The following is a 142,947-nucleotide window of genomic DNA, read 5'->3' as shown; positions in this document are numbered from 1 at the left end:
AGAAATAAAAAACAACAGACAATGGAAAAAGGAAGAGGAAAGACAGTAATTGCAATCAGGATACAAAAAAAAAACTAGAAAGAGTCAATGGGACCTCCTCATTGCTTTGGCAAGGGCTGCGTGATTTTTGATTGATAACACTAGAGGTAATGTTGGGTAAGTCAATTGTCAGGAGTTTGCATATTAGAATTGTGGGAAAGGGTCAGCTTTTCCGTTCACCGTGAGGACCTCTGAGAATGTAAAGATAAAGGAGTATAAAAAAAGAGTACTAACACCGACATGATAGCAGTCTGAGTATCATATCAGATCAGTCTAACTATGTCGTGGTGCGGATTAGACGGCTGGGCACTGCAAAGAGCCTTCAGGTGGGCCGTCTATCAAGTATGTAGCTGACAGTGCACACTGGTGAATGAATGAAAATTTTTGGCGGAAAGTCATGGGTTGCTGGCCAGAACTCGCTGGATAAATGCAATACAAATATGAAAATGTGTATTTATCAATTTCTATGTATCAAAAATATGTGTTCAGATGTCGAGGGCATATATCACTATGTATGCTGCCGGCTTTAATTGGAAGGAAGCTTGCACCGGTGAGATGGTAAAAAGGTCAAGGAATGTGTACGCACAATTCAGCTGGGAAGTCTGTGTGTGTGGAGGTCAAGGAGCTTCTTGTTGGTTGCGGGCTTGTAGAGCAACGAGAGGCCAAGCAGCAAGCTGTATTGTTTGACTCCGGTCCGGCAACAAATAGCGAGTTGAGTGGGGCAAGGTGTGCCGTTTGAGGAGCGCAAGAATCTCACACCGGTCCTTGTTGATTTCTACTATCTCTAGCCGCAGTGTTGCTAGTGCCAAGTGGTCAATGTTCTCGATCCGGGTGTGGGCAAGGCGGTACCAGGAGGAGTGGTTTGGTGGAGATGGGCTGAGTGATCCTTGGTGAAAAGATTGTTTTGATATTTTTTGAAGTCCGCGAAGTCCCCTTGCCCTTGCCAGGGGCCCTTGCGTGGGACTTAATGCAATTGTGGAGGTGAGGAAACCTAACCGGGGGAGTAGTGATTTGATGAGACTGACAAATCAACAGCCGGTTTGACTTGCAAGCCTGGCTCCACCGGGATTGCTCATCTGTTTTCCCACGGGAATGATGAGGGGACCCCGTCAAACAGTGTTCTTGTTGGCTCTACCAGTGGGCCCATGGATGGCCGTGGAATCCTTGTTGGTGGGAACAACAAGGATATCCCGTTGACCAAAGATGGAGGTTTCCATCAGCTCCACCGGGAGCCCAAGGGCAGCCGTGGAATCCTTGTCGGTGGGAACGACAGAAATCCTGTCAAACAATTTTTATGATGTTGTCGGCTGACCTACGGACCCCCAATCTCAACACTAGAGGTGGGTGCAGGTTGTGCATGCAAGGGCAGCTTTATACTGTACTTGCTGCTATTTTTTTGCAAATCCCAATCCCGGAATCCTTGTATGTAATCCCCCCAGACTCGGAGTACAACCCAGCCCACACCCGCAATGCTCCAAATCCAAACCCAGGGCCTGTGAAATCCATCCTTGCTGCTATGGATCTGTCACTTGTCTCCTCCAGCATCGGGTCCTCAGCCATGCCCCATTGACACCCGACACCCCCGCAATAAACATACCCATGAAATTCTTGTGAAGATCAACACAAAGACCCTCATCTTGCAAGTACTCTAACTCATGATGGCCAACCACACAAAAATTACACATCATTCTTGTTCCTTTGCACTTGAGTTCCACTTTTTTTCCGTTACACTCTCATTTTTTGCATGTTTTTTCCACAAAATATGGTTTATTATTCTTCATCATGTGAATTTAAATGAAATTCTGAAAAAGTGTCTTTTCCGTAATAAAAATAAGAAAAAATGACTAAACAAGATATGTGATTAGTAAAAGAGAAACATCAGATAACATGGTTGCTGTTGACATCATCAAACAGATCATCATCATGGTCAGCCAATCTGATCCTGTGTGATTCAGTCAAATCTTCCAATGCACCTGATTTGCCATCTGAGTCTTGATTGTTAAGTACTTCTTATTCTAAGATCAGATCAAGGGCTGATGAAATGCGCTCATGGTAGACTTTGGACTCAAGTAAATCAATCAGGGCAAACCACATGTTGGGTAGGACTTTGCGCCGCACTAATTGTTTTGCTAGCATGTTGTTAATGGTTCCGCTCCATTCAATAAGAAGTGATTCATGCTGATGTTGATACATTTCCAGCTTGTCCCTTAGCAACCGCTTGCCACTTAGCAAAGTCATGGAGCCTTGACCATCCTTGCCAAATGCAATTTTCATTGCATCTTTCAGCTTGGGACTTAAGGGGCCTGAGAAAGATGATTGGATAAGTCAATTCACACAACATTATGCAAAAAATGAGGAGAAAGGTACCTTGAACGCATTCACCAATGCAAGATTTTCGCTGATTTCAATGAGTGATCCCCCATGATACAGTCCTTTGCAACTCAATACTCAATTGGGTCAGCTCCTCTTTAGAGCAGTCCAATGCAAGCACCACATGAATTCCGTCTTGTACGGTAGGATCAAGAGCCCATGGGTCCTTTGATAGGCACATATAACCATTGTTCCAAAAAGGGTCATTAGGGGGTATCAAATATGAGAAATCCACCATTACAAACCAGTCAATTAGAAATTTCCGAATCCACAATTCCTAATTGACGGGTTTTTGAAACCCACCAACCCAACCGAGGTGGATTTTGAAATAGCTAAATCACACTTTTTTCACTCAAATCAGTCGATTCAAATTATCATAGTTTTTCAACTCACCCCACTTGAGCAACCTGAGCCCTAATTCAGTTCGCCAAGCGTTCAATCCAACTGATGCCCAAATCAAATTTACTTCGTCAAACATTCAAGCCAACTGACACCCCAATCAAATACACTCCCTGGAACCTTTGGGCCAACTGACACCCCAATCAAATTAACTTCCTGGAACCTTTGACCCAACTGACACCTGATTCAAATCACTTCCTGGACCCAACTGAATCCCCCAATCAATTTTACTTCCCGGAGCCTTCTGACAAACTGATACCTTGATCAAATTCACTTCCTGGAACCTTCAAGAGCTCAAAAGCAATCATGCTAAAAGTATCTCAAAGAAAAAGGATAGTTGAAGGGGCCAATGTTGCTGCCCTTGCCTTGATGCTTGATTCTGATTCTGATTATGACTCAGACCTTGAAGATTTTTAAGCTTTTTTGATGCATCAGCTTCAGAGACAATACCTAGAGGACCGCAATTCCACCACTCCCTTGAATCCTTGCTATGACATGTTTGAACTTCAAGACCTATCAGCCTCAAGCTTTTTACAACTGTTTTATATGACATTTCCATGTTTCCTCAACCTCCTTGCTTATCAAACAAGACCCTATCTTCTACAACAACTCTCAGAACCCCCAACGTGAACCACCTATTCAAATTGCTGTTGCTCTGTGCTGTCTTGGATCAAATGGCAACGGGTCAGCTGTCTTAAGGCTGAAAAATCTTTTCCAAGTTGGCTTTGGAACAATTGACCTGTATACTAGAAGAGTCATCAATGCTATTTACAAATTACAAACTTCTCTAATCTCATGGCCAACTGAATCTGAACGAATCAAATCATCACAGGTCATGCAAGAGGAAGGATTTCCTGGCTGTGTCAGATTTGTTGATGGTGTTGAGAGAGATGAGGGGGGAAAAACCTGAAGTTCACAGGATGACAAGACTGTGACACTTGAGGGAGTGAGAAGATTGTTCTGATTCACCAAGGATGAAACTCCAGGCGCCAATCTAGTGTAGACTAAATACAAGATTGGCTGTTTTTGGTTGAAGCATACAATGTACTAGATATAAGCATATATGTATCTCAACAGATGGAAGGTTAATTCCCCTGAGTCAGAAGCCTCCAGTAGATGGGAATCACTACTTTGATCAAAAGAAGAGGTCATATTTTTGATACTATCTTCTATAAAGTAATCTTCTAACATGTTGACTGATTTTTTATTTGGCCTGTCCCTCAGATACTCAATCTCAGTTACTCTCATATGTGATGTCAAGAAGAAGTTCATATTGTACCTGGCCAAATTCCCTGGCTCCTGTCATGATGCTTATGTTTTTTCACACATGAAGGTTGCCCAGGAACCAGAACAATATTTTGATCAAAACCAATTCCTACTTGCAGACTCAGCCTACACCAATGATCAATATGTTGTCCCTGCATACAAAGGGCCCAGAGAATTATCTGACCAGCAAAATGTCAATTTCAACTACCGCCTTGCCCAATCTGGAGTCAGAATTGAACATGCCATCAGGATTCTCAAAGGTTGATTTGCTAGCCTACGTGAGATTTGAAGTCAATTACGCAGGCAGGAAGAGATGAAGGACGCCATCAAATGGATTGTTACATGCATAATTCTACATAATCTGCTGGCAGACCTCAAAGATCAATGGAACGAGCTCTATGAAGATGAGATTCCTGAACCACCCCCTGAAATAGCACCCCACACTGACGAATCTTTGTATTATCTGAGACATATATTGCGTCCCATCACACTGGCCCACTTTGAATAAGGCAAGTGGATCATTTGGGGGGGGGGGGGTGGGGGGCTGGGGGGGATGATTTAAGTTTGACTGAAATTGATTTATATTGACCTAGATCGGGTCTTCCAAACCGTTTAAAGTGGTCTGGAACCATGTTCATGCCAGGGCGTTACTTTGGTTGCCTTTCAATTAATACAGTGTCACCAATATCATATTCATGTTTCACCTTTGATTTTTTTTCCTCTGTTCCCAGACAAACTCTTCCACTGGAGTGGGTGGATTCATGTTTGCTGTTTCATCCTCTTCCCTTTGACCAAGCCAAGCTTCAACTTTTCATCAAAAGCCTTCCCAAGCGCATAAAACCCCTCAACTCTCAATCTCATAGTGACTGCCATGGAACCCCAGCCAACAAATACCGGTGGGTGATATCAAGGCCAGGGTTTTTTTTTAATCTTTGAGGCCTGGCTGACTGTTGAGGCCTCTCTCTGTTCTATCAGTTGGCAGACAAACTCGGAAGGCCTCTGACCTCGTACTTGCACCTCAACTCGCCCTGGACCCTGCCCTTGTGCCACAATCCCCCACCAACAAACCCAGGTGAGCATTTTGACTGTTGAACTGCCCTGGGCCTTGATCAATGGATCAAGGCCATGTTTTTTTGATCTCTGAGGCATGGCTGACTGTCCAGGCCTTGCGGTATTCTATCAGCTTGCGGGACCTCAACCTCACACCTCAACTTGCCCCGGACCTGCCGTGGTGATGCAATCCCCCCTCAACAAACCCAGGTGAGTCTGGTGTTCCCTTCAATGGTCCTGGGCTTTGATTGATCAATCATGGCCTTGTTTTATATCTATATTTGAGGCCTGGCTGACTGTCCAGGCCTACCTTTGTTCTGTCAGCTCGTGGATGACCTTTGGAAAGCCTCCAAACTCAACCTCACACCTCCACTTGCCCTGGACCCGCCGTACGTTTGTGATCCCCCCCCCCCCCCCAACAAACCCAGGTGAGTTGGGGTTCCCCTCAATGGTCCTGGGCCTTGATCAATAAATTGACACCAGGGGGGATTTGGTGGCACTCTCTGGAGAGTGCCAAGCTGTAATATCTGTTGGGACGTCTGCCATATGTAACTAATGTCCTTATGTGTAACTCAGTCATGATTCAGCCAGATGTTTGTGTGCAACTTAAACTATTCCAAACTATATGTAATGTTGTGACATCTGGTGATTTAACATCAAACCAGGAGGCTGTGGCACTCTAGAGAGTTCCAGACCATAATTTCTTTCTGGAACCCTCAAAGACTTCATCTGTTGCAGCAATGATCTAGAATTAGATTAACATAGAACTGGTACGGCAAGTTTAGAACCAGCACCTTCTTGCACCACAAAATCTCAGTCGTGAGAAATGGTCGCAGGTCATGGAGGTCCTGGGCTGGAGAGGTCTCAAATTCAACCAGCTTCAGCACAAGGGTGACATTGAGGTGTTTGATTTGGTTTTTTAAATTCTCCTGCTGCCTAGAAGGAGCTGCATTTAATGCCTGCTCTCCACGGTCCAAAGCCACTTCATGAGTGTGGCCCTGGGTCTCAGGTGCAGTTGCTTAATTTTCAGCCTTCCACAGTGTCCAAATACTCAAGAGTCTTGATGCTTGACTTTTTTTTTTCCTCAAATTGGTTTTTCACTCTTTCATATTTCTTTTGACTACTCTCTGTGCAAGGGAGACTTTGAGTGGAGTTCCAGGAAATAAAATTTAGCCTTTCTGTGAGTTTATTCTAGTAGATTTGAAGAAAAGAGCTCTGATAGAGGAGTCTTGATAGTGGTTTTTTTATGGTTACCTCTAGATCTGATTGGTGCAAAGTCAATGTACTTTTGTCTTGAAACATCTAGAATGATCAGAACCATTGGCCATTTCTTGAAAGGAACTGTCCTGCCAATCAAATCACAAGAATACCATTTTTGAGAGTCATGCTCTGGTGAGGCAGGAAAATTGTGAAGCTATGGAACAGTCATTTGTTGGAGTTGGTAGTCTCACCAGCTCAGAATGGTCTCCCCATTCTGCAATTCAATTTTTATATGTACATACAATGTATTACATTTGTGATTACACATTCATGTGTGTAGTAGCTTCCCCGAGCTTGGTTGTTGCCCATGTCCACCCTCACGTTCGGGCAAACGTCAGGGTGGACTTTATCAAACAGCCTTGTGACATTGCTGGCCCTTGTCACAGGTGGCCTGTGCGCAACTGAGCCATCAAGGGGCGACTCCCTTTGATGGCCAGGCTGTGCTGGCCATCATTGGAGGTGTATCCTCAATGGCCAGTACAACCCTGCCATCAAGAGGAGTACATACACCATTCAATGGCTGGCACAGCTCTGCCATCAAAGGGAGCGGGTACTCATTTTGACGGCTGGTACAACCCAGCCACCAAAGGGAGTGTGAACTCCCCCCAATGCCTGGTACAACTCAATCATGGGAGGGAACCTGCTAATGATGACTGAGTTGTACCAGACATCAAAGGAAGTGTAAACTCCTCTGGATGGTGGCTACAACTCGGCCATTGGAGGGCTTCAATGGCTAAGTTGTAACGGCCATTGAACAGAGTGTGTCCTCCCTCCGATGGCCGGTGCAACCCGGCCGTTGAAGGGAGTCCGCCTCCGATGGCTGAGCTGTACCCGCCCTCAAGAGGGGTTTACACTCCCTTTGATGGCTGGGCTGTCCGGCCATCAAAGGTAGTACTCAGTCCCTTCGATGGCTGGGCTGTACCGGCCATTGAGGGCACACACTCACTTCAAGGGCCAGTCTCTACCGGTCATCGAAGGGAGTGCACATCTCAATGGCTGGTACAACCCAGCCATCAAGGGGAGTACCCACTCCCTTTGATGGCAGTACAGCCCAGAAAATGGAGTGTGAAATCCTCTTGATGGCTGGGTTTTACCGGCAATTGAAGGGAGTACACATTCCCTTTGACAGCCAGGTTGTATATACTGGACATCAAAGGGTGTATGTACTCCCTTTAATGGCAGGTACAACCCAAACATTGAGATAAGCTCACACTCCGTTTGTTGGCTGGGCTGTACCAGCCATTGAAGGGAATGGGTGCTGCTCTTGATGGCTGGTTTGTACCAGCCATTGAAGGGAGCACATACCCCCTTCAATGCCTGGTACAACTCTGCCATCAAAGGGAGTGGGTACCCCCTTGATGGCTGGGTTGTACAAGCCATTAATGGGCACCCTGCCTTTGATTTCTGGGACAACCCCAACCTGGCTGACGGACTTGAAGGGAGGCTCCCTGCAATAGCCAAGTTTGGCGATGAGGCTATAAAATGCTTCTTGCCTCACCGCACATTTTGGTCCTCTCAAGATAGAGAAAGCTGTCATCTGGTCCACCAAAATGTTTGGCCAAATCTTGTGGCGGCAAAGTGCACAGGTTGGCCCCCATTTTAATTTTATGGAAATTGATAAATTCATGCCATTGAATTATGGGGGCACACCCACACCCTTTAAAAAAAGGGTGACTGGTCTGCCTGAAAGAAATCTGCGCAAAGTGTCAATTGGCATCATTTTATATCTGCTGTCCTGCCCATCTCTGCCTCCCTCATGAACTTAGAGTTGTAACAGGAGGTGTATTTTTCCAAAATTACAATCTACATGATATTTGACTGTTTTGAGTCAATAAAAATTGATTATTTTCACTTTGCAATACTTGGCAGAAGGTCTCTGTTACACGCATGAGGCTCCCTGTAGACTTAAGTCTGGCAGACACTTGGACAACACCCACATAGTCCAAAAAAAGAAGGTGAAATCATTAAGAACAGCAAAAAATCTTTGGTTTTGAGCTGGATTTGACCACAAGAATAGATGGAAAGCTGAAAGTTTCTTCTACACTATTTCCCAGATAAGGAAAAAAAATGCATCATACTCCCAGCAGGTCTCATGATGAGTTGCACATGAGAGTAGAAATGGGTTGCAGCTGAACTTATCACTGACATATGACTGAAATCAGACAACATGACTGACAGAATTATGACTTGGCACTCTCTGGAGAGCACCACCAAATCCCCCCTGGTGTGAGGCCTTGATTTTTTTGATATTTGAGGCCTGGCTCACTGTCCAGGCCTCCCTTTGTTCTGACAGCTCGCGGATGACCTTGGAAGGCCTCCAAACACGACCTTGCACCTCTACTTGCCCCGGACCCGCTTTACGGTTGTGATCCCCCTCCAACGGACCCAGGTGAGCCTGAGCTTCTCTTCAACTGTCCTGGACCTCAATTGATTGGTTGAGGTCATGTTTTTTTTTGATCTCTGAGGCCTGGCTGACTTTTCAGGCCTTGTGGTGTTCTGTCAGCTCGCGGAGGACCTCAGACGGCCTCCAAACCCAACCTTGCACCCCTACTTGCCCCAGAACTGCCCTGGTGACGCAATCCCCCCCACCGGACCCAGGTGAGCCTGGGCTTCTCTCCAACTGTCCTGGACCTCAATCAATTAATTGAGGTCATGTTTTTTTTTATCTCTGAGGCCTGGCTGACTGTCCAGGCCTTGTGGTGTTCTGTCAGCTCGCGGAGGACCTCAGACGGCCTCCAAACCCAACCTTGCACCCCTACTTGCCCCAGAACTGCCCTGCTGACGCGATCCCCCCCACCGGACCCAGGTGAGCCTGGGCTTCTCTCCAACTGTCCTGGACCTCAATCAATTAATTGAGGTCAAGTTTTTTTTTTATCTCTGAGGCCTGGCTGACTGTCCAGGCCTTGTGGTCTTCTGTCAGCTTGCGGAGGACTTCAGACGGCCTCCAAACCCAACCTCGCACCCCTACTTGCCCCAGACCCGCCCTGGTGACGCAATCCCCCCCCCCCCCCCCCAACGGACCCAGATGAGCCTGGGCTTCTGTCCAACTGTCCTGGACCTCGATTGATCAATCAAGGTCATGTTTTTTTCTTGATCTCTGAGGCCTGGCTGACTGTCCAGGCCTCTTGGTGTTCTGTCAGCTCGTGGAGGACCTCAGACGGCCTCCGAACTCAACCTCGCACCCCTACTCGCCCCAGACCCGCCCTGGTGATGTGATCCCCCCCACAACAGACCCAGGTGAGCCTGGGCTTCTGTCCAACTGTTCTGGACCTCGATCAATTGATCGAGGTCATAATTGTTTTGATCTCTGAGGCCTGGCTGACTGTCCAGGCCTTGTGGTGTTCTGTTAGCTTGCGGAGTACCTCAGACGGCCTCCAAACCCAACCTCACACCCCTACTTGCCCCAGACCCGCCCTGGTGACGCGATCCCCCCCCAACAGACCTAGGTGAGCCTGGGCTTATGTCCAACTGTCCTGGACCTCAATCGATTGATCGAGGTCATGTTTTTTTTATCTCTGAGGCCTTGCGGTGTTCTGTCAGCTCACGGAGGACCTCAGATGGCATCCAACCTCAACCTCCCACACCTACTTGAACCCAGGTGAGCCTGGTGTTCTCTTCAACTTTCCTGGGCCTCAATCAATCAATTGAGGCCATGTTTTGTTTTGACATTTGAGGCCTGGCTGACTTTCCAGGCCTCCCTGTGTTCTTCCAGGTCCCAGTCAACCTCAGAAGGCTTCTGAGCCCCTCCTTTCCACCAGGTGAGTTGGTCATGGTAAGAAATAAAGGGCCTCAATTGATTGATTGAGGCCATTTTATTTTTCCGTTTAGGATTTGCTTTCACCTCCTAAGGACTGTTATCACATGCATTCACCAATCATCATGAGCTCACAGGCAAGTGCTTTTACCATCCAAACTATGAAAGCCACTCCAAGCCTCAAGATGTAAACCACCACCTCCCCTAATTGCCGTTGACATGAATATCCTCAGGAGGCTCCTCTGGTGTGCATCAGAACCAATCCGTTTGAGATGCCCTATGTACTGCCAGAGTCAAAGCCTCCTGGCAGGATATTCATGGCCAATGGTATATGGGAAGGTAGAATGCTCATCTGCAGATCCCATCCTCAGGAGGCCTCCTCTGGAGTGCGTATGAACCATCCGTTTGAGATGCCCTGCGTCACCCCAAGAGTCAGGGCCTCCTTCATGGATGGGATCTGCAGATGGGCTATGGTTCAGGTGAATGGGGAAATTCCTACGTTTCTGACTTGTGCATTCTCTTTTTCATCAGTTGAACAAGCGGCTTTCTCCAAACCGGATTTCACATGCAGCTTTGCAAACCCCAAGGCCCTTAATCCGGCTCAGCAAAGCATCAACCAATAAGTACTTCAATCCACCCCTAAACACCTGTAAGGGTCACGTGGACCCTCACTAAGAATGATGGGAAAAGGCGCTCGGGACGGGGCTAAGAAGCCGGGAACGTTTCTAGGTCCAATTGGTGGGCTGTATTTCTTTGGGGGATCTAGCCGGGAGAGATGAGAAAACAAGAATCTCTACGATGAGTAAAACCAGGAATAATATGAAGAGAAAGAAATAAGGAAACTCTTACCTAGCCGGGAGAGATGGGAAAACAAGAATCTCTACCGGCTAGGACGTGGACAGGAAGCGGAACTAAGTATACGGGCCGGGGAGTCTTGTGAAACCCTAGTGTGTGCGGGGGCTTCACAACACCCTTGAAACCCCTGTTTGCAAAACCTGTCCTGGAGAGTCCCACAATCCTCTTGAGTGTGTCAGAAAAATCCAGCATTGATGTCCTAGATTACCTGATGTATCGGGGCTGCCTTTTTGCATTGGGCCACCAAATTCAAACCGTCATGCTCCATGTGCTCCACCTGCCTTACAATTCCTCTCCAAAAAGCAGCTACAACATCAAGAATTCAAAGCAGCCAAACAACTTCAAGACAGGAAGAAGGCTAACCTCAAATACTCTGGCGGTGAACAAATTACGGCACATGTTTGCAGGAAGGACCACAATGCGGGAATTTGGATGTTTTTCAAGAGCTTCATTGCCTACACCAAAAGCAGCTGCAAACACATTGTTTGTGTAGTCAAATTGAACCTGTTTGCCACCATGGACAGCTCATTGAAAGCCCGATTTCAAAATCTCAGCCGCCATCTAATCCAGCAATCCAAATTCCAGAATCCCAAAACCTCAAATGGTCCAGCATACAATGGCAATCTTTTTAGTTTAGGTTGGCGTAAAGTATACAAAACAAAGACTATGATTGGAATAACGGGTATTGCGGAGAAGGTAGCTTGTGATTGTGATGGGTGGGAAGAACTTCAAACTGGTCTGCCTGAAGTCAATTGATTTATTGGTGAACGATTCAAGGCCCTGTCTAAACCTCTGTTTGATGAAGTCAAAGAACATTTTAAGCCATTGAATGCTCCAGGCTTGTCTCCAGATTTTGTCACCGATCCTGAATCTTTTACTTGTCACTTATCCTATACCCTCAACAATTTCGCAAACAACTCCCAGACCGATCAAGACTCATCCCCCTACACGTTTGTCACATGGCTCCCAATCAACAAATCCACTGGTGACTTAATCAAAGGCAAGTTAGATGGGCACGGTGGCGAATTTGTCTTCCCTAAAAATGGATTTGGTCTTGATTTTTCAGGTTTTCAAGGTGTTGTTGAGTGTTCATGGAAAGCTACACACTATGCTCATCTTACTCTCCCTTCCACTAGTCCCATTTCATCTTCACATACTCGACTTGGTTACTCCGTCCAGCTGCCCGCCAAAACCCAAAGAGCTTTGCAACTGATCAAAGATGAGTACTACAAAAAAATTAAAGACAAAAAAGACTGGGTTCCTTGTGATAAAGCTAAACTACTTCATGATTCACTTGCATATCCTAAGAAAGGGAAGAGAAAAAATGTTGAAGATTCACTTGTCAAGCCAAAAAAAAAAACAAAAAGAAATAATTTGTCATTTAGAGCTCATATATTTGTCTGCAAATAACCCTGTTTTGATGAGGTTCATTTTGAGTTTTTATCTTGATGTGTTTTGTTTTTTAAAATGATAAAGACAAAGTTGATGATAATATTCAACTACTTTAAAATCCAAGTCACATAAAACAACAATTGCAAGTTAGTTCAAGAGCTTAGCAATTCTCTCAATCTCATCTATAGACTTTCCAGCATCTGAAAACTTGGCAAACAACTCCATCTTCTTTGACTTATTCTCTTGAGAACCTTGGTGATCAAGTTTTTCCAATTCAAACTTTCAATCTTTGTCCCTCTCCTCCTTCTCTGAGGTCAACTTCTTCTCCTCCAACTTGATTCCGTGATCCCACTTTTTTACCTTGAGTTCCTTTGTATGATTGAATCTCTTTTCGTCCAAATCAATTCCTTTACTATCCTTTTCAATCAATAGATGATAATTCATCTTCTCAAAGTTTAGATTCTCTCAAGCAACCTCAGACTTGCCTAAAAACATATCCAAAAAAATTGCATCAATTACGATTCCAAACAAAAATTCAATAGGATGACAGACCAGCTTCCCTCTTCAATGCATAATCTTCATAGGCAACAAAAGGACTAAGAACACTGCTTCGGCAAGACTGCCTTTTAGGGTTGATGTTTTTGGAGTTTGAAGCTCAGTGTTTCCCTTTATTTGGACTAGGCCTCGGAGTTTCAGAAGATGTGGTGTGATTTGTCAAATTGTCCAAGGCAAGCTCAGCAGCTGTCAAACCAGTGGATGAAGATTTGTGCTTCTTCTTTCTTGAAGCTGGTTTCTTAGGTCAACTGGAGTCTTCATCAGTTGTATTGTGTACTGCAACCTTGGCTCATCCCAGGTATGCAGCTGCCTATAGCGCTGGGCTCATAACCTGCGGAGCGAGTAAAAGGAATAGTGCGGACAGGGGGAATCAAACCCGCATCTCCCTGACGCATGCTGGGTTGCTCTACCGTTGAGCTATATCCACAGGTGTGAGGTGTACCAACATATACTACCTCTACATTCTGCCTTCATTCCTTCTCCTTTCCAATCCCTCCAGACTCCAACTGATCCTTATCTATCACATCCTATGCTCTCTCTCATCCTGTTCTGATTCTATTTAGAGTTCATGTTTGCTATTACATACTTGCCTTGTTGACTTTGTCCCTGCCAAGATTAGATTGTCAAACTTTCCCCTATGTTTCTTATCCTACAATGTGTGCGTGCTCTGCTTGTGACAGACTGGATTCTTTTGTGACATGTTTGATGAGAGTTCCAGATCCTTGATCCACATCTGGTGAGCTCCTCATCCTCACTGCTCCCCTCTCAAGCATAGTCATACAAGCTCATCTCCTTGTGCATTTGTTTGAGTCCAAATCTGATCAGTGGTAGGTGTGGTGTGTGTACATACCCCGGTGGCCGGCTGTCCATCAGACGGCCAAGTGTTGCTGCAATACTTGTGGCGCAGGGTTCAAATCCCCACTGATTTCTCAGATGTTGCTGCAGCCCGCAGCAACATTGACATACCCACAGTGTGAGCAAAATACACATTGCTATGTTACAGTTGAATACAGTTAGGGATGAAAGTGGGTTGGGTCGACCCGGCCGGTACCCAACCCGTGTCGGGTCTGGGCACGGGTTTGGGTTGGCCTTTGCCTCAAAAACCAGTTTTCGACCCGACCTGCCACAGACTCACTAGATTCTCAGGTCGGGTTTGGGCAGCCCTTTTGGCTGTTGGGTCGACCCGCCGACCCAATTACAGACCCGCACGGCTTAAACGGTCACGTTTGGCAGGTGCCTGCCGGTGGGTGCAGGCCGCGGGCGCGACAAAAATACTGCGGTGCTGCAAATTTTGGGCGCAGGTGTCCAGATTTTGTCCGATTATGCATAATCGGAAAAAAAAACTGCGGTACTGCAAATTTGATTAACCCCCGCAGGAGGCCAACACTTGCAGAACTTGATCTCTACTTGCAAGAAGAAACTCTCCCAGTTGATACTCCATCGTTTGATATCCTTGATTGGTAGAAGTTCAACTCAGTCCAATTCCCAACACTTTCAAAAATGGCCAAGTACTTCTTAGTAGCCCCGATGACTTCCATTTCATCTAAGTCAGCTTTTTCAACTGGGGGTAGAGTGCTCAGCCCTTCTAGAAACCAACTGAACCCCAAAACGCTTGAAACCCTTGTCTGTGGGCAAGACTGGATTGCATCCAACGAAGGCCTGTGTGGCCAAGAGCAATGTGATGATTCTGAGTTTGACTCCGAATGATGTATCTCATTCATTCATCTTATATAGCTTGGCTCCAAAGAATTTGGTAACAATTTCCTTTCTTTTTTTATGAATAGTTGCTTTATTTTCAATAAAACAAACATACAAGAAGCTATTGAGTAGATAAGAAATTACAGAAATGCATATTATGGATTGACCAGTTATCTGACCCAAGACCCGACCCGGCCCAACCCAAACCTGAATTGATCAAAAGCAGGGTTGGGTTTGGGCAGTGTTAACCAAAATGTGACCCAACCTGCCCCGACCCGCAATTATTTGCGGGTTGGGTTTGGGCACTGTTTTCCAACCTGAACCCAACCCGGTTTCATCCCTAAATACAGTAGATGTATGCTTATGACAATGTGTGATGTTGCCTCCAATGGTGATTGTATGTGTAAGCAACAATGTGTTAAGCAGTGCTAGATTGATACTTCAACATGAAAGTAGCCCATGACACAAGCACAGAGCCTGCTAGCAACGCTGCAACAAATACAATACACGTATTTGTATATTGCAAGTATTGTATATTTTTGTATATCATATATACTGTATTTGTATTGCATTTTTTATGCCATACAATAAAATGTATTTCTTTAATTATGTATTGGACTTCCAATGCAATACAGATGCAATACATCAGGTTTTAGTGATGAACTCCCCAATACACAAACTTGTATTGGGTCAGATGACTGGTGTTGATTCCCCCTGGACATAAGCATAAATTAGAATACCTATTAGCATATATCAGGTACTGTTTGGCAGGTGAGCCGTTGGCCCTGATTGGCAGCAACCGGGGAACCCCGGGGAGCCCCTCATCCCGCATTCAACCGGACCGGTTGACCCCCATTGCACACACACCCGACGCCAGATGGGCTGCTTGTCTTGCCCACCTGTCTCTTTCTGCTCAGCCAGGCCCTCCTCCCAACCGCCGACTCTGGTCAACCCCCATCTCATACACATCTGACGCCGGACAGGCTGCTTGTCTGCAAAATTACTAATATGCTTTTTTATTTCATTTCCGTTCCATCATAGACCCCAGGATTGAAACTGTACTACCATTGCAAACGGTGCAAGGTTCTGTACAAGAAGGGTATGCACACCTGTTCAAATCTCTACAAGCATTGTGACGGGGATGCTGGAAGAACACCCTGTCCATTTCAAGACAAAGCTATCAAGAACAGTGCTAAACTACCAGTAACGGTCAAAGAACAAGAAGCAGAAAAAAAGAAGAATCAAGCTAGTGTCTTAAACAGGTATACCTAAAGGGTTGCCTTTGAGAACCAAACATTCAACCAGATACTTGTCCTTTGGCTGATGCAATCAGCGCTTCCATGGATTTGAATCAAGGATACTTTACTGGCAATTTTTTTCAACTATGTATGCCGTGGTGTGAAGCTCTATTCGCGTACGTGGGCCGCATTGGAGGCACATAGACTTTACATTAGCTTACAGGAGAAGGTGATTGGTAACTTGCAGGCAAGTCCTGTCCAATTCCCCAATCTCTCTTTTAATATTATCTTGCTAACTTGTCCTTGTCCTTTGATGCCACAGTCTCTTAACTCAAAAATAACGCTCATCAATGATGTCTGGACCACAAAGGGGAACCATCACGCGTTCATGGGAATTTCTGCAGCTTACATCACGGAGGACTGGGTCTATCAAATATGCTACCTGGGTTTAAAATACATATCCTGGACGCACAAGGGTAAGTATCTTGCAATTTCCTTTGCAAATATCATTACCAAGTCCTCTCTGCATGAAAAGATAAGCTTCTCTTTTTTTTTGAATCCTTTGTCTTATACTGCTTATCTAACCTTGTTCTTTATTTTTTTACATCCTAGCACAGACCACCGATTTGGGTTCAAACAACCGTACAATGACTGCTGAGGTTGATTGTAGACATGTCACTGGGTACCCAACACCCGTGGGCAGGTACCCGCCTTCAGTGACGGGTACACGCCCACGGGTGCCAGTTGCGGGTGTGGGTATCCTGAATCCTGGGTTTTTAAGGTGGGTACCTGGGTACCCACACAAGTACCCGCCCCAAATGTCCCCTCCATGACCAGACAGAGGGGACTGCAGCCCAATCACCGGTCTGTTGGTTGAGAGGGCTGTCCAGTCTTTGAGGGGACTGCAGCTTGATTACCAGTCGGTCCGGTCATTGAGGGGACACGGCCCTCTTGATGACCGGTCTGTCCGGTCATCAAGACTGCAGCCCTCTTGATGACCGGTCTGTCCGGTCATCAAGGAGACTGCAGCCCTCTTGGTGACTGGTCTGTCTGGTCATCAAGGAGACTGCAGCCCTCTTGGTGACCGGTCTGTCCGGTCATCAAGGGGACTGCAGCCCTCTCAGTGACCGGTCTGTCCGGTCATCAAGGGGACTGCAGCCCTCTTGATGTGCGGTCTGTCCGGTCATCAAGGAGGCTGCAGCCCTCTTGATGACTGGTCTGTCCAGTCATCAAGGGGACAGAGCCCTCTTGATGACCGGTCTGTCCAGTCATTGAGGGGACAAAGCCCTCTTGATGACCGGTCTGTTGTCAACAACAGGACAACCCCGGAACCTAAGAAAAAGAAAAAAAATGTGTTCAGAATTTTCTTTAGTTACACAGATCCCCTAGATGTATCTACTTCAAATACATAATAGTCACTCATTTTATCTACATACATACTAAAACAATAGTCATTTGTTACAATACTCACACTATGTACACATCTATTTTCCTTAGTTACATAATCATAAATTTGAAGGAGCGTCAGAGAACATTTTGGGTCTTGGCGCGTATCAAAGTTACTATAAATAATCAGGTGCTTAAGCTTGTGCTTCTTTTCCCCATGAGATTTATTATGTTTTCACTTTTGAACTATCTTTTACTTTCACAATTCACACTTTTTCTATTTCTGCCTTTACATCAATTGAGTAAAATCCTCTTTTCCTGAAACAAAGTTAGGGTGTTCTTTACATCTGTCCGGTAATCAAGAATGGCTGCAGGTACCCGTGGGTACCTGTCTTTTGCACCCAGGTACCCGTCAACGTGTGCCGGGTGCGGGTGCAGGTGTCCAAAATCCTGGAAATTTGAGGCAGGTACCTGGGTACCTGGGTGCAAAGTGACATCTCTAGTTGATTGTATAATCGCCAGAAAACTCAAGATCAATGTCAACCTCAGCTCTAACCATATTCAATGCCTCTGCCATAAAATTGCCTTCATTATTTTGGCCGGACTCAAGGCAATCGGAACGGATACTGATGGCTTAACTCAATCAAAACAGAGCACTCTTGGATTTGTTCCAGAGCTCTTGCCAATTGCAAAAGAATCAGGTGGGGTCACTCAGGAAGTGAAAGGATTCAGGTCCGATGAATCAGACAAGGATCTTGAAAACCAACCTGGCGACAATGATCTTTCTGGAGACGACTTGCCCAACGCCAAAAATACTATTGCTTCAACGTTTGAAAAGGTTGACTTTGTCATTCAACAAATAACCTCTTCAGCTTCAAAACAATCAGAGCTTGATGTATGGGCAAAGAAGCTGGATTATGATGGCCCCACTCTCATCGCTGGATATAGGATTAGATGGAACATCAAGTGGCAAAGCCGGTGTGGTCATTATTCCTGTGTTTGTAGGAGGAAAAATTCAAACTTTTATGTGTACTCACAAAACGCCTCAAGATAAGGCCAAATGGACATCAGAAATGGAATCTAGGACCAAAATAACCCCTAGTCACCCACTGAAACCACTCTCATATCTCTACCGGATCAGAAGCTACGCAAATCACCCCTTTTACGCACCAGTCCGGGTGGGTTCACACACAGACCCAACTCTTGGCTTCCATACTTGGCATAATGCATACGGCACATGAATTACTTTTCATCCTTCCTTTTATCAGGCCTCACCTCCTATTTCCCCTTGCATATGTTTGTTTCCCATTTGCATATCTTTGATCTTGGAAAATCCTTGTATGAATATATATGATCCTGTTTGCATATCAAAGGGACGCATTGTAGATAGTCTAGCTAAATTCCCTCAGTTGTACTTTCTCACCAGCCAAATTCCCTCAAAGCTTTTCCCCTGGAGCTAAATTCCCTCATCATTGTCTATATAATGAGGCCTCTGCCTGCCAGTTGTTCCCTCCTCATGCCATCCGGCAGTATATATTCCCTACTCACTTATCACCACTCATATTATCATCGATCCATATCACAGTTATCAGTTCATATCACCACTCAGTTTTCACATACCTTTCACACTCTTTGAAATTTATATCACCACTCAGTCACACACCTTTCACCAGTAACCAGTCCTCGGTTCCACTCCTGGTTGAGCTTAGCTCCCTCTCTTCCTCATCACTCCTCACTTTCTGAACTTATATACCCCCAGGCCAAGGACCTAGGTTCAAGCCTCACTCAAGACATCAAGTCACCGTCACCTATCTCATACATCAGTAACTCCATCAACCTCAGACATCTAGAACAATCCTCTTATATATCTCATCTTTGAACATATCCTATCACAAAATAAATTGCCAAGCTTACCTTGGTGGTCTTGTTTTCTGATATACAGAAAGGCAGAGCTTGCACCTCATCCATACCTTTCGCCATTCAGCAAAAGGGTCACACGACACCTTTTGAGTCTTACAAGGGAGTCCCCAACGTGATCAGATTACCGTATAATTGGATTGTTGAACGAAGTCAACCAAATTAGTCGAATACTCGAATAAGAAGAAAGAAGAACCAATTTATCAGCCACTACTGTCATTTAAATAAACAGAAAAACTCAGTTACTCTGAAGATCAACTAGTCTACTGAAAAAGACTATCCAGCGATGAAAAAGACTCACCATCTCTGAAGAATAAAGATTGAACAACGAACCAGTACTGAAGGACGTATATTGAAGAAAAAAGCCAGTAATTATATACCAGAAGACGGAAGATTGCCAAAGGATTTGGATAACTAGGATCCTGTTAGAAGAGAACGTTGGAGCACCACTCAAAGGAAGCAGACGATTAGAAGCTCGGAAGAAAGGTTATTGCACCTGAAGAAGCCGGACAGACATAGACTCTGGATAATTGTATACTGTTAGAAGAACCCTCCCAGCTACTATTAGTTATTTGGAATAAACCCCTCAACTTGCCCTGGTAAAGAGACCAGAGACTACTTATAATTGAGAAAATCAGAGATTAGCAGGATAAATACTCAACAGATAGAATTTTTTTAGAACAACCAGAAAATCAACAGAAGTCAACATGGGCTTACCATTTACAAACATGCCAGAATTGGAAAGCGGATTTGCTCCTCTAGAAACTCCTTTGAGAAACCGATTTTTTGCAAACACTTCGAACTGGAATCCACAAACCGGTTTACCACCACCACGCCCAGACAAAGGCAAAGGACCTGCAAACACGTATAGAGATCAAGAGGAAGGCAGCAATGAATCAGACTCTGGTACACCTCAGAACAAAAGTCGACCTAGACCACAAGCTCAGGGATACGGGATGCATAATGTTTGCCAATCTGAAGGACTCATGGAAGAAGAAGACAAGCCTCCTGTCACACAAAGAGGAGCACCAAAGATTATTAAAGACCCAGGATTACTCTACAACGGGACCCACTTTATGAAGTTTTTGAAACAATACGAGAGAGCAGCAAGGACATACCAGGCAACGGATTACGATAAAGTGCTACAGATCGGACGATTTGTGCAGACGGAGGAACTCAAAAGCGAACTCGAGGCAATGGACGGATATGACGAATGCGATTGGAAGAAATTACAAAAAGATATGGTAGAATTGTGGGGCGAATTGGACGACACAGTTCTATACACCACAGCCGATCTAATCAAAGTAGCAGAAGAATACTCCAAGGAAGGTCAACTTAGCAGTCATCGAAAATACAAAGCATACCTTGGAAAATTCACCACCATCCTCAAGTATCTAGTCAGCAATGAGCACATAAACAAAAAAGAGGATGCCTCGCTATTATTTTTAAGTGCGTTTTCAAAAGAAAGTCAGAAAAATATCAGGAGATCTCTTGTCAGCCAAAGAAGACTACCCAAGGGGAAAGATGGAAGTAACAAACCGCCACTCTGGGACCACGCGATAGAAGCAGCTGAACTGGAAATCCAAACAGAAGAAAATGGATATGTAGATGTACAAAGCTTTGCCAATTCAAACCGGGTCATGCAAAAAACCATGGACACTCAGAAGGGAGATAGTTGTCAACAAGAAAAGATGATTACCAACACGCCTAATTCCAAAGTAGCAGATAAACAGGTTCAAGAACTCACTCAAGAGATATCAGCTCTCAAACAACAAATGCGAAGTTTAGTCCCAGTTACATACAACCAAAACCGTTTGGCAGATAGGCCATCAGATTGATCAGAATTCTCACGAGGGAATGGAAGACCTTCAACACCGCTCTATGAAAGCCAGACTTGTTACTACTGTCATAGGGAGGGTCACTCCACTACTTGGTGCGGGGAAATGCTGAAAGATGAAGCACAAGGCTTGGTAAAACGTAACGGGAAGGATTGGTACTTACCAAACGGCCAGCACATTCCTTGGAATCCAACTAGGCCCATCCGAACAGTTGTAGCTACCGCGTCAGCAGACCCTAAAATGCAAGAAGCAGCTCAGGAGCATCAAAATTTGCAGCCAGTCAAAACCTCCGCACAAATAATTGAGTGGCAACCACCAACCCTGGGGGCAGAAAATTACCTCAAATCTCATCCAATGACAAGGTCAGAAGCTCAGAAAGGATGAAGAAACGTAAGGATCCAGGAGCCCGGACAAGAGGAACGAATGGATGTTGATCAGGAAGAAGAACCCGAAATACCGGTACGCAGCCCAGTGAGACTGATGGTTGAGAAAGTATGGACCAAAGAGAAGGGACTAGCTGGAAAAGAGAAGGAATTGAATCCGGAAGAAACGCTACTCCAGGAACTAGACAACGTCAAGATACCAACAACATTTGCTCAGCTCACGGCAATCTCTCCGGCGTACACAGCCCAGATTATTTCCAAGTTACAGAGCAGGTTACCAGAAAAATCAAACACCACATACATTTCAACAAAGGACACCAAAGTAGCAACTATGGAACTCAATAACTAGGAAGAGGAGAGGGACCTGTGTTACTACAGCTGCGCCTTGGGATATGTATCAGCCGAAATTAATGGAGCGAAGGTCGATTTCATGATAGATTCAGGATCCATGGTCAATGTCATACCTACCTCAGTAGCACACGATCTTGATTTAGAAGTTGTGGCAGTAGACATACCAATGAAAGGGGTAGGCGGTGCGCAATGCGACATCAAAGGAGTAGTGGAAAATTGCCCAGTAACCATAGGAAGATTCCCAGGGCCAGCTCACTTGTTTGTATCACCGAAAGCTCAAGATTGTATCCTTGGACAACCTTTCCTTTTCGACTACGAATGTACTTTAGGATACCAGGAGACAGGCAAAATTCTCACGTTCCTGGGCAACAAAGGAAGACAAGTATCAGTACCTCTTGCAAAAGTAGGACAAGGAAGAGGCTGGAACAACATGAGGGATCTTGGCGCAAATAATATAAGATTGTTTGGGTTCAGCTTGGTTCCACAAGGGCTCAAAATAGGACAGGTTTTGTTATGTTGGATAATGGCCTTGACAATGATGATTGTGGAGGGAGTCAAAGAGCTAGCAAAGATCAGTACATCAATGTTTAAATCCTTCAACAAAATACTTTCAATCACCCTTTCATCTTTTGGTGGCTACGTCAAAACGGGAGCAAAGAAAAGTTGGGAACTAGGAGCAAAATTAGGACGGCCAAAAATGGAGAAGGAAGAATCGATAATCTGCCGGTCCCTATCCTCAATCAAATCAACTTCGAGGTTTTCCACCAACCAGTTGCAGCATTTACTAGCAAACGGCTTACAGATCACGTTCCAGGAGCAATTATGTCGGAACTGGAAGGATGGGGGGCTTTGGTGTCTGACAAAATACAAGCCGGTGGGGAAGAAGATCATACCAATCAACAAAGCAATTCCTCAATCACTCAATCCACCACTTCAAAGGCCTGACCTTTCTCAAGACCCTTACCAAACCCCACTCACACCAAATCCACCAGAATTCGAGCCAACGCTGAAAGTAACCAAGGAACGACTGAAGATGGTTAATTTCGGACCTGAAGGATGGCTTTGGAATGAAGAATTGAAACTCTTTAAACACCTGATCACGATTTGAGAAAAAGCAATAGCATTTTGCCCAGCGGGAAGAGGACTTCTGAAACATTCATACGGCTTACCTTACGTGATACCAGTCATAGATCATCAGCCTTGGCAGAAGAAACCGATCCCAATTCCAGCTGCAATAAAAGACGAATATGTGGAGTTAGTCAGGGAACGAATCAGGACAGGCTTATATGAACAGTCAACCTCAAGTTACTCGAGTCCAGTTTTTTGTGTAGCAAAATCGGACGGGAAACTTTGAATTGTTCACGACCTGCAAGAAATGAATAAAGTCACTATCAAGGACGCAGGATTACCACCGGCAGCAGAGGAATTTGTAGAATCCTTTGCAGGAAGGGCCTGTTACGGTCTAGGCGACATCATGGGCGGATACGATGAACGAGAATTAGCGGAAGAGTCACGACCATTGACCACTTTTGACACACCACTAGGAAGATTTCAACTCACTCGCCTCCCTCAAGGTGCTATCAATTCTGTAGCAGTATACCAAGCACAGATGATGTGGATCCTTCAAGACAAAATACCAGGAAACATTGAAGTATTCATTGACGACGCAGGAATAAAGGGACCTAGTAGCAGATACAATAACGACGTTCTAAACAAAAACTCAGGAATCAGAAGATTTATTTGGGAATATGCGGTTACTTTGGAGAAAATCTTGTTCAGAATTGAAGAAGCAGGACTTACGATCTCAGGGAAGAAGTTTGCTGTGTGCATTCCGGCTCTGGATATTGTCGGCCACGTAGTCTGTCAAGAAGGACGGCGAGTTTCAGCGCACAAGAAGAATAAAGTATCAACATGGCCTAGACCAAATAATGTAACAGAATTACGGGGATTCTTGGGAATAGTAACTTACGTTCAAATCTTCATCAAGAACCTTTCCGAAATTGCGGCACCCCTTAGGAAACTCACCAGAAAGGACATAGAATGGGTCTGGAGTCAAGAATGTGACGAAGCCTTCAAAAGACTTGAAAAGATTATTGGAGAAGAAATCACCTTGAAGAAACTAGACTACTCTGAATATGCGGGAATGATTAAGTTAGCGGTAGACTCAAGCTTCAATGCGGCTGGCGCGGTTCTCCTTCAACAAGAGTTAGAAACAGGATTAGATTGTCCGGACTTTACAAATCAATTGTGTTTTCACCCGTAGAATCCCGGTACTCGCAACCAAAATTAGAAATTTGCGGGGTGGCAAGAATTCTAAAGAAGCTACAGATATATCTTTGGGGTCAACATTTCGAACTCCAGGTGGATGCACAGCCATTAATTCAAATGATTAACTCACCATCACTTCCAAACGCCCCAATGACGCGCTGGGTATCTTTCATCCAACTCTTTTCATTCGATATTGTACACAGAAAAGGGAGCACATTTACCCTCCCAGACGGGTTATCTAGAAGGCCAATCAGTGAAGACAAACCAGAGTTCTATGAAGACCAAGAGGATTTCGACGAGGACGCACCGGTAATCAGAACCTGTTCGCAGTTTAGAATTCTGAAGACATCATTGGAACCACAAGAATGGGAAGCGCCGGGATTCTGGATGGACCTTAAATACTTTCTGTTATCTCTGAAGAAGCCTGAGGGGATGGAGCCAGAGGATTTCAGACAATTGAAACAAAAATCAGTTAACTTCTTTGTGCAGGACCAGAAACTAATGAGGCGGCACGTACCCATGGGACAACTAGTGATATCCAATACCAATTATCAATTCAAGCTGTTGTAAAACATCCACGAGGAACTAGGGCATAGAGGATTAGAAGAAACTTATCAACAACTAGTTTGCAGATTTTGGTGGCCAAGTTTGAAGAAACAAGTGAAACTTTGGGTCCAAAGCTGTGAAGCATGTCAGAAACGGGACTCTTTAATTCCCCGAGAAATCCGAAATCCGACTGGAGAAAGTACATTGTTTGGTCGTGTAGCATTGGACGTATGCCATATCAAAGCAGAGCAGTACAAGTACTTACTGGTAGCCAGGGACGATTTATCCGGATGGGTAGAAGCGGCGCCTCTAGAAAAACTGACAGCAGCAAAAATCGGGAAATTCCTACTAGACAAATGGGTTTATTGGAATGGCCCTATCAAGACAGTCACAGTTGACAACAGGCCGGAATTTAAAAACGAATTTATCAAAGCTGTGGAAAAGATTCGAGCAAAATTTAAGCCAACAACACCCTACTACCCAGAAGCTAATGGCATGATTGAAAGAGGGCACAGACCTATTAAAGATACCTTGGTAAAAATGTGTGGAGAGTCTGGGGGAAAGTGGCGGGAATATCTGCCTTTAGTACTTTTTTCCGACAGGATCTCTACAAAGAGGACAACAGGATACTCACCATACAAGTTGGTATTTGGCCAGAAATCAGTTTTACCCGTGGACCTGGAAATGGATACATATTTAGGAATTGATTGGACAGACATTAGTACAACTGTGGAACTCTTGGAAGCACGGACTCGGCAACTGGAGAGGAGAGAGGAAATTCTAGGAATAGCTCATCAGAAGCTTCAAGAAACACGAGAATCATCAGTTAGGTTCTGGGACAGAAAGATGGCGGCCCGGCTTCAGAAACCTTTAAACCCAGGCGAAATGGTTCTTATTTACAATAAAAGTCTAGAGGATCAATGGGGAAAGCTGTTTGCGCATCATTGGAACGGGCCTTTCAAAATTAAGAAGCAACTCAGTGGTGGATCCTACATTTTGCAAGAACTAGACAGAACAGAACTAAAGAGGGCTTACGCAGCATCACATATCAAACAATTCTATCCACGAGGACGGCTATTGACCAAAATTCAGGAGGATGAAGTCGAAGATTTAGATCAGGATTTGGACCAAGACGCCAAGGAAGGGTTGCAAAGCTCAGAATGAATCATATTTCTTTGTTGTAACAGTATCAAGAAGGTAAAACATAAATAAAAGAGATAAAAAAGAATAGAAAACAATATAAAAAGAAAAGTAAAAAAAAAAAAAAAAAGAATAAAAGAAGAAGTTAAACTCATGTTTTTCAAGTTGGGGGAGGATCTTTTACCATGTAACAGTATCATTCTCAATTTGGTTGAGGACAACCATTTAAGTTGGGGGAGGGGGTTCTTTCTTATCAGTCTCAAAGTTGCATCAAAGTCTCAGTTTTTTTCAAAAAAAATTTGAAGTCTTACTTGATCCCCACTCTTAAAAAGTAAAAAGTAGAAAAATCAGACTCAATTTCTTACTTGCAATCTTCAGACAAACGACCATAGGATTGTTACTCGGGATATCTTGGAGCAAACACAGGAAGCAGGGACTTAAAGTCTTTAACGGTACAATCAGGTCGACAGTAAAACAAGCAGGACACAGGATCACAAGAAGGGAAGGTTTTTTTTCGGAGGCTTTACAAGTTTCTCAAGGACAAGTGGAACGGAGAAGGAATTCTTTTCAGAGGTCAAGACAGTCTGGCCGCCGATATCGAAGCCGGGTCTAAACGGTCAACAAGCGAAAAGAAGAAGGAACAGTCAGTACTCGAGTTGGGAAAAAAAAGAAAAGGGGACATACCTAGAAGTAGCCGGCGTGGGTGGTAAGGAACACCGCTTGATTGGCGGTGAACGCCCATTGGAAGTTCTGAAACAAAGTAATACGAGATTCAAGCTCGCCAAGGGTGGAAGCTGGATATTGGTTGCAGTGAAGGATGAAGTCGTTGGCAATATGGTTGAAGATGACAAGCAGGTCTTCTTCCTGGTAGACTTAGGTACCAAACGGAATAGTATGGTCACCCACGAGGGTGCGGCGAATTTGGGGAAGGTCAAGATTAATCAGACGAGTAGAAACGACCGGTGGAGCAGGTGGCGGACCCTCAGTGGCCCAATCAGTGACTGGACCGAACTCAATGGGCAAATTTGGACGAGGGAGAGCTTCAGCAGGATCGACACGGTCAGTCACATAAGGAGGCGGGTCATTCATGACCGCATCAACTAGAGTCCCCTCTGTAGAGGAATCGACAACAATCGGAGCCTCCGCAGACGATCCGGGAGCTGGGGAACCGGCGGGCAAAGTGGAAGCAATACTGGAAGTTCTAGTGGAGGAATCGGATACCGGCGGATAGACCGGGCTGGCCAAGCCAGGAGGAGCTTGAATGGAGGAGTTGCTAACCCAGGCTGGGGACCAATCACCGCAGATGGGGTAAAAATTGATCCCGTCCTGAACTCGATCGACCTGGGAACAATAACGAAGATCAGTATCATCCAAGGAAAAGAAAGAGGAGATTGAAAACGAACCGAGTTGAGTACCACATCAGCATGGCGGGGACCAGCGGCAGGATCAACATCCATGTCCTGGAAAACAACAAACAAAGAAGTTAGAAACAAGGAAACAAAAGAAGAAGAGAAACTGGCGAACGTACCGATTCGTTGGAGGTCTTCTGGCTAGGAACAGGCTCCCCAACCGCTCCAAAAGTAACTGTGGTATTGATCGCAAGACGGTTCAAAGACACAATGGTCCCAGACTCAGACTGAACAAAAGGGAAACGGTAACATAAGTAAGGAGGAGGAAGGAGGAGAAGGACGAGCAAAGTGATGTACGTTATCGGTCGGAGGAGAAGGACAAGCATTACGAGCCGGCTGGGGAACAAACAAAGAACGGATCACAATCAGAATTGTGGCACAGAACTCATAGGTCATAACCACAATCAAAATCTACCACGAAGGGGGGAGCCTCAGCAGAGACACGTTGAGAACGATGGCGAGTGGAAGGCATAAAGATCTGAAGACAGCTATCGATAGGGGAGACCTGGGTGTGCAGACTGAAGACGGAACAGAAGAGCTGAAGACAAAACGCTTTTATCTCTTGAGGATCGGTATTGAAGCGGCCAATACTCTCCTTGCACAGGGACCCCATTGACCCCCGTGACAAGGAGAGAATAGGAGTTGATTTTGAAGCGGTTCCGTTAGACATAACAAAGCGTCCAGGCAGATTTCATTCGAATGCAATATGCATACGGTCGGGTCTTGTGTTTGAATGTACGAGTAAAGTGAATAACAAAAGGGAGCAGGCAATCAGTTCTCTCTTGTAAACGGACTGGAAGGCGCTAGCGATGGCAAATCTTCTGAAGATGATGCTCCAATTAAGAAGAAATGAGAAGAACGCGAACAGGAGACGACTTACCTAAAGATTGAGCACCACCGCGGCCAGAACGAGGAGGAGTGGGGATGACGGATGAGGGAGAAGCTGCTTAAAGCAGGGATCGAACGAGCTGAAGGGATATCACAGACGCTGACACGGACTCGTACTCCGAATCGGAGAAACGCACACGTCATCAGAACACGCAGAGCGCGACTGCGGGCGCAGCAGCGAGGCCCGCACGACCAATCAGGCAGACCCAGTACCCCCAATGACTATTCAACACCCAAGGCGCGCGAGCAAGCACAGCGGCAACCAGCGCGCACTGCGGACTGTGCAGGACCCGTGACAAGCAGTTTGGACACCACAGGACCACGGTTCAAACCCCAAGGGACATAACCACAACCAACGACCTATAACCTGGGTTCAATTCCCACCAAACCCAACAAAATCAGACACCACAAGCGCGCAATTTCGACCCGAACCTCAGCATAGAAATAAATTCAGCCAAAAAACAGGGCGCTGGTTTAAGCATCTGCCTCAACCTAAAAATTCAAGTCTCACTCTCCGCAAAACACAAAATACCTATACAAAAACCATGAACTCAAGAATACACTCTCAAGCCAAATCAAGCCTCAACCTCAAAACAAACACAATTATCAGTCATAATTGACTGGGGACAGTCAATAAGTTGGGGGAGGATGTGGTCATTATTCCTGTGTTTGTAGGAGGAAAAATTCAAACTTTTATGTGTACTCACAAAACGCCTCAAGATACGGCCAAATGGACATCAGAAATGGAATCTAGGACCAAAATAACCCCTAGTCACCCACTGAAACCACTCTCATATCTCTACCGGATCAGAAGCTACGCAAATCACCCCTTTCACGCACCAGTCCGAGTGGGTTCACACACAGACTCAACTCTTGGCTACCATACTTGGCATAATGCATACGGCACATGAATTACTTTTCATCCTTCCTTTTATCAGGCCTCACCTCCTATTTCCCCTTGCATATGTTTGTTTCCCATTTGCATATCTTTGATCTTGGAAAATCCTTGTATGAATATATATGATCCTGTTTGCATATCAAAGGGACGCATTGTAGATAGTCTAGCTAAATTCCCTCAGTTGTACTTTCTCACCAGCCAAATTCCCTCAAAGCTGTTCCCCTGGAGCTAAATTCCCTCATCATTGTCTATATAAGGAGGCCTCTGCCTGCCAGTTGTTCCCTCCTCATGCCATCCGGCAGTATATATTCCCTACTCACTTATCACCACTCATATTATCATCGATCCATATCACAGTTATCAGTTCATATCACCACTCAGTTTTCACATACCTTTCACACTCTTTGAAATTTATATCACCACTCAGTCACACACCTTTCACCAGTAACCAGTCCTCGGTTCCACTCCTGGTTGAGCTTAGCTCCCTCTCTTCCTCATCACTCCTCACTTTCTGAACTTATATACCCCCAGGTCAAGGACCTAGGCTCAAGCCTCACTCAAGACATCAAGTCACCGTCACCTATCTCATACATCAGTAACTCCATCAACCTCAGACATCGAGAACAATCCTCTTATATATCTCATCTTTGAACATATCCTATCACAAAATAAATTGCCAAGCTTACCTTGGTGGTCTTGTTTTCTGATATACAGAAAGGCAGAGCTTGCACCTCATCCATACCTTTCGCCATTCAGCAAAAGGGTCACACGACACCTTTTGAGTCTTACACCGGGACCACGCATATCAGGCCCGCAACATTGTCAACCAACTCATCAAGAACGAGAAGGATTGACAAGATCGACATGGCGGTAAGAATTTCTTTTAAGATAAAAAGATTTATTGTGAAGACTGGGATGCAGTGAAGCGATTGAATGACCTTCTTAGTGTAAGTTCTCATTTTACTTCCCCTGCTATTCTTTTGCAGCACTGAAAATTCATACAATCAAACAGGAATTCTACTTTATAACTAAAAAAATGGAGGGAGATTATTCCTCAGCTGTACTGATGCTAGGTGAGTACAAGCACATGAAGGAGTTTCTTAAGGCTTGACTTGCCTCTAGTCCAACCGAGAATTCTGATCAATGCTAGTCAAGATGATCAACAAAATCAATACCTACATGGCAGAAGCGTTGGATTGTGACGCAGTTATCTTGGCAACTATGCTCAACCCCGCCTTTTGACTTTCAATCTTTCAACACTGGTTCCCTTCTCACAAAAGCTACGCCAAAGATCTCCTCCAGCAGAAATATGACGAACAAAAGGTAGACCTTGCGATTGTAGAAGAATTCAGACCCTCTTCCCCACCAATTGAACCCAATCCAAAACCTTCAAACCACCAGCGCGCCAATATTGACTTTTTCCCAGAAGCAATAGAATTAAACTTGACAGGAGATAGAGATGGCACTTGGCACCCGCCACACTCCAGCACATAATTCTATGTGCTTGCAGGTACCCATTGCGCGCGTGCAGCTCCCTACATGTATTTTTACTAAAATGGAACCCCTGGCACCCGCCATGGGCGCCTGCAGGCGCATAGAATTATGTGCTGAAGTGTGACGGGTACCCGCCGGCGGGTGCCAAGTGCCATCTCTAACAGGAGAGTTGGACTTGTACCTTGGGGGCAAGCACAAATTGGTGCCAGCCCATGCTGACCAATGCCTTAGATGGTGGAGAGTAAGCAATTTCCTCTATGTTGATTTTCATATCAGGTTTTAACTCAATAGTTCTTGTTTCATTGCATCCTTAGGAGCACAGTTCTGAATTTACGGTCCTGGCTTCCTTGGCCAAGGATTACTTGGCCTGCTTGGCCACATTGGCCAGTGTTGAAAGATGCTTCTCAGCAGCAGCGGATGTTTGCAGACATGACAGGGGGAGTCTTGCGCCAAGAACAATAGAGAGATTGGTGAGCTCTCACCAATGGTTTCATCAAGGATTCAAGGCTGGCGGAGACTTCAAACAGGCTCAATCTGTTGTCTCACAGGGTCTTCTGGACTGGGAAGACAAGAAGAAAAAAGCGACTAGCACCGATGATCATTGATCATCTTCATTTTTTTATTTCTCTTTTCTAACACTTTCTTCTCCCCCCAGACCCCAGTGCCACCTTTCCTCCCCCAATACTTACTCTTAAAATTCCTCTTTTTTTGTATCCTAGCTAGCAACTGCCACACAATAAACAAGTCCCCCCAGGGCCCAGGTGGCAAATACAACATATACAGCAGATACTTGAATTGTATTGCATTGGATTTCCCAATGCAATACAAATGTATTTTTTAATATGTATTGGGTTGGCATATACATTTGTATCTGTATTGCATCTTCCAGGCAATACAATACAATACATTAAAATAATTTTGTATTTTACAAAAAATACAATACATTGTATATGAATATACAATACACGTATTGCATTTGTTGCAGCGTTGCTGCTAGGCCTTCATATACAATTCAACTTGATTTGAACTGGAGTCATGAATTGGCCAAGGTTAAATTTTTCTGCCCTATTTAGTTACAGCTAAGATCAGCTTTAGTTGGACATAACAGCAAGATTGGCTGGAACTTGAATTGATAATGCTACAACAGTTGACATGCCACAGGGTTAAGGAAGAAAGGTAAGATTTGGCACTCTCTAGAGAGTGCAACACTTTTTCCCTTGGTGAGTCATTTGGATAAAATGGTGCAGTAAATGATGAACAATACTTCAACATGCTGTGACTCATCAGAACTGTGTAGAGATGTCCATTTGGTACTTCTTAGCAGGTAAGTGCCACCCTTCAGAAGATACCTCTGAAGCCTTGCAGGTACCCATGGCTGGTGAAGAGCTAATTACTTAGATTCTAACTAAAATGGAACACCCCACACCCCCCATGGGTACCTGCAAGGGCACTCTGCCAACGGGTGCCAAACTACCATCTCTAGAACTGTGTTACTCCAACAGCTCCCAAATGAAGTTAAAACAGCATATCAGCTTGCGTCAGAATCCCCATTAAAAATTGAATTGCGGAAATGGCTGGCTTGATTTTGATGGTCAACATTTTCACTTGACTGCTTGTTGGTTTTGCTCCGCGGCCCGCAGGCCCGACGCTTGAACGGTGGGCTTCCCTGGTGTTTCTCTCTCGGCGCGTTGCACGTGTAACATTCCGATCCCAAACCTGGTCACCTCGGTGACAGGTGAGCTATATGACCAAGGCTTGCCTCACCCAGCGGCCAGCACCTCAATCGGGCGGTGTTTCCTGGTGTTTCTCTCTCTTGCACGTGTGACATTCCGATCCCAAACCTGGTCACCTCGGTGACAGGTGAGCTATATGACCAAGGCTTGCCTCGCCCAGCGGCCAGCACCTCAATCTCATAACTCACACTCACCTGATCTACTGATAATATGCCTCGCGATCTTGAAGATGAGATCTTTGGTAAGTGGTCAGATCTCTGTCTGAAAACATTCTTATCAGCTTGGAAAGTTTCCTTATGTCTGATTGAATCCATGCTTCCGAATTCATTCATTCAGGTGGAGAGTCCGATCTATCTGATTTCGAGCAAGGTAAGGAGCCACTCACGACCAGATTTAACAAAGTGTGAACGTGAAGATTTCCGCTGACATTTTCGGGGATCCAATCAAGATGAGAGGCCCGCCGAACAAGTACAAGACGATCTTCCAGATGAAGAACGGCAGCGTGAACAGAAAGATGGCGGCCAATCCCATGAACCTATGTCACGCGAAGGTACACACGGATTCCCCAAGTTTAGGAAAGATCCGAAGCATAGACCTTCTGAAGAAAGGTGAAACCAACTACCCACACTTAGACCCCTTCACGCTCACATGTTTTCACTGAAACTCGGCTGAACGGTCCCTTTTTCGTAGTTCGGCGCCACGGAAAAAGCCCAACAAACGACCCGACCCTGCAGCTAGTGGAGCTCCACAAGATTTAGGCGGTGAAGTGGAAGCACCCCTTGACCCTGAAGAGCGTGAGCGGCGCGGAAACTCCAAAGGGCCTGGATGAACTAAAGAAACGCGAGTAAAAATTCTAACGATTGTGGGCTTTTGATCGTACTTCAGAGCGACGACAGGAGCTCTACCAACAGATCGATGAAGCAGCGGGCAAGGGCAAGAAGGGCAAACGGCGTCGACGGAAAGGGGGCGATGATGATTTGGAGATGATGGCCGACGAGGAAGTGTCCCGGCTCCGTTCGCGGATGCTGAATGCGGTTGAGAAGGACAACCAAGCGAACGAGGAGCGTCGGCCGGCCACGGAGAAACTGATGCTCCTGCCGATCGTGACATCTACCATGCGAAAGTACTCAGCCATTCCACATCATCTCTCCGAGACGTCTGCCTCACTGATATCCTCTCATCCACTTGACCTCACCACAGATCCCATCTCGAGACCGCAATTCTCGACAACGGCGTCTCAGAACCGTTTGGATATATATCAAGAGCCTCATAGTTGACTAGTTGCTTGTGGCTCTCTAATGGACTTTGGAAGAGGGGGAGCTATTCAGAATTTGTGGGTTCTCTACATCAGCATACATAGCTACTCTTGCTTAATGTCTCTTTGTTTGGAATATTCAGCACCCTCACATTCGACATGCTGGAGGCTGTCAAGAAGTGGCTCGAGCCCCTGCCCGACCGCTCCCTTCCCGCGCTCAACATCCAACGTGAGCTCCTCGAGCTGCTCGACAAAGTCAGTCATTGCCCGATCCTTCCCTCCCTTTTCGCAACCAAGCCGGCTCGTGTTCACCGGAGCTGATCGGACCTTCAAAATAGATGACCAGCATAGACACTCAGTCGCTCAAGGCTAGTGAGCTCGGCAAGATCGTCCTCTTTTACACTAAATGTCCCCGGGTCGACCCCGCGATCAAGCGGACGGCGGACCAGCTAGTCAGTACGTATGCTCTCTCTGTCTCCTGATCCCGCTTTGTTCCGCCCGATTATTGACGGTCCCACATTTCGTGATCCTGGTGAATGTCAGCACGTTGGATGAAGCCGATCCTGCGTCGCTCAGCGCGATCTCGCGAACCACTACCTACAGGCCTTCCCCGAGTCGTCCGACCGCCTACGGGAGGCGCCACGAGCTCCCAGCGCGCCCGGATCCCAGAGACTGTCCAACAGCACTTCCAGAACCCTGCCCGATCCCAGCTCGATACTAACACCGACGGCCCGCCTGGCTCCCAGAACCCTGCCATGCGCAATAGCACCCAGAAGGCTACGGCTAAGAAGACCCGCGAATGGGCTCGTAAACTCCAGGAAGCAAAGAAACTTCAGCGTATGGGCTGATCACTTCTCACTTCCACCCCGTCATCGTTATATGTGGCCACGTTTGGTATAACCCCCGCGAGAAAAGCACGTCATCATTTGAGTCTCATGAATGGATGCCCATGGGCTTTGTTTCTAACACATGACACACTCGCTGTTGGCTGGAAATCTATATTTGCTGTTTCACACACTGAGCCTGTAAAACACTGTAGGGTCTTGGAAAAACGACTCCCAAGTTTTGGGAAAATGACTCCCATACGTCCGCGCGACTATTTTTCGACCAGCGCTGGACGTTGACCTAGACCTTTTTTTTGGGTACGGCGTTTTTAGAGCCGTCGATCCAAAAAAATTATTTTTTGGGAGTCGTCCCCACTAATTTTTTGTATTATTTTTTATTATTTTTAATATGTATAACTTTTTTGTTCCACGTACTAGAGCCATAAAAAATTTGATGGCACAGAGAAACATACACAAAAAGACAATACTGAAAGTTTTAGCAGTATTGTCCCATCAGAAAATGAGATATAAGGGATGTGCGCCAAAATTAGTAGGAAAATAACTGCTGACTGTGTAACTTTTGTGTTACACACCCAAAATGTCCACAAATTCCAGGGATATCTTAAGACTGCATAAACTCTGTGATATAAAATTTCTGGCATTATTGTTCCATCAGAACATAACACATAAGGGGCGTGCCGAATGCTCAGTAGGAAATGACTGCTAACTGTGTAACTTTTGTGTTACACAACCAAACAGTCTAAAATTTTCAGGGATATTTCAAGACTGTAACTCCTCTGCGCTATAAGGTTTGTGGCATTAGTGTGCCATCAGAACATGAGATATGAGGGGTGCAGCTCCACAATAGACATGCTCCCTACCAGCGCACAATTTGTACCTCATGTTTGATGACACAAACTCTCAGAGCTGCCAGAAATAATGAGGACAAGAAAATGTAAAAAGTGTTTATTCAAAAAATACTAGAGAGGAATAATAACAATATTTATTCAAAAAAGACTAGAACAACCACCAATACATGAAAACTACAAATGGAAATACTAGTAAAATTTACCACTCTTATCAGGAAAGAGGAGCTTTCTTCCACCTGTTTGAGCAAAACAATCAGAGTATCTTGCCTCCCAACCTTGTGCCTCTGGGTTGGCATTTAGCTTCCAGCTCTTTTGTAGGGAAGGGGCAGGGAAGACGTCAGGGGAGGATAGTTCTAGAGCCACAAAGTGATTGAGTTGCCGGATGAAAGCCAAGAAGATCAGGGGGTTTTGTTTAGGAGGGCAGAAGGAGGGAAGGAAAGTTTGAGACCACTCTTCAGTGAAATAAAAACCTGGCCGTTGGAAAGTGTTGGCCAGTGCTTCGCTGGAGGAGGGCATCGCCATCCAATGAGCCATACCGCAACCTTTGGTACCGGAAAAGTTTATTCTGGCCAGAGCCGACTTGATGTTGTGAAAATGTCCCAACTTCACGTACCACTTGCCTCGTTTGCTGATTTCGTTGGCTAGAGCTTCTCGGACTGCACTCCAAGCGCCCTGACCATTCCCCAAGCACCATGCCACCGCGCGGAATCCACAATGGCCATCTGACTCGACATCAAGTATCCGCTTGACCAAGGATCTGATGATGACTGGGAGTTGATTGAGCCAATTCGGTCGGTCAACTGGTTCTTTGGATGGGGGTGGGGGGACTGGTGCTGTTGGTGGTGGAGGGACTCACGTGGCTCGCGCGGCTCACGGCGGAGGTACCCGGCTAGATTTTGGCGGAGGGGCAGGGGCAGACGAGGTTGATTGAGCAGGAGAGGAAGGTGGTGCTGGATTCTTAGCGGTGGCGCGGGTCGGACGTTGCGGCGGAGGCGCGGGGCAGACGAGGTTGATTGCAAAGGAGGGGAAGGGGAAGGCGGAGCTCGCATCTTCCCAGCGGCGCGGGACGTACGTTGCTGCGGAGGGGCGGCGGCAGACAAGGCGGAGTTCACAGGAGGGGAAGGGGAAGCTGGCTTCTTAGGTGCGACGCGGACCGGTTTGAAGCGCTTTGTTGGGACTTGGGCTTTTGGCGGCGGAGGAGGAGGAAGCGCAGGTGAGGAGGGTGGTGGTGATGGAGACGGCGACAGAGAAGGAGTTGGAGAAGGAGTTGGAGAAGGAGACTGAGCGACTTTCTTGGCGGTCTTTGACTTTTGTGCCGGGAGTTTCCTCTTCTTGGGCGCTGGTTTGTTCTTCTCCTCTTCTTTCTTCCTTTTTTGTTGCTCCTTCTCTTCTTTCTTCATTTGTTTCATTTCTTCCTTCTCCGCTTTTCTGGTTTCCGCTAGCCTCTGTTTCTTGGACTTCATCATTGCTCCTTCTTCATTCTTCCTTTTATTTTCAACGTGTTCGAAGGCGGAGGGGTCCCTTTTTGTAGTTTTGGGTTTGTTTGGCGCTCCTTTTGGACGTCCACGGGTGGTCTGAGCTTGTGTTGGTTCCTGGATCGTCACAACGGTTCCAGAGCCTTCCAATAGGCTGTTGATAGCTTGTAACTGGGCCGCCATCTGCGCGGGATTCATCTGCAGGAGCCTTTCGCGGATCCGGTCAACTTGCTCGATTTGGGTGAGATCAGCGTTGGTGCCAAGAGCATGGAGATCCTGGGGGGAATGAAAAGACTCCAATTAGTAAGGGAATGGCGCAGGGGAGGTTAAAAATTGGAGGGAGGGGTGGCAGAGGGGCGGTGGCAATGGCCGGATGAATGGGAGTCGGCAGGAGTCGTTCTTCCAATTGAGGCTCCGCGGCTGGGGGATTTGGGAGTTGTTGGGAGTCGTTATCCCAATTGTCAGGCCGCACGGACGGAAAATGGGAGTCGTTCCTGTCCCTGGTGCGCACAGGGGCAAAAGGGAGTCGTTGGAAAAAAACGGGAGTCGTCCGCCGAGAAATGGGAGTTGTCCGCGGAGAAACGGGAGTCGTCATAGGAAAAATGGGAGTCGTCCACAAAACCCGGCCATCCAAGGCCCCCCCACATGACAAAAAGATAAAAAAAGACCCAGATCTTACCTTCATGTGCCACTGGACATGAAAATCCTTGGGAAGTATCTTCTCGCCATCCATTGCGCGCTGCCGGAGTGTATGCTTACAAGGAATTCCCATCCGGTTTTCGTAACACCCGTTGCACCTGTGCCAATTCTCCAGGTCAACACTTGCTCTGAGATTATCCTGCGCCTTCCGGAGAGCAAAGTGGGTGATCCGGCCGTGACAGAGCAAGAAAATCTTCCCTATTGATCGAAGGCTTCTAATCTTCTCCTTGTGATGCGCCGCGGAGATTTTGTGGGATTGAGCTTCAAGCGCATTCGTGATTAACTTGATGACGGCGGCAAAAGAATTGTTGGGGCCCAGGAGATAAGATTTGATAAAAGCATGCGATGATTCAATTCGAGACGTCGTCCGATGGTCAAAATGAGGTATATCCTTTATCCAAGCGTTAGCATACTTTTCACACACCGGAAGCCATGTCTCAATTATATAATCTCCAAAAGCTTCGCCGTATTTTGCGCAAAACCAACTGAAGCTTGAACGGAAATCGCCAGGACTAGTCATCTTGATTAAGTTGCTCCAGTGTTGAAGCATTTTGAACTCCTTTGCCTTGTTCTTGATGTGTTTTGCGCCATTGGAGACCAAGTTCTTCTGTATGTGCCAAGTGCAAAGCATGTGGGTCGAATCGGGAAAATTGGACTGGAGAGAGGAGATGAGAGCTTCTTCTTGGTCGGTCAGAACAACAGCAGGAAGGGGAATCTTGTTCGAGGTGAAAACAGTCAGGAGGGATTCGAGCGCCCAGTCGTAATAATCTTGTGTCTCTTTGGCAAGAAAGCAGAATGCCAAACTGAAAGACTTGTTGGCTCCAGTGACACTGGTGATGTGGAGGAGAGGCATCCAATACTTATTCGTCTTGTACGTACAGTCAAGGAAAAGGATTGAATGGTACTGATGGAGAAGCTTCACAGAGAGGGAATGGCAGAAAAAAAGGCCCTTGAGCTCGCCAGATTCGTTGACCTTCGTCATAGTCGTGAAATCGGTTCCAGCCAGAATTTCATTCAGGTGAATGATGGGACTGATTCCTTGCAACATCTCTTGCGCAGCCCGCTTTTGTGCTGAGTAAATCGTATCAATTGTGGCCAGGATTGTCTCGTCAGGGTGCAGCTTCTTGAGGCATTCAAGTATTTGTGCCGGTTGCAATCCGGCCTCGCCAAGTCTTTTCATTTCTTTGTAGAGAGTGTCGCTGAGCTTACGGTGAACAGTGTGGGCAACGGCGGCGGTGGGGCGGTGATTATGAGTCGAGTTGGAGACTGTGAATTTCCAGTGGCCCTTCTTCTTCTGGTTGTATACGGCAGCGGCGAACGGACAGCCAATCAATCGAGATGATATATTTTCACAAGTGTCACCTTTACGTTTGTTTTTTGCAGGATCACCTCCTCTGTATCATTTCAATGTGGATTTGATGTCAGTCAATACTAACAGAAGAATGAAAAAGAAGTGGGAAATAACAGACCTGACACATTTAAAATGGACATTCTTTCCTGGAACAGAGCGTTTGACCGATATTCCATAGCCATGCGCACAAGCAAATTCTTGGATGGCCTCCTTAACCAATTCAACGTCGTCATAATTTCCAGCTGGCGGCGCAGGAATGTTGCCGTAGATCGTCCTTTCTCCTTCTTCATTAACTGATTCTTCATCATCCGGTTGATTCTTATTCTCAAGTTCCATTTCTTTGAGCTCCTTCTCAGTTCTCTCTTCAGCAATTTTCTCAAGTATTTTCTCTATTTCTTCTGCGTTTTTTACAGTTGGAACTGTTCCAGAGTTTGGATCATTGTTAGTATTATCTTTGTCTAATTCTAACATTACAATACAATCTTCTATTGTTTTCTCTTCTCTGGCTAGCTCTACATATTCCTCAAGTGTCTTCTTGTTGTCTGGATTATCTAAGCTATAATCTTCAACTACTTCTTCCTCATTTTCTTCATGGATTTCGTTTTCTAGTTTTTTTTTGGCGATTTCTTGAGTAATTTGAAGGAGGAGGGGGTCTAGGGTGACGTCTTGAAGGGCTTCAGTGGTCTGAATGCAGGCTTCGACGGCGGCAATGGCCTGGGAGTCGGCGGCTGCGGTTTGGGAGTTGGCGGCTGAATGGGAGTTGGCGGCTGAATGGGAGTCGGCGGCTAAATGGGAGTCGGCGGCGAAATGGGAGTTGGCGGCTGCCGTTTGGGAGTCGGCGGCTGCCGTTTGGTAGTCGGCGGCTGCCGTTTGGGAGTCGGCGGCTGCCGTTTGGGAGTCGGCGGCTGCAGGAGGTTGGGAGTCGGCGGCTGCAGGACGTGGGGAGTCGACGGGGTCACGGGAGTCGGCGGGGGCTAGAACTTGATCACGGGAGTCAGCGGGGGCTAGACCTTGAGCACCGCTGGCTAGGACGGCTCCTTGGGGGTCTAGAATGGCCAGGGTGGCTCCGTGGTCCTGGGCTGCGATTGCAAGGGAGTCGGTGTCGATGCCAGACCCGTTCGCGGGGCCTTTGGCGGCGTCTTCATCGGCAGCTGGATCAAGGGTGTGAAAAAGGGTGTTGGGGGCTCAGTGCCTCCATTTTGGATGGGGGAGTCGGCAGGGGAGGGAGCTTACCTGGCCCTGCGGCTGGGGTTTCCTTGGCGTGCTCGCCAGGCACTGGGGCCTTGGCGTCCTGGATGGCGGCGATAGGGGGGTCGGCGAGCTTGACGGCGGCCATAGGGGGCCCGGCGTGCTCCATGGCGGCGACAGGGGCCTGGGAGTCCTGGTCCTGGATGGCGGCCGGGGCGGCTGGGTTAATCATATTATTGGATTGATCGGGCGGTTGGTGTGGACGGGTGAGCGGTGATCGGGCGGTTGGTGTGGCGGTTGTGGTGTGTGACTTGTGTGATGGGTGGGGGGCTCGAAGGGGAGTCGTCACGACTCCCTGGGGGCTTCCGTGGCCCCCGCGGCCGACTCCCAAAATAACGCAGGGGGCACTTGTTTTGGGTGAACGACTCCCAAACCCCCCGAGAAAAAAATAATAAAAATATTCATAAAAATTAGTGGGGACGACTCCCAAAAACAATTTTTTTTGGGTCGACGACTCCCAAAAAAGCCGTACCCAAAAAAAGGGTCTAGGTCAACGTCGAGCGCTGGTCGAAAAACGGTCGCGCGGACGTATGGGAGTCGTTTTCCCAAAACTTGGGAGTCGTTTTTCCAAGACCCAACACTGTAATAATCTTCCCTTAAAAACAATAATAATAGGACATGTTGATAACCCTACCAAAATCAGAAACAAGCTGCTGCATCCACAACAAGCCCCAATCGTGATGGCCGATTGTTACTTTGGGATCCCTGAAACATTTTGTCTCGCAGCCTTCTTATCATATCATCCTCGATCCATTCATTTTCTCAAATAATAACGCTCTTTATTTTTAAACAAGCGTGCGGCGCGACCCGCGCAAGCTATATTGATTTTGAGCCTGATGCATTTATGCACCAGTACTGGAGCCATTGGATTAATGCGTCTCTATAAAAACGCAGGGAGATTTGGCCCATCTGGGACAAATCTCTCCCTGTTCTTTGGGGCGATAGCTTCTGCATTTTGAACCGACTGCGGAGCTTCTATCTTTTGGAGTCATCCAGCACTGCAAAACCAGTAGGCCAAGGCTGAACAAAAACTGATCGGCTATTTTGATATCAGTTCTGCTAACGTAAACGGCTACGCGAGGGGGCGACCGGAAAAGTAAAAGGGCAGTGATGATCGAGCTTAACTAAGCCTCTCCGAGGAGGCGCGAAGTGTCTCCGGCACGGGAGGGACTTGTGAAGTTCGAGTAATGATCCCTCTTGTCAAGTCTACTGCCGAGTTGAAGATTGGCTGCAAGCACTGGTATGAGAAACAAAGGACGGGCCAGGAGGAGGTTCTGAGAACAGCAAATAGGAAGCATGGAAATGCTATTGCAGAGCGGCCTCGATCCTTTCAAGCGTTCTTCTTTTTCCCAATACTTCAATAGTTTCCGCCATTCCAGGTCCAATCTGTCGGAGAGGATAATTAGATGGAGATGAGTAAAGAATTGGGTCTAGATGCGCATCTATGTCTACTCACTTTGCGGCCCGTGATGGCGTGACGCAAGGCCACCATGACTTGTTTGCTGCTCGTCTCCGGATCGGTATCTTGGACTTGCTTCAAGCCTTGCGCAACCTTCGCACGCGTATAGCCGGTCTCGTCGTCCGGCAACTCACTCAGAATTGCACGCGAGCTTTCTAAGATCCTGCCTGATAAATCATCCGTCCAAAACCAAGATGCCACAGTAATAATACAACAGGATGAGCCAAGGCCGGACTGCTTTTTGTCTCATTTTTCTTCAAAAAGAAGGGATGTCCAGAGTAAAGATGACAAAACACTGACGGTACAGTGCATCTGATATATTTTTCCTCATTTCGCGGGCCTCCGACGAGCTCAGATCGGGAAGAGTGAAGAAGTACTCGGCAAGGTACTTGATGTCGGTGAAGACATGGAGCCGATCCTAGGAAACGAAAGATAGGAGTTGAGACCAAGATTGTTACCTTGAAGATATGGACAAGGTTTGTTACCTTCATCGCAAGCAGCACCCGGTGCACATAAGCATCAGAGACTTCGGGCTTGCCTGCTCCACAAGGTAGTATTGAACGAGCTCGTGCGATCCACGGCTGGACTTGGGCGGGGTCAGTCGAGAGCAGGCTGCGGGCGATGTGCTGTTGGTTGAGATGGACGAGCTTGGGCTGGGACATCGTCGAGCGATGTTTGCCGATCACTTCGATCGAAAACTATAAACCCATCCCACCCAAAAAAACAAGACATTATTAGGTCGTCGTTGGAAGATAGTGCGAAAGGCACTTACCGCAGAGACCATTTGCTCCATTGTCATTACATCTGTCGTCTTGTCCCCGGTCTTGCCTTCGTCTGCGCCATGTCGGGAATGGTTCATCCCCATGAGGGCAACGAAATTGAGGAGCGCCTCAGGTTCGTAGCCCTTCGACTGTGATGCAGTTGACATATTCCGCTCAGAAATAGGTGATAGAGGAGAGGAAAATTACCAGAATGCTGCCTACAATGTAGTCCTCTACTCTGACATCTCCGGATCGTTTGCTAAGCTTCGATCCATCGGCATTTACGAGAAGTGGTAGGTGGGCGAATTTCGGAAGCGGGAAATCGAAGGCATTATATAGCAGGATGTGCTTGGGGGTTGATGAGAGCCATTCCTGAATTCGACAACCAACCGAAAACAAGATTTGAGATGATTAACTTGGGAGGAAAAACTGCAAGGGGGAGAGTGAAAGAGGGGGATTGACTGACTTCACCGCGCAGGACGTGAGAGATACCCATGTGATGGTCATCGACGACGTTCGCAAAGTGGTAGGTTGGGGTCCCATCCGCCTTGATCAGAATCACATCGTCCTGGGTGTTGTTGGTGAAAGTGAGCTGGCCATAGACCAAGTCGTCGACGTAGACCGGCGCGTCCGAGTTCTAATATCCTGTTCGAAGCATCAGCATTGATGAAGACCAGATGGAGGGGACAGGGGACAACAGACCTTGAGTCGGACTACATGGGGCGTGCCCGTCGACAGCTTCTCCGCCACCTCGGCTTCGCTCATCTGCAGACACTTCCGGTCGTACGTCAGATTCGAGCCCGACGATCGCAAGCCCTGGCGCATCTGATCGAGACGCTCGGGTGAACAGAAGCATCGGTATGCCTGCTTGGACTAATACCCAGAAGAATCGAGGTCAGCTTGGTGCATGTTCGAGTGAAGGGTGCGAGATATCGGTCACCTGGAGGAGCTGGTCCCGATGGGCTTCGTAGATCGCTTGCCGTTGGGATTGGATATACGGCCCACATGCTCCAGGTCGATGAGGACCTACATACGATAGAGCAGAGCGAGAAGAATGAGGACTAACTGGGATACTGCGAGAGGGAAAGTCGACATACCTTCGTCGTAATCCAGCTTTGCCCACTCGAGAGTCTTGAGGACACTTTCGATGGCTCCATCGACGAATCGAGCCTGACGATGAGGAAAGCGGTCAACAGGGATACGCATCGTCGACATATCGGGATCCAACCCACCTTGTCGGTGTCCTCGATTCTCAGGATCCATTTCCCCTTGAGTTTCCTCGCCAGCAGATGGTTGAACAGCGCCGTCCGGAGGCCGCCGAGATGGAGGAATCCCGTCGGCGAGGGCGCAAAGCGGAGTCGGGCCGAGCTGGCCGGCGTGCTGGTGCCGAAGGGCTGGCTGCCGAGTCGCTGGAGTGGTGGGATGCGCCGGTATCTCATCTCGTCCTGCTCGGAATCGGCTGGACCCGGAACAGCCCGGCCCACGCCGAACCCACCACGAACCGCGACAAACCACCGCGGATGGCGACCGACCAACCACACCCTGCCCACGCCCAGGCCGAGCAGCAGGACGACGCCACACTGGCACTCGACCTGCGCATCAGACTGCTGGAGTGTGTCTTCGCCGGGGCCCTGCCGAGCTCGGAGTCATTCGCGAACCGCCTGTCGAGCGAGGCTGCAAGCAAGAAATCCATGGCCATCCGGCTTGAACGTCTCCTGGGCCAACTGTCTACCATCCTCGACTCCAAGCCTAACGAAGCCATCCGTCGATTCGTCCAAAGCTGTCAGTATCCACACACTCTCTTTTTCGACCGAAGATATCCTAAATCAAACGGTACACAGAAACTGACTCGTCCTTCTTCCCACGCAACAGACGACCTCAATGAACCGCTCTTGCACCTTCCCAATCCTCTCTCAGCCAACAAAGAAGCCTCGACACTCTCGATCAGCGAGAAGGCCAGCCTGGTCTTCGAGGCGGAGCCCGAGATCGTCCAGCTGGAACGGGACCTGCGGGAGATCGAGCTGCTCGACACTCGGGGCTTCGTGGGCGCCGGGAAGCTTGCTGGTAAAATCTCTTTCTCCCTCCCTCCCTCCCTCTCTCCCTCTCTCTCTCTCTCTCTCTCTCTCTCTCTCTCGCTCTCGCTCTCTCGCTCTCTCTCTCTCTCGTTATTTCCCGGCTCTTTCTCACCCAGAGTTGTTCAACCTCACTGATCCCCCCTTCCTCTGTCGCTCTAGATGGTGATTGGTCCGCGGAAGAGCTCGCTACAACTGTCGCTGGCCCTCTCCAAGAATCCACCACAAAAATCGACGAACTCGAACAGACAGCCACAACGCTCTTGTCAAGTTACGATTCTTATGTGAGTTGATTGTACACCCCTCTTATCGTCATCATTCTTTTCTGCAAACAACAGACAGACAAAGTTATGCAGTTGGAGGTACTTTTGGTCAGGTATGTATACTCTGAGAAATGCTGACCCCGTGCTGACGGCCATAGGTCAACGCGCTCTCGGAGATCTTTGTCTCCTGGGACTCTATCTTGACTACCTTAGAGGAAGACATCCACAAACTCCAAATCGCCAAAGCGCCGTGACACTATCTCTGAAACCATTGCATCCGTGTATTTCCCGATCAGTTATTTTGATTATTTCATTCATTCTTTTTTCCACCAGGAGACCCCAGGTGTCATCCTTTCCAATTTGGTGAGCCCCTCTTCCCATAGAACTAGAATGTATTGTATGTGTTTGTATGTGCTATTTCAGTCAGCCTGTTTGTGTACGTCTTCGCCACCCCAGCCCGAAGAAAAGCCCAGCGTGTTTAGAGTTAATTGCCTGGGATCATAGCCAGGAGAAAAAACTCTCCGCAAGGGAGACGTACGGCGACATGGCATCCAATATTATTAAGTTATACTGTCGTAAACACACTCCTCTGTTTCGGACCTTCCCTAGCTTCGCTAGGAGCAATCTATGAGGCTGGAAATTGCCTGTGTGATGATCAAGGCGGCTCAGGTGTTCACTATTTGTGGAGGATCAGTCCGGTTGAAAATCCACAGCAACTCCTGTTTTCTGTGATCAAGGGAGTCGGAGGGACGTTTGGAGTGAAGCATGAAGGGGCCTCAGAGTCACCACTGATTCTCCGAATCGGCTGCTTTTTTTCCGTCCTTGAATTCTCTCCGTCTTGCAGATCGTCAGTATCTTTCCGTCTAAAGATTGGTCCACCCCTCAAGGGGGCAAAGCCTTAAATTTTACTTCGGATCCAAAGTCACAACCCCTGTATGGCACCGAATCTGCCTTCGGGGTATGCTAGCGCAAATAGGGCTTTCTTTTCTAGTTCCATCTGAAATATCCGCAGCAGGAGTGTTTGGTAGTCCAAAAGCAGACTCGTTGTTAGCACAAGAAATAAAATCAGGCTTGGGCCAGTGGATAAATCAAGCCAGGCCAGTGGATAAATAAAGCTTATAAGCCAATGGATCAAACAATCCGCTGATGTTCACGTTCATGAGAAAAAAAGAGAGACAGCACCCGCCTCTTGTCTCTTCCAAAATTCTTCTCGAGGATTCAAGCTGGTTCAAGTGAAGCTTGTCTGCATCCAATGCTCGAGTGTTCTAGCTCCGAAAACTATCGGGACAATCCTTTCGGCACTAAAGGCTAGCGAATTAACTGGGTGAATGGTGGTTGCTAAACAGACTGGCCTTCCCTCGAGCCCATTTCCAGAGCTCCGGTCAGACAAGGCTGATGAGCCCTGGTGGATCTCGTCCCGAGCGCTCAAGGACGGAGGTTGAAGGCGGCAGCCCTCTCCCTTGTGAGTAATTTCGATAGCCAATGGCCTAAACTCACTGGATAATTCCCCGTTTTCTTTTGGCCTCAAGCTGCTTGCTCGAAAATCGCCGCCCTGATTTTCGCCCGTAGCGAGAGTACACCAGATCACTAGTGGGCCGGCGCACACCATTAGGGGCGCCGTCCGTCCGGCCTCCTCTCCTCGAGCTCTCTCTCTCCCTGCCCGAGCGACAAGAAAAGCCTCAGCTGATGGGCGATGGTGTTGTTCTTGATGATGCCTTTCCACACTCATCCAAGCAGCATTGGCTCTCCCGAAGCTGGCATGAGCACATCAACAAGCGTTAGACTTTGCTCCCTCTTTGTCCTCTGCTCTATAACCATGGAATTCCTTGTTTTTTCCTTTCTTGTTTAACCGGACAGTTTCTTATGTGCAGCCATCGCCGCTCTCCTTACCCAGAAAAAAAAAACACGGGCAAAGTAGGTCCGACACTAGATGTCGTCATGCGATTTCGACCTGGACGCATGACTGGGGAGGAGAGGTACCGTCGCCGTACCAGCAGGAGCTAGCAATTGTCGGGATTGATAGAGTAAGAGGTTCGAGAGGAAGGAACACTCCGAGCTCAGACTCTCAAATAAGGAACCATCCCATCAGCATCCCCCCCAGCTCGTCCTCAACCAGGCTTTGTGCTACAGCAGATTGATAAGAATAACTGGATCCATCATCGTCCCTTCTTCCTCCCCCCTCCCCCACGTCTCGTCACCACATATATTTGGCGTTGCATCCCCCATCACTCGATCTGCCTTCTGATCGCACACGCGTTTGCTATTCTGTTGCACTCTGTAGTAGTCTTCGTCGAAGATTTTTTCTCATCAACATCGTCAAAGGAATCAAATCCAGTCTATCGAGCTCAGCTACCTCCCGTGGTTGATCCATCACACTCTCACAATCTATCTTCAATTTTTCTCTCTGTGGTTGTTACCGGGATTGAATCATTACACTAGCGCCGTTGTGATACGCTCAAGAAATGTCTCTAGCACTTGAATCGTTGGTGGCCGAGGACCAGATGTTGACGCCCACCCCGGGCTCGCCTCATCCCTACTTGCCCATCGACAACAGCCACGACCGCCTGAATTCTATCCAGCTCAGCAGTGATGCCAGTGGAGAGTTCTCTGTCTCCCATTCCCCCCGGTCCTTCTTCGGCCCGCCTGGCGAAGGCCTTGCCGAACTCCGTAACGCCCTCAACCCACCCTGGTTACATGGCGTCACTGGCTCTCCGAACTTGGTCGCCAATCACTCGGCTGATCGGGCCGGGAGATGGGTTGAAAATGCACGCAGGCATGCAGAACAACATCAACCCATTAACTTTGCCAATCGTAAGCCGTACTCTCCTCTGTATATTTTGAGGGTATGCAGCTTACTTCTTTGCATTTGGTGCGATTGATTGTTTTCTGCTAGATGTCAATTTGGCATCTCTCTCCCTCGGCCACCGCATTCTTGCCCCCAGTCTCACCTCACCGCAGGTCCGCCAATCAGGCTTCACCGGGAAGACGGAGCGGGTGACCAACGCGACGCTCGATGCGGCCTTCGTTGGAACCAAGCCTAAGGGATCCCCCTTCGACCAGCCCACCTATTTGAACAAGCGTGGTGGGGGTGGACCGATCCATCGCGGAAACAACGTTGCGGTCAACCGCCCGGCGCCGAATCTCAAGCTGCATGATGGCCACTCTGGCGACGGTAGCAGCGAGGAGGAGGAGTCCTGGCCAATGCCAGAGACCCCGTTCATGTCCCACGACGTTTGGAGCGAAGATCCCCACCGTGATGAGCTCTCCAAGGGTAACCATCTTCCAGCCTCCCAGGATATTCACAAGGCTTTTCCCGGCCATCATCAGCGTAAACAACCCTCCATTCGAGGCGTCAACCTTACTGCCAAGAACTCCGCCAAAGAAGGGGAGAGACGCATCGGCCGCTGCAAGATGTACAACTGTGACAAGGGTGTCGGCTTCTTGATCGATGATCGCCTCGACCAAGTCCCGCAAGATGGTAAGTTTTTGGCATCAGTTCCATAATATCCGCTCCTGCCCACACGTGCTGATCCCCTCTTCTTCTACAGTCAAGATCCACTGGACAGACATCTTTTCGGACCAGGAATTCAAGTCACTCGCCAAGGTTTTTTGTTTCTCCTACCCTTGGTTTTGTTCAAGCTTCGTGCTGACTTAATGTCTCTTCTTCCCAGGGAGAAATCGTCGAATACACTCTCAACATCACCGCCAATGGATATTCTGCCTCGTACGTGACCGGTCCCGGAGGGCGCCCGGTAATGGGTGCTGAGCAGGCCATTGTCCAAGCTAGGTGAGCACATATGTGGCTGGATGGATGTTTGAGCTGAAACTGACTTCCCGATTCTGTCCAGTCGACAAACGAGCTATAAGCTTTTCAAGGCAGGTGCTTTACCCGTCAAGACTTACCGATCCAAATGGGAAAGCGTGATTCGTGAGTTGCCGCTCCTATGTTTACGTTCCGAGAAGCTATCTCTGATCCGATCCGACTTTCTCTAGCCCCCGTCGAAGGTGAAACCTCGCCAAGTCAACCAGCCAATCAAGGTTCTAACTCTGCTCGCTCGGCTATCACTCCGCGGACCGCTCCGATGAATGATCTGAAGAACGCCCCAGCCAGTGCCCCAGCCTTACCCGGCATGCGTTACCCGAGCCAAAATGGCAAGGCTGGCAAATTTTCCGCCGAACAACTCAAGGGCTCGATCACTGAGCCACGAGGATCAGACAAGCACCAAGGCCAGAACCGCAACCAGGAGCACCATCAGTTCAACAACACCCAGGCTCAGTTCTCGGCTGGGCTTGGTTCCACTGCGCAGCTTAAAACACCTGGATGGGGCACCGTACGCTCGCCGTTAAGCTATCTCCAAAGCGCTAACTCCTTGGTCTCCGGCTTCGCCGGTGCACAGACCCCGCTTCCTGCACTTTCGCACTCTGGAATGACCCCTCACTCGGCTGACTCTTACAACCCACTCTTTCCGAGTGGCTTCTCCACCCACCTTACTTCCTCTGCGCGCTCGCCCGGAGTGTCTCTCGCCACCCCAGCCGACAATTCGTACCTGGCCAATCAAGGATTGCCGTCTTCCCAACGCGGCATGAGTCAGCCGGACTTCCAAAGCTTCCTGGCCGAGAGACAGATGCTCCTCCAACAGCAAGCGCTCTTGATGAGCATGTACCAGAACGCCAACCAGCCCATCCCCGCCTCTGCCATCCAGGCCTTTCAGCAGCTCAGCTTCATGAACCCCTTAGGGGGCAAGTCTGGTCTCGGTAAGACCGGTGATGTTCAGTCCTACTACGACAGCCAAGCCGGGACAGTTGATTCCAAGCTGCAGTACTCCGGATTGCTCCCACCGATCACTCTTCCTAACAGCAAGGACGGCTACAAGGCCAACGAGCTCCTCCAGAACGGTGTACCAGCATCATGGAGAGCGTCTGACATGGTTGGTATGAAGCGAGACTCTTCTGGAAGCTTGAGGGCAAATGCGCTCTCCTTTACGCCTGACGTTTCTAGTTCACCTCATGTCGTCTTCGGGGACGGCAAAGCCCATGAGGGCGCGAGGAAGGGCGAGAGCCCCGTGTACCAAATCCCTGGGCGCCGATCAGTTTCTGACCCTGCTGCGGTGGGTGTTCCTGGAGGAAAGAAGGCATCCGCGTTAGGCCATCTACAGCAAAATAGGAACACCAACAGTCCGCAGCAGCCACGTCAGGGTTCCGACCGAGCAGGACAACCCAAGCGGGTGACGTTTGCCGAGCATACTACGCCCTCGCGCCGCGTGGTCTCGCATGGGGAGCAAGTAGGCACGCCGCTGAGGATGCGTGGGCTCGAGGAAGAGTCCAGCGAGGCGGGCGAGGAGAGCATCGAGGTCTCTGGCGAATCCACCTACATCTCCACTCAGCTCTATGCCCCTGATGACACTCGCCGGGCCGAAGACTTCTCCAGCGTCGACCTCGCCCTTGAACGTCTTCGCGTCGCCGCTGGCCCTCGAAGTCTCGCCCTCGTCAAACCCTCTACCCCGTCCTCCGTTCAAGAGAAGCCCGTCAAATCGGCCGTCAAAAGCCCTGAGCCTGCCTCTATTGCTGGCTCCCCACAGCCTAAACTCTCCTTGATGATACAGGAGGCCGTCTCCCCCGCTGCCACTAACTAACAAGTCGAAGAGTAGAGAACTTGATTCTTATGATCCCTTGTTTGCTTCTTGAGATGAAACCCTCGCTATGAGCTAATTCTTTCTCAATTGTCCATTTCTTCCCTCTTATCATTTTATTATTAGTCGATCAAAAAACGTCTTATCTTTTTGGAAGGAGAACTGTTTTCTTTTGTATAACTCTGATCTTTTCTTATCCCCTCCTACCTCTCCTCATCTCGTCTTCTCTATATACTATTTTCCTACCTCTTTCGATACGAACAATCCAATCGCAATTGTTTATCTTTTTCTCTACCTAACATAAAAACCAGAAAACAACCGCAAAAAAATCTATCCTCTGAAAGACAATGTTTTCTTATTTTTGTGATCTATTTACGTATGTATATTATAGTATTTTCCACCCGTCTCTCGCGATTTTCGTCAAATCCTGATTTCTTTATATTGTACTTCCTCTTCTTTCCATCATCCATCAAATTGTGCGTTTCTCATTTTGTGATGGCAGAAAGAAATATTGTTATTGTGTGATTGTATGACTGGTGAATGAATGAGAAAGACTGTGTTTTTCTCAATACTATTTATTATCTAACCTTTTCCCAATTTTGTCCCACGTGATGTGCCCATGTTCAATTACAGCTTTAACAGTGATGGAGCACAATGTGAAAAACTTGCAAGATTGATGATTTTTCTTGGCATGGAAGGGTGGCTGCATGAAGCTAGGCAGTGCGGCGACAAAAGCCCCCAAATGTTAGGTGTTGGTGGGAGAAACACAATCTTCTCACCATGCCTTTTCAAAAAGCTCTGGCAAGAAAGCAGTATGCAACACATGTTGCCCCGGCACTGCTGAATAGTGCCTCTGGCACTATGAATAGTGCCCCGGCACTGCTGAATAGTGCCTCTGGCACTATGAATAGTGCCCCGGCACTGCTGAATAGTGCCTCTGGCACTATGAATAGTGCCCCGGCACTGCTGAATAGTGCCTCTGGCACTATGAATAGTGCCCCGGCACTGCTGAATAGTGCCTCTGGCACTATGAATAGTGCCCCGGCACTGCTGAATAGTGCCTCTGGCACTATGAATAGTGCCCCGGCACTGCTGAATAGTGCCTCTGGCACTATGAATAGTGCCCCGGCACTGCTGAATAGTGCCTCTGGCACTATGAATAGTGCCCCGGCACTGCTGAATAGTGCCTCTGGCACTATGAATAGTGCCCCGGCACTGCTGAATAGTGCCTCTGGCACTATGAATAGTGCCCCGGCACTGCTGAATAGTGCCTCTGGCACTATGAATAGTGCCCCGGCACTGCTGAATAGTGCCTCTGGCACTATGAATAGTGCCCCGGCACTGCTGAATAGTGCCTCTGGCACTATGAATAGTGCCCCGGCACTGCTGAATAGTGCCTCTGGCACTATGAATAGTGCCCCGGCACTGCTGAATAGTGCCTCTGGCACTATGAATAGTGCCCCGGCACTGCTGAATAGTGCCTCTGGCACTATGAATAGTGCCCCGGCACTGCTGAATAGTGCCTCTGGCACTATGAATAGTGCCCCGGCACTGCTGAATAGTGCCTCTGGCACTATGAATAGTGCCCCGGCACTGCTGAATAGTGCCTCTGGCACTATGAATAGTGCCCCGGCACTGCTGAATAGTGCCTCTGGCACTATGAATAGTGCCCCGGCACTGCTGAATAGTGCCTCTGGCACTATGAATAGTGCCCCGGCACTGCTGAATAGTGCCTCTGGCACTATGAATAGTGCCCCGGCACTGCTGAATAGTGCCTCTGGCACTATGAATAGTGCCCCGGCACTGCTGAATAGTGCCTCTGGCACTATGAATAGTGCCCCGGCACTGCTGAATAGTGCCTCTGGCACTATGAATAGTGCCCCGGCACTGCTGAATAGTGCCTCTGGCACTATGAATAGTGCCCCGGCACTGCTGAATAGTGCCTCTGGCACTATGAATAGTGCCCCGGCACTGCTGAATAGTGCCTCTGGCACTATGAATAGTGCCCCGGCACTGCTGAATAGTGCCTCTGGCACTATGAATAGTGCCCCGGCACTGCTGAATAGTGCCTCTGGCACTATGAATAGTGCCCCGGCACTGCTGAATAGTGCCTCTGGCACTATGAATAGTGCCCCGGCACTGCTGAATAGTGCCTCTGGCACTATGAATAGTGCCCCGGCACTGCTGAATAGTGCCTCTGGCACTATGAATAGTGCCCCGGCACTGCTGAATAGTGCCTCTGGCACTATGAATAGTGCCCCGGCACTGCTGAATAGTGCCTCTGGCACTATGAATAGTGCCCCGGCACTGCTGAATAGTGCCTCTGGCACTATGAATAGTGCCCCGGCACTGCTGAATAGTGCCTCTGGCACTATGAATAGTGCCCCGGCACTGCTGAATAGTGCCTCTGGCACTATGAATAGTGCCCCGGCACTGCTGAATAGTGCCTCTGGCACTATGAATAGTGCCCCGGCACTGCTGAATAGTGCCTCTGGCACTATGAATAGTGCCCCGGCACTGCTGAATAGTGCCTCTGGCACTATGAATAGTGCCCCGGCACTGCTGAATAGTGCCTCTGGCACTATGAATAGTGCCCCGGCACTGCTGAATAGTACCTCTGGCACTATGAATAGTGCCCCAGCACTGCTGAATAGTGCCTCTGGCACTATGAATAGTGCCCCAGCACTGCTGAATAGTGCCTCTGGCACTATGAATAGTGCCCCGGCACTATGAATAGTGCCCCGGCACTATGAATAGTGCCCCGGCACTATGAATAGTGCCCCGGCACTATGAATAGTGCCCCGGCACTATGAATAGTGCCCCGGCACTGCTGAATAGTGCCTCTCCTCTGGCAGAACATCAGAAATGATTTGTGCTAAATGAGCATTTTTCTTCTTAATAAAGAGAGGAACAAAGGCCAAAAAATACACGCATGGACCCAACAACACTGCAACCGCTCCACTGCCTATAGCGGAAGCGTAGCAAAGCATAGCGGGTTTGGGCCCGCTTTACTAGCGCTTTTAATGGCCCGCTACGCTTTTCACTGATGGTTTCAAGAGGAAAATCCCATAGATCTTTAATGAGATTTTTCAGCGGCCTGTAGATGAAAATTGCTACCCTGACCGCTGAAATAGCGGAAAACCGCTTGCTGAGCGCTAAACAGCGGTGGAAACCGCTGGAGTAGGGATTATTGGTTACTAAACGCTCTGAGCGCTGAAGTAGCAAAAAAAATGCTGCACTGAGTACTGAAAAGTGGCGATTTCCGCTGATACCTGCTCTTCAGCACACAAAAGCGCAGATGCGCTCTGCGCTTTGGAAGCCATTAACAACAATGCAACTATTAAATTACGTATAGCGTAATTAGCGCTAACTTAGCGGTTTTTAAGGCCGCTACACTACACTAGATTGTAGCTTAAAATCTATTCCATTTAAAGCTAACAGGTATTTGAGAAAAAAGTGCAGTTTTAGCTGCAAATTACAGCTAATTCAGCTGTAATGGGTAGCTAATTAGCTGTGATTTAGCTGTAATTTAGCCTCAGCGTGATTTAGCGGCTTTGAATTACAGCTAAAACTAACAACCAAAATCATTAGCGGCCAACTACTACGCTACAGAATTAGCGCCGCTAATGTAATTAGCGTAATAGTTGCTTTGTTGCCATTAACAGCAAAGGGGACTTGGTGGCCATGGCAATAGCACTGCGGCACAGTGTGCTATTAGCACTATTCTCAGTGAAAAGTAACTTAAAATAAAGGGCAGAAAAAAGAAACTTCAGCGGCCAAAAGTGTAGCGGCGCAGTGCGCTATCCACACTCTTTCAGCAAAAATCTGCTAAAAGCGGTAAAAAGTGAGTCCTAACGCTGTCCGCTTTTGCTGTGCTATTTTGTAGTGAAAGCAGTAAAAAATTGCTCCGCTACATCAAGGTCAAAAAAAGAGTAGTGATTTTTATGCTTTGCTGTCACTACAAACAGCGTTTGACCAAAGTGAAGAGCTGTGAAGAGGAACCAAAAACAAGATGCTGATCATGTACGCCATGGCGACCACGCTGATAGCTAATATGCAAGATCAAAATAACTTGGCATAATTTTGTGCTCACTGTTGGGAACATAGTTCTAGGTAATTGTACCAATCTTTATACATAGAAATAGAAAGAGGGAGAGAGAAAGAATGGAAAGCTTAACTAGCTCAGAAAGACAGTCAGTTGGGGTTGGGTCTGCTGAGCTAGGAAGGAAAGGAGGAAAAATGACTATGTGGACTGAGTTGGGTCTTGTGAAAGGTTTGTGAAACCCAAGATGCTGCAATCTTACAACTTCTTGGGAGAAAATCAAGTGTAAGGCTTAAATCACTCCCAGAGGGAGGTGCTCAATTAACTTAGGCACATTGGGCAGTTGGGAGAGGCTGTTCTTTCACAAAAAAAAACAAAGGGGTTGGGGCCCTGGGGGGTAAATGACCTTGTAAATGTTTTTTAGAAAACTTGTAAATTTAACCTGGATAACCATTGTTATTGATTTTTACAAGGTGGGTTTTGCAAGGAGTTTTACTATTTCAGAATTTGCCTTGTAAAATTCAAGATTTTGCTAAAAATGTGCAATTGTGCCAGCTCATTTTATTACAAGGTCAACCCTTGCAAAAAGATTAAACTCCTTAAATACACCAGTCTTGTACTGGGTGCAATTTTTGGGCAGCAGTTCCCCCTTTATCGGGTTCACTGGCACAGCCCAAAAAACGCAGCAAGTGCAGGTCTGGTGGATTTTTTAAGAAGTAATCCGACACAAGGAGGACGATTATTAGGCCAAGCCATCAATACCTCTCCGCGTGGGATGAGGACACAATGCCTCATAAAGCTCCTCCTTTTATATTCTTTGTGTCTTTTGTTCTCAGGAACCATCAACACCTCTTTTGGTTCCTGAGAACAATCACCTTATAAGACATTCAATTACTTTTTCCGGCCAAAACTGTGCCCCTTTTTGCTCGTGTGTACATTTTATCAATTACTCTACCCGGCGGACAGCGCATGTCCACTCCGTCTAGCAATCTTTGAATGCATTCCTGCCTAATGCGCGAAACAGCGGTAGCTTGGTCCTCTCAACAGTGAAAACCTTGGCTTCCGGTTAAGGTAATAGCCTCCGGTCATCCTGTATAGGTAAAAGCTTTGGCCATCTGTTGTACTCTTCTGACCAACCCGTTCATCCATCACCCAGCCTGGCCCGCCCTCAAGTTCCTCCCTCTGGCCAAGTGCTCTCCTACAACCGGCCAAATATCCATGCCCTGCTGAGCCCAAGATTCCCCAGCAGCAGCTCGGTCAGACACGCCGGCTTCTTCCTGCTCACTGCCATCCCCTCCTGCTTTGTTAACCTTGCCTAGACCCTCCCATCCCACATGCACGTTTTCAGCTTGTGCTTCTCTAAAGAACACCAGGAATGCTGGTTGAAGTGAAGGGCCGTCAGACGGGAAGCTAGAACCAAGTCGTCTAGACACATTGGTCAGCTCAGACTCACTTTCTTGCTCAGGATCAAGGAGCTCAATAAGTCCTCCGTTGTAAGCAAAACCCTCCGCAAACGCTGGATCACCGCACTCAAGCTTATCGCCCAGTACGGTGCCTACCTACACAAGCACCCATTATCATTGTTGCCCTCACTGACAGCAAGCAAGGGCTGGGAATAATCAAGAGCGTCGCGCTCCAATCAGCAGGAACAGCACAAAGAAGAAGGACTTGTGAGGCTTGACCAAAGCCAGGCAGGCTGGACTGAGCTCTTTGGTAACATCCAAATAGGATATGCTGTTGAACATCGGTGGTGCTGCTCTTGGCATAACTTGAATCTGTAGCCGTTTGCGGCCATCTTGTAGAGTCTTGTATCTTGTCTCCCCTGCTCTTGTATATCAGATTGCCAAACTTGGGCCAGACTTCCCCAAATCCACCCATCTCTTTGTATAGCTCCTGCATATTACCAGGAGTCTCATCTGATGAGGATCATCTCTTTCCTCTCGGACACTTCTCTTATCTTTCTCCACTACCTGTACTATTAGGACGTTTCACATAGGGCCAAAATTAACAATTAACAAGACCAAAATAAAGTTTATCCCTTGGCCCAGCCAATTTGGCTGGGAAGACTTTCTGATTTATAACATCAGCAGCGTTAAAAAATCCCTACATGAACCGTCCTATTGGGTTCACACCCTTTTCTCATGTTTATCTTCAAAGAATACTATTCTATTTTGCAAAATCAGCCCAGAAGCTGTTGTACCAGGAAGTGCCATTGCATTTCTATTGGTAACACAGATAGTTGCTTCCCCACAGGCCCTCCAATACCATTGGCCGTCTATTTTTTGCAAGTCCTTCACAGCAAGAGTGGTGGTATGTCCAGATACTGCTCCAGCACATGAGTCAGTGATCTGAGATGCCAGGACGGTAACATTTAGGGAACCAACCAAAACTCACAGACTTTTGAAGATTCACACTATGAAATGTGCATGTCTGCGGCTGTGGTGGGGATGGCTGGGGCTGGCACTTGTACTTCTGCTGCATTTTTGGTTCTTTGCTTTTGATTTTGCAATGATTTTGACTGCCTCAGGCCACACTCCTTTTACAACCAGGATAGGCCTGTATTTGGTGCTGTTTACATTTCCTAATTTGATCTGCCCAGCAGGCAGTTGAATTCCTGATTCCAAGGTGACTGTTTGAATTCAACTTGGTATTTAGCAGCTGAGTGGATTGCTTCTGACAAGTTACCTTTGAAATACAAGCATCTGCTGTTTATTGTGGTGAGCCAACTCCTTAAAGTCATCCCTTATTCAGGTCCACCCCCGGCTATACACTTATTTTCCTTTGAATCACCACTCTTGGTCATATCTCTTTGTAAGCGCCGTTTGCAGTCACTACATATGATCTTAAGTTCTGAACCGCGGCCCTGCCGCGGCTTTTCCCTAGTACCTTGTGAAATTGCACATGGGAAAGCTGAGGTGGAGCTTTACAAGGACTTTCATTACAAGGTCAAAATTTAGAAAAATCCTTGTAAAATTACACATCACCCCCTCAATGTGTAATTTTACAAGGCCTTGCAACTTGCAAAACACACCTTGTGAAATTAACCCCCCTGTTATCTTCTTGTCCTTAAAACTATCAAGCAAAACTATTGTAAACTGTTAAATATCAAACTGAAGGATTGCATTTTATCAGACAAAAGAAAACAATGAACAAATAATGATGGAACAAAGAGAAAAAGAAAAGTACCTGAAGGCAACGGTGTAACCATTACGATACATTGAGCGTATTGGGTAAACGTTTTTCATTGAAGATGCATACCTACATGTCCAATTTTTTTGTTTTTGGCTGTTATTGTATGGATAATGGCTAAAAACAAAAAATTGGACATGTAGGTATGCATCTTCAATGAAAAACGTTTACCCAATACGCTCAATGTATCGTAATGGTTACACCGTTGCTGAAGGCAAACACAAAAAAAGAGAAGAGCACAACAAAGTGGGATGATGAAGGAGGAAGAAAGAAGAGCAGAATAAATGGAAAACAATGTCAATCAGAGAACAAGGAAAAAGAGAAACACAGCGCTACATACAACCAATGAGATGTTATCAAGGGAGTGACAAAAGACTTGAGGAGTTTGATGAGTTTTGATGTCTTCTGGAGGAACAAAAAGTCAGGAGATGTTGAGTGATTGAGACTGTTATACAAAGTGATGAAAGTGTATTGAGTGAGTTCCCCAGAGGAAAAGAGGTGAAGCACAAAAGTTGTTGAGTTTAAATATTCTGATCATAGTGTCAAGTTTTCAGGAGAGAAAGTTCAAGTCAAAAGGACCAAGCTGACCAAGTTGGGAAAACAGGATGAGCCGTTGTCATGTTTGAGGAACGGATTGAAGTTACCAAACCGGCGAGATTGAAGGACAAGCGTGAGGATTCTTGGAGACTAGAGGAAGGGAGAAGTTGATGTTCCTGTTATGTGACATCCACAGGACAGGGAAATTACAGGAGGCAAGAGCTTAATTAAGGGCACGGATTTGACTCTCAACATAATTAAACAACTTACTATTGAATTGGTTGTTTACAGGTTATTGTTTTGTTGATTGGATTGATTAACATATTGGAGTTGGCTTATTTCTTCTAAACTCAAATAATTTATGACTCATGGAGTGTTTAGTGAGTGAGGTTGGTGGGGTTTGCAAGCAATGACACAATTTCTGTCATTGCTGACCACAGCTGCGCAAAGCTTCTTGTGACTAGGTTCAGGCAAGTTGCCTGTCACAAGTTTTGAGACATATGAACATAATTATTGAATATCAATCTGGATGAGAGTACAAAAGTACAACTCACTAATTGTACACCTCTTAGAAGAAGGACTAGGATTCCAACAGGAATCTGCCACATTTGTTTCTTAAATATTAATTTCAAGACTCCTGGTTATTTACTTAGTAAAATTAAAGGGGCAGGTCTTTCAAACCACCTGTAAGAGCATCTATAAGGGAGCCGCAATTGGGTGTTTAGGGGTGAACTTTGGCCGCCAGGGTTCCTTTTTCATGCTGTCACAGACCCGCAGAAAAACCCTGGGAGCATTGCCGGGGGCAGTCAAACCTGCAATTGCCTCACACGCCTCCATCTGCTTGACTTCATACCTTGCAAAGATGGACAACAAGGTATCAGCACATATAACAACTTACTCACAGCTCACCAAGCAAGAAGAAAAATTGCATCAATTGAATCAAACAGTCTGCTCTCAATAACCGGGTCTGTTCCAGTCATTGAGAGGAGTAAATACTCCTCTAAATGGCCAGTTCTCTCTAGTCATTGAGAGGAGTGTTTCCTCCTCTTGATGACCAGGTTTGCTCCGGTCATTGAGATACATGTGTCCCAATGACCAGAACATTCCAGTCATCAACAAGGAATTGCCCATTTGATTTTTGTGCAAAGCCAGCAGCCACACATCCTCCATGTCTTGCATGACAACCTTGCACATATCCCCATGTATCATCTGGCCCAAAATATAAGAGGGCTGTGGCCAGTTCCATTGTGCCAATCACACATTGCCAGCATGGAATCTCTCCACACCCATCCTCCATGAATGCCAACAAGTGCACATGTACCATCAAGGAACTCATCTGACACCCCCAACCAGGAGGCAACAATCTTCTATAAGTGGTCAGATGGTGAAGCTGGGGTGTAGTCTTTGTATGCTTGTTATATGTAGATATGCTTCTACCAAGCAGCCCATTACTACAGTCTACCAGTTTCTCACTTGCCTTTCTTTCAGTACTATCATATCTATCATTCACCGTCAAGTCATACCATGAGGGTAGTCCTTGTTGTTTCAGTCCCTGTTGTCCCTCAACCATGAGGAGCAAACAAAGAAGTGTGGCGTACACACCCCAGCAATCTAGACCATCAAGCACAAATTGCGAACAAAGATAAGGCTACAGGGAGAAGACACGAAAGCTACGTATGCAAGTAAAGACATCAGGCCCCACCAGTTCGCGGGGGTTTCTTCCTTTTCTTTGGTTTGGGAAGAGAGCCGCGGGGGTCGGGGACCGGCTTAAAGAAGTCCATGATCCCGCGCTCGCGAGCTGTGCGACTGGCCTCGACGGCGACAGTCTTTGGCGAGGGTTTTCTGGGGCGGTCTTTGAGGGAGGAAGACGAGGAGGATTGGCCAGGGATGGTTGCGGGGGGCGCGGGGCGGTCTTGGGCGGCCAAGTCCTGGGCGAAGTGGTGGTCGAGATGGACGTTCTTGAGCCGCTCGAACCGCAGCCTCTGTTCCTCCTCCTCCTCCCCATCGTCCTTCTCATGCGCCAGGCCGGAAGGATCCAAGACGACCGCTTCGCGGCACCGGGGACAGACGAATGTGAGCCGAGACGCGCGTGCCGGGGGGGCAGCGGCTTTGTTCGCCGGGGAGACGCGCGCCAGGGGGCCGATGTAGCCGTCCAAGGTGCCCTTCTTCGGCTTCCTGGGAGGCGAGGCTTTCGGCGGCGTGGGGGCGCGAGGCGGGGGCCGCGCGAGGGGCCCGATGTAGCCGTCCAAGGTGCCCTTCTTGGGCTTCTTGTTGCCCGGCGAGCCTGGCTTCGGGTCGGCCAAGGATGCTGAGGACCGGGAGCGGATGATAGCCGGGCGCTGCGAGGGCGATTTCGGCCGGGTTCGTGGGCACGGGTCGGCCGCGGGCGTCGAAGGCCCGACAGGGGCGGGCTTCTGGGGCGCGAAGAAGCCCTGGATGCCCCGCTGGCCAGCCTCGACCCGTTCAAGGGTCTGGAAAGCTAGCGCCAGGCTGGTCACCGTGCCGAGCTGGAAGGTCTGGTCGGACAGCCGGACGGAAAGCTCTTGCAGCAGCTTCTGGCCCAGCACGAAGATGTACTCGTCCGTCAGCTGGGCCGTGAACGGGAAGGCGATCTGCTTGGCCATCGAGTTCTGCATCCCGTCTCGCTTGTGCATCACGATCGTCTTTGGCTATCCTTCCCTCATACACACCCCTCACCGTGTCAGCTTCTGCGGTCTGTGCTGGGGTTTGAGACTGCTGGTGGGAGACACCCACCCAGATCCCCGGCGTCGCTTCTCGCGCTTCGTTCAGCCGCGCAAACAGGTCCCGGGCTAAGATTCGCAGCCAATGGAGCTGAGGGGAAAGCCGCGAGAGAATCAGCACATCGCTCAAAAAAAAGGAGATCGAATGGGGGTGGGATTGACTCCTTGGTTCCAAGAGGAGATAGACGGGCGGAAGTTCTTGGAGGACATCATGCTCTTGACGTGCGTTTTGGGTTCCACCTCGGTCCGGTCGACTCCGCGGACGGTTTCCCAGACCCACATCCCGGTGTCCTCGCCGAGTGCGGACTGGAGCTGGGCCAGGGGGATCGTCCACGCCTCGCTCAACAGACACTCTTTCGACGACCCGTCGGCCGAGGTGGTGGACGAGGAGACGATTAGATCGGCCACCGCTTGGCCCAGCTTTCCTCCCAGGAACCGCACCTTCGACACCTCCATCGGCCGCAGGAAGGCCCGCACCGCGCCCGGACGAAGGACCGTCTGCGCATCCGGCTTCTTGTATGCCGAGCATAGCTTGGCTAGCATCTACCCATCCTCCGGTTCCAAAAGGGGAGAGATGAGCCATAGTTTCTGCGAAGAGAGCCGGAGAAAACGGACAGACCTTGTTGGATGCGATGCCTGCGGAACACGTGTATCCTAATTGGTCGAAGACTTGGTGGCGACAGCGGGCCATCAGTTCTGCGCCGATGAGGAGCGCGATGTCTGTCCAGGAGGCGGCCGTCTGAGGAAGCTCCGGGTCGGGGTCGATTGGGAGGACATGATTATTACTGGGCGAGGCGTTGAGGAGGTCTTGCAGGTCGAGCGGCGGGGGCGCGGGCAGCGGATCGTCCAGGCTGACCTCCGACGACGGGTCTTGCAAGGCTTCCAGAGTCGGGAACGCGTATCGTGTGCACAGGATGTCTCGCACGGGGATGGAGAAGTCCAGGAAGGCCTCGTCGATCGACGCTTTCTCGATCGTCGGACAGCTCTCGGCGAATATCTTGAGGATCTTCACCGATTCTCTGCGGTACGGATCCAGGGAGACCTTATTGTAAAACAAGAAGGTTATGTTTGTTGGTGTCAGCGTGGATGCAATGGTGGCGAGGAGGAGGGTGAGAGGGGGGATACTTTGTGGGTCTCGGGCTTGGGGTTCTCGTGGTATTTGGCCTCCGTTTCCGAGGCCCCTTGGGCATAGGTAGCCACATGGACGCAGATGAGGTGGGGGCACAGTTTCTTGGCCTCGTCGAAGGCCAGATGGCGGGTGATTCCGAATTTGCGTGCGGGGTAGTTGACCGCGATCACTAATCACAGGGAGCCGAGATCATGTCAGAGACGCGTGCGCTGAGTTTCGGCAGGAGTTGTCGACTCCATACGCACGTCCGCGCCACTGTTGGACGGCCAATGGCTTCTCGGGCGGTATGTTCAGCCTGACTTGCTCGAATTGCGCATAGGCTGCGTCCTGTGGGTTGGTTGGGAGTATGAGGCAGGTTAGCTACGATCTGGACAGACTGGGCGAGCGAGACAGACCACATCGCAATGGGCAATGACGCGCAGGGGATGCCTGGACGGGGCAGAAGCAAGCGTCAGCTATTTCTGCCAGTGTTCGTGAGGCGATGGTGTATGCTTACTGGGGTCCGATCTTCTTGGCGTGCAGCTGGCGGTAGGTGAGCATGGTGGTTGGTGGGCGGAGGACTCTTCCCGGGCAGATTCCTCAATTTCACAGCCGCCCATTCATACACAGCTTCATTTTCTCGTCCGAGGTCTGTCCGCAACCACCACGAATTTCCAAAAAAGCCTACCCTCTGGTTGCAAGAAACACCTCTGATTCTCGACAGAACTTCGTCTCCCCTCCCCCATGCCTACTGGCGACCTCCCCCTTCCCGACCCCCCTCCCGGCAATCCATCCACTTCGGTCCAGATCCTCTCGGACTCGATCCGCAACACCCGTGACGCGCCCGCCGCCAATGACGCGTCTCTCGACATTGCTATGACCGTCGTCCCTGATCCATTCCCCCCCAGCGAAGCACACGTGCCCGCGCCCCCAGCACCCCCGCAGCCAGAAACCACCTCGGCATCGACTCTCAGGAAACTGCTCGAAGCCCCGGACAGTCAAATGCAGAACGGCAAAGTCAGCCTGGACGCGTCGATGGTATCAATGCTACTTCAACTGATCGATAGGGAGGACGAGCAGAAACGGCAACTCCAAGTCGCCACGAAAGTCGCCACCAAGGAACTTCAATTGATGATCGCAGACCTCCGCGACTTGAAAGGACGCGTCGAGACCATCGAGGCCGCCCAGCTAAACAACCAGGCCGAACCCGATCCCCACGAAGTGGTACGCGCCCTTGGCAGCCCCCAAAAAACAGCTCCCCCCGCCGCCACCCACCAAAACTGAGATGGGGACTTTGATAAGCTGGAGCGCTGTCGCAAAGCAGCGTTCCGAAGGAGGGACTTGACGCCTAACCTCACAAGACAGTAGGAAGCAGAACGCCATTTTTATCATTTTTCCCCTTTCTGTAGAGACTATACCATCACACTTGAGGCCGAGTGAGCTGGCCCATGAAATAGCCAAGAAGCATTGCTCCCCCCAAGCATAACTGAGCCTCTCCGGGGAGGCGCAAAGCGTCGCCAAAGGGGAGGCTTAGGCCAAAGTCACATTCTTGGCCTGAGGCTGGCAGGCTTTTACGCAGAAAATCACAACTTTTGTTTTCACATCTCTTTTGCTCCTCTCTCTCAACTTCCAATTCAAAGCCCCATATACCAGGTCGTGGCCCTCAATCTGAGCGGTCTTGTGCATATTTTTTCAAGTAAATCCATCAAACAAATGGCCACTCAGTGGCCATTCTTGTGAGAGCTATTCCTGAGCAATATGAAGAAGCCATTGGATCATCCACAGGACAGGGTTGGATAGACTCTCACAGGTTTTTTCAGTATTGAATTCAGAATGGCAGGTCTCTTGAGTGCATAGGCTGAGGAGTCCCACAGGATATTGATGTATGACCTCCAACATTGTTTTGATGTGTTTAGGCCAGACTGGCTATCCCATTCACCATTGTGGTGTGCCAAATGGTACAGGCGGTGATTCACATCAAATCAGCAGTGCATGGTGGGTATCCAGTCCTTACAATATTCAGCCTTCATTCTCTCAGTCTCAAGAACTCAGTCTTCAAGATCCTCAAGCCGTCTCAGGATTTCCATTATTTTTGTGTTCATTCTGTCATTTGTTTGTTTGTGTTGTTTTTTTGTCTTGTTTCTTTGACATTTCTAATTGTGTGTGTTGGTAGGTTCAGAGTGGAGGGTTGGTTTTATCATGTTTTGTGTCTTGTTTGTCTTTTTTTGTTTTATCTTGTGTTTTGTTCTGTTTTGGTTGTGTGTGCGGACATGATGACAGGTTTGCCACATGTCACAAACCCCAGACTCCAAGTTTAACTCAAACTTGGAGGACAGCATGCTTCCTGTACTGATCCAAGTCAGAAATTCATCAACTCTATTGATCCTGATCTTTGGCACCCTCCAAAGCACCTTCTGAGTCTATTTATCCCAATCCCTTCCTCTTATACTAGATCCTTTTATTTGATCACACTTGCCAGCAGTACCCCGGCTACCTCTCAATCAACTCAACCACCAACGCGTGCTCAAAGCCGTTGTAAAATCCCTACACCTCAGTGCTTATCCAACCATAAACTGGAGGGCATTTCTCTACAAACTCCCCATTCCCCTCAAACTAACTTCCTACTGCCTGGCACGGCAGAAGTTCCACACCATGTGCAAAAACGGTTCATCTTGCGTAATAGAGAATGTCAAAACGGACCCGGGTATAATTTACACCACCGGTACCCGCGTGTTTTTTTCCAAAAACAGGCACCCAGCACTGCCTGGCGGGTACCAGCGGTCTTTTAGGCGGGTACCAGCGGTACCCGCCAGCTTTTTTTCATCAAAAAGGTCACCAAGAGGTGTCCTTGATGACCGGAATGGACGCGTCATCAAGAGGTCCTCCCCTTGATGACCGCAACAGGTTGGTCATTGAGGGGAGGACCTCTCAATGACCAGAAAAGCGATGACCGACCTGTTCCAGTCATCAAACAGGTCGGTCATGGTCATTGAGGGTGCTCCCCCAACGACCAGCACGCACTTGTCATTGAGGGGAGTGACAACTCCCCTCGATGATTGCACCAGGGACCGTCCTCGATGACCGGTCCTGGCCAATGACCAGTCTATTGTCAGTCATTGAGGGCAGCTCAGAGCGGGCCAAGGTCCGGGGGTCCGGGGGTTACCCAATTAACCCAGCGGGGGAAAGTGGTACTTGGGGGCGGTACCTGGGTACCGCACCGCTTTTTCTGAAAAAACGGGCACCCAGCACCGCCTGGCGGGTGCGGGCGGTTCCCGCCCACGGGTGCCTGGTACCGCCAAACGTGACATTCTCTATTACGTAATCAGGTTGCACAGTCCTGAAGCTGTTACATGAAATTCATTCTGCAGGCAGAGGCAAAGTCACTGCGGATTGAATGTCACATACAGCTATTGTGTAAACGGTTGCAGTTTTGCGCCTTTTCAATTTTTTTTTTTCGCGCGCGACCTTTTTTTTTGCCCCCGATCTCATTTTCCCCCCCCGGCGCACAGACGCAGGAATCCCCCGAGCCTGCCGCTGTGGGTGCTGCCTTACAATTAGCTCACCAACCCTTAACCCCGTCAAGTCTCTCGGCCGTCCAAGTCAAGGTCGTCAAATTGAGAGTTTTAACTCTGGTGAGTGTATCTTTTGGTGAAGGTTTTGGAATTGTTGTCCGCCAGCTAGGACAAGTTACACACTGGTTATCTTTATTACTTCAAGGTTTGGCTGAGCGGGAAGCGTGCTATTCACCGATCTTAGATAGACTGGATCAATTTGCGAATGCCAACTCAACCAGCTTTTCAAAACCACACACACAGAGAGAGAAGGAGGAAGAGACGGACCGGTTTTCAGGGACGTTAGTGTCGACAATCACGCCGTCCTTCTCAAACTGGGCATGGCTGAATTTGTGGGGCCCCAGGGCCTGAGCCTTTGGGATTTTCTTCTCCTTGCCGTCAACGCTGACAACGCCAACGCCGCCGCCGACGGTTTTTCCCTTCTGGTTGGCCGTGCTCGTGATCCGGACGTTCTGGAGATAAGCCTTATACTGTTCAAGTTGCAAGCGAAGATAGTTGTTGTGGTCGCCAATGGTCTTGTAAACCGATTCTAAGGACTTGGTTTCCAGAAGCACCTTCTCTCGCATTGTCTGACCGATTGGTCTCTACTCTAGCTTCTCAAATAAACAGTCTCATCTTTTTTATCTTACTTGCATTGAAATGAAACTGGAGATTTTGATCTAGCGTGATCAGTTTTGAGTGCAATGGAAGTCTGAAATCAAGATTCCTTGGTGATCAAATTGCCTCACTTTAAACCAAACAAATGTACAAGTTTCTGATACATATAATCATTCTACGAGGTAACCCGAGCCAATGAACAGCTTACGGGTCAAAACATCTGTGAAAACTAAGCTAACAAAAGTATCTAAAACATCATAGTCCTCCTCACCACCCGTAAGTAAATCTTCGTTCCGTCTTAGGGTCACTTTGTACACTGAGAACCCCTTTTCAATTGGGTTTAAGTCTGGTGAGTATGCCGGAAGATATTGTAAGAGGCACCCTTGCTCCTCGACAAGCTCTGTGATATGCCCATTGTGATGGATTTGTGTGTTGTCCATGACAAGTACGCTGCGTGGAGCTGGAAAGGGGTTCATCAATGGGAGCTACAAATGCGGTCATCAGAATATTATTCATTGCAAATCATATGAATTTATTCCAACAGCTTACCAAGATGTGCTCAAGGAAGAACTCGAAATCTGCCCGATTAACAGATTCCTCCTGGACCACGTGTGCAACTAACCCATCAGATGAGATCGCTGGAATGACATTATACTTGTGCGTGCACCTCTCGCGCGGAACTCGGGGTGTTCTTTGACCTACAGGAGCCCAGCCTCTTGTTCGTGATACCACCTCGAGCGAGACCCCCGATTCATCTGAAAATGAATCAAAGTTTTTACTGCTTAGGCATATCTTTGTAGGTGATGAAAAAAAATAGAAACTTACCTGTGAACACAAGATGGGAGGTTGGTATACAACTGATTCAAGAGGTGTAGTAAGCCCTTGCTTCCGGATCTTGGCGCGGATTGAAAGTCCTGATCGTCTTGTTGGACATGTTCAAACGCTCATGGAGTGTTTTTGCAATAGTTTTCAGGCAGACTATGGCACCGGTCTCTTCGATTAACGCCTGCTGGATTTCGTCTAGATAAACTGTTGGCTTTTCAGTAATCATCTCGGAAATAAATGTCAAATCTTCATTGTTTAATTCAAAAGGTCGGCCTCGGGTTTGATAGGTCGAAGGATCACAAACAACTGCCCTCGTCCTCTTGTACAGATTGACCCATCGGCGCAGGGAATCATTGCTGACTGACGCGGCTAATGACAAGTTAATCTTGGATAAGGTCTTCCCTTTGTTTGCCGCTCTGACGACGGCGTATTTGAATTCAGCAGAGTACAGGCAATAACCCATGTCTAGAAAGCCAGAAAATTTCAAATTTCAGTATCCAATTTACTGAAGGAAGTTGTTTGATCAAAAGATACACTCACCAGATTTAAAACTCTCAATTTGACGACCTTGACTTGGATGGTTCCAACAACATGCGGCCGAGAGATTTGGCGGACCCACAGCGGCAGGCTCGGGGGATTCCTGCGTCTGTGCACCGGGGGGGAAAATGAGATTGGGGGCAAAAAAAAAGGTTGCGCGCTAAAAAAAAATTAAAACGGTGGAAAACCGCAACCGTTTACACAACAGCTGTAACAGCTTCAGGACTGTGCAACCCAATTACGTAACATGAACTGTTTTTGCATGTTGTGATATAAATCAGGCTGGACAGGCTCTCAGGAAATGAGCACTAAAACAGCGGGGAAATGTGTTGCAATGAGTACTGAAAAGCCTCAGATTCTGCTGAGAAAGCTGGGTTGGATCAAATTCTGGGATGAAATGGGCCTTTTCTTGTGGTCTGTGGTTGGAATGATGAAAAAAACTCCAGGCCAATACCGCTACTTCAAGCAATTATGTAGTGACTCAGTGCAAAAGAGTGCAGCAGCCCGCCGGGCTATAGCCACTGTTCACAGCAAAAAGTTGCGAAAATTGAAGAGATGTGCTGCCAATTTCTGCACCGCTTTTGTTGCATTATTTTACAGAATAAGCACAGTGAAATCACTGCGCTGCGCGAATTTCAAAGCACAGGTCGTGGTTTTCTGCTGCGCGGGCGCTGAAAACAGTGTTTGGCCGCTGCTGCTATCACCAGGGAAGCTTTGGGGGCACTCCCCAGGGAGTGCCACAGCTGAATTTGGGGTTAGTTTTTGACTGAACTGGGGCAGAAGTCCTTACAATGTGATGGTAAATTGTTCAATTACTGGGCAAGAACTATAGACCAATCTAATTTGGAGTGATGTGTAACCGTTGGATGTGAACTATCATTCAACTCTGTTGAATTCATCTTGAAGTCAAGTTCATGTCAATCCTAACTTTAGTTCTAAATTTTAAAATCAGGTAGCTCTTGCTTATCCAATTTTTCTTACATTGGGGTGAACTGCCTTCATCAAATATATATCTCACCTGAAACACAACTGCCTAGATTTGGATAAAGAAAATATCAGAAGTGCAAAACATTTTAGTATTTGCACAAGAGCAGTAGAACTGTATTTTGGCTGGGTACACAAGGGTTACACAGTTCATAAATTACTCAGCTGCAAATGCCACTCTGTTCTAAAAAATGTGTGATTGGTGTGTGATTTGTCACCCTATTGTACGCGCATACAATAGGGTGACAAATCATATTCCATCAGGGCAGTTACACTAATTTTTCTTAAATTTTACCCTCATTTACTCAGCAGAAATCCCCCTCTGGTATGAAAATTGTCTGATTTGTCACCCTATTGTACGCGCGTACAATAGGGTGACAAATCACAAACCTTTCAGACCAGAGGTGAATTTTTGCCCAGTAAATCAGGGTGAAATGGTTTGGAAGCAATTCAGCTGAAGTGTGTGATTTGTCACCCTAGTACAATAGAGTGACAAATCACACACAAGTCACATACTTTTCAGACCAGAGGGATATTTCCAGCTGAATTTTTTCCAAACCGTGTCACCCTCATTTAATTGGCAAAAATTCACCTTTGGTATGAAAAGTGTGTGATTTGTCACCCTATTGTACGCACATACAATAGGGTGACAAATCAGGCACTTTTCATACCAGAGGGGGACATCTGCCGAGTAAATGAGGGTAAAATTTAAGAAAAAAGAGTATAACTGCCCTGATGGAATATGATTTGTCACCCTATTGTACGCGCGCACAATAGGGTGACAAATAACAAACCAATCACATTCTGTTGAGGCCACAGCAATGGGTACAGGATGATGAAATGGTTCAAACACTATTCAGATTGACTTCACCCTTGGGTACAAACAATGTGTGAGTGGTGCTTTACACTTTAGTTAAACTTTGGTTACAGACACTTTGTGTTCTGTGGTCCAGTCTAGTTACTACTGATTTACAGAAGAGTTCCAGCTGAGTTATGGATACATCATATATACTTGTATATCATTTCATATTTGATTACACATATGATGTAGTAGACATTGCACTGATTTATGAAAAAAATTCATGGTAAGGCACTCCCTGGGGAGTGCCCCCCAAGCATCCCTGGTGTATTGTACTTGCACAAGTTTTCACCTCATTTGTCGCAATGATAATTGCAAACAAAAAAACTCTTGAGTTAGTGTTGTTAATTATTTCTCAAGCAAGAGGTGCAAGATCTGGTATTTATTTCAGAGGGGTTGTATCCAATTTCATTTCCCGCGGCGCAGTCACGATTCCCCTAGTCCCAATTAATCCACTAGCCTTCATTAGTGTTTTCAACTGGTGCTCTCTTGTGGAGAGCAAGTTAGACAAGAGTGAAAGATAATTCTAGATATGAATTAGTTTAAGAAGCTAGTTACAATGTATAAGAGCGGAATAGAAGAAGAATAGAAAGGAAGTATAACATATAATTCATGTTTATTTATTTCCACGCTATTATAGCGGTTTAGTGCTAGTCCATGAAGACTGAATTAGCCGGTAAACCTGGCCTCTTCGATAAAAGGTATTGAAGGAACGTTGAGATATGTTTCAGATCGTGATAGTTTGTAGTCGTCTAAAGAGCACAACGGGTTATTACTATCAAACCCAGAGATTTGATATTCAATATCAATGAAGAATAGAAAGTGGTATAAAGAAATTAAAGGGATTTGAGATGGATTTCAATGATCTACCTATGAGTTAGTCAATGACAGTGACTTACAACTAAATGTGTAATCCACGGATGATTTAGTAAGTTCCTCAAACGCTTATGATTTTGGTGAGTTACTATTCAGTGATATGTTTTAATCAGTCAACGGGAGTAATCCTAAACAGAAACTTCTCTAACAAAATCTTACTGTGATTCTATGATACTAAGGTTAGACTGTTACTAGGTTGTGTTTCACCACAAGCCAGTAAAAATGTAACAGTAATGTCGAGATCGAGTGAGGATTTCTTTAGTAAATTTTCAGGTGTTCTGGTTAGCTCTAAAGAGCGGCTTCCTTCTCTTGAACAAAGGAAGTCATCTCTTTACTAGCCAAATCATGCTTGATGGATGTCCTCATCTTGCCTAATCTTTGCTCCCAAGTGGACTCTATTTGGACTGCAGCTCAGTGTTTCTTGTTTGTATTGTTTTTGTTTGTTTTATTCTATTAGGGGGGTTCACAATTGAATTATTTAAAACTTTGGAGGTCAATTTAAGGCCTTTATGAACATAATTTTAAAATTTTGGCAAGATGTCCAGCAAAAGGTGGGACTGATCAATCAGTGCAATTTATCAACTTTTTAAAAATATGTTCATAAACAGGTTAAAATGGGTCCTAAAGTTTTACAAATTTCAATTGTGAACCCCCCTATTGGAGCGCTCAGCGCTTTGCTTAGTTGTAGCGCTTGCGCTCAATCTATCATGTTTTACATATTATTCATTCTCACACATTATTCATTATCTACTCCCGCGGTACTAGCGCTAGCGCTTCTTTGCTTCTTCTTTGCTTTGTATTATACATTTATGTTCTGTTTGAAACCTTTTGGACTTTTATAAAGTCTCTAAGGTTGACAAATGTGCCCACATTGTACCAATAGTGTTTGGAGCTAGACAATTCAAGCTTTGGGTCACTGCCCACATAATCTTCAATGGACTTCTCCACAGGAATTCATGAAGATGCAAGGACCAGGTGCTCTCTAATGGTGTGTACAGAAATGACAGGTGAAGCACATCAAAAGGATTTCAATCAGCAACCAATAAGGTTTTGATTTGCCCACCTGTAAGGTTTGACAGTCCTTTGATGGTTGCTGATTCACCAGAAAGGAATATGGAAAATTCCTGTTCGGAATTCCAAATTGATTTTGGATTGTCAACCCCTTTCAGAATTGCGTCCAATTGCAATTTGCCTCTGCGGGCTGCGGAAGGGTCAAAATAAGTGACTAAGGCCCCGTTTGGCGCCGATATAATTGGTGAAATAATCACGGGTGAAATAATCCGTGACATTTTGATTATTTCACCTGAAATAAAATGTAATTGAATATATTGCTGGTGTTTGTCAGTACATCGGTATAAACCCAGCCAGCCAACCAACCACCCACCTCTCGATCAACCAAGAAAGCAAATGGACAAACTTGCCCTCCACTTGATGACCACCCACCCAGTCATTGTGTATAGCCTATGACCCACTTCACCCACTCGATGACCCAGTTGGTCATCGAGTGGATGTATTGTAGTCCACCCGATGAACAGGACGGTTTGAGGGGACTTATACATATCCACTCAATGGCCCAATTCGTCATCGAGTGGAGTATGTTCCACTCGACGACCGACCGGGTCACTGAGTGGATACCTACTCCACTTGATGACCAACCGGGCCATTGAGTGGAGTATTCATCCACTCAATGACCAACCAGGCTATCAAGTGGATAAGTCCATTCGATGACCCGGTTGGTCATCAAGGGTCATTGAGCAAGTGGAGTGTTATATAATCCACTCAATGACCAACCGGGCCATTGAGTGGATATATGAGTCCACTCATTGAGTGGATACATCAAGCTAGTGGAGTGTTGTATGATGTATCCACTCAATGAGGTCGATAATCGAGGTTGGGAGTTGCGAGGGTGGGTCTGATTTCACTGCCAATATATCGGCATGTAGGAACTGTAATTATAAATTATTTCATGTTTTGAATATGTCAGTTTGCCAAACGCCATCGGCATTTTACCGATATAATCGTGAAATATTTGTGAAATATATCACTGATTATATCGGTGCCAAACGGGGCCTAACGAGTCACATGGACGAAGCAGGGGATTGGAGTTTGTGGTATAAGGAAACGGGACAAATTGGTTAGAGTCCGCGACTGGCTGAGTGATAGAGAGATAATATTGCATATGGATAAGAAGAGGAAAAAAGACAATAAGAAGGAAAAGATAAAGGAAACGGACCTATAAGGAAACGGGACAAATCGGTTAGAGTCCGCGACTGGCTGAGTGATAGAGAGATGAGGAAATCCTCAACCAGCCGCGGGTACAGGCTATATATATACACTAGGTTATGGACTATTAGGATATGAAGATGAGAAGAAACTAGATTGGGAAAAAAACATAGATGAGAAAACTTAGATGAGAATGAAACTAGAATAAAGTTCTACATGTTGCTACCCCACAAACTCTACACGTGGGTCATTGGACCAGCACCATACCACTAATCCACTCCACTGAAGCTGCTTGACAGCTGCGCTAGAAGAAGACATGGGGTGATTTTCATATAAGGCCCACTCTGCGGCCCGCGGATCTCGACGGGAAGTCATCCACATAACCTCGCCGCGCGTCTCCTGGTGATGAAGTTCTCTCCCTCCTGGCCATGATCTCAAGCGATTAACGTTGATCACTCTGAATTTTTCTTGAGATAGCGCGCAACTACACATAAAGAGACATACTAGTATCTCTGGTACAATGGAATGAGGGGCTGGACAACTGGGAAATGATGCTACCTTGAATCTCCTAGTGAGAGAAAAAAATAAATAAACAATTGTAAAATACAGGGATAAAATGGTTTTAGAGATAGTATCACGGCGCTTTGGCGATTTGGAGTTTGTGGATGTCTTCCTCTAAGGTAGTCAAGATAGAGTCCCAGGAGACAAAAATCTCCGAGAGCGCGTTGACCTATGGCCGTCAGCACGGGGTCAGCATTTCTCAGAGTATACATACCTGACCAACAGTACCTTCAGCTGCATAACTTTGTCTGTCTGTTGTTTGCAGAAAAGAATGATGACGATAAGAGGGGTGTACAATCAACTCACATAAGAATCGTAACTTGACAAGAGCGTTGTGGCTGTCTGTTCGAGTTCGTCGATTTTCGTGGTGGATTCTTGGAGAGGGCCAGCGACAGTTGTAGCGAGCTCTTCCGCGGACCAATCACCATCTAAAGCGACAGAGGAAGGGGGGATCAGTTAGGTTCAACAACTCTGGGAGAGAAAGAGCCGGGACATAACGAGAGAGAGAGCGAGAGAGAGATTTTACCAGCAAGCTTCCCGGCGCCCACGAAGCCCCGAGTGTCGAGCAGCTCGATCTCCCGCAGGTCCCGTTCCAGCTGGACGATCTCGGGCTCCGCCTCGAAGACCAGGCTGGCCTTCTCGCTGATCGAGAGTGTCGAGGCTTCTTTGTTGGCTGAGAGAGGATTGGGAAGGTGCAAGAGCGGTTCATTGAGGTCGTCTGTTGCGTGGGAAGAAGGACGAGTCAGTTTCTGTGTACCGTTTGATTTAGGATATCTTCGGTCGAAAAAGAGAGTGTGTGGATACTGACAGCTTTGGACGAATCGACGGATGGCTTCGTTAGGCTTGGAGTCGAGGATGGTAGACAGTTGGCCCAGGAGACGTTCAAGCCGGATGGCCATGGATTTCTTGCTTGCAGCCTCGCTCGACAGGCGGTTCGCGAATGACTCCGAGCTCGGCAGGGCCCCGGCGAAGACACACTCGAGCAGTCTGATGCGCAGGTCGAGTGCCAGTGTGGCGTCGTCCTGCTGCTCGGCCTGAGCGTGGGCAGGGTGTGGTTGGTCGGTCGCCATCCGCGGTGGTTTGTCGTGGTTCGTGGTGGGTTCGGCGTGGGCCGGGCTGTTCCGGGTCCAGCCGATTCCGAGCAGGACGAGATGAGATACCGGCGCATCCCACCACTCCAGCGACTCGGCAGCCAGCCCTTCGGCACCAGCACGCCGGCCAGCTCGGCCCGACTCCGCTTTGCGCCCTCGCCGACGGGATTCCTCCATCTCGGCGGCCTCCGGACGGCGCTGTTCAACCATCTGCTGGCGAGGAAACTCAAGGGGAAGTGGATCCTGAGAATCGAGGACACCGACAAGGTGGGTTGAGTCCCGATATGTCGACGATGCGTATCCCTGTTGACCGCTTTCCTCATCATCAGTCTCGATTCGTCGATGGAGCCATCGAAAGTATCCTCAAGACTCTCGAGTGGGCAAAGCTGGATTACGACGAAGGTATGTCGACTTTCCCTCTCGCAGTATCCCAGTAGTCCTCATTCTTCTCGCTCTGTTCGATCGTATGTAGGTCCTCATCGACCTGGAGCATGTGGGCCGTACATCCAATCCCAGCGACAAACCATCTACGAAGCCCATCGCGACCAGCTCCTCCAGGTGACCGATATCTCGCACCCTTCACTCGAACATACACCAAGCTGACCTCGATTCTTCTGGGTATTAGTCCAAGCAGGCATACCGATGCTTCTGCTCACCCGAGCGTCTCGATCAGATGCGCCAGGGCTTGCGATCGTCGGGCTCGAATCTGACGTACGACCGGAAGTGTCTGCAGATGAGCGAAGCCGAGGTGGCGGAGAAGCTGTCGACGGGCACGCCCCATGTAGTCCGACTCAAGGTCTGTTGTCCCCTGTCCCCTCCATCTGGTCTTCATCAATGCTGATGCTTCGAACAGGATATTAGAACTCGGACGCGCCGGTCTACGTCGACGACTTGGTCTATGGCCAGCTCACTTTCACCAACAACACCCAGGACGATGTGATTCTGATCAAGGCGGATGGGACCCCAACCTACCACTTTGCGAACGTCGTCGATGACCATCACATGGGCATCTCTCACGTCCTGCGTGGCGAGGTCAGTCGATCCCCCTCTTTCATCCTCCGCCTTGCAGTTTTTCCTCTGACATAATCATCTCAAAATTTTGTTCGGTTGGGTGTCGAATTCAGGAATGGCTCTCATCAACCCCCAAGCACATCCTGCTGTATAATGCTTTCGGTTTCCCGCTTCCGAAATTCGCCCACCTACCACTGCTCGTAAATGCTGATGGATCGAAACTCAGCAAGCGGTCCGGTGACGTCAGGGTAGAGGACTACATCGTAGGTGGAGTTCTGTTAATAACCATCTCATCCTTAAACTTCTTCCGAACGGAACTTGTCTGCTGCATCATAGTCGAAGGGCTACGAACCTGAGGCACTGCTCAACTTTGTCGCTCTCATGGGGATGAACCATTCCCGACATGGCGCAGACGAAGGCAAGACCGGGGACAAGACGACAGATGTGATGACAATGGAGCAAATGATCTCTGCGGTAAGTGCCTTTCGCCCCATCCTCCACCGACTTCTAATGATGTCTTATTTTTTGGGTGGGATGGGTTCATAGTTTTCAATCGACGTGATCGGCAAACATCGCTCGACGATGTCCCAGCCCAAGCTCATCCATCTCAACCAACAACACATCGCCCGCTGCCTGCTTTCGACTGACCCCGCCCAAGTCCAGCCGTGGATCGCACGCGCCCGATCGATCCTGCTCTCTGGACCAGGAAAGCCCGAAGTCTCTGATGCTTATGTGCATCGGGTACTGCTTGCGATGAAGGTAATAGCTCTCGTCCTATCTCCAAGGTAACAAACTTAGTCTCAACTCCTATCTTTCGTTACGTAGGATCGGCTTCATGTCTTCACCGACATCAAGTACCTTGCCGAGTACTTTTTTACACTTCCTGATCTGACCTCGTCGGAAGCCTGCGAAATGAGAAAAAATGTCCCAGATGTACTCTACCGTGCGTGTTTTCCCTTCGCTGCTTCCGAAATTCTACGCTCTTTTTGTCACTTCAAGGCTGGGGGGGGGGGCTTTTCTTTTTGGTGGATGGTTGATTAGACAAGATCTTGGAAAGTTCCCGGCAAATGCTCAGTCAGTTACCGGATGACGAGACTGGATACACGCGCGAAAAAGTTGCCGAAGGCTTGAAGCAGGTGGAAGAGCTCGATCCGGGAACGAGCAGCAAACACATCATGCTTGCGTTGCGACATGCCATCACGGGCCGCAAAGTGAGCACATCTGCCAACTCCCCTACTTACCACTCTCTATTACCACTCTCTATTCGTCATTCACCCACCCTCACCACTTCCTCTTTCCCTTGCGTAGATTGGACCCGGCATGGCCGAGACGATAGCCGTCTTGGGAAAGAAAAGAACGCTCGAAAGGATCAAGGCTGCTCTTGGATAACCATGCAAGCTTCTATGTTCTGATCATCGTTTTCTGCCTCCGATTCTCCCTTGCCGTCCACCAATGCACATCGGTCAAGGATCACACGCTAGCAGTTGAACTTGGGAACATCTCTTGCACGTTTGCTATCGCAGTATCTTCTCTAATATCCCACACTGTGTGAACTGGGACCTTGGGTTTGCTGATTGTCCGACCAGATGCTTATTAGCGCTATAACGTTTGTCATAAGTATGAGGTGTCCGTGTGGTACGCGGTGGTCATCCTCTCGTGGCAAAATCACATTGCATGTGCGCCGCACCAAAAACTCAGACTGCCATCCAATCCAGCCAACTCATCATTGCTGTCGTGACATTTACAATCCAGCACATACTCTCTTGTCGAAGCTGAAGCATTCAAAGAAGCATCAAAAGTGTGATTCCGGCTTGGCAGGAACCTGCCAGATTTCACTCCCAGATAATTGTTAGAGGTCGATAAAGGGCTGGCTTGAAGTTGTGGCACCTGGTGGAGTAAGAGGCAAGATGTTTGGACCAGTGGGAAGGAAAGGAAATAAGATATACATATCTTGACGGTGCGAGGAACTGGTAGGTTGGAAAAGTTAATAGAGCATCACACAGCCACTGATCAACACCAATAGTGTTTTTTTGGATCTCGGAACTCGTAGGTATGAAACTTGACTGAAAAGGGTATAAGGTAGCACAATTCACTTTATTGATGAGCCAACCAATTGTGTCCATCCTCGAGGATTTCCTTTGCTTCGGGTCGGTCGGAAGGATCGACTGTTAACATTGATTCTAAGCACCGGATCAATTCTTCTCCAGCCCCCTGCATGGTCATCGCCGTTCGTAGATTCAAGCCGGCTGTCCCCTGCGTCTTCTTCACTACCACTGAGGATCGCCACATTTTATAAGAACAAAATATATGTATTGTATGACTATCGAAGATAACCTCAGCTTACCCTGATCGTATATCCTTGGGGGGATCGACTTCCCGGACATCACAAACTTGGGTGTCAGCGGGCCTAAGAATTGGATGATCTGATTCAGGTGATTCTCATCGGAAGAGTAAACGGGAGCATGGAACAGGTAATTTTCGTTCAAGAGCTCATAAATCTCAATATAAGAAAGTTTTCAAATCCTGGCTGCAGTTCCACCTGTCATCGTACGTCGGTATTATGTAAGTAGAATATAGGCACAAAAGTTTTGTGCCTATATGGGTTGCATGGTCAGCGAGAGGTTTTGTCATCTCGCTGACCATGCAACCCAGACTCCAAATGTCAACTCGGCGATCCCAAGGAGCATCGATGACAACCTCAGGACTGCGATACTGCCGGGTTTGGATCTCACGGCTTGTCTTATCAGCAGCCGCAGCGGCGCTTCCAAGATCGCAAATCTTGACGTTTGTCTGATCTATCGCACCACTCGGAAGAATACGTAGGGGGCAGGAAGACTTGCGGTCGAATTCTATGGTTTGATGGTCGCGCAGCTCGCAACGAATCAGTTTTTCGATATCGTCGATGCAGATCAACACGTTCGCAGGCTTGATGTCGGTGTGAATGATGCCGCATTCACGATGAAGATAGTCTAATCCGAGTAAGAGGTCTCGGCCAATCTTCCGAACCATTGGCGGGGGCAGCCTGCCGAGAAGCGCATTGAGCCCCGCAAGGCTTAGACCGAGTACCTCCACGACCAGACAGATATGGGTGCCATTGGGACCGTCAAGGGTGAAGTGATCGAGTAGTGATACCACATGAGCATACCCAGGATGGGATGAATTAGCAGATGCTACGCGCTGATGAAATTCGATTTCCTTCTTGGCATTGTCTGTGTACAGCTTGCCTGACTTGGCCACTTTGATTGCCACATGACGATCGAGTCTGTCGCCAGAAAGGATGAGTGAGCAATAATATGGTCAATCTTGAGAGATGGGGGTATTTCTCGATGACCGGCATTTCATTGTAGTCAACTCTAAACCAAGCTTGGATGGATATTTGAACCCAACTGTTTATCGTGAGCCAACCAGACCGTGCTGAACTGGCCCCAACCCAACTTGCGAATGACGAGATATCGATTGTCGTGCCATCGTTCGCCGCCCTCGATCGGATGGTAGCCGCCGGGGACGTAGTCGTCTGGATTCTCCTCACTGTTGTCACGCCCCGCGGATTCCAGATAGGGATCAGGTGGAGAAGACATGTTGTGGTTTTGGAACTGGGGCAGATGCTTGGTGTTCACGGCAGTTGCGGGGCGCCAGTGTCAAGTCTAAATATGGCCGAGTTAGTTGCAGGCTGGCGCCTCGCGCGAAGCGCGACCTTCCGTGGGACGCCGTGGGATACAATTGCTTGGACAGACCTCGCTGAACCTCGCTGAACCCCCTCAACCGACTGGTGTCAAACATTGACACCACACCACCACAGCATCCTGCAAGTTGAATGCAGGAGCAACATGGAAGCCCTGCTTCTTGCCTTCACAGTAGACCATTCTTTTTTAACTTGAATGGTCTTGAAGCTATGTCTCCAGGATCATGGCTCAAGTTTTGGAATAAAGCTCATTGTGTTTTTTGACAGGATGTCTAGCACTGCTCTTGATGGAAAGAGGGATGGCTGCGCAAGAAGCCGTGCTAATTATTGACCCAACACATTGAATGAGAAATGGGTAATCAGTAATTCAGCTTCCACTCCAGAATTGGCCGCTGTGGTCTCCTCCAGAGAGGCTGTGTGAAGCTTGTTGAAGCACAGATCTCCAGTCAACCTTCAAACATTACGCTTAAGGTCTTCAGAAAACATTAGATTCAATTGAATCAACAGAAACCAGAAGAACAGAAAAGCAAGAAAAGCATTAGGTTCAATTGAATTAAGGGATGTGAAAACAAGACAGAAGAGCGGAAGTTCAAGAATTAGATGAGAAATGTTGTGAATGAGAGGAGAAAATATGGCGAGAATTGTAAGACGTTGGACTATTGGTTCCAAGCGGCAGTACTGTCTGCAAGAGGATCAATAGTGTTGGTCAGGGAAGAGGGATCGACAGTGTTTGCAGGGATGAAGCCGGGTAGCTGAGTCAAAGGATCGGCCTTAGCGGGTGTCGAATCGAGCAAAGATGATGCAGGCGTGTGGGGTGTGTGAGCCAGGGGTGACCCGGACAACACGGACTTGGCGATGTTGGTTGGCTTCGGAAGGGTGGTTGATCTCGACTGGGCATCATTCACATCCACTTTACTGTCTTCAGATACCGCCAGTCGGTATTTTTCGATGGCCCTGAGGAGAGCCATAGCTGGCTTGGATTCCTGCTTGGTTTGAAGATGGGTGACCATTCCCGTGAGGGTCGAGCTGGAGATCCCCTCGTTAAGAGCTTCTTTGACGTCAGGGGCGACGTCGGCTACCGCGTTTGCCACGGGTGATACCGGCGTGATGGTGTATGCACGATTGGAAGATGCAGGCGAGTCTTGCGTGGATGAGTTGGATGAGGAAACAGGGATGATTTGATATTGAATCTCTTGAGGGAGTTTTTTGCTGAGAGTATCAGCGGCGGAGTCTACGGTCGACTCTAGTGGGTCGGGCAAGGCAGTCCGGTAGGCGGCGTCTGAGGTCGCTGCTTCATGATGTTTTTTCGAAGCTTTATGAGCATTCTTTTTTCCATCGCTGGGGGTTTTAGGTTGGTATGCCGATGGGTCCATGCCATCCTGGTTGGAGGGTACATCATCTGTCTCGGTTGCGGGATTCCAGCCGCTGTCTTGACGTGATCTTTTTAAGTTGCGGGAAGGGGTGGCAAATTCGATGTGCTCTGTCGTTCTTTTCGATGGGCTGGGTGCAATCGAGCGCCCTTCGGAAACGGTGGCTGCAGGAGGAAAAGTTCAAGTAAGCTTTTGGAATGTCAGGTGAGACAAGAGATATGCGTGGTCAACTCACCACCAAGGACAAGAGCTCCGGCAACTAAAGCAAAACGCATTTTGGATGGTTTTTGTTTGGTTTGGGGGTTGAACTTGGAAGCAAGAATCGAGTATGAATTTAGGAGAAAGTCTGGTTGATTCTAACGACGAGGAGCTTTGGTGAAAATTAGTAAAACTGAAGGGGATGTTGAGATGATGTGGGATGGGTGGATGGAGGGGATGAAGAATGGATATTAGCCGTTGTTTACCCCGGTATTTATAGAACTCCGGGAAGGGGTAGTCGTATAAGTGCCAGGTAGCTGCCACCCATGCCAAGCAAAGAAATGGCTGAAGTTATCCATGCGCCTAAGGGCAGCCACTGCTAAAGACTGGCTTAAGGTCGGACTGTAGACCGAGAGCCAAAGAAGGCTGTCCGGAATCCAAACTAGTCCAGGGCAGTGGCCAGGGGCAAATAACAGGCACTTGGAACCGGAAGCCGACCGGCTTCCGAGAAGGCTTGTCGGAACTTGTCAGTCATCCGTGCGGACCAGGTGCGCGACCAGATAACTGGGCAGGTCACCATAATTCCCAGCTGAACGTAAAGCACACCACACCTCTGGTTACACACCAGGGCTTGATAATGGCCCCTGTCACGCTTTGATTGAAACGCATGATGATCACTTCTTACTTCCACTCCATAGCCAATGGAGGAGGCTGGTTAGGAAACAACTCAGCATAGGTAGGCGATCTGCCGCTGCGGCCTGTAGACGATATAGGTTAACCTGACCGAGGTCGGGTTACCGAACAAATGGTGGTCACCTCACCGTCGGGGTGCACAGGCGAGGGTCAGCCCCGCAGCTCTTGCCGCCGGGATTTCGGTGGTATCATGTCGTTGCCCCAACTCAGGTCGTGCCCGCATTGTACGTACCACAATTGGGCTTCCCGTCGATTCTGTGGGCCTCCCAGATGTCAGTTCAGAAAGAAAATTTGTAATCCCGGTCTTAAAAACATTGTCCTGCGGTCGGAGATTTACGGAGTGGCCGCCCGGCAACAGACCGGCATATTTGCGGTCGATCGACTACGCTGCCCTCATAGCCATGCCGCCGCAGTGTTGACCGCGAGAGACCCTTGGGTGACCTTTTGCGCGGCAGCTCGTTGTCAATGTCAGCCTGAAGGATCCAAAATTCGGGCATGTGATTTCTGGGACTATGACTGGCGTTCCTCGCGGCGACAGGCGGCGACATGGACATCGGTGGCCACGAAACTCGCTGCGCCAGCCACCTTCACTGTTGGAAGCGTTAATGGTTGAATCCAGACGGACAGAAGAGTCTAAAAGGGCTGCCACCTCACCAGCCCAGCCCCGTGAATTTTCCACATCCACATCCGGAAACTACAAACGTATAGGATCCCGCTCGCAAAAATCAATCAAGGATTGAACGAACCTACCTGCGATGCGCCACTTAGTTTTCCTTCTTTGCCTCCTGCTTCAAGCTCAGCTGCGCGCCGCGGTCCCATCGTCGGGATTGGGTGGTTGCGCCGCAGCTCCGGCCGGTCAACAGCTTAACTGCCTGCGTGCTAAGGACCGTGAGCCAGTACCCGGTTCAGATGGGACTTACTTTGGCATTAGACCTAGCTAACTGCGGTTTTTCTGACTTCCTTCTCTGTGCACACCGGGTAGCTGACATGTATCAGTTGTGCAAAGGCTGCCTGGGATTGGGAACCAGCGCGTTAATCGACTGTTTATCATCGAAAAGTAAGTCGCCGATTTGCAATCAGCCCATTCACAAAGTAGTGACGCGCAAAAAACATTTTTCTTCATTTAAATCCAAAGCTGCTTGCCCAGCTCGACCACCGCCGGGCGCACTTGGCGGTTGCACCAAATTCACGCACGGTCAAAACCTTAACTGCCTCCGTGATAATGACCGTGGGCCAATCGCTTCTGCCCGGACTCGCTTCGGCGTCCACCCCAGCTAACGCCAATGACTTCATTCCCTTTGCACACCGGTTAGCCGAATTGCACGAGCTATGCAAGGGCTGCCATGGAACTGATGCGGTAATCGGATGCATGTCAACGGCCAGTGAGTCGGTTGTTTTCGTTCAACCCACTGTCAAAATGTGAACGCAAAACATTGATCTGTCCATGCACAGCTGGCTGCTAAGGCACATACTTGAAGGGACCGAGAAGCCACGCGGAGCAGCCATAGGGCAATCACCAGGACCAACGAGGACGTAAGCCAACCCGCCTGTGTCATGGAGACAAAAGTATCTGGCTCGCGTTCGAAATACAGACAGCTCTTTTTTTTCTATCTGGCTTATTTCTGTATACCTCGAATCTTATTTGGTGGACGCAGATTGCAGACAAAGGACTCCCAAATTTCAATCCATTCAGTATTTTGCGTTGCCAAAAATGCCCTCTCTTTTTGCGAAACAAGCCCGGGTCAAGTCACACTGCTGTTTCGTTGGAGAAAAGCATCCTTTTACGCCTCATGCCAAGCATACCCACCATACCAAACCAGAGCCTGGCAGCGCTCTTAGTTCCTTGAGTCCACCCCCCGTCTGATTCAGCTTGACTGCATCACCAGGTCGGAGGTATCGGATATCGGAAAAGGAGGCGTTGCGCGGTACCCTCACTTGAAAGAGTTAGAGCCGTTTGACAATGCTTCAGCTGATTTAAGCTCAGACAGACAAGACAGAGGCCCAGAAAGACGGCTCTCTAGGCCCCCAACCCAGGCGTCCCGATGCTCCTTACCGCCTGTGAGCCGCCTGTCGAACAGCCGTCTAAGTACTCAAGTCTCAAAGGACCTCAAGTCTCAAGGGAACTCAAGTCTTAAGGGAACTCAAGTCTCAAAGGACCTGAGGCTTCTATCCGCGGCTTCTCGACCAGCATTTGGCCTGCCAAATCATCTCCGTTTGGCCTTGTCATGAATCGCCTTAGCTTGGCCTCTGGTATCACGATAAAACCAGAGTCTCAGACAAACTTGGCAACGCCCTATGAGGCAATCTCCCCTGCTCACGCCATACACCGTCTTCTCGCGCGAGCCTGCTTCGAATGCTTGGTGGGCAGATCTTGAAAAATTTGGAACAAATAAAGATTTATTCCTTGTTAGATTCTAGTTACAAAATATCTAACAATGTAGCGGGCAACAGAGAAGCTATGAGATTGCAATGTACATACCTAGAGGAAGGGCGAGGGATGTTTGAGAGCTGGGTTGAGGAGAATTTGGTATTGGAGTGGATTCTGCGCTTGCGCCTTTGGCGTTTGTCGTACAGTAGTTATGTGCGCTGATCTGGTATCAGCTCCTTGTCAGTTGTCAAGGCTTGCTTCTCTGTTGTTTTCTTTGGCTTACGGATACAGAAAAATTGTCTTGAGATCTTTGTTTTGTCCTGTCGGAACAGTTCCGCTTGGTCACGAGCTACAGTTCAAACAACATTTGCCTTTGTCAGCTCGGCTGGTTTTTCTTGTCTTTTATTTTTGTCTTCTTAACACTTGAACTGCGCTTGCAATTACGGCAGTCTAAGGCTTCCGTGATTCTGCTGAGCAGTTTGTCTCTGGTCTTGGATCCGATTTGCTACGCGAGATTTCTGTTTCAGAACAAGATTCAAATCAGCCTTATGATCTGTTTGAATCTTTCCTTGGGTACGTACGGTCTGGGGACTGTTTGTGCTCTGGTTGCTGCTTGGGCCGGCGTGGTTCTTGCTTTGGCTGGGACTGTTAGGGTTCGATGTGGCAATACACTTTAGCTTTCTGACCTGTTAGGGCTGTGGGTCTGGGCTTGGGAAAAGGGGCTTACCTTTATCTCCAGCTGGAGCTCTGACAAAGGTAAATGGGGCGGCTTATTTTGAATGTGATGATTGCACAGCATGACTGCCAGCTGGCACCTGCATGTTCATCTGCCCACCCAGTTCATGTGTGTGGGCTGCTTGAAGTTTGTTGAGCAAAGCATCATAATTAATAATCACCAATATCTAATCACAGGTCAGTCACACGGCGTATGGTGGGCCATAATGATCTTTTGGTGATAGATTTCCCATGTGTGATCATCACCAACAACATAACAGGGATGATATGTGAATGACTGGACATTGGTAAGTTGGATCACCATCCTGATTTCCAGAACACCTGAAAATGCACAGATTATAACCAATGAACACATTGGCATCATCTGTGGTCAGGTGTCCTTCTTTTCTTCCTTCCACATCTTCCTGGACTTCATAAGAGACATCAGGGGCCCCTCCCCATTTTCAAATCTCATGATCATGACATAAGACAACACTTGGCTGACTGACACATATAAGATGGTTGGCTTTTCACAACAAATAATGAAGTTGAGGGAGGGTGCTCTACCTGCTCATGTCTAGTGGAAATGAGATCCAGTCAAGCAATATGTGACTTACAAAATCAGATTGGTGGAGAGAACAAAGGGGTATGTGGTCAGTGGTGTTGATGTAGAGTGAACACCCATTACCTTTCATCTCCTATCTGCTAGTGGTTTGGGTTGGTTTGATCAAAATCAAATATACCACATAAGTTCCTGGAATCTGATTTATCTCCTAGAGAAGAAATCAGCATGAGATCAAGAGAAGATGAACTTGAGTCAGGTTTGATTTATTGATGGAAAACCAGTTGACTTCTGATACATTTGCAGAAACAAATCACAATATGGCACTCTATAGATTAGTGAGCGCCACGCCCTGGTGCTTATTTACTTATTTACAGATTTACTTTGCACAAAGAGGGAAACTTGTTGCGCACATGAATTTTGGTTGACTCATGAAGTCAGGCACCCCTCTGTGCGCACCACCACCTCCCTCCCACAAACTATCTGCACAAAGGGGTGCTGTGTGGTGACAGGTGTCGAGGGTGAGACACTCCGGCTATCTGGAGGAATAAATCCCCTCAATGACCAGTACTAACCGGTCATTGAGAGGATAGATCTCTCTTGGCAACTGGCATTCCGGTCATAAAGAAGACACATCCCTCTCAATTACCAGTACAGACTGGTCATCAAGAGGCCACATCCATCTCAATTAATGGGATAGACCAGTAATTGAGAGGCCACATTCCTCCTGATGACCGGAATATACCAGTCCTAAAGAGGATATATCTCTCTTGATGACCAGCATTCTGGTCATCAAGAGGACACCACCCTCTCAACAACGGTGAAACAATACAATGCGGGATTGGTATTGGCCAATAATACATATAGTATTGCTTTTTTGATACATCAGAATCCAATACCATGTATTGTATTGAAAAAAAGATACGATACAGTGGTATTGTATCTAAAAAAACAACACCTTTTCTGGGCAACTGGCGCTTAATCCAATGGCCCCTCCCAGCAATACACTTGTATTGTATTGTATCAGAATGTATTGGCAATAAAATACCATGTATTGTATTGGTTTGGTGACTTTATCCAATGCCAATACATGTATTGGACTCCAAAAAAATACCAATACATGTACCGTACTGTTTCACTGTTGCTCTCAATGACCGGAACAGACCAGTCATCAAGAGCATCAAGAGGGCAAATCATCATTGAGAGGGTGTTGTTCTTGATGACCAGTCTGTCATTGAGAGGATCAATTCCTCTTGATGGCCAGTCTGTCATTGAGAGGATTGATTCCTCTTGATGTGTGGTATGTACTGGTCATCAAGAGAGATGTATCCTCTCAATGACCGGTCTGTACCAGTCATTGAGAGGGATGTGTCCTCTCAATGACCAGAATGCTGGTCATTGAGAGAGATGTGCCCTCTCAATGATTGGAATGCTGGTTAAAAAGAGAGATGTATCTAGGGGTGAGCGTGGGTTGGGTTGACCTAACCCACCCGGGTCTAGGGCGGGGTGGGTCAGCTGGATGCCCATTTTTGACCCGGATGGGTCGACCCACTGGGTGGCCCGCTGTGGGTTGGGTCACGGGTTTTTGGGGATGGGTCGGCCCATTGGTACCCATTGAGACCCGGTTCACCGTGGGGATGTGAGTGATCCAGGAATCTGAAACTCAGGAGTTGCTCCCCAAGCATAATGAATATGAAGACAACTTGGCCTTCCAACAGCATCTTGCTAAGACCAAAGGTGTTGCCTTGACTGGGACCCCAACCAGAGAGCTTGATCTTTACCTTCAAGAGGCAAACATCTCAATCTCAAAGGGAACCCAATTTGACATACTCAAATGGTGGGACTTAAATTCAATGTGGTTTCCAACCCTTGCTCAACTTGCTTGAACGATTTTGAGTATCCCAGCAGCCTCTGTTGCATCCAAAGCAGCGTTCTCGACCTCGGGCCAAGTCCTACACAAATACCAAAGCCGCCTCAATCCTGATACACTTGAGGTGCTTGTCTGCACTCAAGATTGGCTCAAAGATGACAACAAGGATCATGACACATCTGAAGAATAGAAGTGCTTCACAATGTACACATGCTTTTATTTTATTTTTTCTTCTTCATTTCAACCATTGTGATAAGCCATACACATGATTAACAGGGTCCATTTTGTATATAGCCAGTTCAACGCACCACTCTTTTTGGCATTTGGCAGGGAATTATTTTAGAAACACTATCAAATTTGATCCACTCAACTTTTTTTTTCTTGTTCAGTGTCCCATGACCGCCTGCGTCTCCTCTGCAAGCATGCCAAAAATCAAGTGTCCCACTCACTTTAACATTACCAATTCCACTTCATCATCCACATCAGGTTGGTATCCTCCATTCTTCCAAAATCACCCCACTGCTGTCTTGGGAATCAAGCACATGGTGAAATTGTCAAAAGTAAAAATTCCATGGAGACATTCACCTAATATGTCAAGGATAAAAGTAGAACAACAAGCTTTGCTGAGAGAAACCAGAAGTTGCACGGTTTCCAATGGAGGTTAGGTCTAGGAGAGAGGTTAGCAAGCACAGTATTGGGGTTGGTAAGTTCTTGTTGTTGAACAAGTGAAAAGAAAGGCCCAAGTGAAGTGGGTGTTGAAACCACAACCTTGTGTACTGTGAGAGTCAAACTCACATACTCAGCATTCATGAGTGATGCTCTAACCATTGATCAGCTAGGTACACATTGCTATGCTGCAGTTGAATACAGTAGATGTATGCTTATGATGATGTGTGATGTCGCCTCCAATGATGATTGGATGTGTTAAGCAGTGCTAGATTGACAATTCAACACTTGTGCACAGCACCCTGCACGCCAACATAATCTCTTCCCATCTGTCTTTGAGGCAAGGATGATGACCATTTTGTAATTTAGACAGGTACAATAATTTTTCTATGGTAATATAGTATTACAAAAATACATGTTCAATTTAAATTAAAGAAACTGTCCATGATTCACAAGATCTCAGCAATCGTCGGATTCAAAGCAACAGAAGAAAATTCAATTTTTAAAGAGAGCACACGGCGGCTAAAATTCTGGCCATCAAATAAAACGTTGCGTGAGAAGGCACTGTAAATTTTAAAGAATTCACAGTGGGGATCCTGATGATAAGAAAAGACATCCAAATTCCAATTGAGTGACAAATTCACAAAATGTAAGGAGAGATTGAATATACTTCCAAACTCTTTGAAGTATCAGTAGTAGTAACAACTTAAGTGATAGAAAAATTTAAGATCAATAAAATCAGACATACCTGAAAACATTGTTGCGGGGGATGCAAGTTGAAGAACCTAAATTTCATTCACAGTGTTGTGACACTTTGCTAGCGAGAATGAAATGGTTCTGATTCACTAAGAGATAAAACACAAGTGGCAATCTGATATAGACTATCTACAGGATTACCTGTGTTTTGGTTGAAGAATACTATATATGATTTACAACCACATACCTAGATCAACAAACATAAATATTGTTTACCTGAAAACAATTGTAAGAAATGGAATATGACAGATGGTGATGAAAATGGTGAATGTGAGACAGAAACTGAAATGAATATGGATTTACTTTGCGCACAGAGAGAAACTTGTTGCGCACAGGAATTTCTGTTGAATCAACGTCCCTTGACATTTCCCCCCCCTCCACGCGCGCCATCAGCTCCCCCCAAAAGTCTATCTGCACATGGGGGTGCCGTGTGGTGACAGGCGGCCAGGTTGAGACACTCCGGCCATCTGGAGGAATCAATACTCAGAGTCACAATGAGTGGTCTATTCCAGTAATCAAGAGGCCAAATACCTCTTGATGACCAGAATAGACTGGTCATTGGGAGGATACATCTCTCTAGATGACCGATACATCAAGAGGATACATCTATCTTGATGAATGGCATTCCGGTGATTGAGAGGCCACATCACTCTTGATGACTGCCATTCTGGTCATCCCTCTTGATTGACCGGAATAGACTGGTCACCCCTCTTGATTGACTGGAGTAGACCGGTCCTCAAGAGGATACATCTAGGGATGAGGATGGGCTGGGTTGGGTTGGAAAAATGCTGACCTGCTCCGCCCCGTTTTTAAATGGGTTGGGGCGGGTCGGGTCAGAGATTCAAAATATCAAGACCCGCCCCATGACCCGACCCATCCCAAGTGGAGCGGGTTGGTCCAGAGAGGTGATTGAAAAAATGTTTTGAATGAGATCTGAGGGCGGGTAGGGGGGTATACGGCGCAAGTACCTCCTTCGGATGCTTGCTTCACAAGGCACTGTGAAAAAAACTCAAGAAATTGGTGTCAGTTGACATGCCAGATCCAGGCTGATACATTGCTGCATACCTGAGTTTGTCCAGCTTTATTCCAGGTTTAGTCCATGTATTTTTATGGATTAGCTCAGGCTAAGCAAGTATGTTGATACTCTGCTTAGCCACACTAAATTTTTGTGCACTTATGTACTTGTGAGATGCTCAGCTGGCACAGCAGTAGCACCTTATAAGTACATACCAGCACCCTTGTCAAGTGGCTGGCATCCCTCCAGCCGACAGACAAGGCCGCATAGACCCAACCACGCGGACTAGGAGGAATCCCTCCCAGTCAACAACATGTGTAACACACCAGTCAACCAAAATTCGTCCGGGAGGGAGGCCTCCCGGACAACGGCCCCATACAACAGTCGCCCGGGAGGGATCCTCCCGGATGACCGCTTCATACACCAGTTGTCCGGGAGGAATCCCTCCCAGACAACAGATACATACAACAGTTGCCACCTACATAACAGTCGTCCGGGAGGCAATTCCTCCCGGACGACTCCTTCATACACCAGTCGCCCGGGAGGGATCCCTCCTGGACGACTAGGATCCCTCCCGGACGATGTGGAGTTCTGGCGCGTACTCAGGGTCAAGACACTAGGAACAAGGCCTCAAGATCATCAAGACCTTCAATACCCGGTGGGCGGCGCGAGCAACATCCTCAAGATCTTTCCAGGCTCCTGTTCTCATTTCTCTCTCTCTCTTTTCCTTCCTTTCTTTTCCTTTCCTTTTCTTTTCTTTTCTTTTTGTTGGTTGTTTTGTCTTTGACTCCTCTTTCTTGTTATTATTTCCTTACATATGTTTTTCTTTTTTTTTATGTTTCTTCCTTGCGCGCGTTGGATGGATGAGTTGGTGGTGGGTTTGTTTTGGTTTTGTTTGTTTCCTCTACCTCTGTTGCTGTTTTGTCTCTTTGGTTGTTCTCTTTCTTCCTCTGCTCATCTTAGTTGTAGGGGCGCGGCGGGCACGAGGGCTCGTTGCGCGGCATGTTGCGGCCTGAATCCAAGTTCAGTCGAACTTGGAGGAAGGATCCGCATGGTATCCACCTCTGAACCACGAGGAATATCATCAATTCTGAGTTTTGAGCCTATTGATCCCGGATCGTGTCAATCCATCCCCGCATCCTTTTGAGTTCTGAGTACCCGGAGCTTCCGGAGTTTTCTTTTTTTTTTTTTTGATCACTACCCGAATTTTCCGACGAACGCGCCGGCTTCCCTCCGAGTTTTTCTTTCCTGATCATTTCTGACCAACCAAAACCGCCGAGGGTATTCTAGCCCCTTGTTCCCTCTCGATAAATCCCCCCCCACCGCTATCACTTCTTTCGACCCGTACCCAAAACTTCTTGCAGGATCACCGACAAGGGCAGCGCTCAAGCACCATCCCCTCAACAGACTGCCTCGGCTCAGACCCGACAGGAGTCCATATTTGGTCCCCCGAGCCGGGATCGAACCAGCGACCTCAAGATTTACAGTCTTGCCTCAGGATTTCGAGACGGACTGGTGGTCTTAGGCTGGATTCTTTCTTTCTTTTTCTTTTTCTTTTAGGCGATTCTCAATTACCTGAAGACGTTTCAGGATCCGCGTTTCAGGATCAAGATTGGAAGGAGACTTTATTTTATTTTATTTTTCTTCTTTTTAGGACGTCAGCCGTGGGGCATAGGGGAGACAAAAGTAAGTCCCCTCCATAGTAGCACCTCCGGGCATCTCTACACGTCGTCGAAAGCATTACCTGCCACGCTGTGAGCCGCAATCTGTCCGCCGTTTTTTGTTCTCCAGTCTGAAGATCCATCGGAGCGTTATGGCCGATACCAACGTCGTTGAATCCGTCAAGATCAAGCCGCCGCACGGCAAGAGCCTAAAGTTTGATGGAACAAATGTAGAGAGGTTTCTGAGCCAGTATCAGGTGGCGGCTCGTTTGGACAAGGCCTCGGGAAGAGACATGGCCGAACAGCTCTTTTTTTTTGTGGATGATAGCTTGCTGGACGTACTAGAGACTCTGGACGGCTACGACCCCCCGGACTGGCCCAAGTTGAAGGCTTCGATGCTGTTGTACTGGGAGGATATCAACGCGGCTAAATTTACTACAAGTGATATTAAATCCCTCAAGGACAGTTGGTCGGCTAGGGGAGGAGTTTCTTCAGTCTCTGACTACCAGACTTTCCGTAAAGAATGGGAGCCGGTACAGTCTTACCTAGTCGCTAAAGGTCATATTGAGTCCGTCGAGGAGATTCGGAACGACTATTATCAGTCGTTTTCGGCCGGTGTCCAGGAGAGAATCAGGGATCAGCTTTTCAAGGACGAGACGATGATCACTACGTCGGACAGGCGCTTCAAGCTTCCCAAATTTGATGTGCTTAAGAAGACAATAAACGAGGTGATGAAGAGGCAAACGGCCTTGATTTTCGAGGATCCAAAAGCCTCCAAGCCAGTAGCTTCAACGACGATCAAGGAGTCCAACAAAGTGATGAGGAAGATGGGAACGGATAGGCGCGCCAAGGACGTGCCTCAAGCGGACAAGCCCGCTCCCACTATGGACGACTTGACAAGGATGTTCGAAGCTTTCGAGCAGAAACTGGAGCAGAAGCTAGCCGCCGGCCCCAATCGCCCCAATCCAACAGCAAGTGGACGGCCTCCCATGGTCTGTTACTACTTTCATCGCGAGGGCCACGGTACCGCTCGCTGTTTCGAGCTGCAGAAGGACAAAGAAGAAAAATTAGTCGAACAGAGGGGCACAAATTTTTTCTTACCCAATGGGGCTCTTATCCCATGGGATTCCAGTCGACCGATTCGCCATGTAGTGGCTTCATTCCCGACCCCGCGCGTTAATCAAGCGGCGGTGGATCCCCCTGCAGATTTTAAGGTTGGGTGCGGTTCTCTTCGGCCATGGTACCCCCCGGCAGTTTTGTCTCAGTCTTTTGCAGGAGCCTATGAAGCGGATCCGGCCAGGAAGAAGCGACACGAGGAACCCAAGCCCTATAAGGCACCCTCGGTCCCTAGTAGCACGTTGAAAAGACCCATCCGGCGAGCGCCGGTTCCGAAGGAGTCTCAGGAAATGGAGGAAGAACCCAAACTTTTCGAGAGAGGTTCTGGCGCAGCCCCTGAGGAATCAGTGACTTGACCGGATACTCCGCCTCCGGCGGCGAAACCGGCGGGCCCGAAGGTCCGTTTCGAGAGGGATGTAGCAAGGGAACACCCGAATGCTGTGGATGGGGCCCTTAAGAAAATCTTCGACTTGCCAGTACCTCATTTGACGGTTTCTGAGCTTCTGGCGATCTCACCTTCTGTGGCTGAGGGCGTGAAGAAATGGGTGTCGCGTCGTCGTGTGGAAGTGGGGTCCGAAGAGCTCAAGGTCAACTCTGGAACACTGGCGGAAGGCGATGAGGTGCGGGAGTTAGCCGTAGATCCCAATCTGTACTCTTGCCCATTGGGCTACTTATCCTGCCTCATCGGCGACGATGAAACCCCGGCTGTCCCCCTCATTGATTCCGGATCTCAGTTGAATTTGATATCGGACTCGATGGCCACTAAGTTCAATCTAAGCCCGCGGGTCAATTTTCACTCAGCTGTCTATGGAATCAACAACCAAGCTTGCGAACTCATTGGCGTGGCAGAGGACGTCCCTATCCGTGTCGGGAAGACGTTCGAGCGGACCTGCCATTTTTGGACTACAAGGAACGATGGTCCTTTGATTTTGGGACGCCCCTTCTTGATGGACGTAGCGGCCACTCTCTCTTTCAACCCACAGTCGGGCAAGAAGATAATCATTCCTGACGCCAACGGCCGGAACATTGAAGTCTTGTTGTGCTCGACAGGGTCAGGACGATGGGAACGGGATTTCCCCGGTCACGGACGTAAGGCTGTTCTGAGCCACGCGGCTCGGCTCCCGGAAGATCCCTCGAAAGATCGACATTTTTTATGAGCACAGTCGGTTCGGTACTTGGCGGTTTTAATCTAGATGCTTGAACTCTTGCCGTCGAATCGACTCATCCTTCAGAGTATCATCAGCCCGCTTTTCTTTCCACTGCTTTGTTCATTCATCAAATCAGAAAACCCAAAAAACATTTACAGATAATCAAAAATAGCAAAAAGAAGATCGGCTCTTGGTTTTATTCCAGTTTCAAGTCTCAGCTGTACACTATAAGAGGGATGGGAGAGGAGGAAAAGAATGTTCCGCGGGGCATTGGTGAGACAGAAGTAAGTCCCATCCAATATGCACCTCCAGGGTTCTCTACACACGTCGAAAACATTACATGCCACGCTGTGAGCCGCCCTTGTTCGCCCTGCTCTCTTTCCAGAATCAGCGGTAACCCCAGCAATGGAGATCGTCTCCGAGATGAGAATAAACTATCCTCGTTTCATCTCAAGGAGGCCTCAGCCCCATTAAGGGAACCCTCTTTAAATTCTCAATTCTCGGCTCATGAGAAGTCTCAAGATTTGACCCGTGATCGTCTCCGCGAAGAGAAAAAACTACCTCTCCTCCGGGAAGAGGCTAAACTAGTTACGTCTTGTGACGGCCTCTGTGAAGAGGGTAAACTAAATATGTCTTGTGACGGCCTCCGCGAAGAGGGTAAACTAAATAGTTCGGAAATCTATCCCCGAGGGCGTTATCGGGACTTCGTGACACCGCGGAGGATTGGTGAGACAGAAGTAAGTCCCATCCAATATGCGCCTCCGAGGCGTGATGCGCACATTTTGTCGAAAACCCTACCACGTGCCACTCTGGTGAGCCTTTCTCGGGATGCCAATAACTTTCCTTTAGGAGTTGGTACTGCGGATGATGTGATGCTCCGCAACGAGCTTAAACTATGTAATCACCGGGTGGACTGCGAAGGTGGAAAAGTGGAATTTGGGCCATCGTGGAGGGCATTTGGTGTCAAAGTAAGTTCTGACCAATATGCACCTCCAAGGCGTGATGCTCCTGTCTTGTCAAAAACTCTATCTCGTGCCACATTCGTGAGCAACTGGCAACCCTTCCGATTTTCCTTCTCAGACAAGGTGGCGTTTGAGGATCAAGAGGAGCATCGCACAAGCCTTTTGTTGGAAGCCGGGCTTGGATCGCGGGCGCGGACCGATCTCTTAGAAGCATGGAGGGCGGGCGAGTACTTGGCTTTTGCTGCCAAGTACAAAACCGTCGCCAAGAAGGTTAAACCTGTGAATCAAGCCATGCCCCAGGGCCTGAATCCTCCCCTTCGTCGGCCTCAGCTTTCTCGCGACCCTTACTGCAGACTTTCAAGGATGCTGGGCGGGCCGTTTGTTCCGAAGGGACGAGTTACTCACGAGCGGCTTTCCGTGGTGAATTTTGGGCCGGAAGGTTGGCTTCGTCCGGATGAACTAAACCTGATCAAGAATGTTCTAGCCAAAAGAAATCTGTCAATAGCTTTCACCGAGGAGGAGCGCGGACTACTGAAGGAGTCCTACGGCCTTCCGTACATTATTCCGGTAGTTGAACACGAGCCCTGGCAGAAAAAGAAGATCCCCATTCCAGCCGCCAAACTCAAAGAATATACGCGGCTCATTCGGGAGCGCATCCGTACAGGACTTTACGAGCAGTCGACCTTGTCCTACTCGAGTCCGGTGTTTTGCGTTTTGAAAGGAAACGGCAAGCTCCGTGTGGTCCACAATCTACAGCCGCTCAACAAAGTCACGGTGCACGATGCAGGGGTTCCGCCGGCAACAGAGGAGTTCGTAGAGTCCTTCTCCGGTCGCGCCTGTTATGGCCTTGGTGACATCATGGGCGGGTATGACAAGCGTGCCCTGGATCCCATTTCTAGACCACTGACGACTTTTGATACGCCGTTGGGCCGGTTCCAGCTCACCCGCTTGCCTCAGGGAGCCACAAACTCTGTTGCCGTGTACCAGGCACAGATGCTGTGGATCCTTCAGGCCAAAATCCCGGAGCACGCAGGGATTTTCATCGATGATGGGGGTATTAAGGGCCCAAAATCCGATTATGACAACGAGTTAGTTCCCTGGCACTCCGGAATCCGGAGATTCATCTGGGAATACGCTGAAACCTTAGAGCGGATTCTTTTCTGAATTGAGGAGTCCGGATTGACTGTCTCCGCATTGAAACTTGCGGCGTGCGTGCCGGCATTGGAGATTGTGGGCCACGTTGTTTGTAAAGAGGGCCGCAAAATGGCCGCCAGCAAGGTTAATAAGATCCTGTCGTGGCCGACTCCAATCAGCGCTACGGAAGTGCGGGGATTCCTAGGCGTCGTGGTCTATGTGCGCATTTTCATTCCGTCACTGTCACAGATTTGCGTTCCTCTCCGCCGATTAACCCGCAAGGATTCTGAATGGAGCTGGACCAAGGACTGTGAGCGGGCCTTTCAAGAACTCAAGATCTTGGTCGGAAAGGACATAGTCCTGGCTAAGATAGACTATGGACCGGACGCCGGGAAACTTAAGCTGGCAGTAGACTCTAGTTTCCACGCCTCTGGTGCCGTGCTCACTCAGGAAGACTCAAACGGCTTGGATCGCCCGGCTCTCTATGAGTCTCTGCTCTTTTCGGACGTGGAGTCAAGATACTCGCAGGCCAAGCTCGAGTTATGTGGTGTCGCACGTATTCTGAAGAAACTACAGACGGTCCTGTGGGGCCAGCATTTCGAGCTGCAAGTGGATGCTCAGTCCCTGATCCAGATGATCAATGCCCCGAGTCTTCCGAATGCGCCAATGACGCGGTGGGTTTTGTTCATACAGTTGTTCTCGTTTGACATTGTCCATTTCCCCGGTAAATCATTCACCATGCCCGACGGTTTATCTCGCCGCGCACAAGGCGACGAGGAGTCTGACCCTCCTTCTGATTTTGACGAGGATGCTTCTTTGATTCGACCCGCTCTCGCTCTTTCGGCTCTGAAGGACGAGTACACTGGATACCAGGACGGTTACTGGCGCCAGATGGAGTTATTTCTATCCACGTTAATGCGGCCGGACGGCATGGGAACGGACGAATTTCGTGCTTTGAAGCGAAGGTCCTCGGATTTTTTTGTGCAGAATGGTAGACTTATGAAGAGGGGGAGTCCGCTACCTCGGATCGTCATCACCATCCCCTCCAAACAAGAAGAGGTTCTCCGGCAGCTACACAAGGATTTGGGTCACCGCGGAGCGACGGAGACTTATCGGAGGATCGCCAAGCGCTTTTGGTGGCCATTGCTGAAACAATCTGTGGCGCGTTGGTGTCAAAGTTGTGACGCCTGTCAGAGGCGCAGTATTCGAAGGCCTTTAGAGCAGCGCTACCCAACTGGAGAATCCACTGTTTTCGGGCGGGTGGCCATGGACGTGGTGCATTTGAAGGCCAGTGGCGCTAAGTATCTTATAGTAGCGCGCAATGACTTCTCTGGCTGGGTGGAAGCTAAGATTCTGAACAATTTGACTGCTGAGGCGGTGGCCTCTTTTCTTCAGGAGCATTGGACCATGCGGTACGGGCCCGCGCAATCGTACTCAACAGACGGCGGCTCAGAATTCGGAGGTTCACTGGCGGAGATGCTTTGGGCTTTACCCGGTCAGCACCGCGTTTCCACCCCCTATTACCCTGAGGGACAGGGAATGATTGAGCGGGGGCACGCGCCACTGAAATCGGCGTTGGTTAAGCTAGCTGGCGAGAGTGGCAAGAATTGCCGCAAGTTTCTTCCGTTGGTCCTCTTCGCCGACAGGATTTCGACCAAGCGCACTACCGGCTACTCTCCGTACGAACTGGTTTTTGGGCAGAGGGCGGTTTTGCCTATCGACCTAGAAATGGAATCTTATCTCGGGGTTGGTTGGGAATCAGTACGTACCACGTCGGATCTTCTAGTGGCCAGGTCACTGCAGCTCGAGCGAAGTGAGGAGACGCGGGGTATCGCGTACCAGAAAATGATGGAGGCAAGGGGCGATTTGGTACGCTATTGGGCTGACAAGCGCTCAGACCGGCTGCGAGAGGTGCTTGAGCCTGGAGTAATGGTTATGGCCTACAACCGGTCATTAGAGACGCAATGGGGTCAGCTGTTCGCAAATAGATGGAACGGGCCCTACCGCGTCATCCGCCAGGTCGAAGGAGGTTCTTACGTTCTGGCCGAGCTAGACGGCACCGAACTCAAGCGGAGATTTGCGGCTGATCAGGTCAAGAAGTACTACTCGCGCGAGAAGGGGCAAGGACAAAAGTAAGTCCTCCCATGTGTATGCCTCTCCAGGGCTCTCTACACACGTTGAAAACATTACATGCCACTCTGTGAGCCACCCCGTCTTGGTTTTTCCTTTCTTTGTCCGGCAGCATGTAGTCGAGGAACGGCGCGCAGTCTAGGGACAGACTGCAATCTGGGAGGAGATGTGGAGTTCTGGCGCGTACTCAGGGTCAAGACACTAGGAACAAGGCCTCAAGATCATCAAGACCTTCAATACCCGGTGGGCGGCGCGAGCAACATCCTCAAGATCTTTCCAGGCTCCTGTTCTCATTTCTCTCTCTCTCTTTTCCTTCCTTTCTTTTCCTTTCCTTTTCTTTTCTTTTCTTTTTGTTGGTTGTTTTGTCTTTGACTCCTCTTTCTTGTTATTATTTCCTTACATATGTTTTTCTTTTTTTTTATGTTTCTTCCTTGCGCGCGTTGGATGGATGAGTTGGTGGTGGGTTTGTTTTGGTTTTGTTTGTTTCCTCTACCTCTGTTGCTGTTTTGTCTCTTTGGTTGTTCTCTTTCTTCCTCTGCTCATCTTAGTTGTAGGGGCGCGGCGGGCACGAGGGCTCGTCGCGCGGCATGTCGCGGCCTGAATCCAAGTTCAGTCGAACTTGGAGGAAGGATCCGCATGGTATCCACCTCTGAACCACAAGGAATATCATCAATTCTGAGTTTTGAGCCTATTGATCCCGGATCGTGTCGATCCATCCCCGCATCCTTTTGAGTTCTGAGTACCCAGAGCTTCCGGAGTTTTCTTTTTTTTTTTTTTGATCACTACCCAAATTTTCCGACGAACGCGCCGGCTTCCCTCCGAGTTTTTCTTTCCTGATCATTTCTGACCAACCAAAACCGCCGAGGGTATTCTAGCCCCTTGTTCCCTCTCGATAAATCCCCCCCCACCGCTATCACTTCTTTCGACCCGTACCCAAAACTTCTCGCAGGATCACCAACAAGGGCAGCGCTCAAGCACCATCCCCTCAACAGACTGCCTCGGCTCAGACCCGACAGGAGTCCATAACAACTACTTCAGATATCAGTCGCCCGGGAGGGATACCTCCTGGACGACTGCTTCATACACCGGTTGTCCAAGAGGAATCCCTCCTGGACAAGGGCCCTACATACATTGAAAGTCGCCGGAATCGAGTGGAATCAGACCCATTCGATGAACGGTGTGTTCAGGTCATCAAATGGGTCTAATACAACTTGATGTCTGACACACACCGGTCATTGAGTGGGTCTGATCCCACTCAATGACCGGCACACACCGGTCATCAAATGGGTCTAATACCACTCGATGTCCAACACACACCGATCATCGAGTGGGTCTGATCCCACTCGATGACCGGCACACACCGGTCATTGAATGGGTCTAATACCACTCGATGTCCGACACACACCGGTCATCGGGATGGTCTTATCCCCCTTGATGACCGGCAAACGCAAGTCATCAAGCGGGTACACATACCCGCTTGATGAACGGCACATGCCAGTCATCGAGTGGCACATACTTGGTCGCTTGATGACTGGCACACGCAAGTCATCAAGAGGGTCTTATCCCTCTCAATGACCGGCAAACATGTGTGCCGGTCATTGAGTGTACACAGCGGGGCAAATCGAGAATTGGTGGCGCGCCCCACGGGTGTCACAGCCTCAAAGCGCCACTTGCGCGCCCCCAAAACGCCGCACTCGCGCCCCAACAGTGAGCGCTCCCTGAACGCACCCAGGGCTACCCAGGGTCGCCCCTGGGGCCGGTGGCGACACCGGTAAGCCCTCGGTACGCCTCGGAGACCGGTGCCGGCCTGGGGGCAACCTGGTCGCTGCCCCGGCAACGGTTGGGCTGTTGCGCCCTCGGGGCCCTACATTCAGCTCTCCCTGAACGCACCCAGGGCTACCCAGGCTCGCCCCTGGGGCCGGTGGCAACACTGGTCTGCCCTTGGTACGCCTCAGAGACTGGTGCCGGCCTGGGGGCAACCTGGTTGCTGCCCCGGCGGCGGTCGGGCTGTTGCGCCCTCGGGGCCCTACAGTCAGCTCTCCCTGAACGCACCCAGGGCTACCCAGGCTCGCCCCTGGGGCCGGTGGCAACACTGGTCTGCCCTTGGTACGCCTTGGAAACCGGTGCCGGCCTGGGGGCGACCTGGTCGCTGCCCCGGCGGCGGTCGGGCTGTTGCGCCCTTGGGGCCCTGCAAACCGCCAAAGCGCCCCAAGGGCGTTCCTGACCCCCAAGGGATTTCCCCCCCCCACAGCCTCAGGTACGGCCTAACGATCACCTTGTGACCACTGTGAGTCAACAACACGGCCTCGATGCAGGTCGCCGAGGCCTCTCGCATCATTTTTTTCATTTTTTTTTTCTTCTCACAACCACCTCAAAAGATGCTCTGCCACGTGAGAGCCCGAGAAAACAATTTTTTTTTGACTTTCATGATTTTCTCCCAAAAGTGTTGCAAAACACAGGGAAGTCCATTATCAAACCTCAAATTACTGTTGACCTCCATCGAAGTACCTGTGTAGTGCAGCTGTCAGGAGCGGCCTCTTGATTAGTTTGGACCACAGACTAGGCGGTTCGAGCCCCGCAGTAGCCATATTTTTGGCTTCGCTGGTTCGGGGCTCCCTCTCGGCCCAGCGGAGCTGGCTCTGGGTGGCGTCACAGCTGCGCCCCTCAAAGTGAGAAAAGCATCATGGGTGACCCGGCGGGGCGCTCCTGGGACCATTAGACTTGCCCCCGATGCGCCTCATCAGGGTGCCTCGGGGGGAAGCAAGTTACGAAGCGCCCTGAGGGCGTTCCATGCCCGCAGGGTCCCGGCGACGCCCCAGAAGCCGCCCCCGGGGCGTCGGGTTTGACCCGCTGTGTACCATCTTGAAGAACGGTCTGTGTGTGCCGGTCATCGAGTGGGATAAGACCCACTTGATGACCGGTGTGTGCCGGTCATCGAGTGGGATCAGACCCACTTGATGACCAGTGTTTGCTGGTCATCAAGTGGGATTAGACCCACTTGATGACTGGTGTGTGCCAGTCATCCAGCGGGTATGTGTACCTGCTCAATGACTGGCGTGTGCCGGTCATTGAGTGAGTATGTGTACCTGCTTGATGACCGGACTTTGCCGGTCATCAAGCAGGGTGTGTACCCTTTCATCATGTTGACTGAGAGGGATCCCTCCCAGTCTACAATATAAAAGCTCTGTGGGCTTGTTGACCAGGAAGGTTTCTTCCTGGTATGTAATAAAGCTGAGCATTCAGCTCAGAGTAGGTTGTGTTATATATATATATACATATATATACATAGCTCAGACTCAGCTTGGTGTGCCTCAGTATTTTGCACTGCACCAGAGTTCAGTTGAGCAATGTGCAGGAATTCCAGGGTTTACCACCCTGGGATTCATTGGTATGAGCCTTGTATAAATGGGCATTTGACTCGAGTATGCTGCATGTCAACTGGCAGCAGTTTCTCGAGTTTTTTTCATAGTGAGGGGCGCTCCGCACCAGCCAGGCTGCACCAGGCCCTCCAAAGAGGGTCTTGTGTTAAGTTAGTAAGCTTTACAGCGGTCAAAATGAAGAAACTCGGATGGATTGCCATTCAACAGGCTCGGATACGGCTTGTCTTAGCTGGTGTGGCACTCTCAATTGCCTCAGTGGACCATGATAAAGCATGGGATTTGGTCAGGACTTCATCTTACTTCACAAGAGGGACACACTTTCATTTCTTTTTGAGACTCTTATCAAAAGTGAGATCATATGTGCAGGTCTGGCCTGCGCACGCTACAAGGGAGAAAGAGATCCAGTGAGTTAATTGGACTCAAGTACACAACACTTTAGTACCATTTCAAAGATGTGCCAAAGTAACAAAATGGGAGTGGCAAGTGGGAGTGTACCTCATTAACAGGTGCCACAACAGCATTGAAAACGGACTGATTACTGTAAATTTTCTCCAAAACGTTTGTATTGGAAAATCAACAATTGATGGCCTTTGTTCATGTTGGCGCTTGGTTTTGGGCATCAACCAGAAATATATGTATAACTGGCCTTAGAAGCCATTCTATGTACTAAGTAGAAAGTTCTCTTAAATCTTATGTTAGCCATGCAAATATTTGGTGCGGTGAAACAATTCTTTTTGAGCTTGCAATTGACCAATATTTGGCCTGATAAATCAAGTGTAGAAGTGTAGCCAACAGCAGGAAAACTCTCCTTGGGAGAAAGGGCCCAGCTGTGGCTTGTGTTGTAACCTAACCACTCAGGTTACAATTGGTGACACTTGCCTACCCGTAGACCATACTATGGTCCCAGGAGAATAAGCTGCAGAGCTTATTCTTGGAGTTATCACATTAGAGCATCCACCACCGTCTAGGTAAATCTTTAGGTAGCCAGCGAGTCCCGCAAGGCTTGTTTGGTTAGCTAAAGAAATAATCCACCCTTGCCAGCGGGTATTGGCTTGGTAGGCAACGTGGATTTAAATAGCAACTCCACCCTTGTGTATATGTATGTATATACATCCCCTCGGTAAGTAATACAACACTGCTGATGGCACACTACCATTAATGGCCAGTCATTCTAGGATGGACAATGACTGGCCATCCTATTGATGGTCTCACCAGTCATACATATTGGTGGCCGGTCAATTTATCGACTGACCGGGCATACTATTGGTGACCGGTATTCTATCGACTGACCGGTCATACTATTGGTGACCGGTCATACCATCAATGACCGGTCATCCAATTGAATGACCGGCCATCAAGTCCTATGACCGGCCATCAAATCGTATGACCGGCCATCCAGCCGTATGACCGGCCATCAAATTGTATGACCGGTCATCCAATTGACTGACCGGTCATCCAATCAAAGGTCATACTATCAATACCAGTCAGTCTATTTAATGACCGGTCATGACTGGCCGTTATGAGAACTGGCATCCTATCATGACCGTTCATCCCATTGATGACCTGTTGATCGATGACCGGTCAATCAATATGATGACCGGTTGATCAATGACCGGTCAATCAATATGATGACCGGTTGAGGGGTGGAGAGCTACTGCAGGTATGTATGTATGTATTAATGCTGTGTACATGTGCTGGGGGTCTTGTGGTTTGGCGAGGGCAGTTGGCAGGCTTGCTAGAATGGTCTCACAGAGGATCTGTAGCCGTTGGTAAATCTAGCAAGCCTTAAAGATTTACCAAACAAATATTTAGCTAAAGAGCCCTAAAGAGGGCACGGGGGTAGAAAATTGCTCACATACTTGGTAAATATGCCTTACCAAGCGGGTTTACAGGAATTGTGGTGGATGCTCTTATCATTGATCTTTGTCACATTAGCTTGTTGGCCGGTGTTTGTGTTTGTACGCACTTCTTTTGAAACCTTAATAAACCACAATGATTTGTGCTCTCTGTTTGGCACAAGCTGAGCCCACAGCTTGTGCTGCTGCTGCACCACCATTCTTATTTATCCCCAGTGCTTCCCTTGAAGGCTCCATTTGTGGTGTTCAAAATTGCATAGTATTTTTTACCATAACAGCATAAGCTGCAATTTTGTCTGGGAGATGTCACTTTAAGTTTTATGTACGCTGACATATCCCAGCCAAAATCATATGTTATGCTGTTACAGCCAGTCTCAAAAAGCTTGCGGGCTTGAGGCCGAAAAAAGATTTTTTTTTTATTTCAGCCACAGGCCTGTACAGCTTCACTCCACAGGCAGTCAAAATCCCTTTGGGCGGCTGTTTGGCTCAATGAGGGTGCCGCGCTGGCCACAGGGCAGGGGAGGGGGATGCGGCAATGGGTCCAATCAGTGTAAAATTGGTCCAGGATTCCAATGGTGCAACCCTTGAGGCCCCAAAGTTAAAAACAAAGAAAGTAGTGATTTTCTTACAATCACATTACTGTATGCAGCCTGTCATACAGGGGCTATACAGGCTTTGAGGCTGAAAATAGCAGTCCAAAATTTGGGCCTACCCAACCGCAAGCTTTTCAAGAATGGCTGTATGTAAACACATCTTGTTGAGGGTGACAGGAGATGAACACTGAAGTTCACAGACGTGAAGTCTAGTGACACTCAGGAGTGAGGAAAGAGATGATTCTGATTCACTGAGGAGAGAAACGCCTACGGCAATCTAGTATGGACTATATACAAGATTGCTAGTGTTATGTTTGAAGCATACTGTATAATGAATATAAGCATAATTCAACACATCTTATGCAATTTTGAACACCATAATTGTTCCCCCTTTCTCCCTAGTGAACTAGAGCAGTACACCCTAACACCGGCCAATCCTTTTGCTCTCTCCATACCCACTTTCCACTCATCCTCTACCACTCCACCGCATCTATAACCACTCTCTAAATCCTGAAGAAATGCCTTTGTTCAAGGGGAAGATGCGCGAGGAGGAGGTGTCCCGTAGCCCCGTCCCGCGGTTATACTCGCGCGCCCCGGCCACGGGGTCCAGCAGGACCCTGGAAAGCCCCTATGGAACACAGTAACCTAAATTCCAAGATTTTCAAAAAATTCATACATTTTTGGAGCCCATTCATACACGTTTTGTGCGTGGGTGCAGAGATTTTTCAAAAAATTCATACAAACTTTGTGCGTACGTTTTTTTGCCGCGGGCGTGAAGAAATACTCCCAGAAATACTTTTTTGAGTATCCATTTCTGCTACATACCCAGAGGAGCAGTGACAAAGGTAAAAAATGGAAGAAGAATATATTTTAAATTTCATATTCAAGTAGAAAACTGCATAGACTATCATCAACAACTGCTTGTTACACTTCATCTAGATTTTTATTGCTTTTTTTGAGAGCTTTTATCTTCAAAAATTTGTTCTGCCAGTCAAAGATGGCACTTTAAACCCGGGTACCTGTGGCGGGTGCGGGTACCCGCGGCCTATTTCAACCCAATCTTGACATCCGCATCCGTAACCGAACCCGCTGGCGGGTACCTGCGGCCATGGGTGGGTACCCGCCCAGGTACCCGCCGGGTACCCGCCACTCACAAAGCACTGAGACAGCAAGATAACTTATATTTGCATACTATATACAAATAGGGTGATGGCAGGGTGATATAATTTCACTCAACCATCAACACATCGCCTTCAGAGGCACCAATTTCCTTCGCGCCAGTCTTAGCCTTACTTTTTTTCTTTTCCATGTAGTTGTGGAGCGCCAGAGGCGAAATCTTCCCACTTTTTGAATAGAACGCCAATGCCATTCCTCTACTTACCAATTTTGCGTGGAGGTTGTGTCTCCTGGCGGCGACATAGTCGCGGCCAAAGCTGAAAGTCCGTTCCACATTGACTGTAGTTGCTGTATGAAAATAAAAGTTTTAGTTATTTTTGTGTTGTGATAAAGATGAAATAAGAATCTGATCTTACCTGGGCAGCTCATGATGTCAAGGGCCATCTGTAAGAGGCCATTGTGATTATTACCGCTCTGTTTCTCCTTGGCCCACCACTTAAGGGCATTGATTGGCTCACCGTCTTCCAAATGGAGGCCACCTGATAGCCATATGTCAATTGGATCTGACAGAGACTCAGCGGATCTTGCTACAGCAGCTGCACCAAGCCCTGCCAGAACCCCAGTTTGCGGCTGGAGGATGCTGTGATTAGTTCAATTGGTCAGAGTGAGAAATATGTGTAAAAAGATTACCTTCAGCGTTCCTTTCCTTGGTGGTCTGGGGGCTGAATCCAAGTCCCTAGGCTTATACCACTTCTCGTACATCTCGCGAGTAAGAGCAATTGCCTCGTTGATCCATTCCTTAGGCCATTTGGCCAGCTTAAAATATTCATCCTTGAACAAAGGATGGAGCACTGGAAGTATCAAAAAATTAATATTTACTTTAAATTTAATTTGATTAGAATCAGTCAAAACTCACCCATTGCTATTCTGTATATGGGTGAGCAGTCTGTAAGTGCGTAGTACTTGTTTGTAATTTGAAGCCCAGCACGGCATGCATTTTGTAATGCGGCAGGGTATGAATGATCCTTGTTTGTAATCACGGCCAAAAGGTTTGCGGTGATTTGGTTGATCATAATGACGACTTTGGCAACTCGAGCAGAGCCTTGTGTTGATATTTGAAGAGTGATGTTGTAAAACGGTTTCAGAACCTGCACCAGGTCTGCAGCCAAGTCAAAGTCTTCCTGGTTCACATGGAAGTTGCGGGTGGTGCCAAACCTTTTATCACGCTGCCACATAATACTGCAAAATATAGATACATATTAGTTTTGTTCATCCCTCGCGCAATCCATTGATATGCAAAGAGACTTACATGGCCTTCTCGCATCTGACAATGCTCAAAAGCTGCAAGTATGTCAAGTTCCAACAAGTCGGGACATCTCGTTCAACGTTATGAGGCTTCTTGCACTGGTTTCCCTGACAATGCTCAGTAAATTTTGCTTTTGAGTTCGGGGATTTCCTCAGTTTGGTGGCGATTGCACGAAACTGAATGAAAATAAATATGAATGTTGAGGGTTAAAGGAAAGGATCAAAGGCACAGGGGAAAAAACCGACCTTTGCAAGCGAACAACGACACGAGTCAGAAGTATAAACATCATCATCTTTTTTGTCTTCAAGATCTTCAATATTGGCCAGAGTGAGCTCGTCCTCTACTGCTAGTTTGACATTGCATGCCTCAGGAAGATTGGTGGGCACCTCTTCATCTTCAGATTCGCTTTGCTCTTCCTCGTCATCAAACCTGTAGAAATATGTATACAAGCTTTAACCGGATGTTTTGACATCTGAGCAAGTAAGATTGTGAAATTGCTCACCCTTCAATGAGATCCTTAAGGTCTTCCTCCTCATCATAACCCTCATCCTCAGTATCTCCAGGGGTGCCTTTTTTGTTACGTGCAAATGGCCAAAGAACCGCCTTGACAATGAGATTGAGGATATGTGCAAAGCACCGTATCCACTGCGGCTCGCCTTTGAACCGCTTCCAATCAAGCTTTTCTAACTCGGCAATCATTTTCCCATTGTTTGCCGCGTTGTCGGAAACAATACCACAGATCTGGAGAGAGGAATAGATTGATGAAATTGATTAGTTCAAGATGCAACCAGAAAAGAGACAGGCAGGAATATGACTGTACCCGGTTTTTCAATTCAAACTTCTCAACGATGTACTCAACCATACACGCCAAGTATTCTCCAGTATGCCTTTCTTGAAGCTGGAAAAATTCCAGAGGCATTGCATCCAACTCAACTGTGCCTGCGCCGTTGTCCAAAAGTCGGTAGACCACTGCTCCAACGATGTAAAATCCATTTGGGGTCTGCCAAGCATCAACCCCCAAGTAAAGGGCCCCCTCATGGACCTGAATGGAAGTCAGGGGTTTGACGTGCTGCAAGTCAAAAAAGATAGAAGTAAAAAAAAAGCTAACTCACTTGCAATTCCTCACAAAGGTTCTCCTGCACACACGAGTAGAGAATATGAATTGCTTTTGAGAGCTTCTTTTGAGTCGGAAGATGTTTCAGGATTGTTGGATGAATAAGCCTCTTGAAGCTGGGTTCTTCCAAAGCCAAGAACGGATTTGCTCCCTCGGCACACCAAAGAGCACACCGCTGTAAGACCTGGATGTAAGCTCTCGACACGGAGAGCTTCACTGGGACGAGGACGAGGACGAGGAGCGAGGGACGAGGACGAGGAGCGAGGGACGAGGACGAGGAGCGAGGGACGAGGAAGAGGGCGAGGGCGCGAGCAGTTCTAGAGCCTCAGCTTGTATTGCAAATGGGGCAAAAGGAGCTAGCTCGGGGGAAGTCTCAGTACTTCCCTGCATATACAACTTTGAGAAAGAAAGAAAGAAATTAGAACAGAAGTGGAGGAGAAAGGGGGTCACTCACCTAGCTCGGGGGAAGTCTCAGTACTTCCCTGCCGAGCTAGGAGAGGCGGGACTGGAGGGACTATGTATGGTGCTCGGTGACGGTGCGTGATATCTCTGTGAACCTTCTTGTGAGTTCGCGAGGATCGCGGCTCACACTGGAGGGAGTAGGCAATTCCAGAGAGTCAGATGAGTCTTAAAAAACACAGATAATGTAATGAATGGGGTGACTCGCCTCCCGCCGGTCAATCGCACCTGTTCCAAATATACCAACTGATGCAAGAGTCTGGTTATTTGAGGGTTTCTGATGCTTCCTCAGGCCTGCGTGTGTAAGAAGATTACTGCACGACGAGTCATATGCTGGGCGATTAATATCTTTAGCACATCTAGAAAAATTTGGAATAGGATTAGCATCCCGTGACTCTATTTCTTGAAACTAATGGAAAAATTATACCCACGTTTTACACTTCCATGCAATCATCCGACGTTGGAATTTATCAAGCTGATTGGACAGGGTGGGTGACTTGTAGGATGCATACGCAGAACTAACTTGGTTGGATGCAAGTTTCTTTGTGTGCTCTACAGATTCAAAATATCAAGTTTGATCAGCAAAGTAAACCAAAAGGAAAAATACCAAAACAAAGTACCTAGACGCTGCTTGTCAGTTGTTTCAGTTCCCGACTGTGTGTTACTGGGGGTCGCTGAGTCAACATCTTCCTGTTTGTTGTTTGAATCCACAAGGGGGCAATCAGTGTGTTCTTCGGATTCTTGCCGACTTCAGTGCCTTTTACGGGTTCGTGTCATTGTTGCGTAGTCGGTACGGGATGGGGGAGACAGTACAGCAGGGGGGATGGCCTCGACGGATATGAAAAGGGAGACAGGGGGCCCAGTCGGGGCCGGAGATACTGTGCTGCGCGGCCGCGGGCCAACAAGACATACACCCATGGGCGGGTGTGGCTGTAAATACCCGGGTACCTGCCACATTTCCCTTGGAATCCTAGATATCCGCATCCACATCCGCACCCGTTGGCGGGTGCCCGACGGCCCACGCGGGTACCCGCCAGCGGATAGCAGGTACCCGCCCGCGGGTTCGTTTGGCCATCTCTACCAGTGCCAGTGTTCTAGAAAAGCAATTTGAGACATTGTAAGAAGAAGAGAATGTAATCTCTGGGAGATGGACACACAATTCCCACCAGCATCCGTAATATTTAAGACTTTGGTGACTGTGAATAAATGGTGCAGATGTGCTACTTCAAGATGCACAAAAATTGAGGAACTCGGCAAGGAAGTGTAGAAACCAGCCGCAATTGGGATATGTGGTTGATACAGGAAGAGCTGGACCAATATAGGGGGGGGGGGGGGGGGGTGCAAAAAAAACCCTGGCATCATATCCTCATTCTCATACATTTTGGTTACTACCCGCCTTGTCCCCCAAAAAACTTCATACAATTGGGGTGAGTACCTTATCTGCCAAATTTCCCATTCATACATCTGGGGTGCGTACGTTTTTTGTTTTTTGACCTAAAACTCATACATTTTTGTTACTGTGTTCCATAGGGGCTTTCCTGGGTCCTGGTCCAGCGCTAGCGGCAACCAACAAAGTTTGCGATTGGTACCCTGACGTCGGTGGACTGCCGTGGGGTATGGCCATGTGGCCTGGGAATGTGACAGCATGTGACCCCGGCCGGAAAGAATGACAAAATATATGGCAGGCCTGAGACAAGCAAACTTGCATTGCGGTGCACAAGTCATCAACGGCAAGCTATTTTTATGTATTTACATACACAAATATATAAGTATGTATGTATGTTCTTTTTTTTTTTTTTTTTTTTTTTTTTTAAGTGCAGATTTGATTTGACATTGCGCACTATGCATATTCATCTAGCTGACAAAAACCCTTGCGTGGTAACAACATGGAAAATGTAAAAAGAAGGAAAGAGCAACAACTGATTTTCTGTGAGACTACAAGGAAATTATATGTACACCACAGCAGTCCACTGACGTTGGGTTACCAATTGTTTTTGCGGGCAGTCTGACCCTCCCCAACCCCGCCAAACCTTGTTGGTTGCCGCCGTTGTGCTGCTGAGGTTTGCAGCCACCCTGTTGGCCAGCCGACAAAGGCTGTTGCATGTCCGACCGCCAGCAGGGGCAGGCCGTTGTTGTCCCGACCCTCGTGAGATACTTCCTACTGATCCCTGAGATATCGCAAGGGAGTGTCCCGCGGTTGGCCTGCCCCATCCTCGGCGTCACCCCGCCCCATGGGATGGGCAGGCAGCCGTCAGGCCACTATCCCAATGGGCCTGTTCACACAGCCGTGAGATGGGGACCTGCGGTCAGGGCGCCCAAGGCTTGCCGTCAAGACAACCTGCTGGCTTGACCGGATGGGGGAGTGGATCGGTCGAGCGGCTCAACCGATCCGCTGCCCAAGGATTATAGGACGGATGGGGGAACTGCTTGACTGATCCGCACTACCAAGATGGATGAATTTGGGATGTCTTATATTGATCAATATAGCGTATATTGATCAATTTTTTTTTATTCCTCTTGATACCTTTTTCTGTGCTCCATGTTTCCTTAATATTCTTCTATAATTTCTCTCCTTCCCCCTGTATTTGCTTCAAGCCACAGGAATATTTTTTTTTGTCTGATAACATTCATACATTTCTACATACACCATTCAATTCTTCATGAAAAAAAGACATGGCAAGTTTTAGGATTAATCCAGAGTGGCTGAGGGGTCTCAATTTTTTTTTCTTTTTTTTTTACTTCAACATTTGATGTTATCAGAAGTCTCCAAATCTACTTTTTTTCAAAAAAGGAAAAACATTGACCCCTGACCTCTCTCATGATACCATCCTGCAAACATTGTTAATTTGGTTGGTTGAACTTCCTGAAGATATTGCACATCATACTTGGAGTGCTACATGCACAGAATGCCTTTTTGAAATTGGTTTACCATGGTTTAGCATATTTTTGTCAGGTTCTTTTTTTTATCTACTTTTGTTATCAACCGCAGATTAATGAGGAATATTTCCAAATAAAATTTTCAATGGAAAATTATTCTGCATATAAAATCCAGAAATATTGTGTTTGGGGTCACATCCGTTATGCAGCAGCTACAATCTGATTGATTCCCAAATATCACTACTTTGGTAGTTTCTTGGTGTTTCTGCCACTTTATCTCATCCCAGGGTGGGAATCCTTCTGCCATATGGTTACCAAAATGTTGAAAGGCCCCCAAAGATTCATTATGTACCTTTAATGACCACAAAGCCCCCAAATTTTAAAGCTACAGTCTGATCAGTTCCCAAATATGACTACTTTGGTAGTTTCTTGGTGTTTCTGCCGCTATATCTCATCCCAGCGTGAGAATCCTTCTGCCATATGGTTACCAAAATGTTTACAGGCCACTATGAACCCATTATGTACCTTTAATGACCACAAAACCCCCAAATGGAGCAGCTACAGTGTGATTGGCTTCCAAATATCACTACTTTGGCAGTTTCTTGGTGTTTCTGCCACTATATCTCATCCCAGCGTGGGAATCCTTCTGCCATATGGTTACCAAAATGTTTACAGGCCCCCAAAGATCCATTATGTACCTTGAATGACCACAAAACCCGCAAATGTAGCAGCTACAGTCTGATCAGTTCCCAAATATCACTATTTTGGTAGTTTATTGGTGTTTGTGCCACTATATCTCATCCCAGGGTGGTAATTATTCTGCCATATAGTGACCAAAATATTGAGAGACCCACAATGATTCATTGTGTACCTTTAATGACCACAAAACCCCCAAATGTAGAAGCTACAGTCTGATCAGTTTCCCAATATCACTAATTTGATAGTTTCTTGGTGTTTCTGCCACTACATCTCATCCCAGCGGGGCCATCCTTCTGCCATATGGTTACCAAAATGCTTAGAGGCCCCCAAAGATTCATTGTGTACCTTTAATGACCACAAAACCCCCAAATGTAGCAGCTACAGTCTGATCAGTTCCCAAATATCACTACTTTGGTAGTTCCTTGGCGTTTCTTCCACTATATCTCATCAAAGCGTGGGAATTCTTCTGCAATATTAGATTTGGGGGTTTTGTGGTCATTCAAGGTACATAATGAAAATTTGGGGGTGTGTCAACATTTTGGTCACTATATGGCAGAAGAATTCCCACCCTGGGATGAGATATAGTGGCACAAACACCAATAAACTACCAAAATAGTGATATTTGGGAACTGATCAGACTGTAGCTGCTACATTTGCGGGTTTTGTGGTCATTAAAGGTACATAATGGATCTTTGGGGGCCTGTAAACATTTTGGTAACCATGTGGCAGAAGGATTCCCACGCTGGGATGAGATATAGTGGCAGAAACACCAAGAAAATACCAAAGTAGTGATATTTGGAAGCTGATCAGACTGTAGCTGCTACATTTGGGGGTTTTTTGGTCAATTAATGTACATAATGAATCTTTGGGGGCCTGTCATAATGAATCTTTGGGGGCCTGTAAACATTTTGGTAACCATATGGCAGAAGGATTCCCACGCTGGGATGAGATATAGTGGCAGAAACTGTCAGCCTACGTGATGCCAAGGATATTATCCTTCTAGCTACACGTGGTGCAAAGCAAAAGATTAGAGTTATAAAACTCTAAGACAAGGTTATAAGGGTTAATTCCAACGTAATTGTTCGGAATTATGGCGTAAGAATAAGGCAATTTGGGCCAATTTTGACGTAATAAAATGAATATAATTAATTTTAAGAGGGGCCTGATAAATCAGGGGTGTTTAATCCCTCTAGAATGAAGAACTGGGGCCTGTAAACAGGGGTGTTTCAAATCCCAGAAAGAAATGGCAGAGAATCTCAAGAGAAGGGGCTTAAACTTACTAGTATAAGACCCTAGAGTCACTTGAGGTTCTTCAGGCGTGAAGTTGGGCAGTTGGAGGCGCTCAGAGGAGGTAATCTTGAGGGCAGGGTGGTTACTGGACAGCTTCAGGGCGGAAATTGGGGCTAAAAATCACGAAAGTAGGTATTTTACCTGGCAAATCACAGGCTATTGAGGCTGTTGAAGGCGGGTAAAATTCTAGTAGGTAATGTAAAGCTGGGGAATCTCCTTTTGGGGCGGAGAAAGGGCCCTTTTTATAGCCTAGGCAGGCCTCCAGGGGCGCCCAGGGGACATGGGGACACTTCTGGGCGCATTCTGAGGCAATTTGGCTGCGCTAGAAGGCGCTGTGGGTTGTGGAACCTTGGGGCTTGGATACAAGGGTTGCCAAGGACCATTTACAGAGGTTCTGCGTGATTTTACACATGCTTTACACGTCATGGGGGCTGGTTTGGGGGTTCTGTGACGCTCATTTCCGTGGAAATGTGCCACAGAAGGTACTAGAACTGGCTTCTGTGCACTTGTACACGTGCAAGCAGTGCTTCATACATGTTCTGGAGGCGCTTATTAAGTGCTCCAGTTCATTTGACCTCTTCTACATATTTACTACAGTTGTAATCTACGTGTAGTGAGGCTTGGGAGAAGCTGGGGCGCTTTCTAGTGTCTCCTGAGCACGCTGCAAGAGTTCTTTTCAGTCTAGAATGTTTTTATATGGAATGACGTGGTAATTACATCTTGTTTGGTGTTTAATTACATGTGTACAAGACATATAACACATGTAATGTTGCTATTGGGGTGTATTCTGGCCCATTCTCACTTACTAGTAGCCCAGGCGCAGTGGTTACGGGCCAGTTCATGCAATATGCATATATGTACACCTTGCGCGCGGGCTTGAGCTCTAGGCAACAGAGCACGCGGGCTTGGGTGCGCCACGCAACAAATAAAGCCATCTTTTAAACTATACACAACACCTCAGTTACGTCACTAAAACTGGGTGTAAACATATGTACTTATCTAAGTATATTGAATCCACACTTTTGTGGAAATTGGGATCAAGGGTTTCCCCTGCATTTTTCTGAAAAGGGGTTAAGAAATTAGCCCCCCACCCACGACTGGAAAATTGGAACTTCTGTCCAACCTCCAATTTTCTCAGGTATCAGCATATTACGCTTAATACCGCAAGAAAATTATTTTAAAGTCCCCGAACATAAATGCCTCGGACTTGCCCCCCAATGCCTGAAGCAGGCATGAAAAGAGGCAGGGTTCAACCCCCTCGTGCCTGTCGCAATTGCAAGGGCAGGAGGGGGGCAAAAAAAAACGCTGAACGCGCAAATGAGGAAAAGGACCGCCTTGGGTCAATTGCAATTGCAAAGTGACGGAGGGGTGTTAAAGTCTGGTCGCCCAACCCGCGCAAATGCAACAGGGGAGTGAAAGTGGCTGGCCCCTCGGGCCTATCGCAAATGCAATGGCCGAGGGGGATCGGACGAGGTCTGCTCAAACTGTGCAAATGCGACAGGGGAGCTTGAGCCGTTGATGGGAAAGGATTGGCAAAGGCGCCCAATATATGTATGTCTGTCAAGGTCGCCACCGCTTGTCCTTACCCACTGGCTCAAGAAAATTGTTTTGGGAAGTAAACTCTTTTGGGGTGAGTACATTTGCTTTGGACTCTGTATTATCCCCTCAAGCTTCAGGTTTCATGCCAACATATCAGTTCATTCGTACACGCCTGGAACGCTGACAAAAGCTCCTAGCGCCGGACCAAACTCCAAGGATGAGTACAATGGCCCATGGCGCCTATCACAAATGCAATGGCAAGGGGGATCAAACGAGGTCTGCTCATATTGTGCAATTGCAACAGGGAAGCTCGAACCGTTGACGGAGAAAGATTAGCCAAGGCGCTCAATATATCTTCGTGAAGGTCGCCGCCGCTTGTCCCTACCCATTCTCCTGAGAAAATTGTTTTGGGAAGTAACTCTTTTGGCGTGAGTACGTTCCTTTTGGCCTCTGTATTACCCCTCAAGTTTCAGGTTCCCTTCCGAGATATCTACAGGTAGGGTTTTCCAAATTAAGATATTTGTGCGCCAATTGTTTGCTGAAACTCACAACTGACTGACATAACTTCTGGTCGCTTCATCTGTTGTGAAGGGCCCTCCCCTGTCGAGCAACACTGCCCAGGCCGCCGCCAACCCTTTGCTTCCTCTCCTCGCTCACTTCCGCCCCCCACCGGGGCCGACCTTGTTGTTGGTTGGTCTTCCTGGGCTCATTTTTTGCCCTCGCCGGGCTGGTATTGTACTGTTTGCAGCTTTGAGGTTGACAGCAGGGCACTCGTAATCGACTCAATACAGATCATCAACGTGTCAGGTGAGCCTTTGCAACAAATCTCCTGCCATTTTTTGGTTTTTGTCTCAATTAATAAAGGCAGGGCTTTTTCTGCAGTTCTTTTCCCACCGTCAGCATTTCTCCCGCCCTTCAATCAAAAATTTGAGCCCTTGGTGTTTTCGCTGAAATACCTCCATTTGGTAGATGAATATGTTCCAATTAATCTCACTTCCTTGGCAACTGGCACTGCTACTGAATTTCTATTGCCTGCTAGGAAGTCTGCTGCGCACACCAGCTCTGCTCATTGCAAGAATCCCTCTAAAGAGGGTCATGCTTTTGTTGCCAATTTCTACAATTTTGGGTCTTCAATATATGATAATGTTAAAGATTGTGTCTTTCTCCCACTTTTGCAGTGTAGATGACTTTCTATTATGTATCATTGCCTCCTTTCTCCTTTTTTTTTATGGTGGAGACCAGCCTGTTAACCACATTGATTTGAATCAAAAGAGATTGTTGAAAAACTCACCCAATCAGAAAATTATGTTTATGAATCTGTTTTTCATCTCATCCATTCATCAGATCATCCATTTTACAAGAATTTTTTTTAAATCATATTCTCCTGAATTTCAGATATGTGTATCATCATTATCAATCATTGTCCTCACAGCATTTATAAATGGAAATAAATTTCAGTTATAAGCAGTGTAGCATGTCTCAACAAATTATGATTGCCTGTAGTAGTATTAAAGCAAAGTGTTTTTGTGTTTGTGATGCTTGGTGATGTTCCTGGGATCTTGGAGGTGTCTCCTGGTGTGTTTTCTCAATGTAATCTATGTTGGCCATGTCCAGTAATGAGTCATCAAAAACCCTCAAGATTGTGGATTTTCCGTTTCTTTCTCTTCTATTTTCCTCTCATGATCACTTTGTTGCCTAATGGACACCATGCTTTCTTGAATTGAACAAGAAAATTATACCTTTTTAATCAATGTGTCAAAAGTTCTACCATTATATTCCTCATGGTTTCATTCATCTTCATGTGGAAGAATGCCAAAAACTGGCAGTTTCACAATGGATGATTGTGCATTTTTCTCATTTTCCATTTCTTGCAAGGAGAACTATTTTGATTTTATAAATTACTGAGACTAGGCCCCTCCAAGTGCAGCGGCGTAGCCGCCTTGTACTCTAGTATATATATATGCATACAAGTGCATTCACGCGGGGTGTGATGCTCTTGCTTAAACTTTGAAGTTAGTTTACACAAGGAAGGGATAATGATTAAGGGTACGTGTGAGTGAGGTACCCTAGGTTATTTTACCCGTAGAATCAGAATCTTCTATAATACTTTACTTATTGATTACACAAAGCTAAGTAATCAATTATTTACATATGTATTTAATGTTTTTGCGGAGTTTTACATATGTAAGAGTAATAATGTCTCTTTCATATGTAAAACTACTTTTTATATTTCCATTTGTATCTTGTCACTGTGGCTCTGCCATAGTAGCCAGCTGACAGAAACACCAAGAAACTGCCAAAGTAGTGATATTTGGAAGCCAATCACACTGTAGCTGCTACATTTGGGGGTTTTGTGGTCATTAAAGGTACATAATGGGTTCATAGTGGCCTGTAAACATTTTGGTAACCATATGGCAGAAGGATTCCCACGCTGGGATGATATATAGTGGCAGAAACACCAAGAAACTACCAAAGTAGTCATATTTGGGAACTGATCAGACAGTAGCTTCTACATCTGGGGTCTTTGTGGTCATTAAAGGTACATAATGAATCTTTGGGGGCCTTTCAACATTTTGGTAACCATATGGCAGAAGGATTCCCACCCTGGGATGAGATAAAGTGGCAGAAACACCAAGAAACTACCAAAGTAGTGATATTTGGGAATCAATCAGATTGTAGCTGCTGCATAACGGATGTGACCCCAAACACATTATTTCTGGATTTTATATGCAGAATAATTGTCCATTGAAAATTTTATGTGGAAATATTCCTCATTAATCTGCGGTTGATAACAAAAGTAGATAAAAAAAAGAACCTGACAAAAATATGCTAAACCATGGTAAACTAATTTCAAAAAGGCATTCTGTGCATGTAGCACTCCAAGTATGATGTGCAATATCTTCAAGAAGTTCAACCAACCAAATTAACAATGTTTGCAGGATGGTATCATGAGAGAGGTCAGGGGTCAATGTTTTTCCTTTTTTGAAAAAAAAATAGATTTGGAGACATCTGATAACATCAATTGTTGGAGTAAAAAAAAAAGAAAAAACTTTGAGACCCCTCAGCCACCCTGGATTAATCCTAAAACTTGCAATGTCTTTTTTTCATGACACCACAGATGTTTGCTCAGCACTTGCGTGCAAGTGCCATCACCCCTCTCTTTAGGAACCCTTTAAGATCTCTTTAAGGACTTGGCTCCAAGTGATGTGTAATTTTGTGCTGAATTTTTGCTGAAGTTGTGCTGAATGTTTATGAAGTCATGTTGGAAAGGGTCTGATATCATATTGATACCAACTGAAACTTGACCGTATATATTACTTTAACTCTTTAAAAACATATGTACAGCCACACTGCAATGAATTGTCAACTGCTTGGCAGAAACAATGGTTTTTTCTATTGAAACTATATAATATATTTTGATTAATCATGGGTTTATACCAGGGGAGCTTTCTCAACACTTGCATGCAATTTTAATTATTCAATGATTTCTTTTACCTTTTAAATTTCCTGGCGGAACCCTACTAAGGAGACACTGAATGTTGTGAATTTGGACATTATCAAGGATGGCATTTCAAGGCTTGCTTGATGCGGTGGAGCATAGATTTTGGTTAATTGTTTATGTGGTTCCATTGTGTTTGTTGTGTGGCACTTGGTTTGCAATTAAAACAAAGTTGTGTTGCGTTGGGTCATTTGAGGGTGTTGGTCCCCGGTGATACAGACCTGGTGTTTGGATATCTACCCGCTGATGGTGCTGAGCCTGGTAAAGGTGGTGTATGGGGTGCCGGTGATCATTTCTTGATTGGGAGCACAGCACAGCGGTGTGTTCCCTAATTCCATAAGAAATACATCAAGCATGTAGATCAACTTGATATATGATCTTGGAAAAGAGGATTCTGATAAAAAAACTCTTCAGCAAAATTCCTGATGGATCTGTTTTCTAAAATAAATTCAAGTCTGAACACAAAGATTTGGTAGTAAATTTGAAACATTTGGATGTATTAAATATTTAACAATGAATTTTTGGTGTGTCTTATCTAAAATTAAATTCCTCTCTAACAGTTCTTTTGGATTAAATCTTCATTACTCTCCATTTCAGTTTTCAAGTATGCATTCCCCAGGTTGGTTCTGCTTGACATGTTAAATGGATAATCTTGGCTATCAATTTCAATCTTATCATGTTATTCTTACTCAAACTTCTTTTTCTCTCTGGGCTGATTTTATATTGAATCATCATATCTTTGATTGTTCCAAGAATGATGTGCGGAGTAGTTTTTTGAAATATTTGCTATCAATTGAATGTGCATGATTTTCCATGCCAGTTTTCCCACCGGCAGATTCTATATTGGGTCTGCTTGAAATATTGAGTCAATGGCCTGCAAGCAATCAGCTCTGCAAGAATCTTGAGAGCCTCAACTGTAGTTTTTTCTGGCCAAAATCCAAACCTTGAGAAATTGAACATGTGAAGGAGCCTTTCCAAAACAACACCAAAGATTGCATGGTTTTTCAGGAGCTTGGTAGAAAGAACAAATGAAAGAGGTGCAAGCAAAAAGATTACCATCAGGTTGCAAACATTCAGCATGCTTTATTACTCAAGGGAATTCAAGAAGAACAAAAGATCACCTTGGTTAACAAGGTATCCCCATGATATTTTTTGCTTGCAAGGTGAATGCCTGATTTTTCAAGGTCAGCTGTTACGTGAACAGATCATAGCAAAAATATCACAAGGCTTAGATCTAATTGGGCAAAATGTTTCAAGGATGATAATAAGGCAACTGAAAACTTGGCACCAAAATCCATGCAAGGAAACAAGCTGTGATTCATCTTCAAAAAGCAACCTGCCAGAAGTGATCTAGTTCAGCATTTGTGAGATTTCAAGGTTTGAATCAACATAGGGCATGACTTGTTTCTGCAAACCTATAAGAAGAAGAACTGTATAATTCATGATGTTCACTTGGATTTGAGGAAATAATTTATCTAAGACTCAAAAATCTGGTTGTGATTGATTTATATGTTAGGAAGAAGAGGGAGTTTACGTGCAAGTTGATTTCAAATTCCAATTTTTCCTTTGATTGTGTCTGGCGGAATGGGGTTGTTGAATGGTGATGATGTTTCAAGATAGTATCTTTTATTATCTGGCTGGTAGTGGCTGAGCCCATGTTCAAATTGAAGCAGACCATTTGAAAATTTCAATAGTTAAGTTCCAAAGAGTAGTTATTTGAGAATGATGTAGAAGTTGTGAATTTGTGTATTTCCAATCCCCAATTCAACCCATTTGAAATTATCTGGGATGTGAGATTCCTCTTCTAATTTATTGGCAGAAATCAGCCTTGGATATGAGGCGGAGTGGCTGTCCCATTGGCTGGCTGATTGTTGAAATGACAATGTATAAAATTACACCCTTGGAAACTGGTGGCGTAGCCACCTTGGAATATAGTGGTGAATTGTATTTGTGCTCTGTAACTGGCTCCCTGAAGTAAATTTTCCAAATTTTCTTTTTTTTGGTAGGGATTTAAGGGCAAGCCATGCACAAGTGAATTGGGGCATGTTGAATCACCCTGAATTCCAACTTCCACTGCACATGGAGCTTTCTGAAGGAGAATGTGGATCAATTCAATTCAGAATGAGAATTCACAATTTTCAAGATACTGAAGGCGTAAATTTGGAATCCTTAAGTTGTTGTGTAGTGAATTAGATGCCAAGTTTATAAAAGAAGGGGGTATTGAATTTTACAAGGTGTGTTTTACAAGGTACAAGGCCTTGTAACCAAACCCCTTGTAAATTTACACATAAGGGTAGCAAAGTGTAATTTTACAAGCTGGTTCCCAAATTCTTGTCCTTGTGAAGAACCCCCTTTCAAATAATGCCTTTCAAAAAAACACAACAGCCCTCAGATGTGGAGTTTCACAAGGCTGGAACTTACAAGGTCCAACATTGTAAATGAAATACCTTGTCAAATTCAGTATGACCAGTATAAATGTTGAAATTTACAAGGCATGTCTCCCGGATCCAAAAGCCATTGCAAATGTCACTTGGAAAACTGCATCTCAGTGGCCATATATACTTTATTACAAGGTACTTCAGTCTATTTACAAGGTTTTTTTTTTTTTTGCGCTATATCAAATCTTTGATTATTTTTTTGAACATTTGTGTTATCTCTTTTGTAAGTTAATATTCAAAGCACAAAAAAATTAAAAGGAGCTGTGTAAAATCAAATCGCAGCACAAGTAAAGTCAAGGAAGGAAATAAAAGAAAAAAAAACTATACCAAACTCTTGGTAGTTGTTTGACTGCTACGTCTAGTACTAGTCTGACTAGTTGGGATCACTGAGCGACTTGCATTCGCTGGGGCTGTTGCTGACTTCTTCGGGCGGCCCCTCTTCTTCAGCAAGACTTTGGGAGCTGCTGGTACCGTCGGTACCTCGGGTTGATCCGGAGAGGGCTCTGGTTGATCGGGAGCGGGTCTGAGCTTCAAAGTAAGCTTCATGACACCAGGTCGGGGCTTTGATGTTGATGACCCATTGCTATCAAGTGTTGATGGTGCCTGCGGAGAGCTTTCTTTGAGAAGGGCAGGAGGTTGCTGCAATAGGCTTGCTCTGTTCTTCAGTTGGCTTCCTATGAGAGGTTGGGGCTTCGCCGATGTCGGTTTGACTACTTTTGTTGGACAAAACTTCTTCCGAGGGGGTTCGCTATCTTTTGAAACAATTTTGACTGTTCCAACTTTGGTTGGGTTCAAATTGGGTGGCCAATCATTTGTTGGGCAGATTTTACTCTGAGAGGGCTTTTTGGGAGGCGGATTGTGAAGAGTGTCCGTGATCTTGACAGGGGAATCGGGCCTGAAAGATGGAAGAGGTGATGGAAGCTTGGAAGACATGTCGGACCAAGCACGCTCATCCTGCGACAAAGCCGAGCTTGTGCAGCTTGAATGGTTGGCGCGTGACTCGTCCGACTCTGAATCATCTTTATTGCTGCTGCTTTCATCCTCGCTTGAATTTCCTTGTTGGTTGCTACATGAATGCCCGCCGCTCAGGTCAGCTACTTCGTTCATTTCAGGAAGAGTACCAAGCTGGATACCGCCGCTTTCAGTAGCGCCGTCGGTTCCAGTACCAACATTGAACAGCTTCTGATAACCAAGGAAAGGTAGCCTTCCTCTGGCATTGGGATGGTCTCAATTGATATTGCTGATGCTTTTGGTGACAAATTCTTCCTCGATCGGCGTCCAAGTCCTTGAATACATCAGCCAACTGGTCATCGGAGCTTTACCACTTATGCTAGCTGCATCTGGGTTGACCAGCCGAGCAATTCCGTTGTTCTGCATGTCATTGTGAAGCCAAATCCCGGTGGTTCCCGCTCGCCCGGTCCTGAGAACCTTGCACCAGTAGTGCTTTCTGCCGTAAAACCCACGCAAGAACAAAGTGTAGCTGGCCCCATGCAAATTGAGTTTGAAAGGCCAATTAGTCGATGCAAGAAACTCCTGCTTCTCGCGACCATCGGGCAAAGTTGTAACATCAACAAAAAAATACAGGTGCAGAGGGGCTTCTCCGTTCTTGAACACCAGCCGCGAAGTTTCATCCATTACGTGGTGGAGCTCATTAGATTCATATACTCTGGCGATCAATGGTTCATCTTCATCAGATTCATTGGCTATGTGCTTCTTCGACTTCTTATTCTTCCGGAGTTTTTCGGGTTTTGGCTGGGTCTTGGTTGAATTTGGTCCAAGTATTGGGCATTTACAGGTCAAGCCCGACTTGCCGGCGAGTCCTGTTGTAGTCCAAAGATTCATAAGTTTCTCGATGTCATAATCAGGTATGTTGTTGGTCATAAACATTGGCTTGCGGATGTTGATCACTGATATGCTTCGACTCTGATTTCTGACTTGTGGATCAATTGTGTTGCGGTCATTGAGCTTGCAGTTGAACGTTTGATCTTCTTGGAGTTCAAACAAGCCCTTCAAAGCCTTCGCCGAGTTCCTTTGGGGGTCCAACGCGATCTCCAAGAAGTAGTTGCACGAGGCATATTCGCCCGGCACAAAATTGGCCCCAAGTCTCTTGTTTGCAACCGTGAATAGTTTTGTCTGACCGTTTGTAAGAGTTGACCGGAGCCGTCCTTTTTCCGTTAGATTGTGAGTCGCCCAAGCATTGAAGTGCCTGACAAGATTTTCAAAGAGGCTTTGGCCTTTACCTTTGCAATTGCGGAGCCATAGCGGTGAGTACAGAGCAAAGAGTGACTCCAATGCCGCCGCTAACCAACATCGGTTCTTGAGGTGATCAACTTGAGAGGCACTGTGTGATTGATAGGTGGAGTACTTGTTGCGATATACATTAGGTGACTTCTTCGGTTGTCCGCCGGTATTTTTGGTCTTCTTGTCACCCAGGAGCGTATCAGTTGTATCCGGTGGTCGACCATCATTCTCAAACTTCCGCTTCCTAGGCTTGACCCAGCCCATTGATTGGGATACGTCCGCCTGCATTTTTGTCTGAGACCCATACTCGACCGGAACGCCTCGCATAACCGCCTTGTAATCATCTTCTAAGTAAGACATGAAGGAGTGGAGCTCGATCATCCCAAGAAGAATGCACTTTTTACCCTCACTGAAAATTTGAAGCAAAGAGCATTCGGTGAGGATACTGGGCACAGACACAGAAAATTACACAGCAATCACTGACCTGATTGAGTAGTACAATTGATGCATACTTTCAATGGCGTTTGTGGTCTCTGGAAGTGGTTTAGTGTTGTCCTCTGGCAAATCTTCCTCCAGTGGGCGGCGAGATGGGAAAAGCATTGCCTTGATGTCCGACATGGCCCACCAATCTAACCACCGTCTAGCTTTCAGAAACAATCGCCGTAGCTGATCCATCTGTTCATCATGAGTTGGTCCGTCATCCTTTGCTTCTTCAGTTAGTTCAAGACATCTTCGTTGAAACTTGGACTATATGAAAATAAAATCAGCATACTTCAGAGACCAGTACTTCCATCACAAGCATCATGGGCAAGAGGCTCACCTCTTGATCGGATGAGATAATCGACCGGTTCCTGCGCACATGAGTAACCTGAGCTCTGAAGTGCTGACGGCATCCTTTCAAAGCCAGGACAGCATTCTGCTCATCAGTCGATCCAAACGCTTCCATATAGGCGGATACAAACCCATCTCGCTGAGCCTTTGAAAAATCGACTACCTGGCGAGCCAGTATGGCTCGATCGCGGGGGGTATCCAGCCCCTTGACTATCTGTTGCAGTAAAACCAAGAAGTGGTTGTGGTAGAAGTTTGTCAAAAGTCCTTGAATCCACGATAGAAGTACTGGTATCCATTGTCCAAGCTCCACGCAGAACATCGAGGTTTTGAGCAAGTATCCATTCTCAAAGAACCAGTACGTGACGTCTGATATCAGACCCCCTTGATAAACTTCATTGCACTCATCTCGGGCAAGGATTTGGCTCGCCATCCATTTTGACTGGAATGAGAAGTATTCGTTGTCTTCAAGATACAAACATGCAACAATTGCCAGACCTCGCCTAGAATTTCAAATTTAATACAACCATTAGCCCCAATAGATGATATAAATGAAATTGAAGCATTAAACCAAGAAGAAACACCCACCAGCCCAACTGAAACAGATCAAGGAATACCTTGTCCCCAACGCCTCCACCCAGCTTATCTGGGGCAATGTTAAGTTCACGCAAGATGTTTCTTTGGAGATAACGCAGTCGATCGGCATTCACCAGGCTTGGATGAATGGTGGTGACACTAGATTCTGTACGGTCAAGAGCCTGTGCGTCACCAATCTGGGAGTAAAAATGGTATGAGTTTGATGGAATTGAAGACAAGTTGCAAAAGATAAATTGCACATACTTTGAGCTTCAAAGCACCAACCGTTGGGTTATTCTTGATTGTTGTTTTGAGCTTATCCTTTGAAATCTTATTGGGTTTCTTGGCTTCTGGCCACGGATGATTGTGGAATCCACGGTGACAAATTACTGCCCAACCAGTCTCAACGTGTTTGTCTACTCGACATGCAGTCCCGGAGGGTCCCTTTGGAAATTCCAACCATTTCACTTTGCTGGGGCATCGGCCGGCCGATCCAGGGCACTTCGGATTCCTGTGAAATAAAGGGTGCTTCAGATGGCAGAACAACCCTTAGGCTTGAGCAGCAATTTGGAGAGACTTACGATTGAAGATACTTCCTAATAGCTCCAGGGGCAGTAAGAGGTGATCCGGCCCATTTACATTCATCTTGGTCACAGACCATAGCGCCAAGGCAGTAGAAACAAAGAACTTTCCAACGTTCATCGGTACATCGTTTGGTACCGGATGTTCTGGTATAGCCAACCGTCCCAAAGTTTGTGATATTCATATCAGGTGTCTTCACAAATGTTGTTTGGCAGTTGGGGTATATCGGATAGCCTTGCGAATCAAGAATGCAATTGTGGTCTATGTACGTCTCAACAGAAGAAAAATTATCAGGGAATTGCCATTTCACAAATTCCGTGGGTGTGCTGGAATGGTTGTTGTTGTCCTCATTATCCAAGGAGCCTGTGTTTTCTGAATCTCCCATAGCTTGCAAAATGATGGGTCTCGGAGAAGATGGCAGATTGACTGGTGTGAGAATCCGTGCTTATGTTTCCTCCTTGTGGGTCCCACATTGTAAATCTATGAATGTGGTGCTTGCTCATGCATATTTGCATTGTGCATATATGCATTTACATGGTTAAGCATGTGATCCATTGTAAAATTGAATATGGGATAGTGTATTTACAGTTTTGCATAGTGACTTGTGCCACCTTGTAAACAAGGTGGTGCAAATTTGCTTGCTGCTGCGGAGAGGTATCATATTACAAGGACTTTTTTACATAGTGTTTTGTCACAAGGAGGAAAATAAACCCAAACCCTTGTAAAATTACACTTTGCTACCCTTATGTGTAATTTTACAAGGGGTTATTTTGCAAGGCCTTGCACCTTGTAAAATTAACCCACCCCATAAAAGAACTGTCTTTCTGGAAGGATCACATTTTGTTCACATTTTTTCTGGTTTACTGTACCATTTTTGTCTCCCTGGTTCAAGAAAGATTTTTAAATAAATAAAGTAACATTCTGATTTACAATCAACATTGATCCAAATATTTGATTCTAAACTACTGTTGATTGGTCTGGAATTTGGGAATTTCTGTCTTCCCAAGTTGTGTTACTATTTTTTTCCTCTTCATACTTCTTTCTATTTTAAAAATAGAGTGATTGAATTCCTTTTTGAATTAAATTTTTGGCTTCTTTTGGTTTCGAATCTTCTGATTTGAATTGGTCTCAATGACCAGTCTGTACCGGTCATTGAGGGGGGAGCACTTGGTCATTGAGTGGGGTACACATGTACTCAACTTGATAGCCATTGAGTGACATTAAACCCCAGTATGCCGCTTGATGGCTGGTCATCAAGTGGCCTGCGCAGGACTCAATGGCTGGTCATCATTTGTGGAGTACACACCCCAGTTGATGACCTGTCATTGGGTGGGATACATACTCCGCTTGATTGCCATTCATCAAGCAGAGTGTGTACTCCACCCAGTGGTTGGCCATTGATTGGAGTGTTCTGAGGGGGCATGATGCGCCGTAGTGCCCCCTGGTGATCCCCGTTGTCACACAAACGTACGGGCGTATGTTGGTGTGACACACAGGAGTCACACCTCCCCTCGATGACCGGTCTGTACCGGTCATCAAGAGGTGGAAGTCCCCTTGATGACCAGTCAGTGCCGGTCATCGAGAGAAGGTGTTACTCCTCTCGATGACCGGTCTGTACCGGTCATCAAGAGGTGGAAGTCCCCTCGATGACCGGCACAGACTGGTCATTGAGGGGAGGTTTCACTCCTCTCGATGACCTGGACAGATCGGCCATCAAGGGGAGAGAGGAGTAACACCTCCTCCTGATGACCGGTCTGTACCGGTCAGGGGAGGTGTTATTCCTCTCAATGACCGGTACAGACCGGTCATTGAGGGGAGATGTACTCCACTCGATGACCCGTACAGACAGGTCATTGGGGGGAATTACTCCTCTCGATGAACGGTACAGACCGGTCATTGAGGGGACTTCCACCTCTCGATGACCGGAACAGACCAGTCATCAAGGGGACTTCCACCTCTTGATGACCGGTACAGACCGGTCATCGAGAGGAGTAACACCTCCCCTCGATGACCGGCACTGACTGGTCATCAAGGGGACTTCCACCTCTTGATGACCGGTACAGACCGGTCATCGAGAGGTGTGAGTCCCCTCAATGACCGGTACAGACCAATCATCGAGAGGTGGTGAGTCCCATCAATGAGCGGTCTGTACCGGTCATTTGGGGGAATCACACCTCTCAATGACCGGTGTGTAAGGTCATTGAGAGGAGTATTTCCCCCAATGACTGGAACGGACCAGTCATCAAGGGGAGATGTGGATTATGTGGATCCACTCAAATTGAGATGCTTTTTTTGCACCCGTGGTGTACCAGTGATCAAGAGGTGTCAGCTGGCATCCAGTGGGGTGTTTACATAGCCCACGGGATGGCAAGACAGGGTGTGTAGTATGTATACCCTGCTTGACTGGGGTTCAAGTATATGTACTCCAGCTCTGGCTGGAGTTCCCAGCTCTGCACTCCCCTTTTGGGGAGGAGAAATATCATAAATGGACTGGGGATATGCACTCCAATCTTATGGAGTGAGACTCACGGGCACTCATTACATTTGCCGGCCACTGGAGTTCTTCATGGTGCACTCAAAAGACTGGTCCCCAGTTCTGCACTCTAGCCGACTTGGAGTATTCCACTCTGTACTCCAACAATTGTTGAAGTGCACACTCCATACACTCATTTTTGGAGTGCTTTTGGGTTTTTTTTGGAGTGCATTTAGGCTGACCAAAAAAAAAAAAAAATGCATCAGAGCAATCTACAGGTTATGGGTATACACAGAGGTAAAAAATCAGGTCAAAACATTCATATATTTGGTCAACATTGTGGATTGAGTCCACCTGATCATGGTTGGGCTTAGTTTCAGTATAAGAATGGTGTATGTTCTACATGTACCTTCCACAATACATCTCATATAATTCCAGTTAGCATCCGGTTAGATTGCACCTGACATTAACCATTCTTTGAACCAAGATCAGACCAACATCAAACCAACTTCGAACCAGTATTTAACCAGCATTGGACCAAATGTTGGCATGAATTGTGCAAAGGCACTTGCAAACAGGTGCTGAGCAAACGTCCGTGGTGTGAAGAATTGAATGGTGTATGTAGAAATTTATGAATGTTATCAGGCAAAAAAAGAAAGATTTGTGTGGCTTGAAGCTAACACAGGGGGAAGGAGAGAGATTATAGAAGAGTATTAAGGAGACATGGAACACAGACAAAGGTATCAAGAGGAATAAAAAAAATGATCAATATAAATTGATCAATATACGCTATATTGATCAACATGCAACATCGCAAATTCATCCATCTTGGTAGTGCCAGTGTCCAAGGATTAGAGGACCATTCACTCATGTCCAATGGACTACCAGAGCCTGCCATAATGCTCAACCGTCCGGATTACTTGCAGCTGAACGTTTGGTTGGACAGATAATCAATTCATAGCTAGTGAACATGTCTATATACAAGAGAGCAACCCCTGTCAAATAACAGGGCAGGACAAGAGAGATAAAGAAAGGACCCGGATGGGGACCTGAGTTGTGTGATATAGAGGCATACAACAAGAAGGAAAGAGAGAGATATAACACCCCAACATTTGGTTGGGGTAACAGACAGGCGCATTTTGGACGACTTGAGCAATATGCGGATGGGGACCTGAGTCATGTAATATATAGGCATCACAACAAGAAGGAAAGAGGGTGACAGACAGGTGCAGTTTGGACAACATGAGCGATATGTCGGCGAGGGAGTTAAGCGGCGGGTGTGCGGTTCAAGACATCAACCTCAGCCGCAACCTCATCAGGGGTTGGGAGCTCGACTCCTTCAAGCTCAATGGCGTCAATCATTTTGAGGCCATCAAAATGTTTGGCATCCATCCGCATGTAGAGGTTGATGCGCCTGAAATTGATTAGCCAGTCAGTTTCAGGCCCTTTCGTTCAAGAAATATAAAAGCATTTTACTTACGCTTGAAGCTCCACTGGACTCAATGTGGAAAGCATTTCAAGGTGGCAATCAATGGTCTCCCATTGAGACGTGACCTGTGCACGGGACTGGCGAAGATAGTGGTCAACCGCAAGGATTTGCAGCAACGCAAATCGTACCTTGACTGTGCGGCGGTTGATCCACGGCTGCTCGTTTGTTCCTGGTGCGACCTTGTGGTCATGGGTGAGCGCTATCTTGGCCAGCACCAAGAGTTCTCCGAGTCAGGGAACTGGGCCAGGTGCTCGTCGGCGTGCGTCTGGTCGGACTTGTGTCAAGAGCTGTCTCAAAGGTCAGCTTGCTGTGTGGTTGGGTTGCCAATTAGAAAAATGCTCTTACTATGTTACGCAAGGTGGTCCGTTTGTGTTTGACCATGGTACAAAGGAATTGGTTCAGACCTTGAGCATGCTCAGTGGATAGCGTGCCATTGCTTATGACTCCACGTGGTAGATTGGTGTCCCGCCATTTGGCCGGCTTTGCAAGGATGTGCGCCTGATTGGTCACAACCAATAGCAGTTGTCAGTGTCTGATTAGCTACAGTATTCCTAGTAACTTACTTGGATTAAGTGTAATGGTGTGTTGTTGATCACACCACCGTTTGCAAAGTGCGTCTTGACATAGGAATCCATGTTGGGTAGTTTCATGTACCTACAAATCTTGTGGCATACATATTCCTACACAGGTACTTCAGTTTACAGGTGTGACTAGCCAAATATCGCAGGTGATTGACTCACTTTAATGACAGGCCCGTATATAAATGGACCGGCTGGATTTGGGCTCACGCTTGGCGCAATCGCTTGTCCCTTGCGGGCTAGGATGAGCCGTATAACATTGGCCAACGCTTGTGGCCCCTGTGTTTAAATAGGATGTTTTTTAACAATCAGGTACTTGGAAGTGACTTGAGTACGTACCTGTAAGAGCTCATGGACTTCTACAGCAGTTGGGTTCACATTGACAGGCGTAGGCATAATGGGGCTGACGGCATTGCTGACCAGGTCATCCGCCTCAGGATTGGGTCCAAGGTCATTTTGTTTGTCTGCTAATTGCGGGACTCGTCCATCATTCAAGTGGCCCGTTTCTTGGGGGACAACCCCATTGTCCAAGACATCCAATGACAAGCTGGGCCCAAGATTATCTGTGTAATCAGTATGATCGTGGTATCCTCCCAAGTCTGGTCCCTGGTAATTGAGGTCAGTCGGTGGGTCGCCAGCCCCAGTATCTTGCGTTAATATCTCTGAGCAAGGATGAGGGTTGCGGTGTGGATGGTAACGGGCTATGTAAATTTACATTGAAGTATTCAGTAATATACATCTCGGATTTCCATGATGAATGACTTACGGTTGGTTGGGGGGGGTGCGCATGGGTCCTACTATGTACAAATAAAGCATAAATCATTAGCCAAAATATATGCCAGTAACTAATGCACCATTGGTTGCTGATGACCCCATTGGTGCTGCCATGCCAACATTGCCTGATAGCGTGGAACCCGGAAGAGGCGACAAAGAAACTCAATTAGGCGTCATCTGGTTGAGCATACTGCCTTGCGAGTTAGGCAGATGACTGGAAGGCGTGCGATGGTTGCTATGGTGGTGTTGCGGAGGATTCATTATGAAATAAAATGAGGACGCAAGTTGGGATGAGTTAGTTGCGGTGAGGCACAATCAGGGCAGGCAGGAGGTGGAGACTATTTATAGGGACTTAGTTTGCTAGGACAGTACACACCACTTCTTCCTTTGACTTTCTTGGTTCAAAATCAGCTTGGTTTTTCCCATCAGTGGACGCTTACCAACCCACTTAATCTGTCTTCTTGGATTGTTCGTTGATTCTCTTGACCCTGTGATTTTCTTCTCAAAATGGATCATCCCCAACGACGACGAGTAGGATTGTATCTTGAAGAATGGTTGCTGGCTGGCCAGGCGCCTGTGTATCTATGCACTGTGTGTGCTAGCAAGAAGACTTTCCGTTCAATCAAGTCGCATGAATAATGGAGCAAACACAAGGAGCGTGTGGCAGAGTATGAAAATAATCTCAGCGCAGCGGCGACCAGTCGTGTTGGGTGTGATATCCGTCAGGCTGCCGTTGATTCAGCCTTCACACAGTCGGACAATGTCGTTGGTCGGGCCGACGTGCTTGCGAGATTAGATGCGGGTTTGGGGAACAACCTTTATGATCAATACAATGAGAACCTCGATTGGAGATCAACCAATGGAGAGGTGGAAGACCTGGACATACCTATTGCAAATACTGAATCCAACAACCGCTTCTCTGACGTGAGTTTGAATGAGCTGGCGGAGATTGTGTCCTCTTTACAACAGGGATCTCCGGCTGGATCGGACTTGTTGAGTTTGGCACCTTCAATGGACTGGGATGTTGGAATGAGGGACAACAAGGAAGGCAAGGACAGAGGGGAAGATGATTGGTCCGAATCCGGGGCCGCTGATGGAGACATTGACAATGGGCAGTGGTTCCCCTTCCGAAAGAATGAGGTGAGTTCTTTGATATCCGTTTGCGGGTGCGGTGGACAGCTTTGGGAATTTCAAAGTTGACCCCTGACCCTCTTGCGCGGGGGTTTCCACAGTACTTGGTGGGCTTAATGCTTTGGGGTCATATGCATAACCTCATGTCAACACAAGATTATGAGAAGGCAAAGGGCCTGATGGGCATGTCTGGTGTCAAATTACCCCACTGGACCACCCTCAGTGATGCCAAGAAAAATATCAGGGAAATAATGAACATGGACTTGAACTACAGGACCAGCATTTTTGACAACAAATGTTATTCTTTGCGGCTCAAAAAAACCCTAGCCATGGTCAGCTTTTGTGCCATACCATGCATGTCTGCAATATCCTTTTATTATTTATTTATTTGCTTATTTTTCACAGGATCTCAGCAACCCAATTGTTAACAAACACTTGGAATTTTACCCTGAAGATCCAGAAGGAGTGGACATATACAAGCTCAGTCAAAGCAAGAAATGGCGTGAGGAATTCCCTGCAGATATTTGTGTCCAAATGATTGGAATGCGGTCAAAGCACTTTTATATTTTTGAACCAGTTCAATTGGTAAATAAAACTGTGGTCATCCACATTTACTTCTACACCCTCTCAGATGGGTGTTTCTTCTCAAAATGTGTCATCCCCAAGCCCAGGGAAAGTACAGATGAAAAAGGAAAGATACATCACCATTTGGTCATACCTCAAGATTTGCCCTTCAACTCAAGTGATTTGATCACAGTTGACTGCACTGAATTTTCCTTGTTGGAATCAGAAATTTTTATGTCAAGAGGAATGGCTTTATCAAAATGGTATGAATACTCAATTTGGGGTGAGTAATGTATTTGGTGTGTTACAATTGAAGTTTTACTGAAAATTCCAAGGATACTGCTCCATTTGTATGCCAGCTGTAAAATCTGGATCACCTAGCACTAAGATATCCTATCCAAATCCATGGAGAGATAGAGCTGATGGGAGAATTATACAACATGTTCCAATCACTTTATATGCAGATGATACATCAGGTAATAAATCCAAACAGTGGGATAAGCATATATCATATTATTACACCCTATCAGGCCTGCCTCCCAAAATGACCAATCAGCAATACAACTGCCATTTTCTGGCAACCCAAACACAGCTGGAGCATTGGAAATGGGGGACCAAATTGTGGATGAGCTTAAGTGAGTCAGTCATACAAGCGGCATGCTGCCATGTTACCTAGTCTACTGATATCATTATTCCACTCTAGTGCTCTTTCAGATGAAGGTTTTACAGCTTTTGAACCAGGATTGAATGAAGAAGTATTGTTTATGCCCATGGTCCTATGTTTCTTGGGGGACTCACCCATGCATGCTGAGATAGCCAACTGTCCATTGCCTGCAACCGCTCTGAACACTTGCCGCATCTGCTCTTTGTCAGTACCATGTAAAGATGGGAAGTCAACACTTCAATATGTACAGGACTTCCTAGGTAGGGATTCAAATGGCATGCAGGTAGGTACTGTTGTAAATCATAGTTGTAAAAGGTAATAAATCAGCTCAGATCATTTGGTTTTTCTATCCACAGGAAGAGTTTCATCATCGTAATTGGGAAAAAACAATCCAACACACGCATGAGCTTTGGGAATTGGGTATGACAAAGAGCCGCAAGGTATTTGATAACAAGTCAATTGAATATGGCATCAGAGATGTGATGAACCGTGCATGTCTAGCCATTATGAAGGACAAGAATTCCTCAAAGAACAAAAAGGCTTTCATAAGGAAGTTGTGGAAGGAAAAATCCAAAAGATTGTACAACCCATTCCTTCAATTGAAAGGCATGTTCCCATTCCTAAATTGTGATTAGTACATGTTTTCTAACCATCATTCTTTTCAGGCTTTGATGGGTGCAATGACACCCCAGTGGAGATCCTGCATGTATTCCTATTGGTAGTGGTCAAATACCTGACCCAAGACTTCATGATGACCACCATTAAAACAAAGCATATTCCTCAGCTGATTGCCTCATGGGACTCCTTTATGGTTCCGCCACTGGACATACAGAACATACCAGGGAAGTACTTTGTGGAGCACTACAAAAGCCTTGTAGGGAAGCACTTCCAGATTGTCCTCCAGGTGGCGCCCTTTGTCCTCTTCCAGTTCATGAGTGATGAGCAGCGCAAATTCTGGACCTCCTTATGCCAATTGGCCCCGCTGGTTTTCCAAAAAACCATTCACAACATGGATTCATACCTGAAAGAACTGGAGGAGAAGATTAATAATTTTATGTGTCTCCTGATTCAGATGTCTGCTCAGTGGGTCAACAAACCCAAATTCCATATGCTCCTCCACTTACCTCATTCAATCAGGCAATTTGGCCCAGCAAGTTTGTTTGCCACAGAGAAATTTGAAAGCTTCAACAGCATATTACGGAACGCCTCCATCCACTCCAACCAACACTGCCCAGGGAGGGATTTGGCCATCAGCTTTGCAGATTATGAGTGCATGCGGGCAATACTTTCTGGGGCAAGGCTTTATGATTATAAACATCTGAAACATTTCACTCCATTCATCCTAGTCTCAAATATGTTCAATGAAAAACTGATTCAAAAGGCCCTGGGCTATAACAGTAAACATCTTGGTAAAACTCATCAATTTAGTGTCACTCATCCCCCCAAAAAGGCCCCACCGGTTGCAATTCCAGCAGCGCTCAGGGATCTTTTCCCAAACAAATCATTACATTATCTGGCTTCCATAGACTTGGGGCCTCACAAGGTGCTCAAGAAAGGAATATTTGTACAGGTAAGACTGTGAACCATCTAATAGATAACACATAACAAATCCTGAATGACTGATAACAATACCCAGCAGATCAAATCATCAAAAAAACCTAGGATTGGACAAATTGATTCTCTGTGGAATGTTCAATCACCACAATCATCAATATATATTGTTTGTGTGATGTGGTTCAGCTTCCTGGGCATCTCTGATTTCTATCAAATGCACCTAATTAAAAGCACCCATTCTGTGCAAGTGATATATCCTGATGTGAGTAGAAAATCATGTTTTTATTGCATAAATGATTAAAAAGTTAACAAAAATCTGAATCAAATCAAACCGGGGATCCCATAGGAGATAGTTGCCACTGTTAATGTTCAGCATAATTGCCACGAAGTACAATGCCAATTCAGGCAAAGGGAAAAACATCGAAACATTAATCAAGAAAGAGATCCAGGCCTCAGTTTTGAAACAATCCACAATGAAAACAACAGCCATGTCATCAACATTGCATCCTGCCATGCCAGTGGCAATCATCAGTATTTGTCAAATTTGGAGAGTGGCGCCCCCACAGGAAATCAATGGCAGATGTCAATAGATATAGGGCTCAACAAGTGGACCAAAAGATGAACCAATATCCCTAATATACAAGGTCCAAATTTTGATACCCAACCAGTACAAGGGATCACAGATCTCCCAGAACTTGACTCACAATCTGAAGGAAGTGAGCAGCAGTATAATCAAGAAGAAAACCATGGAGGAAGCCACAGGGGTTCACCAATGGAAGTAGGAAACATTACATATAATCCGGTGAGCAGCGGTAATGTGATGTTGAATGATCCTTCAACATCAAACCAGCGTGGGAGCAACATCTCTCCCCCAATGCAATTCCAGCCACCGCCAATGCAGTTTCCACCGCCACACCAGGCAGGAGGTCTTCAATATCAATCTAGACCATCATCCAGGCAGCATCCCATGTTGATTCACCCTCAACCATCCAATCAGCGCGGACAAGACAGCTCTTTGACCAGGGGGCTCTCCTCAATGCAATTCCCAGCACTGCACCAGGGAGGAAGCCTGCAAGATCAATCCAGACCATCATCCAGGCAGCATCCCATGTTGAATTATCCTCAACCATCCCAACAGCACGGCCAAGACAGCTCTGTGACCAGGGGGCACCCCTCAATGCAACAACTCCTGCCCCGCCACCAGACAGGCAATCTGTATGATCATTCCAACCCCCAATCAACCATAGATTACAGCGGATCAGGAATGGACATGTATGGACAAAATACCAATACCAGATAAGTATGAGCATAATCAGTGATTGAATCTGAAACCAAAATTGGAATATAATTCAGTCAGTCTACACTACACAATTGTACTTTATATCACATGTTCTGCAAACACATTTTTCTATCTCCTCCCAAATTCAAAAGTAGAAAGTTGGAATCACTACTCATTAAAGGAGGCTGCAGCAGACATAAATTCAATTGGACACCCACTGGCTGTTTTACTTCCATAAACATATGTATTACTGAGAGAATGAAATGCAGAAACCAGTGAACTGAGTAATCTGAGAGCCAGTGTAACATGGAAGAGTGAAAAAACAAGCCTTGTTCAGTTTAACATTATTTGGAGTGGTAGATAGAGCAGTGAAAAGAGGAAACCCGTGTATCTTTGGAGTGGAGTGGTAAATATAACAGACAAAGTAGAAAAACATGATCTTTATTCTATTTCTGAGTGTGTCAGGCGCGTTGATGCCAAGAGTAGATATACTCTTCTAGCTACACCGGTGACTGCGCAGCAGTGCGGTGGTAAGCGCAATAAGAGCACGATAAAAGTATCAAATAACCTAAAGTTATTTGGAATAAAACCCAAAAAGGGTTTTAATGGAGGTGCCAGGAGCGCCTGGGGTATTTAAGTGCCCTCCAATGATCTTATAGGGCCTGCGCACAAGATGCGCAGGGGTTTTTATAAAACCTGTGACTTCTGGGTCCCAACTAAGGGTGTATTTCAAACGTCGGAACGTTCCCAGGATAGGGGATAGAATCCCAATAGAGAAACAGAAACAGCGGACTTACTTGTGAAGAGGGTCCGCAAAAAAGGACGGCAAACAACTCAACAAACCGAGATCAGAACAATAACAGACAGGCGACCGGGTCAGATAGACTGGGGCGGGGCTGGTATGGTGACAAGGTGGTTGGTATGAATCTGGGGAGGCTTTTACTCGCTCAAAAGCCTCCCTTTATATATTCTTGCGGCAACCAGTAGGGTCGCCGTTCTATTTTCAAATTCCTCGCGGCTTCTCAGCCGCGGGAAAGACTAGTTAGGACAGGAGTGGTAGAGCGTTCTATTACTCACATTGCTCCTGTCCTTGTTACTCAACGGCGAGTAGTGCTCTTCCTCGGTCCAAGGAAGAGTTCTACTCTATGTATTGTTTCCAGGCAGTTCATCTTTGGCCGGGGGAGAAGCAGTAGTTTACTTCTTTGCTACTCTCCTCCAGCCGTTTTCAATCGGTCTTTCTATTTGCCTTTTGTTTTAGTTTCAAGAATTTCAAACCCATTCTCTTGGCCTGAGAACGGGTTTTTGAACATAGAACCATTCCTTCTCCGGCCGGTTCTTTCGGCATGTTAATATCTCCTTGACTCTATCCTGCAGTCAAGGGGATACATAATGAATATTCTTTTTTGAGTGGCGCTCTACGCCGCACTAAATAATAAATGTGCTTTTCTCTTTTATGCGCGGCGCTCTGTGCCGCTGCTGATGATACAAAAAAAGGTATTTTATATTTGTTTTAATGTTACTACATAAAATAGTTAGCCGGGCTCTAACTTATTGTAGTAGCCCGGCTGACAGAGTGGTAGGTAGGATAGGGCCAGAGGTTGGATGCTTGGCCGCGGTGGAAGAGGTGGCGACCCTTTTGGACAAGGTGGAAGTGGACGCGACTGTAATCAAACGGTTCAGCCCCATGGTGGAAGAGGTGGAAGAGGTGGCATGCGTTTTTGACGCGAATGAAGTGGATGCAACCCTCTTTGAACGAATCAAGAAAGAATTGCAGGCCCGCTTCTTGTCGTGGGCTTTGATTGAATCCCACGAGCTGGGGGGTCCATCCAGCAACACAACATCGGCCACGTCAGTTTTGTTTGGCTTGCCTTCAGCCGGCGCCGGGGTACCAGAGTCGCCATCGGCCGCGCTGTTTGAAACCCAGGAGCTGGGAGGACCGTCCAGCATCACAATGTCCGGCAGGTCTGGTTGGTTCACCTTTCCATTGGGGGGCGCCGGGGAACCGGAGTCGCCATTGGTCTTGCTGCTTGGAGTCGGTGTTGCGGTGCCGGCCCCAGGTTTTTCCATGGAGGATCCCTCCACACCCAAAGCAGAGTCATTGACGTTCTCGCCAGCATCAACAGCGGAAGATGAATTGATGTTTTCGGGGGTGGAGTCTCTAGCTGAGCTTGAGTGGAACGACGGAGCCCCTTCGTTGGAATCCTGAGTTGAAGATACTACCGAGCTCGCCCGACTAGATTGTTTTTGATCTCCTAGGACAAAGCAGTCCTCCCGCGGTGGAAGGGCGCCGCTGGGTACAAAATCTGTGGTTGCATGGGGTGCACCAATGTGTGGCACACATTTCCACTGTAGAGTGAGTCAAGTCAGCTGCCTTGCAGATGAGTATGCGTCCTTGGAACCATACTCACGTAGGTTGGGTTGTAACTCTTCGCGGAGGGGTAGATCATGTACAGATTGAGCCAAACCTTCATCAGGGGGACCGCGGTTGAGGCCAGTTCCGCAAAGGCTATAAAATCTTGCGTAACATCTATGTTTCGAGGTGGTGGTCCTCCCGGCCACACGCAGTACCCGCGCCACTGAAGGTCCCCAGCAGCTTCTGCCGACTTTAAAACGCGCAAGATAGGTATATCTGTACAGGTCGCGGCAACAGCATCCATAATGTGGTGCTTGAAATAGGGGGTTAATTAATCGACTCCCATAAATTTGAGTTCCAACTCCCAAATGTTGCGGACGTCCGGGAGACCGCCGCAAGACGTCCCCTGCGGGTCAACCAGACCTCAATTTGACCCGGCCGACTTTTGGGAGTTGGAACTCAAATTCCTCCTGAAAGTTTGGGAGTCAGAAATTTAATTCCAAAATATTCCCATCAAATCAAATAAATTCAATAAATCCTCAATGGGGCATCCAAATGCCCCCAAAATTTTACAGCCATCTGGGGAAACACCTTTGAGCATATTGTGAGCTTCACGGTGGGATTACACATCAGCAACACCTCATATGAGTGTGGGGTGGATTTCGCGGATTTCCTACTAAGGCAAACCACCAAATCCTGAGCTATGGCGCTCCAGAAGCCTGCAGATTTTTTTCTGCCACATAATTAAACTCTCTAGAGCATATTTTAAGCTTCACGGCATTAGCACACCTCAGGGAGAGCCTGTGTAGCCGGGGGCGGATTTGGCGGATTTCCTACTACCGCAATGCGCCATATCCTGAGATACGGTGATCCAAATGCCCCCAAGTTTTTTCTGCCACATAAATGCCCCCAGAATATTTCTGACACATAAATACACTCTCTATAACATATTTTGAGATTTACGGGTGTATTAAACATCAGGGAAATCCTGTGTAGCCGGGGGCGGATTAGGCGGATTTCCTACTAAGGCAATTGTCGTAGTTTTCTTCCTCTGCGCTGTCCTACGCCGTTAGGAATTTTTTTGCGTTCTGTGCCGGTAATTGTAGATAAGAGGGCAGGGAATCCTTTGAGCATCCTCCGAATTTTATTATCTCTTCTTGATCAGAAGATATAGAGGGTTCAAGTGAGGATAAGTAGTAGGAAATTCGCCAAATCCACCCCCCCCGCGGAACAGGGTCTCCCTGAGGTGTGCTAATGCCGTGAGGCTCACCAAATGCTCTAGAGAGTTTATTTATGTGGCAGAAAAAATTTGGGGGCATTTGGATCACCGTATCTCAGGATATGGCACATTGCGGTAGTAGGAAATCCGCCAAATCCGCCCCCGGCTACACAGGCTCTCCCTGAGGTGTGCTAATGCCGTGAAGCTTAAAATATGCTCTAGAGAGTTTAATTATGTGGCAGAAAAAAATCTGCAGGCTTCTGGAGCGCCATAGCTCAGGATTTGGTGGTTTGCCTTAGTAGGAAATCCGCGAAATCCACCCCACACTCATATGAGGTGTTGCTGATGTGTAATCCCACCGTGAAGCTCACAATATGCTCAAAGGTGTTTCCCCAGATGGCTGTAAAATTTTGGGGGCATTTGGATGCCCCATTGAGGATTTATTGAATTTATTTGATTTGATGGGAATATTTTGGAATTAAATTTCTGACTCCCAAACTTTCAGGAGGAATTTGAGTTCCAACTCCCAAAAGTCGGCCGGGTCAAATTGAGGTCTGGTTGACCCGCAGGGGACGTCTTGCGGCGGTCTCCCGGACGTCTGCAACATTTGGGAGTCAGAACTCGAATTTATGGGAGTTGATTAATTAACCCCCTTGAAATATTGCAGTGAGATGTACTGGAATGGGACTTCGCAAGGTGGAATGGGCAAGGCTTCAGTGTCTTCCAAATTGATAGGCTCATAATTGTCGGAAAACGTAGTTGTGGATGAGCCTTTGGGACATAGAAGGTGATGCTGAATCCAGATGTAATACTCTATGTGAACAATTGGGTACTGTTGAGTTGTAGTGTTGTTGTTTCATGTTTCTCTCATGTTTTCCTGCTTCAAACCTTTCTCTCACCTTTCACAGCCGTGACATCCTGTATTTAGTTACCTGAGGCAGCAGAGACGTGGAAGCCCTTTTCCTCATCCTTCCACGAACTCACTCATCTCTGTGTTCTGCTGCCCCAGGTTAGTGTTTCTTTCTGTTTCTCTTTTTCTTCTTTTCCTTGTTCTTTCATTTCTATGATGCAATGAATCATCCTTCCACAAACTCACTCATCTCTGAGTTCTGCTGCCCCAGGATGATTCATCTCATCAGGTACCTCTCACCAACAGGCATGGTGGCAAGGGTGAGGGGCTCCAATTGAGAAGAGCTATCTTGGTTATCTTGCAAAAGCGGCTTGTGACTGTTCATGATGTCAAATTGGGAACAGATTGGGAAGCTGGGGGACTGGAATTCTGCATGGTTCAGTGTTCCTCAGGTGACCAACAAAGATCTCCAGCAGAGCTTGGACCGCGCGAGTTTTGGACTTGTTTGGCAGGTCACTCCACATTTCGGGGGTCCAGAAGACCCATTAAACGACCTGTGATCAATCCAGGTCCATCCCATCCCAGACCGCGGCTGGCTACAAACCCCATCCCATCGCCACCCGGGACCCAGGCTGCTACACACCAGACATCGCCCACTTGCCAGTGATCACCCGCGCCAACAACATGATCGATCCAACTCTGCAAGATCCTGCTCCTAGCCCTCCACCGAGAACACCGTCTCCACAAGTTGAAAATCATCAACCCACTCAAGGAAAGAAAGCCAACAAGCCTGCAAACAAAAAAACACCAAAGACCAAAACTGCAGCCATAAGCAAGCATCCTCATGGCGCATGATATCTTTTGATACGGCGAAAACCCAAGCTGACCAGTGGTGTTCCGCTTCTGGACAAAATATCAATTGTATGCCACAACTTCATTGATCATTTGGACAAATAAGCTTTGGTGCATTCGGAATCGTTGGCGAAAAATTTCTTCCGGATATGACGGGTTATCAGAAAAATAATCTTTGTGAAGCTGAAGTTCACCTTTGCGGCGTTCACAATTGATTGTTTGTTGGCCAACAGTGGATCCTCCTCCCCTTCGAGGTTCATCGCGCTCGCCTGAGATAATCCGATCAAATGTGTGGTAGGCCACGAAGTCGTCGTCGTCGTCCATGAAGTTGAGTAACTCGACCAAATTCATCCTGGTGCTGTTTTGCAGGGCAATCTGGCTATCCACCCCCGGTGTGATCGCCAGTCTGCTGTGGAGCTGCCGTGAAACAGCTGAGACAGTGGTGTGAAAGGTGGTCCCGGCCGGCTATAGCTCGCGGGTCCCATCCCCGCTCTGCTGGAGATGCTCTCAGCCCCAGTGTCCGTCAGAACTCAGACATCTTACGGTCGGGCTCCCAGTTCACATCACATGCTGGGCGTGAGGATGTCGGGCTGCCGACAATATGGGGTGTCGGTGCGCCGGCGGGTAACCGTCGAACGCCAGGGAAATACCTGTCGGCAGTCTGACGGGTGTGGGAGTGGGCGGCTAGCAGTCAGGCTGACAGTCAGCCCAGCATGGGTCAAGCCAGCGACAGTCCGCCCGGCATCAGACCGGCAGACGGGCGACTGATCGACCCAGGTCGAGCCACCGAGTGTCCCGCCGGCAACAGGCCAGCAGACCGGCGGTGGCTTGACCTAGGTCAGTCCGCCGTACATCTTGACCAAAAGAAGATTGGCGGACTGACCCTCGCGAAAGCCTGACGACGGGCTGCCCTGTATTCACACGGTAGCCCAACATGTGCCCCTTTGGCGTTGGGTTGTCGGTCCGAGGGAGCCGAAATCGCTCTTGTGGTGTATGTTCATCATGAGTGAGCGCCTTGGAGTTGGCATGCGAGTGGCTCGCGGGTTAAGCTCGCATCAGTGTCATTGATGGCCAGCCGAGGATAATGTCAAGCCGACATGTGAGCCCGGCTGGGAAAATTTTGCGGAGAATGACCAGATAATAGACAGTCACAGGAGAAACAAAAGGGATAACATAAACAGATTGCTCAAGGCCATTGGAGACGTCTATATAAGCCCCTACTCATCCAGCCCAACCGCGCCCATCAATCACTTGTTCCAACATCGTCTCAGCTCGCCAGCACTTGCAAGATCTTCTCAGCCCATTCATCAACATTAGCACCTAAAGTGAGTCTCTAGTAGATTGTCAGACTGGCTCACAGCCTATTCCTTGTGCTGCACAATATTAAACCATGATTACATGTAGCCCCAACAGCCCCCAACAATGCTTCCAATTACTCGATTTCTCCTGGTGACTTTGGTTGCAGTATCAACCTGTTTAAGTAACGTAAGCCAAGTGCCCTCAGACTATTGCGTGATTTCATCCAAGTATCTGCTGAATTTTCTCTCTGCTCGCTTTGGCAACCCGTCATACTGGATGAGATCCGCCCGCGGCTGGGTGGGAGGGTGGGCACCTGAGATGGTCAGCATACGTACTTGACATTTTTTTTGTGTGTACATAACCATGCTGATTCTACCAAAGCAGAATTGCTTAGGCTAGATTCATCTCCCCCCATGGGAGTAGATACAGCTAGCCCAGAAGAGCTTGCGACTTTGGCCGCAAACTCTGAGAGTTTGTGCCGCAGCGGCAAGAGTTTTCCGCAGCTGTTGACAGCCGTGCGCGCGGACCGTGCTTGGGGGATCCCGCAGGAAGGCTGCCTGCCACCGATCCACATCAGCCTGCCACCACCAACCCACCGCCAACCGTTGTCAAATCACCACCGCCAATCGTCGTCAAATCACCACTGCCGACCGTTGTCGAATCACCACCGCCAACCGTCGTCGAATCACCAACGCCGACCGTTGTCGAATCACGAGTAGATTTTTTCTAAATGGTTTGTTTGCTTGTCATTTTCTGCAACCCCAAGCTGATATGAGTTCTCTTTTTTTCTGGTTTCCTTTTTTGCTCCTTCAGGCACAATGTATGTGAAGTATAGCGCCGGATTCAAATTCGCCGTTATTTGGGCGGCCCTCGATGGAAAACCCCTCGCCGAAATCAATGTATATCTCCCAGCTCGGCAAACCAGTTTAAAACTGTAGATAGTTGGAAAGCTGAACCTCGATGTCCTTAAACATCCATGGGGAATATGGGGATCATACTGGTGAGTATCAATGCACAAGAGTAATGGTCTGGGTGCGTAACCATCCTGCATGCACAAAAAATGATGTACACGGTCATTCTTCCAGCTGGTTGATTGGAGTAGTTTACAAGGTGTAGGCATGTTTTATGTGTGTATAAATTGAAGAACCCATCTACATCACAATCGGATTTACAAGCTATAATTTCAAATTATGTGCACTCCAGCCGCTAGTTAAACAGTGAATGACATATGGTGGCTTGAATTAGAGCCTCGGCCAACAGCTATCACAGCTATCAAAGGATTTGTGAGCCAAGAAGACTCAATCACAAGGATAATTGATTCTCATTTTGAGTCAAAAGATATCGGGGCTAGAAAAGATGAGAAATACAAGTTAGAGCCCAAAGAAAATAATCTCTCTTGAGTTCCTTACGGATCACACGGACGCCTTTTCCGGGCTCAACAACAAAGATCTCCAAGCCGTCACCGACTTCAATATGTCTCTCAGCCGCGCAAGTGAACGCGTCCGTGACCAAGGCTTTGACCTTTTCCAACGGCAATTGTGATTGAGGGGGAGGGTGAGATTTGCCTTGGGCGTAGACCGGCTCGGGTGGAGGAGCTGGGCCGGACGGATCACAAGTCATATTCTTGCCTCCAACCTGACCCAGGTTTTTAAAAAGAATTTGCAGAGTACAAGACAAGCAGTCAATTTCTCAAGAGATATCACATGATTGCATATATATAGGAGTCTATAGCCTCCCCCTTGTGAAACACTTCTCACCTGGTTGTCCAAAAACGGCTGGACTAGACTTTGTGCCGCCCCGGCGGCCCTGCATCTTTCTTGCTCATAACTTCCCACCGGATTGAACCAATAAACCGCACCAGTCCCATCTCAATTGATTCCTGCCAAGAGGAACGGAAGTAATCAATATCGGCATAAGAGTTAGTCTTGCGTGCTCTCTATAACACTGATGGTAACCAACTCACCTGTTTTGGATTGTTCCAATGGCCGGATGTGATTGTTTCAATGATCCTTGGCTGCTGGGGTAGATTTGCGGTGGAGGGGAGATGTATGGATTTGATGGTGGTGGTGATTTGACGGCAGTGGGTTGGTGGTGGCAGGCTGGATGTGGATCGGTGGTAAGCAGCCTTCCTGCGGGCTCCCCCGGGATCCCCCAAGCACGGTCCGTGCGCACGGCTGTCAACAGCTGCGGAAAACTCTTGCTGCTGCGGCACAAACTCTCAGAGTTTGCGGCCAAAGTCGCAAGCTCTTCTGGGCTAGCTGTAAATGGCTGGATTTTTATATATTTTTCATCGAATCAATCCCTTTCCCTAGTGCGAACACTCTCTTGAATCACTTCGCTCCTTTAATTCTGCACGCTTGCTTCACTTTTGTATATATCAAGACAATCACCATAATTTGTTTGCTCAGGTCTGGAGAAACATGCTTAGGTATTGAAACTTTTATGATCCACTGAGGGAGCGTATTCCGCTGCTAGATCCAGACAGCATTATAATTTCGCGGATTAAGAAGCCAATCCAGCCATCGCCGTCATTTCGCCCGGCAGGTAGCTCTGATCTGTAAGGGCCTCGGATCTTTTTCTAGTTGTGGTGGACAGGACTAGAAGAGCTGGATATTGGGCATCAACCGTTATACTCTGGATCCAG

General features: G+C 47.3%; 15 protein-coding genes across 15 annotated transcripts; 6 read left to right on the top strand and 9 right to left on the bottom strand.

The window, feature by feature from the left end:
* Positions 1-32,337: 32,337 nt before the first annotated feature.
* Positions 32,338-34,230, top strand: PtA15_16A347 (uncharacterized protein; the record flags this gene model as incomplete). The annotated part of the gene is made up of 9 exons (XM_053164028.1): positions 32,338-32,368; positions 32,464-32,496; positions 32,576-32,735; positions 32,818-32,921; positions 33,013-33,250; positions 33,328-33,372; positions 33,526-33,637; positions 33,721-33,838; positions 33,926-34,230. 9 exons carry the CDS (start codon positions 32,338-32,340, stop codon positions 34,228-34,230), a joined length of 1,146 nt encoding a protein of 381 aa, XP_053027994.1.
* A 6,923-nt stretch (positions 34,231-41,153) lies between these two features.
* Positions 41,154-43,507, bottom strand: PtA15_16A346 (uncharacterized protein; the record flags this gene model as incomplete). Its single annotated transcript, XM_053164027.1, has 11 exons — positions 41,154-41,234; positions 41,305-41,474; positions 41,608-41,725; positions 41,793-42,005; positions 42,080-42,217; positions 42,291-42,440; positions 42,535-42,705; positions 42,771-42,941; positions 43,009-43,094; positions 43,166-43,238; positions 43,301-43,507. 11 exons carry the CDS (start codon positions 43,505-43,507, stop codon positions 41,154-41,156), a joined length of 1,578 nt encoding a protein of 525 aa, XP_053027993.1.
* An 81-nt stretch (positions 43,508-43,588) lies between these two features.
* On the top strand, positions 43,589-44,657 carry PtA15_16A345 (uncharacterized protein; the record flags this gene model as incomplete). The annotated part of the gene is made up of 4 exons (XM_053164026.1): positions 43,589-43,850; positions 43,941-44,132; positions 44,303-44,424; positions 44,562-44,657. 4 exons carry the CDS (start codon positions 43,589-43,591, stop codon positions 44,655-44,657), a joined length of 672 nt encoding a protein of 223 aa, XP_053027992.1.
* A 2,208-nt stretch (positions 44,658-46,865) lies between these two features.
* PtA15_16A344 (uncharacterized protein) lies at positions 46,866-50,672 on the top strand (the record flags this gene model as incomplete). Its single annotated transcript, XM_053164025.1, has 7 exons — positions 46,866-47,214; positions 47,297-47,881; positions 47,952-48,007; positions 48,075-48,190; positions 48,252-48,331; positions 48,397-49,859; positions 50,667-50,672. The coding sequence occupies 7 exons, from the start codon at positions 46,866-46,868 to the stop codon at positions 50,670-50,672; spliced, it is 2,655 nt and encodes an 884-aa protein (XP_053027991.1).
* A 6,469-nt stretch (positions 50,673-57,141) lies between these two features.
* Positions 57,142-62,211, bottom strand: PtA15_16A343 (uncharacterized protein; the record flags this gene model as incomplete). The annotated part of the gene is made up of 10 exons (XM_053164024.1): positions 57,142-57,147; positions 59,565-59,783; positions 59,871-60,470; positions 60,556-60,633; positions 60,705-61,085; positions 61,162-61,584; positions 61,668-61,840; positions 61,917-61,998; positions 62,067-62,100; positions 62,168-62,211. 10 exons carry the CDS (start codon positions 62,209-62,211, stop codon positions 57,142-57,144), a joined length of 2,040 nt encoding a protein of 679 aa, XP_053027990.1.
* A 3,178-nt stretch (positions 62,212-65,389) lies between these two features.
* Positions 65,390-65,788, bottom strand: PtA15_16A342 (uncharacterized protein; the record flags this gene model as incomplete). The annotated part of the gene is made up of 2 exons (XM_053164023.1): positions 65,390-65,411; positions 65,490-65,788. 2 exons carry the CDS (start codon positions 65,786-65,788, stop codon positions 65,390-65,392), a joined length of 321 nt encoding a protein of 106 aa, XP_053027989.1.
* Positions 65,789-72,757: 6,969 nt separating this feature from the next.
* Positions 72,758-73,754, bottom strand: PtA15_16A341 (uncharacterized protein; the record flags this gene model as incomplete). Its single annotated transcript, XM_053164022.1, has 4 exons — positions 72,758-72,853; positions 72,991-73,112; positions 73,211-73,402; positions 73,493-73,754. 4 exons carry the CDS (start codon positions 73,752-73,754, stop codon positions 72,758-72,760), a joined length of 672 nt encoding a protein of 223 aa, XP_053027988.1.
* Positions 73,755-73,835: 81 nt separating this feature from the next.
* Positions 73,836-76,175, top strand: PtA15_16A340 (uncharacterized protein; the record flags this gene model as incomplete). Its single annotated transcript, XM_053164021.1, has 11 exons — positions 73,836-74,042; positions 74,105-74,177; positions 74,248-74,333; positions 74,401-74,571; positions 74,637-74,807; positions 74,900-75,049; positions 75,123-75,260; positions 75,333-75,545; positions 75,612-75,729; positions 75,828-75,997; positions 76,095-76,175. The coding sequence occupies 11 exons, from the start codon at positions 73,836-73,838 to the stop codon at positions 76,173-76,175; spliced, it is 1,578 nt and encodes a 525-aa protein (XP_053027987.1).
* A 1,110-nt stretch (positions 76,176-77,285) lies between these two features.
* Positions 77,286-78,364, bottom strand: PtA15_16A339 (uncharacterized protein; the record flags this gene model as incomplete). Its single annotated transcript, XM_053164019.1, has 2 exons — positions 77,286-78,048; positions 78,174-78,364. 2 exons carry the CDS (start codon positions 78,362-78,364, stop codon positions 77,286-77,288), a joined length of 954 nt encoding a protein of 317 aa, XP_053027986.1.
* A 760-nt stretch (positions 78,365-79,124) lies between these two features.
* Positions 79,125-80,113, bottom strand: PtA15_16A338 (uncharacterized protein; the record flags this gene model as incomplete). The annotated part of the gene is made up of 2 exons (XM_053164018.1): positions 79,125-80,002; positions 80,074-80,113. 2 exons carry the CDS (start codon positions 80,111-80,113, stop codon positions 79,125-79,127), a joined length of 918 nt encoding a protein of 305 aa, XP_053027985.1.
* A 1,128-nt stretch (positions 80,114-81,241) lies between these two features.
* Positions 81,242-82,007, top strand: PtA15_16A337 (uncharacterized protein; the record flags this gene model as incomplete). Its single annotated transcript, XM_053164017.1, has 4 exons — positions 81,242-81,431; positions 81,525-81,617; positions 81,712-81,786; positions 81,865-82,007. 4 exons carry the CDS (start codon positions 81,242-81,244, stop codon positions 82,005-82,007), a joined length of 501 nt encoding a protein of 166 aa, XP_053027984.1.
* Positions 82,008-119,318: 37,311 nt separating this feature from the next.
* On the bottom strand, positions 119,319-120,884 carry PtA15_16A336 (uncharacterized protein; the record flags this gene model as incomplete). Its single annotated transcript, XM_053164016.1, has 2 exons — positions 119,319-120,179; positions 120,663-120,884. 2 exons carry the CDS (start codon positions 120,882-120,884, stop codon positions 119,319-119,321), a joined length of 1,083 nt encoding a protein of 360 aa, XP_053027983.1.
* A 6,532-nt stretch (positions 120,885-127,416) lies between these two features.
* Positions 127,417-128,553, bottom strand: PtA15_16A335 (uncharacterized protein; the record flags this gene model as incomplete). The annotated part of the gene is made up of 6 exons (XM_053164015.1): positions 127,417-127,473; positions 127,532-127,684; positions 127,750-127,803; positions 127,927-128,043; positions 128,104-128,311; positions 128,531-128,553. 6 exons carry the CDS (start codon positions 128,551-128,553, stop codon positions 127,417-127,419), a joined length of 612 nt encoding a protein of 203 aa, XP_053027982.1.
* A 492-nt stretch (positions 128,554-129,045) lies between these two features.
* PtA15_16A334 (uncharacterized protein) lies at positions 129,046-130,524 on the top strand (the record flags this gene model as incomplete). Its single annotated transcript, XM_053164014.1, has 4 exons — positions 129,046-129,129; positions 129,265-129,678; positions 129,771-130,001; positions 130,075-130,524. The coding sequence occupies 4 exons, from the start codon at positions 129,046-129,048 to the stop codon at positions 130,522-130,524; spliced, it is 1,179 nt and encodes a 392-aa protein (XP_053027981.1).
* A 4,963-nt stretch (positions 130,525-135,487) lies between these two features.
* Positions 135,488-136,387, bottom strand: PtA15_16A333 (uncharacterized protein; the record flags this gene model as incomplete). Its single annotated transcript, XM_053164013.1, has 3 exons — positions 135,488-135,543; positions 135,620-136,076; positions 136,139-136,387. The coding sequence occupies 3 exons, from the start codon at positions 136,385-136,387 to the stop codon at positions 135,488-135,490; spliced, it is 762 nt and encodes a 253-aa protein (XP_053027980.1).
* Between the last annotated feature and the right edge of the window lie 6,560 nt (positions 136,388-142,947).

This window comes from Puccinia triticina, chromosome 16A, assembly GCF_026914185.1.
Source record: "Puccinia triticina chromosome 16A, complete sequence".
In the NCBI taxonomy this organism is placed as follows: domain Eukaryota; kingdom Fungi; phylum Basidiomycota; class Pucciniomycetes; order Pucciniales; family Pucciniaceae; genus Puccinia; species Puccinia triticina.
This window is presented reverse-complemented; position numbering and strand designations above follow the sequence as displayed.